Genomic DNA, 132,441 nt, shown 5'->3' on the forward strand with positions numbered 1-132,441 from the left:
GATCTCTGTGTATCCCCTGCCCTCCTCTAAAGACTGCTTTTTGGCGTGCAATTATATTGAACAATAGGCCAAAGCCGATGGAGGATGCAACCCGTTACCATGGAAATGATTATGATGGATTTGTGGATAGACAGAGCAGGTAATTGGAAAAAGATTGATGGGTGACAGGGTGAAAGAGAGAGGTAGAAAAGGATGGAAAGAGAGAGGGATAAATTACCGAAGCAGCAGTGGGAGGAGAGAAAGCCCTATTACACCCTATCTTTCTGGGATTTACAATTATATAATGATGCATCCTCTCTCTCATCAAGTCAATAGGCAATCACTCTTTCTGGCTCTTGGAGTCACACCCTCGTCTCTCTCTCTCTTCCCTGTATTAGACCTTCTTCTATTTTTCCCATATCCTGTTTTCTCTGTCTTCCCTTCTCTCTCCTGCCTCCAACGAGAAAAGTGGTTCCATTGTGTATATTTCCTCTCATTACCACTCAGCGCGGGGAGGGTAAAGGGTAGAGACGCCCCCCGTGTGAAACACACATACATTCATGTAAACATGTGATGTGTCTGTATATTGTCATGTTCTCAGGTTGTGCGTGGAGAAGCCTTCAGGGTAGAGAGACGCTGGTTTGTGATTGGAAGGTCGCCTCCACAAACCGGATGACAGATTCTAGGTGAGGAGGATGAAAAATCAGATTCTTCAACCACTGCTATCAACCTGCCCTTGAGCAAGGCAATGAACTCCCCGGTGCAGCAGTGAGTCAGCTCAGTTGGCAACAATTGTACACCGTGTTTGTGTTGGGCAGCTCAGAAGAAACAAGGAGGAACAATTGAATGTGAAAAACATGGCAGTTCCGCTCTAAATGTAAATTTTAGATTGGCTCATATGTACAGTAGGCTGTCACTAAACTAATATTCCTGTTAATAAGAAGCATCTTGCACTCAGTAACGTTCTGTCTCTGTCAGAACCTTACGGTCTAAATTCATCTACGCTCCACTGAGAATTTTACAAGAAGCGGCTACAAAACAGCGGAGATGAACTACGAAAACATACAAGCAGCATGTTGACATTTATAAAAAAAAAGGAAAGCTGACGTGACATTATTAAGTAATGTGGATGTAGCGTTGACATTACTCTCAGTTTCCTGTCTTTCATGTTGCTATCAGAAGGAGTGAGTAAATTCAGCCGATTAGACTGTTGTCTGGCTATTAAATAGGTATTATCAGTTGCTATAAGCTCCATAGATGTGGGTCAATAGGGGCCTACTACACCCACTAGTAGGTTTTTATCATCTATTCACATGGTAGATCACCGAAAGAAGGTATAAAAGAACACGACAGTGATCTCTAGTGACTGTAGTCATTATTATTAAACACAGGACTTTTACCAAGGAGACCGGAGTTTGCATCCCATGTGAAACCAACAATATGTAGTTGTCTTTGTGTTCTTAGTTATTTCAACCCAAAACATGTTTTTCCCTAATCTTAACAAATTGTTTTTCGTTGCCTAGTTGTAGTTTTATTGCCTAAACCCTAAGAAGTCAACAAGACCTGTAACCATAAATGTACACAACAAAGATGGCGGTAGCTGTAGCTTCAAAATGCTTAGAAGACTTCGAAAACTAGGTTCAAAGCCGTTTCACACCAAGCACAGATTTTCGTCTGAAAAATTTGCACGGATATATATAAAAGCAGATTTTTTGGGTTCTTATGAATGTTTGAACACCCCTGCGGAACATTTGTGCAGGGGAATAAGTATTCGGATGGACCTCGATTTCAGCAGATTTCCGCCTGCTGAAATACTGTACATGTTTGACCAATGAAATCCTTTGTTAAGTAGCCAAGTGCTTCTGTATGTTGCATGGAGAGTGTGTATAAATAATGGACCCGCTCTTTAAATATAACATTTTAGTAACATGAGGCCACTTTTCAGTATACACGACCTGTTACCATATTTTCACAATACTGTAGTTACAAAATATCATGAAGAGCAACAACATTACTATTAACTGTGTGCATATCACAGTGACTACTTTCTATAAGTAGTTGTCTTTTGTGGATTTTGCTCCACAACATTACCTCATTACTTTGAATGTCTTTTCTCAAAACCTTCTGTGTCCTGCTGTGGGAACAGCATGCTGCACCCATTCAAATGAATGTGTATTCGCTGACCTGAGGTCATTGATATGTATGGGACACATAATGGTGTGAATTTAATTTGCAAAACAGTAACTTTGTTATTCATGAGGAGAAGTTGGGATCGTTATCTGCTTCAATGTAAAATGCACCTGCGTGTCAGGAACTTCACTGTCATGTCAGAGGAAGAGTGCAGGTGTGATAAGTGAAGTTAATAATAAACATTTAAAAGTAATAAAATAACTGTATGTTATTTATTTAATTTGAATTGATTATTTATTATTAAGTTCACTGGTGTTCCGTTTAAGTATGTTTTGCATCAATGGCTTACACCCATTCATTAAAATAATAAAACATATTTGAATATTAGAGAGCAGATGTGGGAGCTGTAGCTTGCATGCCACGCTGATAGGAGACTGGAGTGTTTTGTTATTGTGTTGGTTAGTGACGTGTAACATCCTCCACCTCCCATCAATCCATTGACCCCCTCCTCTTCTCTCTCTCTCTCCCTCTCTCTCTCTCTCTCTCTCTCTCTTAGTCTGCTCAGCTGCATCAAGTCACACAGACATATAGCTTAAGAGACAGGAAATTAAGAGACTAGGCTTTTAAAATAAAAGACTCACTAATACCGGAGGACTTATATATTCGTTGCATGACATCATGGCAGCTATACTGTAGTTTCTGCAGCTGTGGGGATGCAGGAAGATGAAGTCAGAATGAGATGAAGCCAGAGCACGTCCACACTATAGGATGATGAAATAGCTGCACCAGTGGAGAGCTTACACGCCCTGGAAGAACAACTGGTATCCACAGAAGCTGAAAAGGATCAAGATGAACCCGAGTCAGACCTTGTTGTTGACTTTTCACACCGCATGTTATCTCCAAAACCCTGTTCTTCTAATGCTTTAGCATTCAGAACACATCTCGTCCACATTTCTGCAACAGAATGGAAGATAAAACACAAGCGGAAAGGCAACCAATTGACTTAAAGCTTAAAATGAATAATAGAAAACATACTATATGTGAAATACCCACTAGTAGTGGGTTATATATTAGGTTTATATTCTTATAATTATATGTGTTATGATGGTGAGAATATATATAAATCGATAAACTATGACTTTGCTGATTGTTATGGAAGTGATGTATCTCAATTAGAACATAATGAATAATTCAATAATTCAAATAAATTACATTAATTTATCTGAAATAATTGATTGACAACTTGGAAATCACAGGATAGGGTAACACAGCTCAATGAACCTGTCACGGATGAGTAAAGAAAATAATAAAAATAATAAAAGGTATATTATTATGTAGGTCTAAGTGGTCCAGGGCATTCTGTCAGGGGGTCCGCAAAATAATTAGCTATAAATTATATAATTGTGCTGTATCATTAAATATAGCCTAATAATTCAAATAAGCATATTGTGTCCATCACTCCCACCCATGTTAGCTTTGGACCAATAGAAACTCTGATATGATTGTGACACGAGAATCTAAAATGTATGGAATAATATTGATAAAATATTAACAAATATACTGTACATATGATATAATATATAATGTGTATTTAAATATAATAATATGAAGAATATTAATAATGAAAAACATATTATGAAAAATATTATATATAGGCCTAGAAGCCCATGTAGACAAGAATCCAAAACATATGGAATACAATTGATAAAATATAAAAAGATGCACTGTACATATGATATAATATATAGTATATGTGTAATTACATATAATAATTATTTTTATTATAATAATATGAAGAATATATAATGAAAAATATTAAATATGGAGCCACGTGCACACAGGTACATGCTCAAACTTACAAGTCCATATCCAAACAATACAAAACGATACTAGAAAATGGATAGAATATGAACAAATATTATGTTTTTTTGTTTTTTTAAACTCTCTACCTCAGTTCCATATTTGACATTTCTTAATCCCCTGGTCTCTACTGTATATCTCATATATTTTATTATCCAGCACTATATCACTTTTTTCACTATATTCACATTTTTAATTGTCCCGTATCTCAGTTGTTACCCTGCACTATCTATCTACATATAATATTATATAATAAGCATAACAAACATTTGTAATGCATCAGTCGTAGGTATGCTATGTCGTATTCTGTCTTGAAATGGTGTAGAAAAATATAAATGATAAAAAAAAAATGTTTTTTACCTTATTTATATCCCTTTACAGTTTTTCTCGATTGTTTACACACATTTTCTGAAAGCATGCCTCATACTCTCAGAACTCTACACACAAATCAAAAAACACACACACAATTGGCAAAACCCCTCAATTCTCCTGCAAAATGAAACTTTACATTCAAATCAATGTTATTTCTTCTCAAAATGGTATTTTGTTTTCAAATGACACACACAAACCATCATATGAATAGACATTTATAAGAACCAGTTGAACACTGATGTGCTCAATGTAAAACACTATGATGAATGGAAAACACTTCTTCTCCATTCATCATAATGACTTAGGCCTTTTTTTTGTTTAGTGTTACACTTACTACAGACAGTACATACATAAGTGTGTTGTAAAATATTTTAGAATATTGTTTTTATACTCAGAACACACAAATACACGGTAACAAATATATTTTATTTTCCCCACAAAAACAATGTACACAGTGTACATCCCAACCAACACAAAGTTGCACATACAGTGGTCTACATACAAAACAACAGAAGAATTTACTGTATACAGTTACAGTAAAAAAAAACTATGCTGCATCCTCTCTTCTGTTTCGGTCTGGCCACAACACCTCATCCACATCACAAGCAATGTTTGCCCTTTTATGCTAAAGCTCTGATTGCTAATTGTAACACTGTGTGACAGGTGTTTGCCCATGTGATGAGTCAGTGTGCATAGTAGGGCAATTGACTTTAGAATTTTGAATGACAGTGTGTTCCTTGTGAAAACGAGATTTTCTTCATGAAAATTGTGCCAAATGCAGAGAATTGTGTGTAGTGTTTTGAAAAAAGTGTGTTTAGAACTGCAATTTGAGTGTAAAGCAGGAATTGTGCTTGTAGTTTAGCAGAATTGGTTCAGGGGGTTGGTGCATGAGTTACATGTTGTGGTCATTGTGTGTCAAGTACCAGTATTTGTGTGTAAACAATTGAGAAAAACTGTAATAACTCACACACTTTTTCTGTAAAATGCCTCATTTGCAAATAGCGAGTTTTATTTTGAAAGCAGTGATCGGAAGTCCTGTTTGGTGTTGACTCTGCTCAGTGTGTGTGAATGTGTGTGAATGTGTGTGTGTACTCGGCTTCCTGCTGCTGCTCGGTGTCCGTCTCGTCAGTGTTGATCGGCTCGCCATGGCGGAAGGACGCAGAGAACAGCCGCCCCATCATCATCATCATCCTCTCCTCTCCTCTCCACCGGCCAGCAAGCGACCCTGCCTGCGCCCCGCTCCCCGAGGTCCCGGCCCGGGGCCCGGACACGGCCATGGCAGCGGTAGCGGCGGCGGGTTGCCCGGCAGCTCCCGGTACCGCTCCCCGGAGTCCCTCCTGGACTGCGCCGCCAAGGCAGTAGCGGAAAAGTGGGCCTTCGAGAGAGTGGAGGAGCGCTTCGAGCGGATCCCGGAGCCCGTCCAGCGCCGCATCGTCTACTGGTCTTTCCCCCGCAACGAGAAGGAGATATGCATGTACTCGTCGTTTCAGTGCCGAGTCGCCGGCGAGGAGGGTCCGTCGGCGGCGGCGGCGGCTACTGCTGGTGCTGCTGCGGGGTCCGGAGCTACAGCCGCCGGTGGAGGTGGCGGTGGTGCTGGAGGATCTACCGGTGCAACTGCTACCGTGGCGGCTGCAGCCGGAGCAGTAGGAACCGGAGACGGACTGCCTTTCCGCCGGGGTATCCGCCTCTTGGAGACCGGCTGTGTGGAAAACGTTTTACAAGTCGGTAAGTGGAATATTTCCCCTATAAAAAAAACAGTGCGCTTTTTTTTTTTTTTTGGCACAAACTGGAGCTGGATCTTTTTTTTTTTTTTTTACTGAGGGGGAGATGATTGATGGAAGTTTTCCCTTCTATCGTGGAAAGTATGCAAAGCGTCCCTTTTTCTCCTCCACATTATAACCACACATGGCTCTGTGTGTGTTTATACTTTGATGTGCGTAAAAGGACGCATTTATTCTACAATTTGGAGCTTTTTTTTTTATTGGCCCTTCATGTGAAAAAGGGGGAAGCTAGCTTATAGCCGACCAGCTGCTGTTAAAACATTAAAGGGCTTCTTCTTCTTCTTCCTCCTATAGTGGGGCTTCTCTCTTTTCTCTCTGCGTTATAGTGGGGCTTCTCTCTTTTCTCTCTGTGCGTCTTTGCGCTTCACGGCGCAGCCTCTTTTTCCTCACACGGTGGGGCTTTTCTTACAAGAGAAGCCGGCACTTTTTCCTCTCCTCTCCGGGGCTCTCCTCGTTCGACGACGGTCGGTGGCGGAGCTGGCTGGAAGCCCCCCCGGCGGAGAGGAGGAGGAGGAGGAGGAGGAGGGCTGGTTGACAGACGCGGATACAAAAGCGTTTCTAGCGTCGGGGCTTTATTTTTGTTTGTGCAAAATTCCTCTTTTGCAAAAGTCGTTTTTTTTTCTCCCTCAGTTTGAGGGTGGCTTATAGGCAAAGAACAAAGGCGGTTATTGGGTCTCTTATTATGATTAATCCAATGTTAATCCGACAAAAAAAATCCCCCCACAGCAGCAGCAGCTTTTTGTGTGTGTGTTGTTTATTTGCTGCTGCTGGTCGGACCGGACAAAGAGCGCAGTCGCCACCAACGTGCACAAAAACATATTGTTTATTATTATTAAAGTTAACCCTTTGGTGGCTGTGCATAACTGCCTTTTTTTGTTATAGCGCGTTTTGCCCTGCAGCCTTGTAGTCACACAAAAGGCTTTCCAGTTTGAAATGATCGATAAGCGTCTCGCGTTTCCAGCTCTGCAGAGAGAGAGAGAGAGAGAGAGGCAGTCTCTCTCTCTCTCTCTCTCTCTCTCCAAACAAAGGGCCATTCCGCAAAGCTCCACTCACATTCTCATTAGCTTTCAGTATACCCCCGGCTCTCTACTGCCACAAAACATGAGCTCAGACATCAGGGAAATTGATGAGATGAAACCGATAGATTGACCAAAAAAAAAAAAAAGCAGTCTTTTTTTTTTTGTTTTAAGGCCATATGGTGTGAGAGCCACTGGAGCTTGTCTGGGGTTTCATGTTGCTCCAAGGTATCTGGAGGAGGAGGAGGGGTGGTGGGGGGGTATAAAGCTGCAAACTGTGGCTGCTCTGTGACTGCTGTATCTAATTGCATCCTATGCTCATTGATTCCACCCCATAATTAAATGAAATTTGAGACTTGTGAATATGAAAGTGAGGATTGCTCTCGGTGAGATTTGTTGCAGCCGTCTGGCTTGATGAAGTTTTGCAAGTCTGACTCTGTCTGTAGGAGTCACCATATTTGTTGTGGGCTTTAGTTCTGTTTGATTGCTTCAAGGCCTTATACACTTGTATCATATGAAGGGATTGTTTGTAAAACCAAATGAGAAGCGATGACCTACTTTGAACACTTCCTGTCATATTACAAACACATCAACCTTGCATGGTGCTCCCACATACAGGTATAACTAGGGCAGCGATGTGTGTTAATTCTGGTGTGTGTGTGTGTGTGCATGCACAGGATTCCATTTGTGGTGCATAATAGCAACATGCAAATTACAAAGGGATGCCGCATCCTATTAGTTAATGAATGTCAAATTTAAACGGCCAAAACGAAGTACACACCCGTGAGCAAACACTTCCAGTCTTACCTGCCTTACCTCGCCCGGCGAATCGTTCCCAATCTATTTCTCCCTCAAGGTCAGTCAGTCGTCATAGCAGGTAGGCGCACGGTGTTGTCTTTCTGTCAACAAAACTCAAGACGGGCCAAATAGCTGTGTGACATCAAGATAAGATTCGGCTTGTTCTTCACTTTGCACACCATGGGAACCAGTTAAAGTGGAGAGGTTTTACCGACTGACTTATAACAGGAGAACAATAGTTTTGTTCACAGCTGGATTTAGAGAGGTTGGGCAACAATGCTCAGCGCTCATTAAAGGTCGTTTTACACACCTGTAAATGACAGCCTTATGAGATTGTTTGCACCTGCATATAATATAATCTGCACTTATAAAGTAGTGGCGGTGCTTGTTTTATGAGAAAGCGAGATGGACGTGCTCTACTCATGTGCTCTGCGATAGGAACTTGCTGGAGAGTGATTAGGAATGAGACGAGGCTGCGTGCCGACACATGCATATCGATGGTGTTGATCTGCATTGCAGTCTGGAAAAGTGGTATTTTTTTAACCACGTGATATTAATTGTTTAGACTGGGCTGCAAGCTGCATTCATACACCAAAACACAATATTTTTTTCACTGTATTTACACCCTTTTATTTAGTTTAGTTTGCTTTAAAGTGGCAGCTGGCAGAACATTTTTGGCATCATTGGACAAAAATTCCATAATAATCTTTCACCATATTGTAATTCAAGTGTTCTGAGAGAAAACTAGACTTCTGCACCTCCTCATGGCTCTGTTTACAGGCTTTAGAAAATCTAGCCTGTGACGGGAGACTTTGGCCAATCATTTCAGAGAGAGAGAGCGTTCCTATTGGCTGTTCATTCAACTCCGATCAAACGGTCAAACTAGGCAGCGCATATCAAATATTAATCAATATTCTGTTACTTTAACGCCTATTTCTTGCCTCAAATGTTTTCAGAAACATCTTGTAGTGTACTGTTTAGCTGTAAAATGAGAAAGTTTGCTTCCAGCTGGTGGGCGGTGCTTGGTATTTCCTCAGCTGATGTCACAGCATGGCTACTGGGTCGCAAACTTTATCATTTCACAGCTAAACAGTACACTACAAGATGTTTCTGAAAACATTTGAGGCGAGAAATAGGCGTAACAGTAACAGAATATTGATTCATATTTGATCAGCGCTGCCTAGTTTGACCGTTTGATCGGAGTTTGCGAGTGATTGACTGCTGCTCAGAGACGGCAAGGCTCCAGCTCGGCTCTGATTGGTTGTTTTCCTCCGGTCTGTGAAATCTTGCAGATGCCATTAGACATCTAATTTTTTTAGACATATTGACATTAACATTTTTAAAATCATATTTGCTCCAACTTGTCTACTTCAGCTCTAATTGTTTCGATCGGGTTGCAAGCTACATTTATACACCAAAGCCAATCCTTTTTTTCTCCACTGTATTTACACCTTTTATTTAGTTTGCTTTAAGTCAAGACAGAGTCATCATCTGTCTGCATCAGTCCCAAGCTGAGGTGGGCGATGCTGCTCTCGTCTGTTAGTCACTTTAGGGGAGCTGAAACAGCTGTTTACCACTGGCGTCCTACAGCTTTAAAGACATCCACCGAGCAAGCAACCAGGAACACTGAAAACACTGAAGTGGCGAGCTCACAAGCGAAGCTATCATGAGATATAATATTTTTTTTCTTCTTCTTATTCCTCAGAGCTATAACAAGCACAGCAGGAGCTCCTGTTCCTATAAACTCATTCTCGTCTGTAGACTTGTTTTTTTGTCCCGGTTTCTCAGAATCGGTGTGCGCCTAGAGCCAGATCTGGAATTGCTCGTGTTTTTTCAGGTAATTACTAATGGGATCTGGTGCTGGGAAGGGGGGGTTGGACAATCTGCTTTTCTACCGTGCGGGGACTTGACAAATTCGATGTCCTACGGGGTCACGGAAAGTTTAAGACCAGACTAGGAGTGTGTGAGAAGAGGGGGGACAACTGTTGCCTGCAGTTGCCATAATAAAAAAAAGTTTAAGAAACACAAGATCTCGTTTTCGTAACGAGACGGGTCACATTTTTTTACAATGTTTTTTCATATCCACTGCCTGCTGATCTCTACTGCCCTAAAAGTTTGCATATGTATGCAGAACCTCTTGCAAGCTGAGTAATAATGACATGTTTTCAGTCGGAGTTGATGATAATGTTTACCATTGAAGACATCTGTGTATGCATCAACATTTTAAAGAATGAGTCGCCTGCCCGGCCTGTCCCTTCGATGCCCTCCGCCCGCGTACATTACGCGTAAAGGCTCTTTGTCTGTCAGCCTCTTTTAGCCGTAATACTGACGGATTGAAGAGACGTGAGCTCATCAACAACTCATCGGCCCATGTGTTCATAATAATCTTCCCCTCGCTCCAAGTCATAATTAGAATAATCAAAGCTAAGCGTGCTTGTATTTATAACCCCCCCCTCCTCCTCTCCATCATCCATGGCACATACACACACATGTGCGTCCCGAACCCCCCCTTGCCAGAGCCTTATAAAGTCCTCAGAGAGCGGGAGGAAGGGATATAAGAGGAGGGAGGGATGGGGGGGTTCCTAAGCTTTGAGTCAAGCTTTGGGATTATTGGGTCATGCTTTGTTACCCAGCTGTAGAAAAACCCCTTGTTCACAGAAAGGGGAAGGGGGGTCTGTCTGTGTGTGTGTGTGTGTGTGTGTGTGTGTGTGTGTGTGTGTGTGTGTGTGTGTGTGTGTGTGTGTGTGTACGTCCCCGTCTCCGCAACGTTACATAAAGCTGTAATGGGTCCCTGACGCCTTTTGAAGCACCGGTGACTCTGACAAAGCGGGGCAGCAAAGTTGAACAGGATTAAACTGTATGGGAGAGTGAGTCAGTGGGCTGAAACACGGTGGGGCTTCTTGACTCCAAACACTTCAGGTCCTAAAACCGCTCCTTTAATTAGGGCTGGGTATTCAACATCAGCACTTTTTTTGGTACCCACTGTCAATCGAAAGCTGTCAAGTATTAAAAGTTGGCCTGTCAAATATCTTGACAGTTACTTTTTCTTAACTTATTCTAAGATCAGACTGTTTTGGATTTTAAAGGTAGGGTTGGTAATGTTCTTCTCTTTACATCTCAACAGCAATCAATAAATCAAATGCCCTTAAAAAAACAATCTGGTATCTTTTGCTGTCGCAGGACTGTAATAAGCCCACCCGCACATTTCAATAGCCATGTTTGTTGTTGATGTTCATAATGATCAATTTGGGGGAGTGGCTTTGCAGGGAGGCCTGAAGGGACGGACTGTCAGTGGTGCTGACTTGGCTGCTTTCTCGCTAGATTTAGGTACTTTTGGAGCTAATGCTGCTAAATACTTTCATTGGAAAATAGTTGGCAACACTGGGCTGGGTTTTTCAGTTGGATAATCTTTAAAATCTAGAGTACTCTTGCTAATTTCTCAGCATAACTGACATTACCTTTAATCAAAAAAATTTACCAAATTTATATGATTTTTATGTTGCAAAGTTCTTGTACTTCTATTTGTGTTTATAGATAATATGTAAAATCTGATAATTTTGGCTACTTTTGTTAAATACAAAGAAGGGTTTTGCAAAAAAAAATAGTCTATATTTCTTAAAGTTAGGTATCAAAAAAGCAATTCCTTACCGGGAGTCCAGGTGACATCTTTAAATTCTCTTTAAAACACTTCAAACCCCCCAAAGAAATTCAGTTAGCAATGATATAAAACAGAAAAAAGGAGCAAATCCTCAAATCCAAGTGGCTGAAAACAGTGAATAGTTGGCAATGATATATATATATGAAATGATTAGTCAAGTGGCAAAACTGTTGGCGATCAATCATTTTAGCACTACGTCTATACTACTTGCCACATATTGCACATTTTGAGCAACGCACAAGTGATTAACGTAGGTAATCGAGATCACTATTCTGATAAACTCCACATTGAAGTATGTAAAAGAGCAGCTATTTGCGATTGTTTTTTTATGTCCCATCATTTTGAAATGTTGTTTATTGTGGAGTTCCTATGGGGTTCCTACTTGTTAGTCAGTGTTATGTCTTGTATGATTTTCAGTTTGTCGATTGTGTGTGTGTGGAGGGAGGTGTTGGTGGTTGGTCTTGCCAGTATTTCCTCAGATGTAATTTCCTGGCAGAATGGCCGTGGGGTTCCTTGTTGTGGAAAAGCTTGTGAGCCTCTGGTGTAGATCCGCTCTTTGGTTGCTCAAGAGTGTTGCGATTAAAGTCAGGAGGAGGAGGTGAGCTCATCCCCCGCTTGCCTCATTTCCAATCTCTCTTCCTGACTCGACTCTCAGGACCGCGTCCACTGACACAGCTCCGTTTTCATCTTCCTGTTTTTCTTTTCTAATTTCTTTAACTGCTTTTCGCTCAATGCATCTCAAAGTAAGTCACGTCTTTCATGTTCCTCACACACCCTCCCTCTCCGTTTCTTTAACTTACATCAGTAAAAAATGACTCGCACTTTAATCATATTCCGTCTGTAGGCTCCCGCATAGTAAAGGGCTGTTAGTCGGCCAAGGCGAGATCTTAAAAGGTTTTTTTTTTTCTTTGCTTTACTCCTACCGTCTTCTCTGCTGATCATGAGTGAGGCTACTGCTGGTTGAGGAAGTGTTGGTGGTTTTGACAGGAGGACGGAGGGGGTTGGGGGAAGCTGGAAAGAGTCAGTCATGACTCTGTTTTGAGAGAAAGAGGTCAGACAGTTAACAACACCACTCCGGGCATGTGCCTCTGCAGTGGTTCCACACTGTCGGGATGCTGGCTCATGTTCTTCTGGGCAACCATGAGTAACTTCTCAGAGGGCAGACCCCTGTATGACTGATGCTGATGATATTTATGTGTATACGGGAGGAATGAATAACACACGTGTTGGAGGGTTACATTTTTCCTACACTCTTTGGTCCATTTTATAGGCTGGAAACTTAATTTCTTATTCGCATGTACACTCAGGCTGTTCACATACACCGTTCGTAGCTATAGCTACGGAAAATAATGCGCTGAAAGTCGTTTATATACCATGAAATCAATGTAATCCACGGAACCAGGAAGTATAAAGAGCGACAAACATGGCCTAGGGAGGAAGTCGGGGTGGATGGGATCGTACCCCGTGAGAAACCAGAAGTCAGTGTTGATATATTTATCACGTAACTTCAGTACTTAAGTTACACCACTTCTGGAGTTATTTTAACCCAAACCACAATCTTTTCCTAAACCTAATTAAGTAGTTTTGTTGCCAAAACCTAACCAACTCGATCTCTTCCTAAACCTAACCAACTCGATCTCTTCCTAAACCTAACCAACTCAATCTCTTCCTAAACCTAACCAACTCGGTCTCTTCCTAAACCTAACCAAGTCAATCTTTTCCTAAACCTAACCAAGTAGTTTTGTTGCCTAAACCTAACCAAGTCGTTTTGTTGCCTAAACCTAACCAAGTCAATCTTTTTCTAAAACTAACTAAGTAGTTTTGTTGCCAAAACTTACCTGCGAAGGCAGAACTTTATTTTGAAAAGACTGGAGAGAAAATTGACATGTCCATCACGTATTTCTGGACATTCGTAGGAAAACTACGGAAAACGGAAAAAAACTTTTCGTAAGATATCATTTGAACCGTTGTGTGATGATGCGTCGGTACACTCATAATACTGTAATATAGTGTGCTTTTCCATATCAGGCATTTTTATTCAAACTGTTGCTCTTGTTCAAATTTAATTGCAGCTTTAAATTTTTGTTTTTTTGCTTCACTTTTGCTTCAAGTCACATTTTACTTACACAAATTTCCTAATTTAACTCTTGTATGTTTTCTGTATGTTTTACCTAAGATCCTGTTTATGTTATATTACCAGTGTAATTCAATTATTGTGTGTTGCAGTTTTTGTCGCAAAGCCCTTCGTAACTTTGTTTATAAAAGCGCTTTATATTATTTAAATACCCATCATTACTTTCATTTAAAGAAATGGTCCATTTTCAACTTGTAAGTGCTTTAACCTTCACTGCAGTGGTAATTGTAGCTGGATACTTGAACATTCATTTGCAAAAGCACATCTTTTTTTTCCCTCCTTAAGTGCATTTCTTCTTGTATATCTATTTATCCATGTATATTCACAGCAGATCCCATTCTGAGCCACATCTTAAGCCACTTAGCACACACACACACACACACACACATGCACTCACATAGTCCGCCTTCAACCCTTCCCCTGCGCACAACGCAGACAGACAATATTTAATCAGTGTAATTAATTCCATGCCGGCCACACTCGAAAAGAGAAAATCGGTAAAACAAATCGTCCCCGCTCTCTTATTAGCTCTCGGAGAGGCTCGTGAAAGATGAGGCCATTAGGACGATGCTCTGTTGTTGTATTCATCAAAGGAAGAGGCACCTGTACGCACGCATGTCTGAGAGCGCATGAGGACTGATTATCTAAAATCATTAATCAGAGGTTGTTGTTTGAGGGCTTCGTCCACCAAGACGACGTGGCGACCATTGGTACGTTTAATATGAGACACAAAACGCTCGATGGAGGAGGGATAGGTGCTAATCCACACACTTTTCTTTTGTCTTCAGTTTTGCTGCTCTGCACTCGCTAATTAAACCAGCATTGTTCATTAACACCAAGTTCTGTACTGTTTCGAGTGTCCAGACGCTCATGCTGTTCACACATGATCTGTCGTCGAGGCAGCGCATCAAAACCACCAAGTAACAACAGAAAATGACTGTTTGAAGCAGCAACTGCACTCAAGATAGCAGCAAAATCAACAAAACATAATCTTAAAGGAGACACATTTATGCTCATTTTCAGGTTCATACTTGTATTCGGGGTTTCTACCAGAACATGTTTACATGCTTTAATGTTAGAAAAACACATTATATTTCTCATACTGTCTGAATATACCTGTATTCAGTCTGAAACGCTCCGTTTTAGTGCCTGTCTCTTTAAAAAGCCCAGTCTGCTCTGATTGGCTTGCAAGAAAAATATGGTGCACCTTTGCAAAGGTTTTTCTCAAGCTGTGGGCGACACCTGTCATTTGTGCTCTTAGTTGCCATTGGAACTATTTGTATTCTAAAACCTTTCCCCAGAAAAGTGTCTGAATTGTTCACTGTTATCCCCATCTGAATGATCATTGCGTCTCCTCCCCTCTCTGTGACGGCAGGCTTTGAGTGTGGCCATTCGGAGCAGCTATAAACACTTCTTCCATTTAGACACGGCTGGACAACACCTCATCAAAACTAGTATGTTTTAGTAGCACCCCCAGGCTGTAAAGCCTTGGTCATACTCCCAAACGGATGTGTACATGAACAGCTGCGGACACCACGGACGCATGGTAGTTCTGTCTGCTTGCAGGACGTGTTCCACACATGCGCAGTAGATCGCTTCACAACAAATTGACAGTACACGGACGTCCACAGCCTACGCATCACGCAGAGTAAGCGGACCCTCACGTAATCGTGGTTGCGGAAAGTATAACTTTGGTTTGGCCCAAGTCTTCTTACATCCACGTTTTTTGCAAGCGAAAATGTCTCCTGGGAAAACAGACAACCATTTGTAGAAAAGCAAATGGGAAAGGTTTCATTAACTGTGTATAGATATATTATCAGCACTTTGTTATTGAAACCAATACAGAGTCCTGTTGAATTAATGAAAAACCACCTGGATTGTTACTTTAAAGCCAAAGAAGCTCTAAAATGGAAGTATTACCCTCGCAGCACTGTAAAATGAATCTTGCTGCATCCTTCAGTATTTCCAGCATTGTTCTCATTTTCTCCCTCTCTGTATTTCCCTCATGTGCTCTCTGTTTAAACCTGGCCTCAGGTGTTCCAGCCACATTTTTGCAGCGATTTCCAGCTTTGCCATTTTCCACTCCGGACTTGTTTGCAGTAGCAAGCAAAAAAATAAATAAATGGCATTCTTTGCCGTCGGTACAGTTTGTTTGCTCAGCCCCCGTCCCTCAACAGCAGCTCCTCTCTTACAGTTGTCAGCACAACATGTGTGTGTGTATATGGAGGTTGTATCTGCACATGTGATGAGATAAAAAAACACACATAGCAAACACGTTTTTACCACTCCCGTCCTGTTTTCATACCTCCCCGCCTCGTGTGTCGGCCTGTGTGTCGGCCTGTGTGTTTTCCTACACCTTTAGTGCTTTTACCTTGGGTGGTGGGTGTGCAATCATCAGCCGAGATCAATGGTGGCCTTGTCCTTTTAGCTTTTGAAGCCGACAGCCTGCTGCATTCAGTTATTGCACTGTTCCACACCTGTCTTTTATTGGCTTGCTGTGTGTGTGTGTGTGTGTGTGTGTGTGTTTACCATGGGTTGTTGTACACATTTGGCTCCCGTCCACGTCTCAGAGAGAGGCTGGACTTGAAAGGGAAGGCCGAGGCTCGCAGGCCGGACTATTATGTCCTCGTTTGGTTGTAATTGCCTAACAAATGTTGGGGGAGAAAGGAGAGAAATGGACAGACGTGGAGGGGAAGGGGGTATTTGAAATGCAAAACAGACCCCACAGACTCATCTTCGGGATCCGGTTGTTAGCCTCGTATGCACCAGACTGCTATGACTGGGGGGGGAAATATTATATCCCCTATACTACTTACTCATACTCATGTAATATAATCTAATAAATCATCCCACATGTGATTAAGTGACGCATTTCCATGGAAATAAAAGCAAATGCCTGTGGCACGACAAGAGGGGAAGTCCAGGATGATTTAAGTCTGGGAGGAAAGCAGTGACAGGTAGCATTGTTTTAAACAAAAAACAAAAAGGGTCAATCTCTTGGGGGTAGACCTATTTGTAGAGGACGTGATTCTATGTGTGGATTTTTCTTTATTTGGACATGGAAGATGAAGAAGTTGTCTTGAACTTGAAGAAGTTCAGGCCTCAACAGTCCTGCCAACAGAGTATTTTTACCCCAAATTAAAACTTAAGTTTATTAAACCCCATTTTCCTTCCTGCTTGTTTAACTTGGAGAGAGGAGGAAAAAGCCGCATTACTCTCTTCATCTCTGTGGTGCTATTGATTACTTGATGGTTGGATTGAACTCATTCACGCAGAACTCTCAATCAAGGTGTGTGTCTAGATGTGTGTGTCTTCTACTCTTTTTTCTTTATTAGCTGCAGGCCATTTTCGAAGATCCCCGAAAGCTTAAAGGGAAAGTTAAAGTTTTTTGACCTGTGGAGCAAGTATGCAGCTTTTCAGACAGAAATGAAGAGCACTAAAAGGAGGCAGAGGAAACTATTTTTTTCACAGATTATCTGTCTCGTGTACTACTGGACTACTCAGGATATAATGATGTTAATGTTAATGTTTTAGCAAATATGACAAAACGTTTTTTTTATTTAAGTTACCAACTGTAGCTTTAAGAGTACATATGGTCATCTTTAATTCCTTTCTGCCTTGCACGCTCTCTGTCTTCCTTTCTTTTGTATGCTAAAAGAGCAGTCAAAGAGCAGATTCAGAGACTAAACCACAACATTGAAAAGATCAGGGACTCTCCGAGCCAATTAGATTAGATTTGACCTTTTTACACCGCGCATGATCATCTGCTGTGGGTTTCTGGGTTCGATCTACGTGGCAGAGCACCGGTGGAATCAGTTCTTGGGGGTTACTGCGGCCTCGCACACATTACGGACCTGTGCATGAATACAAAACACAATAGCATGTATGGCAGCAAACGGAAAGAATCTTAAAGTAATGCGATTATCTTTTTTTTTTTTTTTGAGTTCCACATGTGCAGCATTTTGAGCCCAGCACTCCAGCGCTGTTCCCTCCCATAATGCCCTGCTTTGTGTTAGCCAAGTCCATGACGCTGATGCTTTCCATCTTTCCTTTGAACGCAGTGAATTTGGTGCTTTTATTGTCCATCTCCACTTCTGATGGGCCGTTGTAGATCACAGATATCAGACATGCAGATAGTCATCACTCCTATATTTTCTCTCTCTCTTCTTTTGAATACACATGCGGCTGTGTATTGCAGCAAGTGTCTGTATCCTATGTACTTTTCCAATCTCAGCAGCACTCAAAGCCCCTCACTACAGTGCTATTACTGCCAACAAGGCAGACGAGGGCCCATAGGAGTCCATTGTGTGCGAGACGTCCATTATAGTTGGATTAGAAACTATTTCCATACATTCGGTAGACTTTGATCTGAAGACAACCATGCTGCATGTCCTTTTTTTTCCCTTTTGCATGTGCTTTTTCTCTTCAAAGCTCTGCCATGTTCCTCAATAATATGCAATTCATGACTGACCTCTTGGAGTGATTTTCTGATTGCTAAGGTTTGCCTCTCCCCTGGTCATCTTGTGCTTTTCATCGCTCTCCTCATCTCCCCAAATGTGTGGATAAGGTTTTAAAGGAAGCACTTAGTGCTAAAACTACGAATAATTATATCACTTAGAGACCAAGTCCCCTATTATGGTGATTCAGACTGTCAGTGTGCATTAGCAAATGGGCCAGGGCCTCCTGTGTGGCTGAATTATTCTGAGTCGTGCGCTCTGCGAATCTGAAATGTGACCAGCGCACCACTCTGTAACCCCCCAAAGGTCCTAAAAAGTCTCAACCACTCCCATTTTCCATTGTGCAAGTAGTCAGTCCCACTTTATCAGTCTGCCTCTGTATAGCTATGTTTACATACAGCTGCAAGAGTTCAATAAACCTCTGAGATTAGATTATAATGATAATACAATGAAAGGACCGTGCATTCATCTAATCCTGACCGTTCCCATGGAAATAAAAGCAAAAATTAGTCAACGTGCGCCAACTCCTATCCATTCAATAATGAAGACTTTAGCAGCAACGATGACAGATAGTTAAAGGTGCTCTATATGACATATACATAAAGATGTAGTGGAGTAATGTCTACATGAGCAGAGAATGAAGTCACTCTCCCTCTGTGTGTGTTCTAATCCAAGTTTCTCTATGCTTTGTTGACATGGCCGTGCGTGCATTTAGTGCATATTAGTGCATGTGAACGTGCCCCACTGGCGAGCTCATGGCCGCCGCTCTGCGTTGCGCTCATACGGCGGTTACGGCAGTTAGCTCTGTCTGCACTGTTGCCGTTGTTGGCACTGTTAGCGCTGTTAGCTCCTTTAGCTACGAGCTGTCGGCTCAGCCGTCGCCATGTTGAGAGCCATATGGAGGCAATAGAACTACTCTGAGTTTAAAGTCACAATCCTTAAAACTAAATAAGATCAAAAGACTTGCCAAGTTTACCCAAATTCAAACCAAACATTGCAACCTGCTAACTCATATATAGGTGTTTAATACGCAGACAAACGGCAAACAACAGCTACCTGGGGCAGCGGAAGACGCTGTAAACACAACCAGGGGACGCACCCCATTCTTTCCCTGATAGTGCCACATTGTGAACAACAAATCTGTGTTGAAATCGGAAGAACGAGAGCTAGTTACCGTTAGCTGTTATCTGTTGCACAGAGCTAACGGCTAACATTAATGGGAGGTGCCATTGTGCAATTAAGATGTTCTAATTTCAATACGTACAAACCTCTTTATTACAGTTCTGAGGAAAGTGCTTTGATACCTTTCCGTCACTGTGACTCACCTGTCTGTTGTATAAGAGGCTGCTGGGTCAGGCTGCTCCATGGATGCTCCTCTTCCTCCGTGAACAAGCCGGGCTGCTAACTGGTGGGACAGCTACATAATCAGGCTGGAGTGTGGAAGATGCCTCCTCAGCACTTGTTAATTGAGCGCTGCGTTAATATGAATCGCCCCCCCATTTTACCTCCGTACATCATTCTGCTGTATTTCCCTCCTCCTTTCTCTGCCTGTCCGCCTGCCTCCCTCTCCTCTTTATCTCCCTGCCTGCTAATAACAGCACTCTGTGTGGGTTTCTTTAGTGGAAGGCCTGCCATGGCCCATTAGGCTGCAGTCTCACCGACAAATGAATGGTAAGACTGACTGCAGAGAGGAGGAGGAGGAGGAGGAGGACAGCAGGCAAGGATGAAAAAGGGGCCGGGGCAGGGACAAGGACGGGATGGGATGGGGTGAGAAAAGAGATGAAGGCTGGGGGAGAGGGAAGAGGGAGACAGAAGAGGGTGTGAAGGACGGAGGATTGGAGGAAAAGTGGGGAGAGTGAGGGGACGTGTGAGGCAAGGAAGGAAGGAAGGAGGGAGGAAGTGGAGAGCTAAACGGCAAGTGTAGAAGTACATAACCAACCTGTCACCTCTGGCCCTCCCTTCCCCCTTCACACACACGCACGCACGCACGCACGCACGCACGCACGCACGCACGCACGCACGCACGCACACACACACACACACACACACACACACACTACGCAGTCACAAAAAAGCCAAAGGGGAGGGAGGAACCTCATTAGGCTCTCAGCAGTCCATCACACACAGGAGAGAGAGAGACTATACGGAGCTCTATGGTGGGGGGATGGGGATGCCCTGAGAAAAGAAGGGAGCAGAGGGAGGAATGAAATTGAATTGATAGGAGCAGTCAAGTGCAGCAACACACACACACACACACACACACACACACACACACACACACACACACACACAGAGGGGACACACGAGGACAAGCTCCCACCACACACATAGCTCGTCTCTATGCAACATGATTAATGTGGTCAACAGCCGTGAGGACCAGTCTGGTCGAGACCTCTCACCCTTTAACACGCCTGCACACACACACACACACATGCACACACACACAAATGTCGCCCTCGTCCTCTATGAGCTCCTTCATGCCCTTTGCCGGCTCGTCTGTTCACTCACCCTCCTCCTCCTCCTCCTCACCCCGACCAGCCTCCTCTTCCCTCCTGGCACCCAAACAAAGATGGAGGAGACAGAAACAGCAGGGCTGTATTCTAAACCTCATACTATACTAGTAGTACGTATGGATTTGGCCAAAATGAAGCATGCAGTATGAAAACAAAAGCTAAATCTACAGTATGCAGAAAAATACCTGGATGTCATACTGATTCGAAAAAATCTCCAGTATGCGTCGGACCAGTCTACCACTGTATCCCACAATGCAAAGCGCTGGAACGGTACAGGCTACAGTTACAACAAAAACGGCTTGTTTTTTTTACATTTTTTGTAGCTATTTCATCACTAAATTCCCATTTTTTTATTCAAGAAATCAAATGTGTAGATTTTGGATATGGACAGTTTTACGATATTAGATGGCGATTCAAACATTTTCTCCAACCTTTTTGAAGTTTTGAAGCTCCACAAACTGCCGTGACAGCTAGCAGCTTGCACCTGCCGGGGTCGCTACCTCGCCAGCCGGGCAGTAACATTCACAGACCCCGCTATGAGCTGGATGGAGCTCTCTCTAGAGACAGGTCCCGTAGACAAGAGGCTTATATTTCCCCACTGATAGATAGCCAGTGACGATCACAGACCGGCGACAGAGTGGCGAGGGAAAGATCTGTTTCATACTACTGAGGAACGCAGTATGTACTGTATACTGCATAAAAGGCAACTTGAGAGAGGTTCAGAACACGCTTCCTTTCTTTCCTCCACATACCTGGCCAATCTCTGCGTGACAGGTGTCGCCCACAGCTTGAAAACTACCTTTGCAAAGGTGCACCAAATTTTTCATGCAAGCCAAACAGAGCAGACCGGGTTTTTAAAGAGACACTGAAACGGAGCATTTCAGGTAGAGCGTGAAAACAGGTATATTCAGACAAACAGTATGAAAAAATTGTATTTTTAGAACATTAAAGCACGTACTGACCTCCAAATCCATTTATGTATCATTGTTGAGGGACTTGTCTTCCTGTAATCGACAGCGCCCTCGCCAAAAACCAGTTCCTGGACTCCGCTATACACCGAGCAGACCGGCACACACATTAGCAGACAGACAGACAGAATCACAGCTGTGTACAGCTGTAAATAAAATTTCAACAGATAACATAATGAACAAATGGATCCTGGGTAAAACCCCCCCTTACTAATGCAGCTGTTTGAAACATTACCTTTTGCAAGATGGCCTCAAGACGTTTGAACCCAAACCACTTAAACTGTCAGTTCGGATGAGGCCAGTAAACTGTCCATCAACGGAAGCACATAATAGGTTACTAAATGTCCACTTTAAGGCTGTGAATTATTTCCTCTTCCTTTTGCTGCGTGCTTCAGAGTGTGTGTGTGTGTGTGTGTGTGTGTGTGTGTCCAGGGTGGGCATACATACATCAGTGAATACAGGGTTTCTAGTAGTTGTCATGCTGTAACAGGATTAGGTGCCTTCTCTACTGCCTTACACCACATGGCCATTGTAGTGTGTGTGTGTGTGTGTGTGCCGGGGTACGTTGGTGGAGTTGTGTCTCTAGGGGTCTTGCTCTGTCCTGTAAACCTAGGGGGGGCCCAGTGTGTGTGTTTTATGTCTGCATGTCTGTTCAGAAAAGCGTCACAACTTTTCAGAAATGACAATTTTATTGCAGAAATCAATGACTAAGCATGTTGTTGTTTTCTTCTGGAAGTTAGGAGTGTAAGAAAATAAAGAAAATATCGAGTATCGCGATATTTAGTTTTGTGACACTATTGATTCTCAAAAACACTGCATCGATTTTTAATTAATAATATTCTCAGTTGCGGGCCCCAGTCTGTGGAACAAACCACCACATCAGATCTGCCTCTCCCTCTACAGAGTCTTTTCAAAGTAAAGCTCAAGGCCCACCTCTTTTCTTTGGCTTTTGAATGTACTTGAATTGTGAATGCTAATTTGGCCTTTTATAATGCTTATAACAGTCTTTTTACTCATGGATTTTTATCTTGGTCTCTGTCTGTGGATGTGTGTGTGATTTTGCTGCCTGCTCTGTTGACCTGTTTTTATTCTTCCTGTCTGTAAAGCACTTTGGTCAGCTCATGTTGTTTTTTAAATGTGCTATAGAAATACATTTGACTTGCCTTGACTTGAATAGTTTACATGCAAAGACGAACTCTGTCAATACTTTATTTCATTTGCAAAGACATGCTCCCTCTCAGTGTATGTGCCCTCTCAAATAAGTGCTATTATGCTGGATGTTGAAGGGACTGTGATGAATGAAGATCCCAAAGATACAAAGTCACTCAGATTTTATGCATATGACGGTGTATTCTTTATACGACAGTTTTTCCTAAAATTAGATTTAAAAAATTGCAATATATTGTGATATATTGAATCGTAACCCCTGTATCATGATATATAACGCCAGATTCTTGCCGATACACAGCCCTGCTGGAAGTGAATATTTTACGGCGTTCAACTTTTTTCTGTATACTTCCTTTTTCAATTTGTTTGTCTTTGGTTTTCCTTTCTGTCTCGACCTTGACGGAGAAGATGGAGTTGAATGCAGAAAACGATCTAACATCCTATCTAAAAAAATTCTCCCCCTCTTTAACTCTCTGTTCTTCTGTCTAACACACTCAACACACACACACACACCACGCGTGATCTGTATACTCCCATCTTTTTTTGATTTTAAAGTCTAATTTTCACCTAGTTAAATTTTGCCTCGAAAAAGGGAGCATGTGGCGCGCTAAGCACTTTTTCTGCCATGGCAGCAGAAAGGAAATCTTTGTGTGTGTGTGTATGTGTGTGTGTGAAAATCAGTGTTCAAAGTGTTGTGAGTTATCAGCGGGATGAAACACCACTGCTGTAACAATGGGATTAAAGCTGCGCTTATGAAAGAAGCAATTAAATGGTATCTTATCTCATCTGCTTCCAACACCAAAAAGCACTTTCATATTTTCAAGTTTTTTTCCTCCTCCTCTTCCTCCTCCTCCTTTTCTCTGGAGGCATCTTCAGGTTCCCAGCAGACACTGCCGATTGGTGGACGGTCAAACTGTCCTTTCGTCTGATTGGTTGGTTGAATTTGATGAACGTGGATGCGCTACACAACTTTTTACTCCTTTTAATCCCCCTTTTTCTGTGATTATTTGGACATTTTCTATATAAGTAAATATGTATTCTGCAGCATTTGTATTGCTGTATTGCTGAGTTTTGCTCAGCTGTTTGGTGCACCTGCTGGCGTTACAGTATTCATATTCATGTTCCGATGGCGAGGCAACAAATGAGCCCATTTCAGGGCTGTTTAATGCCGCATTATGCAGTTTGTCATCGACGACAGTAAACCATACTCGCCTTCACCCTGTTCCTTCTTACACCTCCTCCTTTCTGTCTTTTTCCCCTTTTTGCAATGAAAAAAGTGTCTAACAGGACGGCTATTACCTTTAATCATCTTTCATCTCTTCATACAGAGTGGTCGTAGGGAGAAGAAGACGGATGAGAGAAAAGCAAAGAGATGTAGTGGTGGTGGTGGTGGAGGGGTGGCTGTGTGATTGAAGAGGGTTTGTCAGGATAATTCTCTCTGATTGGAGTCTCTGTCTCCTCTCTCCCCGTCGCGGTGAGCGCCAGAGCTGCTACTTACCCTTGACTTGGCCTCTTTTGTCCTCTCTCCTTCCCTCCTCTCCTGCTTCTGTCCACCGAGGCCCCGGCGTGAAAGAGCCAGCAGCTTCGGTGGTGTCTGTGACTGAGCGAGGAAGGTGGAATCATCCCCACTTTTTGCTTCTTATGATTTGAGTTTAAAGGGTAAAAGGTTAAGATTAGATCGAGTGAATCATTTTTAATCGGTGAAACTCCTCATAGAAATGTTAAAAAGGCGTTTTGAAGAGAGTTTTTTTCCCCATCCGACTGAATGTGATGACTGAGCTAACTGGAGAGGCTGCCTGCATCCAGCAGCTGACTGCGGTCTGTTTTTCAGCACAAGCCTTTTTGCAGTCGGAGCGTCTCCCAGAGGGCCGTACAGATTGTGTTTCACTGACCTGACCCTGCTGCTCTTCAGCTGATGGGCATTTGGTGAAAGAAGTTATTAAATCAAATTGGAGTCCAGCTGTTTTGCCTTTTGAATCTTTTGAGACTGTTTTGACTACGGCAGAATAAACCCCCTTTTCTGTTAACATGATGACGTGTTTCTGAGGGCGGAGCTTAGATGGAGGCTGAATAATTCTCTAAACATGTTAGCTAACGCTGGCTGGCAAGTTTTGTTGGCTTGAAGATGTTATGGATATGTTATATATTGTTATGGGCCTTTCACACAGAACGCGGTTTGCGCTGCGTTCGCCGCACATCACAGTGAGCTGAACCCAAAGTTCAACCAGTTCGGACTGCGCGCTCCGCTTGCTCGGCACAGCGAACAGCCGCTGTTGTGCCGTACGAGCCTTTGGAAATGATGGTTTTCAGAGCACAGTGGTGCTGTTTTGTGTTTAAGGCCCATTAGTGTTAAGATGAACTTATGAAAAAGAGTCTTACAATATCAGTGAAACTTTTCAGAGATGGAGAGAAAATGATGCTAATAGTTTAGCTTCTGCTAACTGCATGTGTAACTTTTAGCCGGCTACTCCGAGGTGATTCGTGTTTGTCTAACAGCTAACACCGTTACCTAACCATGACGTCGGCTGTAAAAGGGTGTATTTGTGTCTTCATCATCTTTTGTGATGTTTTTTGAATGCCAAACGGAACAGATGATGATTCAGCTTAGTTTAGAAGCAAAAAAAAAACCAACTAGATTGTTAATTGAAACTTAACTGAACCAGATATTTTCAATCATTTTGAATAAATGCATAGTTTGGTTTCATCATTCATGAACGAGGGATCCGTTACCATGCGCAGCGGCTGTTCTGGGTGCAGTGAGCGGGCGTTCCCTTGGTTTTTTTGGGGTCATGAGACAGAAAACAGCCCCGCAGCAACAGATGCCTGTTCACATTCATGACTATTAGCCGCTTCCCCCCTGTGGCTGCCACGCAATCCAGACATTGGCTCATACACCGAGCACACAACGTGCACTCACACACTACTCTGTGGATTTGATACAGTCTCAATACTGTTCCCATACACCACTAAACACTACACACATTGACTGACCCTAGCCTACATCCCTAAGGGGGTTCCCATGCTATTTAACCACTGCTTTTGTTGCAGGGGTCTATAGCCGAGGCTGGCACACCTTTTAACTTACAAAGCCCGTTTCAGTCGGAAGCCAGTGGTTACTGAGGCCTGGGGTCACTGTGTGTGCATGTGTGTGTGTGTGTGTGTGTTTCATGGTGGGAAAACCAAAAGACTATGATCAGACCCTCCTCAATTGTTCAGTTCCTGCTCTTTTCTCTCTGTTTCTCCTCCCTCTCTCCGTCTCCTAAACTTAATTCCAGTCAAAACGTCCATTTAGCCTCGCCTGTTGCGGCGTCCAGCTTGTCTCCCTCAAAGGTTTTACTCTCACCCCGAATTTATGTGAATCAACAAAATAGAAATAAAAGCAACCCACTGTGGCGTTTTGAGTTGCCATGCATGCTAGTTAGGAGAACCTTTGGTAGTCTGACTCGGCGTATTGAATCTCCGAGGTGAAACCGGGCACTAGTTTTCAGTGTGTTGCCAGGTGACCGATTCAGCCGGCTCAATAGACGGCAGCACAACGGTAGCCGACGGGTGAGGAGAAGGCCGAAGAATGCTTTTGATATCAAATACCACAAAGCTGGGAAAGAGTCATTTTTTTTTTGTTCCAAAAGCCAAGAAAGGCCGAGCTGGGCTTGCCAGGACCAGCTCTAAATGCTGCTGGCACTCAGAGAAAACCTGTTATTCTATTATTATGGGAAGCCACATTTTTCCATGGCAACAAGATACAGAGATGAATCCCGTAAATGATTGAAAATCTTTCGAAATCTGGAGGGTGCGGCCCCCCAGGTTAAACTTCAGAGCAAACTCTGACATCATTTAATGATGAGGCTGGAAGAATCCCAATTTAAAACACTGGTCTAATTCATTTGGGTTGGGTTGATGGGTTTGATTGCTCGGTTATTTGATTGTTCACACTTTTTATAGACTCTTTTTTTTATAGCCTGCCACACAAAAGAAAGCATAAATTCAAGACGTTCCCTTTAATAATTTGACTGTAATCAGATTAAGGCAACACTCTGGACTGTGGGAATTGTGTTGGCCTTGCTGGGATTAATTTCTTAATCTCATGATCTGCATTAACATAACCTGATTAGCACACCTAGAATTTTTTTGCTCACTAATTAGCGCTTATTTTATTTCTCGGGACATGATGAAATGTGATAAACCTATTAGTCGATCAAGCGGTCTTATAAGTGTAAATTAAACAACGACAATTTTGATAAAAACCATTGGATCAAACAAAAATGTCTTTAATCTGGTTACTGTAGAAGACTGGGATTCTTTAAAGGGGACATATCATGCTCATTTTCAGGGACATACTTGTATTTTGGGTCTCTACTAGAACATGTTTACATGCTTTAATGTTCAACAAACACATTATTTTTCTCATACTGTCCGTCTGAATATACCTGTATTCACCCTCTGTCTGAAACGCTCCGTTTTAGCGCATGTCTCTTTAAAAAGCCCGGTCTGCTCTGATTGGCTTGCGAGGAAAATATGATGCATCTTCTCAAAAGTAGTTCTCAAGCTGTGGGCGATATATTCTAATGAGCCTGCATGTGACATAGGAAGGGGGTGCCAAAAACTGACTGGCTTGTCTTATTCCACAGTTTGTAGGTTGGTTGGTATACTCCAGATACCAATATTTATGAGCACAAGCACTGAAAACATGTCATAATATGTCCCCTTTAAATCAAACTATGAACTTAATCAGAGTATTGTAGTTGTAGCTTGCATGCAAACATAGCAGAAATGTGTAAAAGTCATCCAAATGCCATATAATAGACATTCATATCTCCTCTCCTCCTCTTGGCCTCTTCCTGTCTTTGTAGTCACGTCTCCCTCTCTGCTCCCTGCAGTATTGTGTCATGGCTGTCTGCTAACTTCAGGGGGAGTTCCCCCCTCAATTCGTCTGTCTCTTCTCCCTCAGGTCCTCACACTGAAAGGACCTCTTCTTTTGTCATAAATACTGTGTGTGTGAGTGTGTGTACGAGTGTGTGTGTCTGTGCAAGGACAGGCTGCTGTGACATTTCCATTGAGTTCAAAGCAGAGAGAGGGAGTGTTTATGACACTAGAAAGCAACTGTAAGATCTCGGTGTCTGAATCTGTCACTGTTTCACTCACACACACACACACACACACACACACACTCCATGAATCCGCCTCACCCCCAAGCTTGAAAACTTAGAGCCTCCCTTTGTGGTCCATCTTGCTGGTCCAGCGTTGTATGGTATTTCATTCCTAGCTAATGATCACTGCATTGACTTCCTATCATAGAAACACAGTCAATGGGGCTTTTTTTGTATGAAAATATAATACAACAGAAGATATTTGAGCTGCACCCACACACACACGCACACACGCACACACACACACACACACACACACACACACACACACACACACACACACACACACACACACTCAAAGAACATTGAGTATGTATTCTGATCAGATGTTTGTTCCCCGTGGGTTTAAAGTGAGACCAGGCTATTTTTGTGTCAAAGGAAATGTGTTTTCATTCATCAGGGGGCAGGTTCGTGTGAACACACACACTGAAGTCTGGTCAGTCACTGTGTGTGTGTGTGTGTGTGTGTTAGCGTGCACATCCTCTTTGATGATTGTACAAGAAAGGAAAAAAAATCCACCCCATCATCAAATCCTTCTTTTAATATCTGCAGTGCTAGTCAAGGGCTCACTCTCACCACCATCTTTACTCTCTTCTTAGTGAACAGTTGATAGATCTGAAAGGTGTTTGCTTGAGTCAGTCCATCACTAGCATATTTTTCTATGTGCGTAGTCTCCATCTCTCCGCTATGTTAGTAGTAGAAGTGTCAGTGTATCTTTTCCATTACAATATTGGTGATTTTGTGTAAAAACTACACAAGTCTGTCTTTTGTGTTTGGATTAAAACATCACCCAGTCCTCCCTCTCCCAGTTTAAAGGGTCAAAGCACTCAAATAAGGCCTTGAGGTGCCAACAAAATGCCCACGGCGTTGGTGTGTGTTGTTGTAACAAAGTACTGCTGAGAAAATGAAATATGCACCAGGAATACCAGTTTGAAGGCTTATCAGACAAAAAGACGCCACTCGGCGGTTTTTAAATACTTGCAGTCTGTTTTTTTCAACAATAGAAAGTATGGCAGAATTAGTTGTATTGTTAGCACAGTGCTACAAGCCATATGCTACAAGGTATTTTACCTAGTATACAGCATGTGCTTGCATGTATTTCACTGGCCAACACAGTTTCGGCATAATGACGTTGCACTTTGGTATCAGGCGGCAACCTCCAGTTCTGAAAAGTGAAGCCAATGCGGAAGGACCTTAAACTTGCATTCTTTCTAACAGCCAGCGACTCCAGCCAGCGACTCCTCTGGTTGCAAAAAGAAGTCCGATTGTATAGAAGTCTATGAGAAAATGAGCCTACTTCTCACTTGATTTATTACCTCAGTAAACATTGTAAACATGAGTTTATGGTCTAAATCTCTAGTTTCAAGTCTTCGTCAATACAGCATGATGTTAATTTAGTAAATTATGGTCCCATTTAGAGTCAAACAGACCATAAAGCAGGGGATGCTTTGGGGTGGGGCTACCTTGTGATTGACAGGTCTCTACCATGGCGTTGTCAGTGTTTTCGTCTCAGAACTTAACCCTTTCACATTGTGTTTTCAGTTCATGAAACTTAATTGCACCATTTTTGGTTGGCTAAAAATGTTGTATTCGGCGTTCGGTTGTGCTTAGCTCTACCCTCTTGTGTCACATCCGGGTGCAAAAAAAAAAACAAGATGGCGATGGCCAAAATGCCGAGTTAAGGCTTCAAATCTGTAGCCCACAAACCAATGGGTGACATTATGGTGACTACGTCCACTTGTTATATACAGTCTATGCGTAGTACGGCAACAGTTGAGTCAACTTTTTTTGCAGATGACACTGTGTTTTCTTACTGAGACTGCATCTCATTGATTCTGTTGAGGAGTTTTTTGACGCAGTGCTAATGTTGGTATAAGCACGACCTGAGACGCGTTACATTAGGCCTTTACTAGCTTGATCTGATTAAATATATATGAACTGAGTGAAGTGGCTAGCCCTAGAACGAGTAGGTTTATTTTAAATAAGACTATAAAAGTATGAAACTAAAACAGGATGTTGAACTGCACAAAATCCATATAATTTTTTTGCTCTAAAAGACTAGCTCTCTGTGGACTTTTGCCTTTCTACATTCTCTCCATAATTTCCTCTGGGAGTCTTAAAAGATGAAACTTTAATGGCCCCTGTGGGGAAACTGCGTCTGATCACAGATTTACCCTACGCTTCACCGTGCATTACATTACATGTAGCATTTAGTTGAGGCTCTTATCCGGGGAGACCTATAATAGTGTTTCTGGTTTGTCACTGTCAAGTGACAGGCAGAGCATGTGAGCTCACTGGCCGCCGTGCAGGGCTGTCGCCGAGCACCCTGCACTGTCTTTCCTAGCTCTATTCATTAATTCATTTCTTATTGGGACGGAGATAACAGGATTAGTGCTCCAAGCATCCAGGAGTCAGCAGGGGGGGGGGGGGGCCCTTTAACCCTCCTCCCTCCTGCAGACAATGGCTGTGTGTGTGATTGTGTGACTTTGTGATTGTGTGGGTGTGTGTTTGTGTCCTTGCCAGATGGGACCAAGTTGTTCCAACTAAGAAAATCAGCAACACTCACATGCATAGAAACACACACACATACACATATTCTCCAGCTCTCATCCTCTTTCTTCTGGTTTGTGTCCAATCATTCACTTCTGTCTATTGTCTAATGGCCTCCAGCAGGGACGCGTTGACAACGCCAAATATCAATAAGTATAATAGCAGTGAGCTGCCATGCAAGCGACTGGCGTGATTATTGCGAGCAATTTCGGGTTAGGTGTTACTTTGATTGACAACCCTGTGATTAGTGAACCAACCCGCTGTACCTGCTGAGGCACATCTCCATCTCTTAGGTTTCATCCACAATGATACGTTTTTTGTTTTAAAACGCATGACTTTTGCTACGTTTATGCCTAGCGGCCGCACTAATCCAGTGTTTTCATGCCCCTAAATCGGAGACCTTTGAAAACGATGAAGCAGACACCCACGTTCGCTTATCAATTGGGTCTTATCAGTCACGATGTGTCCTTCCCTGATTCGTCACGTCCCATCACGCGAACCCTTTCCGGTAGAGAACAAACATCAGCCTGGACCATGGATGTATAAAGAGAACTGGATACAGCGTTGGAGGCCGGCTCCCGTTCATTGCTATGAGAGTTGCTCAGTGGCGCATGAAGCCAAAATGGCTCGACTGCTGAGTGATAAAGTACCCGGATCATCCGGCGACCTTCCGCAGCGTTTCCTTTAACTCCGCCGGCTTATTCATGTGAAATAACTCTGGATTCAGCTATTAGTGCATTTTACAACTTTTAGGAACTAATGATTTAAATTAGGGCTATTCAAGTGTTCGTACTGGAGAGTTGATTTACCTCAGAAAAGTTATCCGCTGATTTACGGACATCTCTTTCCCAATGTAAGTCTTTGGGAAAAAGTATTTTTTGCCCCAATGGCATCATGTGACGGACACGGCAGTTGTAGTGCCGCCTTTTGGCCACTATGAAAATTTGATCACAGGCCGGCGCTCTTCCTGGGGGCTTGGCCTCGACCACCAGTCGAGATGGAGTTACAAGCGTTGCTGACCTTGTTGTCTACGCTATCAGCTGTTGGCAGTTAAATTCTGCATTTTGTAATGCTACTACTGCTTACATGTGCAGGAAGCAAGCTATTATTCGAGTGCTTTGCATCAATTCCCGTGTCCAGCGCTGCTTCTTGTTTACACCGGCACACGAATGGTCATGTGATATGTGTTTTCAGGCGTGGTAGTATGGACGGAGATCATTTTTGTTTTAAAACGAAAACGTATTAGTGTGGCTGTAGCCTGTCCTCTTCCTGTCATCTGCTGTAAAGGCGTTGGTACACAACAGAGCGTAGAGCATGGTGGCTAGTTCATCGCACCAAAGCACTACTCTATCTCCCTTTTTTGATCTTCGCTTTGCTCTCCATCGCTCCTCTTTTACAGCAGCGCCTCCTCCCCGTCTTCCTCCGCTCCCTCCCTCCCTCCCTCTGTTGAGACAGAGTCTATTGCCTCCTCTCACTGTTACTGTGGAGAAACCGGCAGCATGCGTCCCAGGAATGCAAGCATACACACATTCCTACGCACACACACTCACACACTCACACAACCACCCGGTGCCCTGCCAGCTTTGCGGGTCATTGTATTTGGCACGTGGCCACTATCTCCCCTACGTTGCACATACATACACACACAAACAAAACACACACTCGCCCCTTGCCTGACTCCTGCCTTGGCAGACAGCTCCTGCTGAGTAAGGAGGCCCTCGCTCGCTCTCTTTCTTTCTCTCTCTCGCTTGCTCTCTCTTTTTGTACCTCCGGTTTCTTTTCAGACCAGCCTTCTCTCTCTTTCTCCGTCTGTGTTCCCTTTATGTCCACACAGTAGTCTCATTTCATCTCTTCCCCACATATTTAACAAGTCCTCAACCTGCAGAGGAAAAAGTAAAACCAAGGCACTCCCGTTTTCCTGACGCCAGCCCCCGTTCTATCAAAACCCCCTTCAAAGGGTTTCACCGTCAGCCGTATTGCAGCATCGCTAAGCCGCACCGCATGCTTCTGAATTGACACGTTGTAACTGGATGTGAAGATTTAACTCTGGCCATTAGTCATGTCTTTATTCTCCTGCTGGCGGTAATGTCTCAGCAGCTAAGAATTAGAGGTGGGGCATCGGGGATTCAGGCAGCTACATTTAGCCTCAAGCTATAGACGGATGTTTCACAATGGCGGGTTTGTGTATGGCCAGGCTTGCCCAATCCCCCTCACAGTGACTCATATTAATTACACCTGTAGGCTGCTGCATAAACAAAGAGTATAGCTTTAGATAAACCTGAATATACGGAGACAGCTTAGATTTGGCAACACCCTGGTTACTGTGTAAGCTTCACTGCTTTGACCGTTGTTCAAGCTCATACGCACCAAGCAATGCTGGCTGTTGATTAATGGATACGTACGTTGAATGACGTCTGAGTCATGGCACAAGTGTTAAGCTGCTTACTGAAACCCGTACGATGACTACTGTTCCGTAAGCCGTATAGATAATAACAGTATTTAGGGCCAAGTGAAAAACTGTCCTGTGTGAGATCATTACACCTGGTATGAAAAATATGGTCCAACTCCCTCCAGCTCATTCTTTAACATAGATTTTGGCATGAAGGAGGAGGAAGTAATTAACACTTTGATTACCTTGCCGTCCTTCGAGAAACCTGTATGTTTTGCCTTTGTGTGCTCAGTTCTTCATGCCGTTGGGCGATAGCTAGCAAAACCTATTTTAGAATATAGATGTTGCTCTACATTGCCTGAATAAAGGTGCTTTGGATGTAGACACTAGCTGGAACCAATCCTCTCCCTTCCCCGATCAACTATGGATGGAATCTGGACATGCAGCCACACCTGGTTTTATAATACTTAACATCTGCAGCTGGTACACCATCGCCGAGACCTTGCGGCCTGCCGTCACTCTGATTGTCCGGGGCTCCTTGGCTTCTGATCTGTGTGGCCAACAGTTTTAATCAGCTGCTGATCACACTAAACAATGTTCTTTTGTTCAGGAACAATGTCCTTGATAATACTTTATCTGCTTCTCAATGGGCGGCAGCTTGGAGTTCTCCTGTAGGAAATATCAAGATGTACAGTACGCTGGTTACGTTGTGGCAGCCGTGTCTCATTGATCCACTTCTTGGAACGCCATGCTATCAAGATATATATATATAGCCTACATTTCAAAATAAAGACACTATTGTCGACGCAAGTTTGTATATTTAAACAGTATCAACTGATGAGCGTTGTAGGAAAGAATCCGCAAGTATACCTGGTTTCACGTCGACCGTCTGAGTGTCTCTCTGATGTGCTGGCTGTAGATTTGTCACCCTGAGGTAGGGCACAAAGCCTTGCAGAGGCAAAGTGCGTCACAGGTATGTCATCGAAAGGTTTGCGAGGAACGCCATTCACTGTTTCTAGGCAACAACAAAAGTTGTAGCTGTCATTTCTTTGGTTGCACTTTGAAAGGTCAGCGGCAACCAAGGTCAAAGTTGAAATAATTTGAACTTTGAGCGCAGCACTTGGTGGCGATTTTGAGCGGTGTCGCCACGCCAAGGGTAGTGCTTCCGCCTCGTCGGGCGATACCACTCTCTCCATCGGAAAACAATGGTACAGCCAGCGCAGAGCGATTTTACCGCCGATCCTGTGTGGGCGGCTTTAGGCTGCATTCACACCAAATCCAGAGGTGCAGTGATTCGCTGCAAGGTTTTAAAACAGTGTGGGATTGTCACTTAAATGGCCCATTTGTGAAGTTTAACCCCCAATGTAGCACAAGTAGACTTTATATTTCACAATTATTGTTTTCTGTCAGAGCGTTTTTATGATCTTGACATTTCCAACCGCACTTGAAGGCAGCTTCATTCATCTCAGAAAGAGATTTAAAAAAAAGACAGAGGGACTGTCCCTTGCTTTGTTGCAGGAAACATGCCACCAAATTCCCCACAGAATTGCTCCAGTGAGCATCAGCTGTTAAATGAACTCCTGGGCAGTTGGGGTAAGGGCTTATGTTTCGTTTTTACCCTCATAGTTTTTTAAACTTTCTTGTACAGAAGTTGTTTCCGGCAACCTCTGCGGCGGATCTGCTGTGAATTCAGCCTTAATACACCGGATATACTGGAGTCAGGAAGATGTGAAGAGATGACGGCAAGTGAAACTGACATGTGTCCGTATAGTTACACCGCCTGGGCTACTCATTAGTAAACCCATTTCATAGGGAACCACGTGAGACGAAGGATTTGTCAGATAATGGACTGCGATAATAGAAAGTGTTTGCATTATTGAGTGGTGTTTATCCTTCATGAAGCTAGAACTTGACTCACAAGTTCAAATCACTTTTCTGAGCCCATAAACACTTACTGCCCAGCAGTACACTTGAGGAATAAGCCTGCCCCAAATATTCGTCCAGCTCTCCCTCCGAAGCCGCCAGCTGAGTCTGGTTCAAGTTCCTCTGTGTTTCTTTTCCCACTCTGGTTTCCAAGATGAAAAAGAGGATCCTGTTGTGTTTCTGTGGTGTAGCCCGGCACTGCCTCTTTTCTCTGGGATCTGATGAACAGAACTTGTTTTAAGTGCCGAGCCTCTCTGTGGCTACGTTTCCCTTTATACCTGAGAAGAGAGGAAGAAATTGTGTGTGTGTGTGGATATCCGTGTGTGTCTTCACGTCTGTGTGTGTTTCATTGTCATGCCAAGGACAAGCAGGCTTGTCCCGTGCCAAGTGGTGCCAAGCCAGCTGGCTGTCGCTCATGCTTTTGTTTTGTGCTATGCTCTGTATTCAGCCCACGACACACATTGTTGTGAAGAGCCTTTCACTCCCTCTCCCTCCCTCGTCCTTGTGTGTGTCCGTGTGTGTGTGTCTTTTATGGCAGTGACCTTGATGTGTGGAGAAAACTAGAAACACGAGTGGGCCAATAGAGAGCAATAGAGAGAATTAGAAATTAAATGCTGCTGCATGTAATTACCTACTTAATAGTCACTGGTGTTTGACTTTGGACGTAGCGCAACTGTGGTTTTCGTCTGTTACACCAGAGAGGTGAAGAAGGGGCGCTGCTTGGCTTTGTGGTCAGATGCTGTTCATGACTACTGTTGCCTGGCATCCCATATGGGACTCTCCACTGTGTGCTGTTTAGGAATTCAGGAAGGAGCTGGTAATATTCACAGAATGATCAGATCAGTTCGCAGATTTCTAGTGCGCCATTTGTTCTCTAAATAAGTTGATGCTACTGAATGTAACTGTAATGGTACGTGTCCACAGCCTCCGTCCTTTCCATACTTCTCATTTATTGTCTATGCAAGCAGCCGTGCAATGCATTCTAGTAGCGTGGCGGCACAATTCGAGAGACAGGGCGTCACGTTGGCCACTCCTCATTTGTATAAAGTTGAAGTTTAGGCTACTTCACGCAAATTAGGGGGCGTCCTAGAAACCTTTAAACTAACCGTTGCTGATCCAAAATAAAGACCGATTTAGCAACTGCATGGCTTATTTCTCACATAAAAATCTCACATTTCAGTGAGCTATTTTCGTGATGTAAGTTTCCAAACGAGCCACCATGTTGGTTCCGGTTTAAAAGCTGGAAGCAGCAGCCCACGAGGGAAAGGGTTCGTTCAATCAGGTGCCTAGTGCCTTTGTCTCATGGCAGCCCATCAAGTGTCCAGTGCTGGGAAGCGAGGTGATCACCTGCGATAAAATAACGCCCCTGTGGACATGTACCATAAGGGCGTCGGTATGCTTCAAATGAATTGCTTGTCGGATTGTCGAACATTTGTTGTTTGCTGAAAACAACCATTCAAAAAGCATTGTTTTTGGACAGGTGTGTGGTGGCGAGAAAGTATGCAAGATTTGAACTTCTCTCTGAAGCGTTCTTGTTCTGATCCTCAACACAACTACTTCTGGAACTTTTTTACGAGTACAACTGAGTGCAACACTATCAATGCCTTGAAGGAGAGACTGTCCACAAGCTTTTAACATTATCCCCGTTTGTACAATTTATTGCTTCTCGCCCCTCCCTATGACAGCAGTCTTTTTGCCCTGTCTTCAAGTTCGGCCTTGCTGAACTAGTATGAACATTTTTCAGATTTGTTTGAAGCACACTGAACCATTAAGGGGCCTGTTCACACCAGAACGTGACACATAAAGGTTTTGTCTTCTGAAAGTATGCTCTTCTAGAAGCTTGGTGACGTAAGGTCTACTCGCAGGGCTGTAAACTGATGTGCTGTTGCTGGCGAGTTAACGGCTAACTCACTAGCCAGCCGGGAACATGCTAGCATTTATCTCTGAGCTTCTTTCTATTTTGTCTGTACTGGGCCGTTTGCTTCCCAATGGCATTTTGTCCTCAGAGCTGTACATCATGAAGAGGGAGAAAAAAGTTCTCTGAGATAGCAAACTTGCTAACTGACAGCACGCTTTTCAGCTTTTCCGTTTACAGTTTATACAGTTTATTCAAATAGAGTTGTTCCGATACCAATACCAATATTGGAAATGCTTCCAATACTGCCCAAAATTGGGATTAGGTATCGGCCTACTTGAAATCTAAAATGTATTTCTTCATGTTTTACAAAGGGTTTAACTGATCGGTACTCGGTATCAACTGATATCGTAAGTTCAGGTATCATAATTGGTATTGGGAAGGAAAAAAATGGTATCAGAACATCTCTATATTCAAAAGAGGTATATGTACCGTCGACCCCTGTCTACAAATAATTTCCTCTATTATATCAGAGGAGGTTATATAATAGTGGATGGGGATGCACAGCGATTAAGCAACTATAGCTTCCTCCATTTTGGCTCTTTCTTTTCTTTCTTTTCGGCTCTGTTCCCTCAAAGGTCGGCACTGTCAAGGCAGCTTGCTATTTTTTTATAGGCAAATTTGCCTATAATTTGTTTTGATTTATTTGTTTATTAGTCCAATGATCTTGGTGACTCAACTGGAATTGATTGACTTTGCCACAAAAATGTGCCATTTGAATGCTGGCGTCACCGGGCCCTTAAACTGCCAGTCTTGTGTGACTGATTTGCATATACTTTAAATTGCGTATCAGTTCCTGTTGCACATGCCAGAGGTACTTAATGAAAAGAAACTGGCCCTTTGTTCGTGTTTGTGTGTGATAGACAGGCAAATCTTAACTGTTATGTAATAGTCATATTTTGAAATCCTTTTCATTCAACTGTATTTAAATGTTTTGGCAGCTCCGCTTCAACATTCATGCCAATAAAACAGACAGTGCTGCGGCAGAAAGAGAACGTCTCAAAAGAAGTTGATTGGCTGGTTCTCCTCCTGTGGTGACCCATGAGAGGATATGTTTTAAAGTGTCTATTCATGAATATTCATGGACAAAGCCCGACCCCTCAGCCCCCCCTCCACCCTCCCACCTCCTGTTGCCGTATGTGTCCAAAGCTGTTTTTAAATCTACATAATTTGGGTTGAAGTGCCTTTCAAATGGCCTTCCCTGTTCTGACACTTTCCGGAAACAAGGGAGAGACACACTTATTAATCAGGCTTTCATTGTGTGTGGAATAGTGTGTGTGTGTGTGTGTGTGTGAGGGAGACATACAAACAGAGATAGATGGCTGCAGAGGAAACCCACAGAGACAGGAGATGGAATAAGAGAGACTTGGTGAGGCAGAGAAGGGAAATGATGTTGGTCAACAGCAAACTAGCACGGGGGTTTTTGAAAAGCAAGATGTTGTGTTACTAACTCGATCATGTCTAAGAGCTTTACCTGCACTGGAATAGGCGACAAGGAAAACGGGATACTTTGTGCCGTAGCGTTCATCTTCAATCACATGTCCTTTTTGCCGATCAACCTTGCCAAGATTCATTCTCCAGTTAAAAACCACTAACATTGCCACATACACTGATTGGTTCTCTCTTTCCCTGCCAAAATGAAGAATCTTGAGCATATGGCTCCCTGTTTTGATGTTTCCTTAGTCATCCCATTCTTCTAGTCCCCTCGACCATCACATTTTTGCTATGGCCGATCAGATCTTGGGGCTTAACGGTGCCAAAGTTGCGTTCACACCTGTATTTTCTGCTTTTTTTTGCAGCCCAATCAATAGAAACATGTTAATGCCAGAAACAAAAAAAAAAGGTCTGGATGGAGGTCATCCAACAGCTCCACTGGAAGCCTCCAGAGGATCTGAATACACCCTCATCAGACTCCATTCACCAACAGTAGTGAATTAAATGAGGTGCATGGGAGTCAGATAGAAAGCACATCCAATCAAATCAAACTGTGTTATCATGGCGCCTTTTTATGTAATCAAGCATGTATTAAGAACGTGGAGACCCAGGGGCGAGACACAATAATCGCTCAAACGGGGATAGCAGTGCACACTTTCAAACAGTCTCTCCTCAAAGGCATCTATAGAGTCACACTTGGTTTCATATCTTGCATACTTTCTCACCTTGGTATGCCAAGCCTATCACTGTGTGAAGTTGGCGTGATTGTCGAATTATGGGTTTGGAAAAGGGATGTGTGTGAAAAATTTGCGAGACACGCTGCCCTGTCTACCTATCCTAACCTTTAACATTCAAGGTAAATGCTTAACTTCAACCATCTTGTGAGAGTTTAGCAAATCAAGGTTTACCATCTAGATATGACCTTGGAAAAGTTCTGAAAAATGGCAGACACAGCCCACCCCCAGTTCCAATGTCGAAAAAGTGGGAGGGGATGGGGTTTCAAATGCTGTTAGACGATCCAACAAAGCACTGAACCCTTAAACAATGAAAGACCCAGAATGGAGCCCTGAGGGACTCCACATTACACCAAGCCCCCAGGAAGAGCGCCGGGCTTTGAAGTACATTTTTGTAGAGGCCAAATGGTGGAATTACAACTTCTGTGTCCATCAAGTGATGCCATTGGACTCACTTACCCATAGACTTATATTGGGGAAAGAGACGTCTGTAACTCGGCGGATTTTCTTTTTTTTTTTTTTTAAGGTAAATCAACTTCTCAGTACAAACACTTGAATAGCCCTTATTTAAATCATTAGGTCCTAAAAGTTGTAAAATGCACTAATAGCCGAAGCCAGAGTTATTTCCCTTCCTCCGTTCATGTGAATGAGCCCCAGACGGAGAGCTGGGAGGCAGGGTTAAAGGAAAACGCTTCTGCGCCTGCTCTATAGGCACATTGGATGCGGGAGATCACAGAAGTTCCCGGTACTTTATCACTCAGCAGTCGAGCCATGTTGGCTTCATTTCTCACTTAGCAACTTTGATAGGAATGAACAGGAGTATCCAGTTCTCTTTATACATCAGTGCAATACACCTTATCAAAGGAATGGTCATCAAGGGAGATGATTTAAAAGAATGGCACAGAGGCACACTTTTATGTTTGTGTCTTTAAAGTCTTTTCGGAGGTGACCTTCAGCAACTACATAGAGTTTTTTAAAAATGTAACTTTTCTTATCATTCACATTCACTCTCTGGTCATTGACGGTACAGCTTTAACTAGGGCTGTCCTGTTGCTGTGGTGAACATTCAATGGCACATTCAATTTCTGCAAAGCACACACAGGTAAAGTGAAGCTCTGGCTTAGTTGGTTTAAAGACTAGTTTTTCAGCGATTTTGCTGAAAGAAATCGCTGAAGCGTAGAAGAATGCAGGTCTAGGTTGCTTTTCTTTAAGTGAGGTTTCACAAAGGCAGTTTTCAATGCCGGGGGGGGGAATACCAGGAAGCAGGGGAACAACCGGCAAATACCGGCTTTTCACTCTCTTGACAACTGAACTCTCTTAAAAAAGGTGGCTGGATCGGGGTCAAATGAGCAAGTTAATGATTTGAGTTGTATTGGGCTATGTCTTTACTGTGCATGTTCGACAACTGCAAAGAGATTCGTACTAGTTTGACTTCTTTGGATGTCATTTCCTTGAGTTTTGCTGGTTCTATAATACCAGTGGTAGTTTCATTACACATAAAAATATTGATTGATTGGTAGAGCTTTGCGTTTCATTGAAAAACTCAGCACACCGGCAGCACACGTGCTCACACACATATACAGTACACACACACTCTCACACACACACACACACTCACATCCATACAACTGTAGCCCCAGGGTTGTTGTTACTAGCCCTTCATTGTCCATACAGAGGGGATTGGGAGGCTTGCATCACTGTTGGTTCAATCTCAAGCCGTCCCTGCACTGCGTGAATCCAGGCTATTGTGATGGGGATGTGATGTGTGTGCGACTTTGTGTGTGTGTGCGGTGCCGTCCTGAGCCGGGGCAACGGGTGCAGCCCGATCCCTCCTATCTGTCCTATATCACCAGCTCGCTGATAAATGACCGAGATCCTCATAATGAAGAAAGCAGAAAAAAAATCCAGAAAAAAACCCTGGTTTATTTATAAAGTGCATTAAAGATGAGCGGAGAGAGGAGAGGGAGTAGAGGGGGGAAAAGAGCAATTGAATGACTGAATAGAGTAAGTGAGAGAATGGTCTGCCTGGCATTGTGTGTCCCCCCTAGTGCATGTCGTAAAGGTCTCTCTCCCTCTCTCTCTCTCACCCCAACACTGTGTGTGTGCGAGACTGAATGAATGTCTAGCGATTGGAAACCTTTTCTTTTGTAAACTCAAGTCTCTGCCAGAGAGCATTGTGGAGTATTGTTTACCAGCCTCCCCTCCTTTGTTCCGCCTGTGTGTGTGTGTGTGTGCATGTGCACGTATTATGTGTGTCCTTGTGTGACAGTTGACATTATCAGATGATTGCTCCCACGACTAGTCACTGTGTGTGTGCACGCACACGCATGCCTGTGTGCGGTTACGTACATGACAGCTGACATTATTGGATCGCTACAATTGTGTGTGTGTGTGTGTGTTCATGTACGGCTGCATGCTTGTGTGTGTGACGGTTGACATTATTGGATGATTGTTTGTGTGTGTTTGTGTGTGTGTGCGCACTTGATTATTTTCCATTCAAACGTGGGCTGTGGTTTGACAACAAGAAGCTCACATGTGTTTAAATCAGAATTGCAGTGTGAGAGTTGCCCAGAACCTTGTGTGTCACTTCTTCATACAACATGTTGTTGACTGAGCTAAACAAACTCTCGTCTGTGTGTTCTCGTACTGCAGGGTCTATGTGTTTTTAGTTTTACAGTTGACATTTCATTCCTCGGTGGAAATTTTTGTTGATGCGGTTGTTGTTGCTAAACTTTTATTGCTCGTTTCGCCCCTTTTTCAAACTGGAAAAACAAGGTAGCTGTCCCGGAAACATCATATTTTGATTTAACGAGGACATATTATGCCAAATTTCATATTCGAACATGTTTACATGCTTTAATGTGCGAAAAGGCTTTACTTTTCTCTCTGTTGTGATCGGTCAACCGAACCAAACCTTTCGGACTCTGCTCCAGCTCCGCTCTAACTAGGCAGGTATTATTCAAATGTGTTACTTGGTGACATCACCACGTTACAGGAAGAAAAGGCAGGACTTCCAGCAAGGCGTTTCAGACAGTTCAGGAGCATGGTTTCTGTGGGGGAGTGGACTTTGTAACTTTGCAGACCTTTTACAGGCACAGAAAAAAACTATATAACACACTAATGGAAAGAGAAAAAGCACTAGGTCCTCTTTAACTATTCACCAGAGTCAATCTGTGAATCAACAACCACTTATTTCAACCTCTTCGATCCCAAGTCCCGCCGTCGGGAAAGTCTTTACAAGCTCCCGCTGTGCAGCAAAACTTTGTTCCAACTCAGCTCAAGAAATTGTAAAAATTGTATGTAATTTATTATATTTCCATTTGTTGGAATGGTAATACATCTATGAGTTTGAAAGCTCATCAGACGCTAAAACACTGTAGAGCCGCAGATTTTTTTCGATTAGTTGTCAATTATAAAACTAATCGCCAACTATTTTTATAATCAGTTAATCAGTTTGAGTCATTTAAAAAAAAAAAAAAAAAGTCAACATTCACCGATTCCAGCTTCTTAAATGTGAATATTTTCTTGTTTCTTTCCTCCTCTATGACAGTCTTTGAGTTGTGGACAAAACAAGACATTTGTGGATGTCATCTTGGGCTTTGGGAAACATTGATTGATGTTTTCACCATTTTCTGACAATTTATAAATCAAATAACTTATCGGGTAATCGGGATGATAATCAACAGATTAATGGACGATGATAATAGTTATTTGCAGCCTAAAACGCTTCACAGGAACACTCTTAACAGTTGTCATGGAAGAAATGGTTTTATCGCCCATCACGACAATTATAGGCCAGACAGTAGAACACAGCGTTCAAGTAATCTGTCAGAAATGTGGGCTTGTAGCGAAAGTTGAGCCAAGTTCAACTTTTTTTTCCCCGCAATGCAACCCTGAAATACTGGTTTGAACATGACCTTACAGTAAATGAAGTGTGCGGTTCAGTCTGGCTGCAGGCACAGATGCCCTCATTTGACATAAATATGTAAATGAAGAATAAAAGCTGACTTTGTTTAGCTTGATCCCAGCGTTAGACGGCTGATTCAACGGAGTAGACGACAGTTCTGCTTTAGTTAGTTAGTCAGTTATATTGCATTTTCCAGATATAGTGAGTTCAGTGTATGGTACTAACTCTTCACTCTCTTTTGTCTTTTCATCTCATGTTCATTTCTACAAATAGGTTTATCATGTGTGTTTGTCTTCCCCCCCTCCAGTAGCTGCTGGCCTCCCTCTCCCCTGGCTTTCTCCACAAGGCCTCCTGGCTGCTGCCTGCCTGCCTGCCAGCCGCCTCTCACCCATTGTGGGCTAACAATGGCAGGCGAGGCCCCAGCCTCGAGGCCTACAGCCTGGGTCTTTAGAGGGGGTTTCGGGCTGGGTCTTGGTGACGAGGGGTGTGTGTGTGTGTGTGTGTGTGTGCCCGTGAAACTCTATGGGGGCAACCAGTAGGGGAGGAAAGCTGAGGTTGAAGCCAAGAAAAAGCAGGTCACGCCCAGATTAAAATTCAATGTATGCCCCACGTACGACTGTCTGCCTACGTCAGCAAGCTGGCCTCGGTGCACGGTGGTGTGCGTGCGTGTATGTGTGAGGGGGTGCCAGCATTAGGGATTCTTAGGATTTTCAGGGTTCCTGGCTGGCTCGCCAGTTAACACGGCGAGAAAGAGGAAGAGGAGGAAGGCAGAGCTAGAAATTAGAGAGACAGGAATAAAGACACAATGGGGGAGAAAATGTGGAGGAGGTCATAATCAGAGTGTCTGTCCCTCTTCATTGCTTCACTTCAGCTGCTTTGAGCTCAGCACACCTTCAGGGTGTGTGTTTTGGGAGGTGAAGGGGGGGGTCTTCTTAATGGGGCAGCAGTAGCGTCATAATGCATGCAAGACAAAGCTGATTTGGTGATGCATGCTTCCTTTGTGTTGGTGTTGCATTTGGGGGCAGGGGGGTGTCTCCGTAATACACACACACATGCACACGCACACACACATGCACACACAGTCCAATCCCCTCTGTTTTGGGCCCCATCCCCATATGGTGGCTTGGCTTGATGAGAGCTTGATGAAGTCAACCAGAAGTCCCCCCCACCCACCCCTCTGTGAATGTGTGTGTGTGTGTGTGTGTGTGTGTGTGTGTGTGTGTGTGTGTGTGTGTGTGTGTGTGTGTGTGTGTGTGTGTGTGTGTGTGTGCGCAAATCTGTGATTGCTTTTCAGCTAATGGATAAATGAGAGTTTCACCCTCGCAGAGCTATTGTGCGTATGTGTGTGGGGCATGTGTGGATCGTCAGCTTGTATATTGGCTTGCAAGCTGTTTTCATTATATTTCATTATTCATGTTTCATGCATGATTGTGCAAGGCGAGCGGTGATCAGCTCTGTAGGGGTGGAGGCTAATCAGGGGGGGTGGAAAAGGTTTCTAAACTCAGACATGCAGACGGTCCAACAAAACCGCAAATGTCACGACCTTTTGCATTAGACGTAATATTTTCCCAGAAAGAAGGGAAAAAAAATTTGTGGAAGCGAAATCAAAACACGAAACCTACAGTCTCAGATTTGCAGAGAAGAAACAGTGCCAGAATGGAGTCCATGTCTGAGATTTCCTACTTCTTGTGTTGGATATTAACTAGGAGCTTTCAATCTATTCAAATATTTAATCGCGATGAAACGCACATTTTTTATCTGTTCAAAATGTACCTTACAGTGAGATTTGCCAAGTATTTAATTCTCTTATCAACATGGGAGTGGGCAATTATGCTTTCTTTATGAAAATGTGTGTATATATTCATTATTGGAAATCAATTAACAACACAAATCAATGACAAATATTGTCCAGAAACCCTCACAGGTACTGCATTTAGCATAAAATATGCTCAAATCATAACATGGCAAACTGCAGCCCAACAGGCAACAACAGCTGTCAGTGTGTCTGTGTGCTGACTTCATGACTATGACTTGCCCCAAAATGCATGTGATTATCATAAAGTGGGCATGTCTGTAAAGGGGAGACTCGTGGGTACCCATGGAACCCATTTTCATTCACATATCTTGAGGTCAGAGGTCAAGGAACCCCTTTGAAAATGGCCATGCCAGTTTTTCCTCTCCAAAATGTAGCTTAAGTTTGGAGTGTTATTCAACCTACTTCTTGAAAAGCTAGTATGCCATGGTTGGTACCAATGAATTCCTTAGGTTTTACAGTTTCATATGATATCAGTATCTTCCCCGCTACAACCTCCAGAAGATTTCATTAATACGTTAAAGATATTAGTGGCGTTAAAAATGAATTTTGCATTAACGCTTTATTATCGCCTTAACTTTGACATTCCAAATATGAACAATTTTCATATCCCTGGGTACACTCAGAATCCAAACGGAGATCTAAAATTAACCGAGGTTATTGTCTTTTAGATGAGTTGAAAGTCAGAAAGTATTTTCGCAGCTTTGTTTGTCAGGAATAAAGCTGAAGCACGCCAGCTTACGCCATGAGATACTGTTGACATACTGTACTTAGGCCACTTTGCAAAACATCAAAAAGTTGCTTAATTATTCACACTGTGTATTTTTTTTACTAATTGTGTGTGCATGTGCTTCCTTCAGAGCCCACATGAGAGTGTGTCATCTGCTTGACAAGCCCAGGTCAATATTCACTTACTCCAAAAAAACGTGTCTGAAGTTACTTTTGTTCCGTCTTCAGACATTGATTTGGCTGCTTTCATCAGATATTTGCTTTTTTAGCTGCACAGTAAACAAAACCTCTGATTAATAAAGCTGGATTTGTGTTTCAAATGTTCAGCTTTTGTGCTCGATTGTGTTTGTGCGCAAACTACAAATGCTCAGCTTTGTGCCTCCTTCCTCTCTCTCTCTCTCTCTCTCTCTCTCTCTCTCTCTCTCTGTCTGTCTGTGTGTGTGTGTGTGTACACAAACGGCGAGCCTTTTTCTTTTTCCTTTATGTTTTTCTTGCCACCTCTCCGTTCCTTGTGTTGTGTCCGCCAACTCCGAATGGAGCCATTTTGTCTCCTTCAGTTCCTGAAATGAAATATAAGCCTCTTAAATGCATACTTATCTTGCCCCGCAGACTGCGCTTGAAGAACAAACATGCACACATGCCTGCACGCACACACACACACACACACACACACACACACTAACTAAAGAGGCATTGTGATGCCAGCCCTTGTTGTTTCTAAGACGCCGGCTGCATGCATGTGGCAGATGGTTGTTCCTTTGCTTTGCATGCCGCCATATTAAACAAAAACCATGGCTAAGGCCACGGCTGGTTTAGGAAAAGGGCAAAGTGCGAGAGAGACGGAGAAAGACGAGACAAAAGAGCAGCGGAGGGAGAGACAGAGACAACGGGCCCGGCGTACATAAACACAAGCAGGAAATCCATGTGTGTAAAAGTGCATATGTGTGTGCATAACCACATTACCATTGCATGCATCGCACACACACACAGACACACACACACACACATCCTCCTAATTTGACACACAAAGATAACCAGAATAGACACATACATTCCAGATGAATGGTTCGCTGCAGGGAAGGATCTATGCATGTAGTAGATATCATGTGTTATCATGTGTATGGGTGGTTACACTAAGTGGGGAATAAAAATGGTGTTGCAATGTGTAAATGTGTGTGTATGTCTTTGTTAAGCTGGTGAACTGGTTATTGGAGGGTAAACCCATCGCGGTAACCTTTTACAGCTGTCGTCTATGCTTACACGTTGGTGTGTGTGTCCATATTCTGGTTTTGTTTTAGTAGTGAGACATTACTATTTGGGGGTCATGTTCACTTTGTGTTCTGCACTCATCCTACTTTTAGTCCCAGTTATGCTTCTAGCTCTGACAGTAATAGTCACTAACACTAGCTTGTTGAATATACGGAAAATGGGACTTTTTGTCACCCCCAATATGTCTAATGCCCAGTCATCATATGCCTCCTAAAAGAATAACAATAATAACTAAAATGGCACTCGGAGAGCGCAGACCTCCGCCAAGGTTGGCCTATTATTAACACGGTGTGTTTCAGTGTAACGTATCGGCGGATGCCTCTCTCATTCAGCAGCCTTGTTATGTCTGTATGACGTTACACTACGTTGTCTGTCATCCCGCCATCTACCGCTTTTTTCTTTCTCAACGCGGACGGCCAGCAGCTCCCACACACACATCCACACAGGTATCTCTCTGCTCTCAGAAGAAGGAGGCGGGGTCATGCGTCATCAACGCGTCTTCAGTTACACTGTGCATGTGTTATACCCTGTGGTCTTAATGCTCAGGCTGATCAGAATCCTTATAAAAAAAATCCTGAATCCGGATCATGATCCGGATTGCCACCAAAAATGAATGGATTGTTCATTGTGCCACACCCCACCCCTCCAAAAAATTTCATTCAAATCCATCGCAAACTTTTGGAGTAACCCTGCTAACAGACAAACAAACAAACCAACGCCAGTGAAAACATAATCTCCTTGGCCCAAGGCCGTTGGCCTTGGCGGAGGTAATAATAATAATAATAATTATTATAATACATTTTATTTAGTGGCGCCTTTCAGGACACCCAAGGACACCTTACACATAAGAAATCAAATAAATAATAAATACTCACACAGATAAAAACAGCCAAACACGACGAAAACACCAGTAGAGCAAACAATAACAAGAGACATTTAGGCAGACACGTATATGAAAATAAAGCAAATATCCTCCGCTCAATATTCTGTGTTAAACCGACTCAAACATACATATTTGAATTCACCGTGACATTGCTCGCCCTATAGGGGTCATAAGAGAGAATGCCAAGTCTTAACCACAATGAAAAAGTCAAAACTTGAAGTTGAAGTTTTCTAGCAGGCAATGAATGTGTGTCTTTATCACCTGCAGGGGACCGACACACGAGTCCGTCTCCGAGTGTTCGCAGCCTGATAAATTGCTTCTGCCCGTCTCTTTGTAAACGTGGCCCGACAAGGCCGCGGCACAATAATGCCTCTACACTGCAAACAACGGGCCGGAACCAAAAAACATGGCCTTCTTATCTCTAATTTAGCCTTGGGTTGAACAGTGTTTTACACATGCAGCTTCTGTGTATGACACACACACACACACACCAAGGCCCTTTAACTCTGCCTCACGTCAACCCAGCTCCATGCTTTGTAGTCCACATAATGTATTTTTCCGTGTTTGTGTGTCTGCTCACGGCTTTTTTTTTTGGTCCCGTATTCTCCTTTTTTCGAGCTGAAAGCAGCATTTATGGCTTTTCTCCTCGCCGAGTAACCTTCGTTTTTAGTGTCGCACGCGCTCACAATGGCATGAATCGACCAAGTGGCTCTCCATTAACGGATGAATGTATGTGAATTTTGAATTGGACCACTTTGGCTTTCAGGTTGTGTAGCTTTGCTTTCAGATTTAGACGCATGACGTTTTTGATTGAATTTCAGGCGCCATCAAGCAAAAGGATTCCTCCCTCCCTCCTTTACTCCATCCATCCATCCATCCATCCATCCCACGCTACCGATCAGAGGCTACTGCTTTTATCTAAAAGCAACATACCTGTGTGTGAGTCAAAAACAGGACTCACACACCCTCATATGTTCTTCCTCATTCTGATGATTTCGATCGATCTTTGTCCATCTCTATCTCTTTGACGAGCACTTAGCCAAACACGATCTTCCTTTCAGAGTAATCTGGTTTACGTCAAGTGTTACCTTCCCTTCCTTTGAATTCTTTCTCTCCACTTCCTCCATTTTTTTGTTGCTCAATCAGGTGGGGAACTCTGGGCCAACACGTCAGCCTTTTTTTTCCACCCGTGTCAGCTCCGTCAGATCTTTTCCCCTTTCTCGTTGTTTTTGCTGTGACACATCAGCTGAAAGGGACTTGATTAAACCTGTCTCTCCCATCGTTTTTCTCTTTTTTCTTTCCCTCCACACCCCTCTCTTCTCTGTCTCCCCATCTTCCTCTCCTCCCCCCGTCGCAACAGAATGGAGCAAATCAGGGAATCAATTCAATGTAATCATGACAAATGAGTCCCGGCGGTTAGCAAGGTTTTTTTTTTTTATTTTTGTGCGTGTGTGTATGTGTTTGGGACAGGGCTGCTGGGAAATCACAAATGAATCAATCAGCTGTTATCGCATCAGCAAACATCGCAGGAGGGAGGGAGGGATGGAAGGACGGATGGATGGATGGATGGATGATGGATGGATAGGCAGAGGGGAGGAGAAGATTCGGTGTAGTCAATGCGTGTGTGTGCATATGCACGTCTGTTGTGCAGAGATAGATGGCTGATTGAATACGGGGCCATGTGGGTGTCTGTGTGTGTGAATGAGAGCGAGTATGGGTGGTGGCGGGGGGGTCGCTGTAAACCTTGGAGCTGTCAGAACAGATGGGCGATGGGAGATGGGAAGGGCCGCGGGCTGCGAGGGATGTGTTGGCTGCTGGACGAGGATGAATCCTGCAGGAGGCTATACTTTTAGAAAGGGGGCAGTGAGATTAGAGGAGGGAAAAGGTGGTAGTGGGATTTTTTTTTTTTTTTTCCCGCTGGATGTATTTCTGCTGAAGACGCAGTTTCTTGATCAAAGTAAATAGTAACGAGTCATCGACGTAGACAGAGCGAGCATACAGAGTGAGGGAAGCGTTCAGAGACAGTCTGTGGGTGTCTGAGGAGGATGAGCCGGGATATTTTACAAGGAAAGTGTATGTTCATTTTGATTTGAATGCAGCTCTCTTCTCTGTTGCAGCCCCACATCATGATTTAGACTAACAATATCACGTCACTGTAGGTTCAAGGTTGTGTCGAAACTGTAGTGTTTGGGTTGTATTGGTCAAGGAGGTGAGTGTTTGTTGCTGGCAAATGAACCTGGATGAAGATAGAGAGCAATTAATTGCCCTGCTTGTATAAATGAGTGGAGAAACATTATGAATGCAGACGATTCCTTCGAGGACTCAAGGGGTCACTGAGTTCGTTGGATGAGTATAACTGATGTAAATCATGCACTTTGGCTCACAGTTACCAGATCTCTAGACAATTGAACACTTGAGACTTTTGGAGCAGCTTGTTCTTTACCATCGTCATCAAAACACCAAACGAGGGAACATCTTACACCTTACTTTGACACTTGGTTTTGGTTTTTCCTTACCCTCTATATTACTTTACCAAACAGGGCTTGCGGCGTGGGTGGCAATATGAAGGAGTGGCTTTTGGCAATGTGTGTGTGGTGTAGGCGCAGCGCTGCGGGACAAGTAGATGAATGGAATCAAAGATGTCTTCCTCAACTTTAAAACCCCACTCTAAGGGGTGGGCGAGGTCTGTCTGTCTGCGAGGTCTGTGGTGAGGCTTTGCTTGAATAAGACTATGGTTTATGTGTGTGTGTGTGTGTGTGTGTGTGTGTGTACGTGCACACTTTGGCTCACTGCCCGGCTCCATCTCCCCAGCTGATTAGGGGTTAATGGCCTATGAGCGTGGGGAGCTCTCTGCCTCCTGATTGGATGTGCCGGATTGTGTGGGCGGAGTTGCCATCGAGTGACAGATGGCGTACAACTGGGGAGGGAGGGAGGAAGGGAGGGAGGGCGGAGTGTGTGTATATATACATCAGAGCAGGGGGGGGGCTCTCTAATTACAATAGAGAGATGTACAATGGTGGTCTCTCTTTATAGTCTCTTCACATTTTTTGTGGTTTTCTCACACACACTTACTTACACATGCATCCATAAATAGACATTATACATTGTCCTACCCACATGCATCATTATATATTCTGATTGAAATGAAAATAATCCAGATTAAAAGCAAATCCCCCCATGTAAAATCTGAATTCTCTTATTTCGCCAGAGAGGTGGGGAAGCCGATGTTGTTTCCTCAGAATCAGAATGAGGATTACAGCCGGGCTTTGAATGAACGCTGCTCTATATGTGGCTCTAAATGATGTGCAGCGCGCACAATGAAAGGGCCGTTGTTAATAACCACAAATGACACACACATACGCGCTCTCTTCAGCATGAAAGATATCAGTGGGCTTTCAAGGCGAGCATGCATTACCTGCATCAGAACAGACAAAAAGACATGACACACACACAGGACCATGTGATATTTCCCCAAGGATTAGACCAGATCATTGTACTTGGCAACGCTCCCAGTTTGCACACATCACACCCCTAATTCACCTTTGTTAGAAATTCATCGCTTTTTGCCAAACCAATAACCTGGTATAGAACATCACGGAGTGTGTGTGTGTGTGTGTGTGTGTGTGTGTGTGTGTGTGTGTGTGTGTGTGTGTGTGCGTGCGTGCGTGCGTGCGTGCGTGCGTGCGTGCGTGCGTGCGTGCGTGCGTGCGTGCGTGCGTGCGTGCGTGCGTGTGTGTGTGTGCGCGCGTGCGTGCGTGTGTGAAGGAGAAAGATTAGAGATATCTGCTGTGAATATCACTGACTGGTTTGTGTCGCTTCATCGCTGTGGCATTAAGAACAAAAGCAGACAGGCTTTGAAAAGGTCATTTCTTCACTTTGTTTACATGCGTGTGTGCGTGCGCTCGCAGACTGTCTGATGCAGCATCTTTTTATCAAGTGTCATTGCATCCCCATCTGCTGAAGACACACTGTCTCCTTCAGCCTTTACACACACACACACACACACACACACACACACACATGAGCACTATGTGAGAGCGCCAGAAGAAAAGAGGTGGTACAGTTTTACACTGAGCCTTTGAGTATTGAATCACCGAGCTTTAGGACTAGATACAAGTTTGATGAAAGGGAGAAGGAAAATTATTTTTAACTGTGGAGTACCTCAAGGTTCTGTCCTAGGTCCCTTTCTTTTCGTATTAGGGCTGTCAAAGTTAGAGTTAATGCGATAATAATGCGCAACATGTGATTTTTAGGTTGTAGCGGGGTCAGTTTTAAAAGCTAGAGTGAAGATACTGGTATCATGAAACTAAAAAACCTAATGAATCCATTGGTACACTAAATTTTGGTGAGGAAAAACTGGCGTGGACATTTTCAAAGGGGTCCCTTGACCTCTGACCTCAGGATATGTGAATGAAAATGGGTTCTATGGGTACCCACGAGTCTCCCCTTTACAGACATGCCCACTTTATGATAATGACATGCAGTTTGGTGCAAGTCCTAGTCAAGTCAGCACACTGACACACTGACAGCTGTTGTTGCCTGTTGGGCTGCAGTTTGCCATGTTATGATTTGAGCATATTTTTTATGCTAAATGCAGTACCTGTGAGGGTTTCTGGACTATATTTGTCATTGTTTTGTGTTCTTAATTGATTTCCAATAATAAATAAATACATATAGTTACATAAAGAATGCATATTTGCCCACTCCCATGTTGATAAGAGTGTTCAATACTTGACAAATGATGCACACAGTGGTTGGTGTAATGTCCAGTATCTTGTTGGTTTTCAAATGATTTGCTAATACACATTCATCTTCTCAGTTTTAATACTGACTTGTTTGCTGTAGCTTTATATTTACCAGACAGTTATGAGAGTGGTTTCGAGTCAGAAAGTGGAAAAAATAGGGGTATGTGCCAAAATTTCAAACCATTCCTTTAACATTGAACGAATGAGCCAATCACAAGAGACTCAAAAGGCGTTGTTCTACGTAACCAGCCAGACATCAAGTCACACATGAGTTTTACGTAGTCTGTTAGGAATGGCCATGTTGTGTGGGAAAATACTTGACTTACGGATAATTAAACCCAGCTATGTTTCGGGTTTTATGTGTGAAACTGGTAAATAAAGATAGAGGGGAGGGGGGTTGCCAGACAGACGGACTGTGAACTGTGTCTGAGCCATTTTCGACTTGATTGAAAGTGAAAAGAGCAGTGGTGTCACCATCACATTCATGCATGTGGTCTGAGCAACAATAGGCTTTAACCTAACAGACACAGACGGGGGTGGGTGGGAGGGGGTCTGAAGCCAAGACAGAAAGAGAGAGAGAGAGAGCAGCACTCCCAGCAGTGGGAAAGTCTTTATACCTAATATCATCTGCCATCAAGATTCATCTGAGATGCCAGACCTATTTCTGGAGACAAGTGTAGCGATGACTGACGACTGACAAAAGACATTATTTAGACAGCTCCGAGGGAAGATAGCTCTCAAATGTTCCCCCGATGCTTTTAAGAAATGCACTCCCTCAATTTGTGCCTGATCCTTTTGCTCTCTGCTGTGATGATTTCAGCGCTGGAAGATCAAATTTGGACTCCCTTACACTAAGCTGTGGTTAGTGCAAATTGGCTCTACAGGTGTATCCATTATGAAGACGGGGGGAAGGAATGGAAAGCCTTTTTTTTACTGACATTTCTGATATTACCATGCGCTGCGAGACACAAAGATGGGTTTGACAGGCGGACTCAGTGGGAGGGAGAGACTTCAACAATTTTGGATGACTCTTTATGTCTATCACTGGCAGATGCATCAGCGTCTCTCTACATCCTTCCTGTCATAGTCAGATGCACCGTCACTGGACAGTTTGTGTTGATTAGTCATGTCCTTTTGGAAATTGATCGGTCGGTTTGATGTCTCCAAGGTGCTAAGTCGGTATGTTGATGTGTCAGCAGGTCTTTTGGTTGCTCAGTATGTCAATGAGTTGATGTGTTGGTTGGCATGAAGCCAGCTGGGCCACTTTGTAAGTATGTCGGTCAGTAGCTCACTTGGTGGTATCCATGTGGCTCTGATGGTTGCTGGGTCAGTTGGTGCGAGGGTCTGTCAGATTGTTTGGGCCACGTGCGAACCAAAAATAGCACCGCATTGCAAAAAACGCAGGGGGGTACTTTGGCACGGGCCAAACTAAAAAGTAAAAAAATGGTTTCTGTCATTTTAGGTAGTTCTTATCACATGTTATGTTCTGATGAGTTTGGTTTCAATTAGTTATTTGGACGCAAATATGTAAAAAAAAAAATCTGCCTTTTTTCCCGAAACAATGCTGTTTTTTTGGAGCTTTTGCCCCGCCAATAAAGGCATCAACCAATCGCATTGTGCGGAACAGGTTGAGTTGCACCTATATTTATGAAACAACAACACGGAGGCTCCGTAGTCCGAACCAAGAGGGCGTACTTTATTACTCCTTTCAACCTTGACAAAGGCAGCGCAGACCAGATCCATTCTTTTCGTTCTTACCTTTCACAATAAATGCCCTAGACATCTAATATTTCGCATTTTCGTGTTGTTTATTCTTCATGCCCTAGTGTGTAAAGGCCTTTACATGGATCATATTTTCTCCTATTCCTGAGGCAGCACACCCACACCAACATAGGTCCTTGTATTCTTTACAAGGCACTGCAATTTTTGGTCCCAACTCTATCTTAATTGTTGTGTCTGCAGGTCAGTGTTTTGGTACTTACATGTTGGCAGTCAGGTATGTTGAGATGTCGATCGGAACAGCGGGTGGGAACAGCGGGTGGGAACAGCGGGTGGGAACAGCGGTTATGATGCCAGTGGGAAGTGTTGAACCGACAAGTTTGGTCTTGGTTCAGATCGTACTTTGGCCGGCAATCAGTTGGCGCGTCGACTCCGTACATCAGTTCTTTTTCAACCCTTCACTTGGTTGTCAGTTTCCTCCCTTATTCTCCTGTTGCTCTTCATCTTCCTTGTCATAGTGGAAGCAGTTTGCGGTTGATAGGATCTCAGCGTGATGTGTGTGTGTGTGCTCACAACATTTGGTTTGGAAAAGCCTATTGTGGGATTTTGCCAGGGAGATGGCTTAACACTCGCTTATTAAGCTGCTCTACCATGCTGGCCCATACCCCAGAATTTAATTGTCTGTGTGTGTGTGTGTGTGTTGTCATTGGTGTTTGTTAGTTTGAGCTTTAGACATATACTTCTTTTTTCAGCCCATGCCAAGAATAGCCCATATCATTGCTTTCCAGTTAGCTTGCTCATCCTCCCTTTATGTCTCTCTCCTGTCTTTCTAGCTTGAAAGCAGCAGTGGGGTTGCTATGGTTTGGTGAGATACAGTAATCCAATGTGTACACACACACACACGCACACCTCACCTCATAAATAATTGACCTGTCACAGTGAGACGACAGGACAGACCAGATACACTCTCCCCTCCTCTATTCTCTGTTCTCCTCTCACATTTCGCCTCCTATCTCCTCCCTTTTATCCTCCGTTTCCTCACTTGCCCATTCTTTTACCCAGCCTATTTTTTTGTTCCACCTTTACCTTTCCATCTTTTCAGTTATTTTTTATTCTGGTCACATTATTTCTTTTAGTGCCTTGCCTTTACAGGATCCCTGCAGTTGATGGCATTGCAATGAAAGGGCTTCATTTGTTATTTATGCTTTCATTTATTTAGAATAAAATTTTGCAAGAAATAATTGAGTCAAACAGGACTGTGCTACCTTATTAATATGATAATCATGTATGATTAGAAACAAAGATAACTCCCAAATTTCTGGCTCTAGGCTTAATGGAGGGTGCCAGGTTATCAAATTTGTCAAATTTTGATGAGTTTAGCACAAACAGGATTATTGCTCCATGACTTTGTTTTTAATTGAGCTTGACTAAGTTATTAGATATCCAACATTTGATGTCAGTCAGACAGTTCTTTAAGGACACCAGACTGCTGCTGGCTCTTTACTGGACAAATATATTAAGTTGTGTGTCATCAGCATAGTAGTAGGGCTCTAGGATAGAGCCTTGAGGTACCCCACAGTCCAAGGCTGCCCCCTCTTCGTCGATTAGTCGACTAATCGGTCATTTTGGTCGTCTAAGATTTCTGTAGTCGATTAGTCTTTTTTTTTAAATACTTTTTCATGCTAAATGATTTATTTCCAAGAAACTTAAGAGCACATCTCTGGTAAACACAAGATTTAAAGTTGTGCTTTTGTGTGATTCTTTGTGGAGAAACTCAGTTTCACAGATCTGTCGATTAAATCAACTTATCGAGTGTTAGTCGAGTAAGAATTTCTTTGGTCGAGGACAACCCTACCACGTTTTTTTCTCCAATTCATCAAATTTGTATCTAGACCTAAAGCTTGATGTCGCCTGGTGTAGGACCTAATTTTTTACACCTTATAAAAAGGCCACAATCCTTTTCTGACTGCAAAGATGACGGCTGTTGGACTGCTGATGGCCAAAATGCATTAGAGGAAACAACGAGCCAGTAGTCAATGTTCAAAATCCATCCAGCCAATACAACATGCCAAATGGCTGCGTGTTAGGGCCAGCTAGAGCCAATGATGCCTGACGTACCACTAAAAGTACAAGCAATGGTTGCCCCCAGACGCTCAACAACAGCTGCCAACAGCCAGCGGTTAGCTTAGTGTGCGGGGGCCCTAAAGATTAACTATGCAAAGCAGAGTTCATCTCTACAGGCTACTGCCCTTGCTATCCTGGGGGCTGATTGTGTGCGTGGGCAGGAAACGATCACACCCTAGCAACCCCCCCTTTTCACTGCACACACACCAATGCACAGAGACATAAGGAGAGAGGTAGAGAGAGTATCAGATGGCACAGTGTCTCATTAAGATGTGTGTGTTTTGTACCAAAGGTTCATTCTGTATGTTTGTAGAGGCTCAGATTACCACAGATGCTCCTTCTCTGATGCTTCCTTTCTCCTTGGCAGTCGCACACAAAGATCCGGGTAGAAGCTAACACAAAGGAGACGGGAAACACTGTGATGATGTCGAACAACTTTGAAAACGATACAGTACAATGTGCAGATCATGGTGGCTGTGTCTCTACTGTTAGCTGTTGCAAATGTAGCTTTAAAAACAATGGATGTTTCCATTAATCTGGCAGTTACGTGTCGCAGTTATCATCAGGCGCCCATTAAAATGTCAGTCAGGATAGTTAAATGTGCATTTAACAGAACACTTGTTATTTGTCTGTCACAGTGAATGATGAAGCTCACTCCTCCTCCCTTCTTCCTTGTGTCTTTGCAGGGTTTCACCTCAGCGGCACAGTGACCGAACCCGTTACACCGTCGGAGCCGGAGGTCACCCACAAGGTCGCCATCAGCTTCGACCGATGCAAGATCACCTCCGTCACCTGTGGCTGCGGGAATAGAGACATTTTCTATTGCGCCCACGTTGTGGCGCTCTCTCTTTACCGCATTCGGAAGCCTGAACAGGTAATAACCACAACATATACGTATCTATATGATATGAAAAATCTCACAGATGTCATACACAAACTGCTGGAATCAGTGACACCGAAAAAGTCACAGAGCAGCTCACAATAGAGTGCTACAGGTATGAGTCTTAAAACCCGTAAATGAGTTAACATTTTAGCACTTCCGGTTCCCTTGTCTGGAAGTCCAGAGGTTGTAGTGGGCTCAGTTATAAAGCTAGATTGAAGATACTGGCATCATATGAAACTACAAAACCTAATGAATCCATTGGTACCAACCATGTCATACTAACTTATCCCAAAGGAGCTTAAATCACGCACCAAATGTATGCTAAATTTTGGTGAGGAAAAACTGTCATAGCTATTTTTAAAGGGGTCCCTTGACCTCTGACCTCAAGATATGTGAATAAAAATAATTCTATGGGTACCCACGAGTTTCCCCTTTACAGACATGGCCACTTTATGATAATCACATGCAGTTTTGGGACAAGTTATAGTCAAGTCAGCACACTGACACACTGACAGCTGTTGTTGCCTGTTGGGCTGCAGTTTGCCATGTTATGATTTGAGCATATTTTCTATGCTAAATGCAGTACCTGTGAGGGTTTCTGGACAATATCTGTCATTGTTTTGTGTTGTTAATTGATTTCAAATAATTAATATATACATACATTTGTATAAAGCAAGCATATTTGCACACTCCCATGTTGATAAGAGCATTAAATACTTGACAAACCTCCCTTTAAGGTACATTTTGACCAGATTCAATATTTCATTCATCGATTGACAGCCCAAATATTTATGTCTTTTCTGAAAAAGTCATAGGCCAATTCATAATAATAAAAAGTACAGTATGTAGTTGACATACACTTACATTTCTATGTGTGTCTGATACAGGTGAAGCTGCGGTTGCCCATCTCAGAGACGTTGTTCCAGATGAACAGAGATCAGCTGCAGAAGCTGGTCCAGTACCTGATCACGGCCCACCACACCGAGGTGCTGCCCACCGCTCAGAAACTGGCCGACGAGATCCTCTCCTCCAACTCTGAGATCAACCAGGTCCACGGTGAGAGGACGGCCCTTGTGGCAAACTTTCAGTTCATGTTTGATTTGAAGTGAAAATGCACACGATCGTGTGATTTTGAAAACAACTTTTCACGTCTCACTTATCCTCCGAATGCATCTAGAACGGATTTTTTAACGTCATAAATGCACGGCAGGCAATAGGAGAGCACGGCGCTTCTCTTAGAGGTGCTGTCCATCCCTCTGCAGTGGTATCTTCACAGCAACAGGCCAGACTTAAAAGCTTCCAGACTTAAAACATGCCGCATGCTAGCCCACAGGCTGTCATACGTCAGAACCCTGATTACTCCGGCAAAGCAGCAAGGCAGGCTTCAAATGGCTCGTTTGATTTCTTAGTTCTCTCTCTCCAGTGACTACCTCCTTCCAGTGGCAGGAGTGTGTTGAAGAAAGCAGGGGATAAAAAGAGGTGAATGATGAAATGGATGCAGGAGAAGGCAGAGAGAGAGAGATGTGTGGAAAGGAAAGGGACGGTGAGAGGAAGAGACAGGAGGACTCGGCACTCGGGGAGACGGAAAGGAGAGGAAAGATGAAAGGACCGGAGAATGTACCGAGATGAAAACAGAAGAGGAGAACCACAACAGACCTGCGTCGGGGAAACGACAAACTAGACACATCCTTTCACCAAACAAAACTCTTTTTCTGTTCCCCCATTTCATCCTCCTCCTCGCTAAATGTTGACATTCTCCAGCTCTCCTGTCCAGGAAGCCCCGCGCTGCGCTTCCTGTCTGTGTTTGACAAGGGGGATCATGGGGGTTGGAGTTCAGTCGATCCAGGAGCGAGGCTTTTCTTTGATGGAGGAATGTTGCTGTTTGCTGTTGCGTACTCCCAGCCAGATGGAAACACATCTCTGGGCTTTCCTCAGCTCGCTTCCTGCTAGATCAAAGCAGCTTCCCCCTTCTGAGCATATCTACATTTCCCCGTAGTATTACTCCGACACACACACACACACACACACACACACACACACACTCACTGCCGAACAGAAGAAAAATAAAGTTGGACTTATATTCCCTCAGTGTATGATTAGCATAAATCGAGCGGCTTTTCTCAAGTGTCGCGGAGGTGCACTGTAAGTTAAATGTAAAACAAATAGGTATGAGAGCAGTGTCAGTGTAACAACTCTGCAGAGATTTAGATTAAAGGGAACCTATTATGCTTTTGTGCTTTTTCCCTTTCCTTTAGTGTGGTATATAGTTTTTTTGTGCATGTTAAAGATCTGCAAAGATACAAAGCCCAAAGTCCACACCAAAGGGAGTTAATCTCCCCCACAGAAACACTGCTCCTGAACTGCCTGAAACGCCTCGCTTGAAGTCCCGACTTTTCTTCCGTAACGGGTTGATGTCACCAAGTAATACATTTGCATAATACCTGCCTTGCAGCTAGTTTGGCACACCATCAAACAAAGCTAGTTAGAGCGAAGCTGGAGCGGAGTCCTAAGAGTGTGGTTCGGTTGACCAATCACAACAGAGTGGGCCAGCTGACCAATCAGACCAGACAAGTGTGAACCTGAAAATTAGCATAATGGGTCCTCTTTAATTCAGAATGACTGTTTTTTGTTTTTAGGATTGGATTGCTAACAATCCAGTAGGGCTCTACCAAATGTCTTTTTCTTTTTTTTTTTTTTTTAAATATAAGTACAATAACAGTATATACATTCAAAAACTGCTCATGTCAGGGGTACATTTATAAAGTAAATAAATAAAATAAATAACAATAAAAAAATACACATCTGTATAAAAAAAAGTAATACAAATTCAAAATAAATTCTCATTGGGTTTTCGAATGAAGCTTTGAATGTCTTACGTCATATTTTTTGACGTCATCAACTTAAAAAAAAATACAAAATCTTCAAACGAAATCCTCAATTTGAATAAAGCGATTCATCGGATTAAATGAGTTAGTCTTTTTTTATTTATTAATTTAGCTTTCTTCAATGAATATAACTCGTCAGTGTGTGCCTCCCTAAACGCCAACAAATATGCATTGAAGCAGAATAATTTGTTCAATAAAAACATGATTAGTGTAGCCCGATCTTTATCTGTAACTGTTCAGAAGTACTGGGTTTAAACAAAATGAATGAACATGCAAAAAAAAATCGAATATTGATTTATTATTCAAAACGTTGAGTGAAGCTCCGAACTATTCGGTAAAGCCCTACTATCCATAAGTCCTGAGGACATCTTGAATGACATGTTAAGATGGAAATAAGGAATAAGTGTTTTTTGCGAGAGAGGCTGTCTGAAAGTAAACTCCGTCTGCTTATTTTTTTCCATGAGTGTGAATTGAGAACAGGAAGGAACGGAGTAAATACACAGACTTTACTCTGTTTACACCAGCTTTGATGTGGAGAGAAGGATGTTAATGTTAGATTAAAATTGTGCTTCTTGGTTCAGTTCTTCACGTGTTTGTGTGCGTTCTGTCTGCATGTGTTTCTTATCGTTGTAGCACTGCGTGTTCCCATATTTTAATGCGTGCATGTGTGTGTGTGTATTCCCAGGTGCTCCAGACCCGACTGCAGGCGCCAGCATTGACGATGACAACTGCTGGCATCTGGACGAGGATCAAGTCAGGGAGCAAGTCAAACAGTTTCTGTCCCAGGGAGGATACTACGGCTCTGGGAAGCAACTCAACTCCATGTTCGCTAAGGTACACATCCACACTTCCTGTTTCTGCTCAATTACGTGGCTGGGAATTATTTATTTATTGATTAATATGATCATAAGCGCCATCAAGAGACACTGATGAGTAAAATCAGTGCCTATTTGTCATCCCTACATAAATTCTTTGCTCGACAGCAGCAGCCAAACACACCAATTAGAAACTACATTGTGTTACTATTGTTTCTATGACAAGCATGAAAGTCCACTAGTGAAAACAAAGACGTTTAAGTATCAGGTAACACTTTATAATAACCATCATTTATAAATTGTCAATTTGTAGTTAATTAGAGATAGTTATTTTACTGTTAACAAACAATGAAAATGATAATTAATAATGTCACTTATTACATTATTTGTTATTTTATCATTTGTTTGTGTAATATGACGTTAGTTAATAAATTATTTATTGTATCATAGCTGATAAGAGACTATAACAATTACATTCTGATTACATTAGTAAATTATTTATTAACAGTTTATTGTTACATACATTATAATATTTGATATGCTATATAAAGTATTTGTTAGTGATTACCAAATGATTTGTAAACCTTTAATAAATTATTTGTAAAACATCTACAAACATTACATAGATAGATGGACCAGAAACCAATTATTAAGCATTGACAAAGTATTAACTATCTATCTAAATTGTATAGATGTTTATAGACGTTCATAGATGCTCTACAAAGTATTTATTAACCGTTTAACAAGGTGTTATAATCATCAGTTACAACTTTATAATCGCCATCCAAATAATGTTTACAAAGCAGTTATTAACCATTAACAAAGTGTTACAAATATGTTTTACAAACAATTTATTTAAGGTTTACAAATGATATCTTAATAATTAATAAATACTTATATGTATATAGTATATCAAATGTTATAATGTGTGCAACAATAAACTGTTAAAATAACATAAATGATAGCATTACGAATAATTAGTAAACATTATTAATTATCTTTTTGTTGTTTGTTAACAGTAAAATAACTATTAACTACCAATTTAATATTTATAATTAATGGTTATTATAAAGTGTTACCAAGAATCATTTAACTCAATATAATGTAATATCAATATATACATTTACCACGATGCAACTTAATGTCTATTGTCTTTCATTAGACCCTTACCAGCTTGATAAATTCAAACCCCACACCTCCAGTTCGTAACACAGGCTTTCTGTAAGATGAATAAATAAAAATAGATATGTCATATATCTATACATCATTAAGTCAGAATTTCTTCCCACTTCTTTCCTGCTTCACCACTTATTCTGCTCAGTCAGACCTTTAAATTGAAACACTCTGCCCTTTCCGTCCATTCAACGTCTCATCTCTGTGTAATAGTTTGGTTCCCCATTGAGAAAATGGCACAAAGAAACGGGGCACCCGCAGATTCTGAGAACTTAAGATTCCTTTAACTGTGTTATTGAAACTCACCATACTTGAACATGGTTGAATGCAGCTTTGAAAACCTTCAGAGTCAATGTAGAGGATTCATACATGCACTTTTCTTAATGCTCTTTGTCTGAGTAGAAACTAGCCGACTTAACACAATCCTATATCCACACACAGCACAGTTACTAGGCTACTGATATTTCAGAGCCGTGGTCGGGGCCATAGATTCTAACCTGCACACAAACCTCAGTCAGATAAAGGATCAATGAGTCAGGCAGACAAGGGGGATGGCGTCCCACCTTCAACGCGCCGATGCAGAACAACTATACTCAATGATACGAGAGTGGTATCATTCTTCTCATCTAACTCCCAGCAAGAAAGCAAATAAGAATATTTCCCAAAATTGTCACACTATTGCTTGAACAACAGTCCTAATCTCAATCTGTGTTTGATAAATATGCGGACCCGAAGCTGCACGCCTTCTTTTTGATGCTCCTGCACTTCCTGGTTGCATATTTGTGTGTTCACGTTTAACCTGGTGGAAGACGGTCAAAGTCTTGTGTATCACATACAGTGGCTAAGCCTGCTCTCTCCGGGTCTTTCCAGGTGAGGGAGATGCTACGGATGCGAGACTCCAACGGCGCCCGGATGCTGACGCTCATAACAGAACAGTTTATGGCAGACCCCCGGCTGTCGCTATGGAGACAGCAGGGCACGGGCATGACGGATAAGTGTCGGCAGCTCTGGGATGAGCTAGGTAAGAAATGTCCGACAGAAACACAATATCAAAGGGACTTAATATCTCCGCCAGGCGTATGCCTTTGGGGAGATCGCCGCCACGCTAACATGTACCATAAGGGAGTCAGGAGGGGGACGATTGAGCGAGATTCAGCTCTTCTGTGTTTGGGAAGGGAGAGGGAGACATACCTGGTGGATATCTGAACTCTACTGAGTGCACTTTTCTAGTTTGTTTATGTTTTTCAAGTTAGCAAATCAGCTCGCTAGTTGGTCCATCAGTCACTGCAGGTCAGACAGCCAGGCCGACAGAAGTGTCCAGCCTATCAGTTACTCAGACAAATCGACAGTCACCTTGTCGGGTAAACGTTCATCCAGTCAGTAAGCTATTAGGTCATCCAGTCAGCAGCTTCTCCTCCTCTCCTCTCTCCTCTCCTCTCCTCTCCTCTCGCTCCCCACACAGAGTGAATGATAAAGGCTGCCGATCAATACGGCTGCTCAGCTTCTCTGCAATCAATCTCAGCATTTAGGAGGTCAATGAGAACACTTCCTGGGTGAGCGAGGGAGATCATGACACAGACGCAGACAGAAATAACAGCCAGACGGTCGGGGTTTGCTGCCTGATCATTTTCCTCAGATGCAGACATCTGACAGTTGACCCCAGCTTGAGGTCTGTGTATGTAGAACAGGAGAGTTTAGTGCAGGAAGGTTAGTGGAGAAGGCCACCGAGCCGCCTGTTGGTGTTAACCATATTATTTATTTTGATTAGCCTTAGTTGTTAGCTGACCTCTTCGACAGTCATGACTGTGGACGTATGATTTTGTCAAACACTCAGAGGTGTTACCTAGATTTATGATGGCATGGTTGTGATCGTTTCCATTGCAGTTTTAGAAACAAAAAAGCAATACATTCTTCAGCTTTTCAGGCATAAAACATGCATCTTGTTGGAGCGACAATTTGTAGAATGGCAATATTTGTTTTCTTTTATAAAAAAAAGATTCATAAAGTTTCCAAGTTTGGAGGAAAAGAAAGCAGCGCCAACACTTTCCAGATCAATTCTCTTAAACTGTCCTCCAGAACCTCTGCGTCCTTTGTGTCCTCACCTCTGACCGTCATCCTTTCCCCAGGTGCATTGTGGGTGTGCGTGGTGCTGAACCCCCACTGCAAGAGCGAGGAGAAGAGCGGCTGGCTGAAGCAGCTGAAGAAATGGGGCGACATGGACGTCTGCCCGCTGGAGGATGGCAACTACGGCAGCGAGCTTCCAAACATCACCAACGCTCTGCCGCAGAGCAACCTGGGACAGGGTCAGCAACAACACACACCTACGTACTGTGTCATCACAATATAACACACACCAGAGTTAATCTAAACTTGAACGCTGTGTTTCTCAGACTCTCTGTCCAGGCCGAGGAGGTCGGTGTTCAGCCGGGCCATCGAGGCCTGCGACCTCCACTGGCAGGACAGCCACCTCCAGAGGATCATCAGCAGCGACCACTACATGTCTCCGTCCTACCAGAGGGAGGGGGAGAGCCTGCTGTTCAACCCACAGGGCCTGCCGCTCTGGCTAGGTGAGCGCACACACACTCACACACACACACACACACACACACACACACACACACACACACTCACTAGCTCCGTGAAGGCATAGTGGGATTATTTATCTATTTATTTATTTATTTATTTATTTATTCATTCATTTATTTATTTATTTATTTTATCAAGAGAGTAAGAGAAAGATGTTCCATTTTTCCACAACAAAAGATACAATACAATCAATACAAACAGCATCAGTCATCAATTCCCCCCCACACCCTCAAATCTCCATAATGGAAAATAAAAGAGAAAAAAATAATAGAATAAAATAGAATAAAAATCAAATAATTAATAATAATAAAAGTAAAAAAAAAAAATAGAAAGTAATTTAATTAATTCATTACAAAAAATATTATAATAATAAAAATAATCAGAAAAATGAAGTACAGGAGATAGACATACTAGCAGGATGATGCATGCAGTATATTATTCTCTCAGAAAATGTTGCCGTGTACTAAATCTTTCGGAGGTTTACTGTTTGAATAGTTATAGAACCGCACAGAAGCCATAGGTACCGGCCCCGGACCACCCGAGCCGAAATAGGCAGAGGACGCGACCTCCCCAATGCCCAACCCCACAGACACCCACAGGGACGACCTAGTGGGATTATTTTACTCCTCAGAAAGTCAGCTTCCATATTTGGACTAGTTATGTGTGAGAACACTTCAATGCCACAGACATTAAAGCAGTAACCCAATACTCATTTCCAGGAAAATTTATCGTATTTACGTATTGCATCATATTTAGTCAAATAATAAGTTTATTTAAGCTACAAACATGCACTGAGCAACACACACACACACACACACACACACACACACACTTTCTGTATTACAACAGTATAGGAAAACTTCATTTTCAGGATGAACGACAGTGTTTCTGTGGCACTTCCATATACACACAATCTCTAATTCCACCGAAAGCTGAACCAACACACACGCACTCACACACACACACACACACACACACACACAGACACAGTAATTCTGCTGATATTGAGGCCAGTATCTGCAGTAAGCAGCTTCCAGCTAAGATCTGTCAGATTCTGCAACTTAAGCCAGCTATCAGACGCACACTGGCGTTCTGCTGAGACTGCACTGTGTGTGTGTGTGTGTGTGTGTGTGTGTGTGCTTACTGACTACATCCTATGTCCCACAGTGTGTGTGTGTGTGTGTGTGTTTGGAAGAAAAATGCACGTCTGTGTAGAGCAAAGCGTTTTTTTGGATGTGTGTGTGTGTGTGTGTGTGTGTGCATGTTCATCTCATTCAGTTCAGTTTATCCTGACCCCGCCTTATCTCTCATACAGACCACGTCCCGACGGCATGCGCTCGCGTCGACGCCCTGCGCTCCCACGGTTACTCCAGGGAAGCGTTGCGGTTGGCCGTCGCCATCATCAACACACTCCGCCTGCAGCAGCAGAGACAGATGGACATCTACAAACACCAAAAGAAAGGTAAAACACACACACACATGTAGTGTTTTAATTGTGTTCTGGAGCGAGTGGGATATTATTTTGATTTAATTTGAATATTTGTCTTTCTCTCTCTTCCTCTCTCAGAGCTTCTCCAGCGGGGCGTGACGTCCACCACCAACCTGGAAGGCTGGGTGGGTCATCCCTTAGACCCGATCGGCTGTCTGTTCGTCACGCTGACCGAAACCTGCCGCGTGGACGACGACAACACCATGGACACCGGAGGTACGAAGACATGCTTCTGTTTCTCTTTTTTTAAGACTTCACTCTACTGGAATTATCATTAGAAATCATCACAACTCTGACAAAAACAGTGAGTTTCTGGGCAAAGTGAGGCACTCAGATATTAATGATTGATAATTCTGCAGTGGCACACTGAATATAGGAGAAACACACTGGGCATAGAAGGCATTCGGTGTCGTAGTTTCACTCTGTTCTGTTCCAGCTCAAGAATTGAGTCACTTAAATGTATACTGTGACTTTCAATTAATGCTTTTTTTACATTGAAATGATTGGCCTTTTGACATTGCTCTTTACCATGGTGACATGGTGAGCACAGCTGAGAATAGGCTCCACTTCCCATGTCGCCTCCATTATGAGCAGCCATTAGTAATGAGTGCTGGTCAGAGCTGCAGACAGGAAATACGAGGTAGAGGCAGCAGGATTGAAAGGATTCTTTAATGTTCACAGAAAGATATTGTTCATGCGTCAGATTACTTATTATGTTGTAGTAGTTGTAGCCACACTTACGCATATATACCAGCGGGTTACCTCCGGGGTCTGAAAAGTGAAGGAAGTGTCTTAAACTTGCATTGTTTCTAACAGCCAGCAGGGGGCGACTCCTCTGGTTGCAAAAAGAAGTCTGATTGTATAGAAGTCTATGAGAAAATGAGCCTACTTCTCACTTGATTTATTACCTCAGTAAACATTGTCAACATGAGTTTATGGTCTCAATCGCTAGTTTCAAGTCTTCTTCAATACAGCATGATGTTCATTTAGTAAATTATGGTTCCATTTAGAGTCAAATAGACCATAAAGCAGGGGATGCTTTAGGGCGTGGCTTCCTTTGTGATTGACAGGTCGTTACCACGGCGTTGTCCGGTCTGGGAGTTGTCCGTGTTTTCGTCTCACAACTTTAACCCCTTTCACAGTGTGTTCTCAGTTCATGAAAGTTAATTGGAACATTTTTGGTCGCCTAAAAATGTCAGCGTTTAGTTGTACTTAGCTCCAACCTCTCGTGTCACTTCTGGTTGCAAATAACCAAGATGGTGACCGCCAAAATGCCGAACTCGAGGCTTCAAAGCAGCAGTCCACAAACAAATGGGTGACGTCACGGTGACTACGTCCACTTCTTATATACAGTCTATGATATATATATGATGAAAATCATTCTCCCTCTGCGTGTCCTCTGCTGCACTTCCATTGGCGTGGTTCTAAGGTAACCTACTTACTGTCCACTAAACCCACATAGTACCAACCACAAACCTCCTTTCACACAATACACGGGTCAGAGAGTTTATTGGCCAAACACAAGGTATAATTCCTCGCCCACTTCACCAGCTGATGCTGTGTAATCCTGAGGCGGAGGTGATCGGGCACACCAGCAGTGACTCATTAGCCAACAGACTCAATGTTCTTATATCAGGACCGGGGCTGCTATTGTGCTGCAGACAGCCATAAACTAGCAGAGCATGAATGGATCGTTGCTGGAACACCCTGCTCATTTAAACCACACTCCTGTTTGTGTGTGTGTGTGTGTGTGTGTGTGTGTGTGTGTGTGTGTGTGTGTGTGTGTGTGTGTGTGTGTGTGTGTGTGTGTGGTATGTATAGAATCCATCACCATTTGCATTTCTAACCCTGCCATGGGCCTTTTTTTTCCACCAGTGGCCATTGCAACAGAGCAGAATAGGGGTTGGGTTTTCCCATTGTTACCAGCCTACAGGGAACTATTGTCAATCCAAACAATGCTGACCACTGGCACACTCACTGGTGCGAGTGTGTGTTGGCTTGGCGATAGAGTGAATTATTGTTCTTTGTTGTTTTGGGAATTTGAGAAGAGTGGTATGACTATTTTGCGCTTGTGTGTGTGTAGAGCCTGGTCACCATGCTTTATTTCCCTCTGGAAGACAGCTGGGAACATCTGTTAAAAGGGGGGCACGCCCAGAATTTGTGTCAACCAATCAAAATGCAGGTTTTTCTCTCTGATCTTTTCGAATCGACCAATCAATCAACCGCCCATGGATGGAGCAAAAACAACCAAAAATGAGTTAGCACTGGGGTTAAGCCTGGAAAATCAGTTTCCACTTTTCCCACACACACACACACACACATACACACACACACACACGTATCCGTGGAATAAACGGGATTGAGGGGATCTATTGCTCAGAGGGGATTTAAGCAGAATGATGGCGTGGGGGGAGCCGGAGAGAACAAATGGGCACCAATCAACAGCTGAGACTCTCGTGGCATCTGTTCTCACTTATAGCTGTCGAGCATCGGTGTAGGGTTAGCGGCCATTTTAAGATTAGTGATCCCAGCCTGCCATGGATGCTGTATTTATATAATGTTACACAAGCTTTATAGCTGTATATACACGGGTCATACCAAGTTTAATTGTCTCATAGAATTTAAGCTTTGTCAGACATACTTCAGTATTCACTGAGGGATAGGTCTAGTCTGTTAATAATACAATAATACACACTTGTACTCTGTAACCATTTATCTGACCCTGAAGCAATCCACTGTAAGAAATAGAGGGAAAAAACTCACAGTCCACACAATGATAGCTGATCACCGACAAAAACAAATTTGTATTCATTATTACTAGACTTTTGTTCCTGTTCAGATTTAAACACATCTTTTCTTGATTCACTAAATAGTTTTCTTTCTCTCCCTCTCAGAAGGTGACCCCCGGCCGCCGGTCTACCACCACGTCCCAGTGTGGGGCAGTCCTGATGGAGGGGAGTCCTACCTGACTTTAGCCTTAGAGGTGGCTCTGATGGGTATGGGCCAGCAGAGGATAATGCCAGAGGGCCTATACGCTCAGGATAAGGTATGAAAAACACACTGTCACATGACGCATTTGTGGTAATAATTAGGGCTGTCAAAGGCTAATTTCTTTAACGCATTAACACAGTCTTTCGGCGGTTGTAGTGGGCTGAGTTTTAAAGCTAGAGTGAAGTTACTGTCAACATATGAAACTATAAAATCTAAGGAATCCATTGGTACCAACCATGTCATACTAGCTTATCGGGAAGGATGCTAAATAACGCTCCAAACGTCTCCAATTTAAAGCAATGATAATCACATGCAGTTTGGGGCAAGTCATAGTCAAGTCAGCACACTGACACACTGACAACTGTTGTTGCCTGTTGGGCTGCAGTTTGCCATGTTGTGATTTGAGCATATTCTTTATGCTAAATGCAGTACCTGTGAGGGTTTCTGGACAATATTTGTCATTGTTTTGTGTTGTTAATTGATTTCCAATAATAAATATACACATACATTTGCATAAAGCAGCATATTTGTCCACTCCCATGTTGATAAGAGTATTAAATACTTGACAAATCTCCCTTTTAAGGTACATTTTGAACAGATAAGAAATGTGCGATTAATCGCGATTAACTATTTTAGTCGATTGACAGCCACATAATACAATAAACTGATTTACCAGCCTTAATGCCAGGCTGCTTGCAGCGGGTAACTTAACTGCATTTGTGGTTTTGTTGCTTATTAAAACAAGCGGTGTGAATCTGCCTGGTGCAGACAATGTCGCCATGATAGAAAATCACTATAATTAAACGTCTGTGTGAAGTAATTGCCATGCAAAAAAAAAGAGAGAAAAGGTCACAGCATTTTGTTTCCTGAAAAACGAGCAGACACTCACCGCACTTAAGTTCACTTTGAATTAGAATAAATCCAAGGAACACTTCTTTATGTGAATGGTAATCTGCTTTAGAGTGCTCAACATGGCTGCCACCGACCTTTCTTAATGTCACAGGAATCAGCACCAATATTAATGTTTTAGGCAAGGCAAGTTTATTTGTGTGACACCTTTCAACAACAAGGCAATTCAAAGCGCTTTACATAAGACATAAAGGCATTAAGAAAAGAGATGTTAGTATAAGAAGACACATAGGAGGTCAAAGGAGTTCGAGTTTTAAAGGAACACTGTGCAACATTTCTGGGGATCTATTAGCAGAAATCTAATATAATATTCATAGCTATGTTTTCTTTAGTGTATAATCACCTGAAAATAAGAATCGTGTTTTTGTTAGCGTAGAATGAACCCTTTATATCTACATAGGGAGCGGGTCCTCTTCACAGAGTCCGCCATGTTTCTACAGTAGCCCAGAACGGATAAACCAAACACTGGATCTAGTGAGAGCCTTTCACATTTTTACATTACCTGAAGGCCACCGTAGTTCTCCGACATGCATAAGTCCCTCGCGTTACCTGCAGAATGTAAAACCGTGGTACCGCCATCTGACTTCTGTTGCTCCGACAGTAGTGGTATTATGGTAAGGATGGCCTCTGAGCGAGGTGAACGGCGTTACCACGGTTTTGCACTCGGCGTTACCGCAGTCTTGGAGTGGAGGGGTACTCAGTTGGTTGCAATCTGCAAGATGTCAACACATCCTACACACTATCCCTTTAAGTAAGAATTGCATTTTAAACCGATCAAATTTCCAAGGGGCCTCTTAAAGGAACAGTGGAGGATTAGGCAACATTTAGCAGTGAGGTTGCAGATTGCAACCAACTGAAACTTCTCCCGTGTGCCAAGCGTGTAGGAGAACTACGGTGGCCGACGCAAAAACGCAAATGTCCCCATCTAGAGCCAGTGTTTGGTTTGTCTGTTCTGGGCTACTGTAGAAACATGGCGGCCGGCTCCATGAAGAGGACCCGCTCCCTATGTAGATATAAACGGCTCATTCTAAGCTAACGAAAACATTCCTATTTTCAGGTGATTATACACTAAAGAAAACATACTTATTAATGTTATATTCCATTTCTGCCCTTAAATGCTGCACACTGTTCCTTTTAAAGGTGAAATAAAATCAGTCTCTGTCATGTGTACTGGGACGGTAGATACACACAGATTGCCAGAGTGTGAGGTATTAAAGCACCCTGCTGGTCCTTTAATACCTCAAACTCAAAATCCCTTCTTAAAAAAGATATTTAAATTTCAAAGTGCTTCAAAGTTATTTTTCTCTCACTGAGCAGTTATAAATCATGGGTCTGAACTGTATATCCTTCAACGAATTCTAACATGATATCATTGACACTATTGATATAAAATTATGAAATTATCTAACAATTATTTTATTATTATTATTTATATTATTATTTTTTAGCATTTTTCAAATTTTTCATTGACACTAAACTGAACATTTACTGTATGATCCCGGTGAATAAAATGTGCATTGTGAATTATGTTCCAGGTGTGTCGTAACGAAGAGCAGATCGTTTTAAAACTCCAAGAACTGGAGCTGGATGACCTCCTGGTTCAGACTCTTCGGAAACAGGCCATACAGCTACTAGAAGGTACAACAACAACAACATCTGTTTACACGATGACCTCCTCTGTCTTTCACATTGCTGAGAGGAAAAATAAACACAACATCATTTTGTCTTTCTCTCGGTCCAGCTGGTCCGTTCAGCGGTCTCGGTGAGGTCATCCACAGGGAGAGCGTTCCCATGCATACCTTCGCCAAGTACCTCTTCTCTGCCCTGCTGCCGCACGACGCAGACCTGGCGTATAAGGTGGCTCTCCGCGCCATGAGGTCAGTTTCCACTGAACACTAATGTCTAAAATGTACTGGTGATTTTTGTCATGATAGTATTTTTACTTATTGTATGTCCTTTGGGATTGTTTTTTTATATAAGCCATTACAGGTTTCTACCACACTCTCACACTTATTTTACATTCCTTTCATGTGAATTGTATTTTACTGTCTTTTTATATGTGTGAAACAAATAAACATAAACAAACATGGTGAAAAATATATATATGTTTCCGTCAGACTGCCGGTGCTGGAGTCCTCAGCAGGCTCCGGAGACGTGGGCCACCCTCATCATGGCATCTCCATAGTTCCGAGCAGATACCCGCGCTGGTTCACACTGGGACACCTGGAGTCCCAGCAGTGTGAGCTGGCCTCCACCATGCTCACTGCTGCTAAAGGTACCGCTAACACATCCACGCACCCACAGCTGGAGTCATAGCAGAGAAACGTCCACTTTCAGATGTTTCTCTAACAGTACATGCTTGTTAATATTTATATATTTTTTGGCCTGCAGGTGACATGTTGAGGTTGCGGACGGTGCTGGAGGCCATCCAGAAAAACATCCACTCCTCTTCCTTAATCTTCAAGCTGGCCCAGGACGCCTTTAAGATAGCCACACCCGCGGACAACCCGCCTGATATAACCCTGCTCAACGTGGCACTGGAGCTAGGACTGCAGGTATGTGTATGAGAGAGAGAGAGAGAGAGAGAGAGCGAGCAAGTATGAAGGCGAGTCAGCAAGTTTCATAAATCATTTCACCGCAAACAAAAATCGGAGCACTGGTCACCAGTCAAAACATGCAACAGTTTCCTCGAACTTGTAATTTGTGCAGGCCTCCAAAGCCTCGCTACAAATTAACAGAGAAAACATCACACGGCGTTTTGCCGTCGCTGATGAGAAGAAACCACATAATTAAGCCTTTTGGGTTCCACAGTAAACACGAAAAAAAAAAAACCTCTTCAGATCATCAAGGCAGCGGTGTCGCTGTGGCTTCAGCCGCCTCTTCCTCATCCTATTCACAGTATCGGCTGAATTCCTGTCAGCAAAACTGCTAATAAAACGCTCAAAACGGAAGGGTCACAATTAGCGATCTGTGTAATTATGAACACATTATTGGATACATCTGTCAGTATGCGGTGTTGTGGTAACTGTTCAATTATGAAAATCACACATTTCACTTTGTTTGCTAAAGATATGTTTTGTCAATATTCTGTCAAAAACTGACTGACATGAAGAAAATACTGGATGTAACATGTGTTGTTGTTCCCATTGTACCAAGTAGCAGCATCAGAAAACATCATGTTGTGCATGTGTCTGCTTCGCAGGTGATGAGGATGACTCTGTCCACACTGAACTGGAGAAGGAGAGAGATGGTTCGCTGGCTGGTAACCTGCGCCACAGAAGTCGGTATGTGATGCCTTTTCACACAGTCACCAGTAAAACAGGATTCATGGTCTAATTATGCCGTCCACATTGTGTTGAAGCAGCGGTAGGTAGAATTGGAGCAAATATAAACAGTCACTATATCCTGACAGTAGTGTATGAGACAGGTAATCTGAAAAAAAATCATGTGCCTCTGTGTCCTCCGGTGCTCCTAACAGCATCTGCAAGATTTCACCGACCGGAGGAAAACAACCAATCAGATCCGAGCTGGAGCCTTGCCGTCTGAGCAGCTGTCAATCACTTGCGAACTCCGATCAAACGGTCAAACTAGGCAGCGCTGATCAAATATGAATCAATATTCTGTTACTGTAATGCCTATTTCTCGCCTCAAATGTCTTCAGAGACATCTTGTAGTGTACTGTTTAGCTGTAAAATGAGAAAGTTTGTGACCTGGCTGCCATGTTGAGATCAGTTGAGGAAATACCAAGCACCGCCCACCAGCTCTCTATGCTTTGTAACGTTACTAGAGAAGTTAGCCCGGTCGCAAAGGCAACAGAATACATAAAACCATCCAACCATGACCATCCTGCTATGTTGATTTGAATGGGAATGTCTGTTCTACTCTTATTCTATTTCTATAATCATACCAGTATTCATGTGATTTTCATTCTGACCACAACAAATGTTAAATCTGGTCTTTCTCCCTCCTCAGGTCTGCGGGCGTTGGTGAGCATCTTACAGAGCTGGTACACTCTCTTCACACCGACGGAGGCCACCAGCATCGTGGCGGCCACTGTCATGTCCCACAACACCATCCTGCGCCTCAGCCTCGACTACCCCCAGCGCGAGGAGCTGGCCAGCTGCGCCCGGACCCTGGCCCTGCAGTGCGCCATGAAGGACCCCCAGAACTGCGCCCTGTCGGCTCTGACGCTCTGCGAGAAGGACCACATCGCCTTCGAGACGGCTTACCAGATCGTGATCGACGCGGCGTCCACGGGCATGACTTACTCGCAGCTGTTTACCATCGCGAGGTACATGGAGCACAGAGGATATCCCCTGCGGTCCTTCAAGTTGGCCTCCCTCGCCATGACCCACCTTAACCTGGCGTACAACCAGGACACGCACCCGGCCATTAATGACGTGCTCTGGGCCTGCGCGCTCAGCCACTCCCTGGGTAAAAATGAGCTCGCGGCCATTATCCCCCTGGTGGTGAAGAGTGTGCACTGCGCCACGGTGCTGTCTGACATCCTGCGGCGGTGCACCACGACGGCGCCGGGTCTCGCCGGCATTCCTGGGAGACGGAACTCTGGGAAGCTGATGTCAACGGACAAGGCGCCGTTGCGGCAGCTCCTCGACGCCACGATCTCGGCGTACATCAACACCACGCACTCTCGACTGACGCACATCAGTCCGCGGCACTACGGAGAGTTCATAGAGTTCCTGAGCAAAGCACAGGTGACTTTCCTGCTGGCACAGGACGGACACATTCAGTTCGCCCAGTTCATAGACAACCTGAAACAGATCTACAAGGGCAAGAAGAAACTGATGATGTTGGTCAGGGAGCGCTTCGGCTGACCTCACAGGGACCCTCTTCTTGGGAAGTAGTTCGACTTATTTGTTTCTATTTAAGGTTTTTTGGATTCCTCGTATTTTTACTTCTTATGTTGAGCCATTTGTTGACTAAGTCTTAAGTTTTTGTCCTGTTTTGTTGTTTTGTTTCTTGAATGTGAACCAGGAAGTGTTCGCAATACATTGCTCTACTTCATTGAGACTGCATAAAGGGGGGAAACGGCTTGAAATGTCAAAGAAACAACAAAAACAAAGCATTTTCCCCCTCCAACTAAGTACGTCAAAAGATTGTGATGAAAAACAAAACAAAAGGTTGTTTTTTTTCGGTGGCACATGACGATTTTAAAAACCAAAAGATTGTGTTGGAAGGGGTACTTACTTTGAGCCAGAAGACGCTTTCAGCTGGGGTTTAAAAGAAGAAGAGGAAGTGGTTTTCAGAGTGGAAGGAACATGTCATTCCAAAAGAAAGAATAAAAAACCCCACTGAGGTCAAAAACACACACATAGTGTTACTGTCATACCTCGACTGTATTATTTGTCAGCTTTAACTTCTCTATCAGAAATAGCCTCTTGTTTCATTCAGGGCATCGTAGAGTAGAGAGGGCAGAATACAGAACTACACATGTAGGCTCTCTGTAGAAGACGTCAGTACCAACAGGTTTATAAACTTGACTAAAACCACTCTAGACAAGCTCCGACCCTCTTCACCTGCTGGTCGGTGCTTCTCCTTCCAGAACATCTTCAGGAGGAAGAATCATGTTGCTTCACAGAGTGCATGTTTTCAAACCCAGAAGCCTGAGAGTGACATTATTCTAGCTAAGGTAGAGTAGTCGAGGCTCCACGTGCACATAATATATACAGTATATCTCGTATGTCCTCCTATAAGCTTGTTAACAGTGACAATACACAACTGTGATGAACGGTGGGGGTCACAGTATTCCCATCTTTAGAGCTACCACTGCACTGCTGTACAGCTATTTGTGGCCAAAACCTTTGAAATCAATAAGACTCCAGTGGTCGCCTTTCACTCGCTAGATCAAGATTTAGTCAATAAGCAATATAAGTCAAGTCTGCGCTTCATTTTTGTTATCACCTGGCGGCGTTAATTTCACCTTCTTGTATTTTGTTAGGAAGCTTCGGAACATATTGGGACCCGGGTTGATTTCAGTGACTGTTAGTTGTTAACTCTGCCTGTAGCTAAAGTCCCTTTTCCATCTCAAGAACATTGCCGGAACTTTTTGGAAATCTGGTTCCAATGTTGGTTCTTTTTGGTCATAGTTCCTGCCCCTAAATATTGGTAAAAAAGTACCAATATTCTTGGGCTCTTGGGTTGACCTGTGCAGTACTTACCATTGTTGGTTGATCAAATAAGCACTATTTAAATATGACAGCCAGAATTATGCAAAATTACTGTAGCAGCAAGAGGTAATAAGTACTAAACAATTAGATAATATTGGACTGAATATTGGCTTGTATACAGAGAATCGAAAAGCCTACCAAAATATATTTTTTTATAAATTTAAAGTAGAACTAGGCTGATACCACTGATACAACTGCACTAATATTGTTATGTGAACAATAGATCAATTCATCATCTGTAATGTGAAAAGATCGCTTGTATTAACAAACCCAACTCTGCCGTTCCCCTCAGCTCTACGAAGCTTTTTAGCATCATTTAGCTAATTGTAAATAGCAAATTTACCGTTTGGTTAAGTCTTACTATGCTCATAATCTCCGTTTCCACCACAGCAGGTAGCTGTTTGCAAGAAGCTAACGCCGGCTGCCTCGCACCAAACCATATACAAAGTTTGCAGCTAGCTGGTGGGCATAATGGTGTAGCATTTAGCTGCTAAAGAGTTGGTGGAGACCAAAACGGAGCTAAAAAGGGAGTGAATATTGGACTTACATTTGCTAGGTTGCCAGAAACACGACTCGAATGTTGCTCCATCTCTGCTAAGTGTGTAAATTAGCAGCTGTTTGCTAATACGTTATCCATAGCAACTTTGTAAGGTGATAATATGTCAATATTGTGTACTTAGCTTGTTCCACTGCCCCCCAAAAAAATAGTTTACGGTTGTTTAAGTATTGATTTGATAAACTAAAAGAAAAAAGGCTAATGTAAAAAATGCAAAAAAAAAAAAAAACTGCACTGTAATTGCAGTAATCGCACTAATCCCCATCATGGATAAAACAAAAATGTACATGCTTAACTTAGTCGATCTTGAATTTTAAAGTTCCTTTGTCTTGTGATGGAAAAGAGTCTATAGTTACTAAAGCCACTTATCTGTGAATGCTACTGGACTGTGAAGACGAGTGGCCTCGTCTTTCTCAAAGGGTTATAGATACGCAGTGCAAACACAGCAAATACTGTATGTTTTATGACTTTATGACTTAATCGTGCATATTTGAGACCCCATGCCTCGGCACAGGAAGTTATTTTTCTTCTGTATGAGGGATGTCCACGCTCCCTTTCCGTACCCAGTGGCAAAGTGTTGTTGTTAATGGCAGTATACAGTACAGCAAGAGCTTGAATCTTTCACCGGTCTGACTAAACGTCATCGTACAAGCACTTCACACAAATACCTCTTCAGTACGTTCCTGCCTGCTTCAGCATTTATTTATTGATTGTTTAGTAACTTTGTATGTCTGAGTAGGAATCGCAGACACGCAGCGAGTTAGTCGGCCCGTCGATGGCAGGAGAATAAAAGAAAAAAGGGTTTTTGAATGGAGGAAACATTTTCTTGTCTGCTTTTTACATTCCATGAGAGCTACCTTTCACCCACTCCCCGGGTAGTCAGTCACAACTCTGGGCCTTTTTCGATCGGAGGAAACGCAGATAGAAGAATAAAAAAGAAAAGAGGAAAACTGAGCAAAAGAAAGAAAAGAGAGGCTAAACTCAGTTCTCAGGGACATCACTTAAAGAAACAAAACAAAAAGTAGTAGCATTAAGCATTTAAGATATTGTAAATATTAAAGTGTCAATTCAGAAAATTGTAAAGTTATAATTATTTATGATAAGTATGTTATGTGTTTGTTTTTACTTTATTTTTATGTGTTTCATTTCTTTGGCGGGGGTGTACTTGAACTGTTTTGGACGGGGGAATTTGACGGCGTTTTTTTTTTGTAAGAGCAAAGACTTCAAGGCATTTCTCAGGTGCTCCTGTGTACATTTCTTTCAGTTTTGTTTTTGCTATAATAACTATTATTATTTGTATTTTTGTTCTTATTTGCAAAGACAAAAAAAAAAAGTCTGTTTTCCAAAAGGAAGCATGTTATACGGAGTTGAGGAGAATGAGGAAGGCATTCATTTGTAAACAGATACTAAACCTGACTATGCAGAACCACTTCGGTGGTCTTGTCGCCTCTTAAAGACGCCCCCTAAAAACTTAAAAGTGTGGAAGAAGAGACTTGGTGGACTGAACCACTATTAAAGAGGGAGGGGGGGACGGACAAAGACAAGACGCAGCATGCTTGTATTTGGACAATGCGCAGTAGCCGGCCTGCACACGCTGCAACATTTAGAGGAGGAAAAAAAAATGATGGAAAATGCCTTTGTGACCGATCAATGTACAAAGTTTATTTTTGCTTTACTTCTTTGTTGTTGTTGTTTTTTAATTTAATCAGGACTCAAGCCTTTAGTGTCTTCTCAGAGGTGTCGTGTGGCGGCGGCGCCGCAGTGAGACAGAACAATACGCAAATGTCAGGAGAGTCAGAAAACGGCAACTGTGTGAACAAAGGAGGCGGCCTGTGGATGACCTTGTGTTCATTCCTCGTTGTTACTTTTACTATTTCTCCCTTCAGAGTTCACCTCTTCTATCTCGTTACCATACTTTTATTCTTTTTAATCTAATCTTCAGTTGTTCATCGCCTCACCCCCCTCTCTCTCACACGGGGAGGAGCAATGCATCGATGCGATGCAGCCACTTCCTCTGTTGTGCACTCGAAACAAAGAGTGTATATTGCTAAGAAGTGAAAGTCAGTTGTTAGTTCCATTGCAACATCGGCGCCCAGCAGCAAAACTACACTTCCGCCGTTTTGGACTGAAAGCAACTACCGGACGCCAGTAAAACGTCCGCCTAAAAAGTGCAGTACAAAAGTAAAACAAAATGATTTCTCTTCTATTGTCATATTCTACCAAAATGTTCTGTGTTTAACCATAAAATATTATAAATATAATAAGCGTTTTCAGTCCAAAATGGCAGCAGCGGCTGTTGTCAAAAAAACACAGGAGTTTCACCTCTTTGCTTCTATACTCTTTGCTCGAGACATCGCTGCAGCAGCCTTGTATCTGCACAAGGTTTGACAAAAAACTAGTGTTTCTGCAAGGTTTCTACATAATGAGGATAAAACTTTTTTTTTCTTTGCTACTACGTTAGCATGATAAGGCTGTTTTCCTAAATCGTAAATGAAAGAGTGACATTACACTTTCTTAACTTGGAAGCTCCAGCCAGCTGCCTTTATGTGATGCATTAACTGACAGCGTTACAACAAAGACGTTCCTCCCTCTAACTTGTTTTTCAGTCCGTGTTAACTGTATCAGACAGTTCTTATTGTTTCCCTTTCTTTCTTTCTTTCTTTCTTTCTTTCTTAAGAGAGTACTATTTGCTGGTAGAGATCTAGTTCACCCACTTGTTTCCCAGTTTGTTTTGTTTTGGATTCTCTCTAACTTAAGGGAAAATGGAAAGTGTTTGTTGCCTCTTTGTGCTACTGATTATGAAAAGGTATTTCCAGTATTTGTTGCCACAGAAGTATGATAGCTTATCATCAACACTTGGTTTTTTTTTTGGTTTTTTTATTTGTAATTTTTTTTTTCTTTGTGCAACTTCTTGAGCTACTGTCTATAAAGCGAGAATTTATTACTATTTATGTAACGCTACTACCATTTTATATTGATTTGTGTTGGAATCTCAGTGCTTTTCTATGAATAAAGTGTGAAACACGTTACAAGGACTTCTTTTCTTTATACACGTGTTGATCCAAGATGTGTTATTTTGGAGATAATACTCACTGTGTGAGGTTTGAGGCCTCCAGACAGGGATGGAAAGTTACCACGGACATTAACTTAAGTACTGTATTTAACTATAATGTTGTGGTACTTAACTTGAGTATTTAAAGGTTATGTGTGAGACTAAAACCACATTTTAGAGGCGATATTTAAACTTTTTACCCCGCTATATGTAAGGGCTTTCACTTTTTAAAAATATAAAAAGTGTAAATAATACTATCACATATTCTGTTTGAATTAATTTGAACGCAGCACACATGGCCTAAATGAGCTAACGTTAGATGCATTTTACAGCCTGACCTTCATCTTGTGATTTTTCCATCTGTAGTATATAAAATCCACATTAATTTTCACCATTTTCAAACCATAATTCAAGGTTTGAGTAATAAGTGAAAGCCATACTATCATACTATATCTGACAGTTATTATTTTATATATATGACTCTGACTGGCACCCCTCTTCATTTAAGCGTCAAACCTGCTACAAGCTACAGCATTAAAATGCAGTTTACATATAAATCATAGTTCTGGTTTATTGCAGCTTGGGTATCTTTTGTTGTTGTTGTTTTGACCATCATTCCTATCGTTAATGATAACATTGTACTCCCCATGTCAAGTACTGGGATCCTGGGAATGCGGCAACATCACTTAAACAACAATAGAGAGGAAGAAACACGATGAAAACAATAGTTCAACTTTGACTCACTTAACTCCCTTTCCACAGCTGTGCACAGACACAGTTTTCCTATGCAGCTAGGGATTATTACATTCATTTTGCATGTGGTCATGTTCAGTTTTATCTTTAATATTAAATATAATTCATATTAAAAGTGGTTTAGAGTATGTGGCTAGTCTGATTTTGTTTTCAGATTTCAGCAATGACTTTTTTTTAAGTACAACGTTATCATACCCAAAAAATTATTCCAAAAACTATGGAAATATGACCCAAATTGTAAGTAACTGAAATGATCCTGTAAGGCGTGATGAATAATAATGCAATGACAAAAAATATATATTATGTAACGCACTGAAAGGTGCCATTTTGCCCTTGTATGTATTTTTACTGCTAATACTTCCGTACTTAATGGTTCTCTATACGATATTCAGAGCATTAATATAACAGCAAACAACTATTGTCTATGTAAAGATATAGAGGAGTACTGTCTACCTGAGCAGAGAATGAAGTCACTCTCCCTCTGTGTGTGTGTGTTGTAATCAGAGCTTCTCCGTGCTTCGTTGACATAACCGGGCCGGCTTTTAGTGCATGTTCGTGCATGTGAGCGTGCCCCACTGGCTAGCTCACGGCCATCGCTTTGCATTGTTCTCATATGGCGCTTACAGCTGATAACGCCATCCTGACCGCCGGCGCCATTGTAGAACCGTAGCATCCACCCTCTGGTTCCCCGTACTGTAAACATGGTTAGCTCTGTCAGCACTTTTGCCGTTGTTTTCACTGTTAGCACCGTTGGCTACAAACCGCCAGCTCAGCTGTTGCCATGTTGAGAGCCGTGCAGAGGCAATAGAAATGCCCCTAATCTTACATATAGCACCTTTAACTAGAATAGTGTATACAGGAGGATTTTCAAAATGTAAGGGAGCATTTTTACAGTTGTATGCTAGTTCCTCCTCCAGAGATCATAAATATTTAAAGAAATGATCTATGTTCTGTAGCTGTATATGTGCTGGATCTGTATTATCTCTCTCTCACAAAAACGCATGGATAAAAGATTTTGCAATAAAGTCTGGATCCCAGCTGGCGTGGCACAATCCTGCATTTTCACCCGTCCAACCACCCAGCATTAGTGATAAATGAAGCACGCGGAGGCTGATATAGTTCCATCAATCTTTCGCTCATTTGTCTCTAATCAGAATATTTTTCTTCTATCCCTCCTTCGCCGCTTCATTCTCATTCATTAGAGATTTCTGCAGAGCCATATAAGCAGACAATCAGGCCATCAAGAAGTGCTAAGTGTGCTCGTCACACTGTGGGTGTGTGTGTGCGTGCGTGCATGCGTGTGTGTGTTTGTGTGCGTGCGTGCGTGTGCGTAAATCTAGATTGATTGGCTGATGGTAAATGAGCAGATTTATATTAATTATCCAGACAGATAGATGGAGAAGTGATTGCTATATGCTCAATCTTCTTCCCCTCAGTTTGCACTGCATCCCCTCTCTCTCTCTCTCTCTCTCTCTCTCTCTCTCTATCTATCTCTCTCTATATCTCTCTCTCTCTCTCTCTCTCTCTCTTCTAATTCTATTTATGGGTGTAACTACAACAGGCTCTTCTCATACACCATCCATTGCTGTACCTACGAAAAGTAGGCTAATGCACTGTAATTCGTATACATCCCACTAATCAATTCGTATGTAATTCACGTAATCGTGAACCATGAGGTATAAAGAGTGATAAATGGTACATAGGTAGGAGGTTGAGGTGGATGGGTGGGTCAAAAGACACCAGACTTTCTCCCAGAATACCGGTGTTCGTACTCCATGTGAAACCAGATATCAACGTTGATTTATTTGTCACGTAACATCCGTACTTAAGTAACGTCACATTGTAGTTATTTTAACCCAAACACCGATCTTTTCCTAAACCTAAGTAGTTTTGTTGCCTAAACCTAACCAAGTTGTTTCCTGTAAAAATGGAAGTTTATTTTGAAAAGACTGTATGCATGTAACAAGCAGAAATTGACATGTGGCTGGACATTCGACACGTGTGGCTGAAGCATATTTTAGTACTGTTTAGCTGTAAGATGAGAAAGTTTGTGACCTGGCTGCCATGTTGAAAACAGTTGAGCCAAAACCAAGCACCGCCCATCGGCCGGGGCAAACCGAACCGTTTTGGGTTCCGCCACGGCTTTCCGTTTGTTGGTTGGATTTGATGTATCTCCACTATAAGGCGCCAGCATACTCTGTCAGAACCCCCTGCTAAGTATCAGAAAATGGGTGGATGTATCAGTAGGTTCTCCAAAATTGGGGGGAAAAATTGAAACGCGAAGCCAAATTTTGGTAACATTCTGAGGTGATGCAATGAGCGAGACGCCTAGTTACCGTTTGCAGACATCTGGCATCACAATCGGGGTCCATATAATAGACTGTATATAAGAAGTGGACGTAGTCACTGTGACATCACCCATTGGTTTGTGGACTGCTGTTTTGAAGCCTCGAGTAATTTGGCCATCGCCATCTTGTGTTTTTGCAACCAGAAGTGACACGAGAGGGTGGAGCTAAGTACAACTGAATGCTAAATAAAACATTTATAGATTACCAAAAATGTTATAATCAACTTTCATGACGTGAAAACAAGACTGTGAAGGGGTTAAAGATGTAAGATAAAAACCCGGACAACATCACGGTAGCGCCCTGCCAATGACAAGGTAGCCCCGCCCTAAAGCATCCCCTGCTTTATAGTCTATTTGACTCTAAATGGGACCATAATTTACTAAATGAACATCATGATGTATTGAAGAAGACTTGAAACTAGCGATTGAGACCATAAACTCATGTTGACAATGTTTACTGAGGTAATAAATCAAGTGAGAAGTAGGCTCATTTTCTCATAGACTTCTATACAATCAGACTTCTTTTTGCAACCAGAGGAGTCGCCCCCTGCTGGCTGTTAGAAAGAATGCAGGTTTAAGGTACTTCAGCATTGGCTTCACTTCTTAGACCCGGAGGAAGCTATCCCTAGTACACAGGGACAGTCACAGCTGTCAGCATCTGCATTAGTGAGAAGCATCTCAAGGTCTTCAGACTAAAGCCAGAGTTTCAGTTCCTCCCTCCACAACGACTATGGTAATAACGCCTATCAGTCTCTGTCACAGCGGGCTGTGTGTGGATGTGTGTGTTCATTCATGCATGTGGTCATTGAAAGATAAAGTGTGTGTGTGTGTGTATGTGTGTGTGTGTGTGTGTGTGTGTGTTTGGAGGGGCGGTCACTGATAAAGCGCTGATAGTGTCCATCCATGGCAGATGATGTACAGCCTGCTGTCTCTCCAGGCAGATTGGATTTTCAGGCCTGCTGATTTGCTGAGAGATGGAGCCTGGACCTCCTTCAAACACACACACACACACACACACACACACACACACGCACAACCACATACACACACACAACCACACAACCACACATCCACCTGTTCAATCTCTGTGCACTAAAATAAGCACATAAAAGCCCGGACGCACACACAGGCGTGAATACACACGAGTACACACAATGAAATGACTCAAGCAGGTACACACACACACACACACACTTACATATTACTCTCCTGCCAAAGCCTTTAAAGGCAACCATGTGGAAATTGATCTCCATTTCTAAAGAGCATAGATTCATTGTTGCAACCACACACACACACACACACACACACACAGCCTGTCACTTTGTTCCCAGATGGCCCACTGACACACAGCCCCAGCCTCTTCAGTCTTACCTGTCGACAATCAGCGGTGATTTTTGTTCATTTGTCTCCGCTATTTACGCAATAGGGGGGCCACAACAAAAGCCTTTGTGTGCGGGTGTGTGTGTGCGGGTGTGTGTGTGTGTGTGTGTGGGTGGGCGGTGTGTGCGTCTGTGTTTATGGCACTACAACAACACAAAGGACAGAGATGAATGAAAGCCCGCTTTTATTTGAGGAAGAATTGCTTTTCCCGTCATCAAGATATTAATTCAGCCGCTTTGAGCTTTTGTGTCGTTTTTTTTTTTTGTATTTATTAATAACACCGAGGTCCACTCGCTTCTGCTCAGTCTCAATTATTCGGAGGTTTGAATTCAACATTTCATTTTATTCCTTCCACTGACGTGTTCAGCGGGCGAATCAATAAAGGGTCTGCAACATTCTGCTCTCGTGGAATTGCTCTGCTAACCTTGTAGTTTCTCAGTGTGTGGGGTTAAAGGTCGGGTTGGGTCGTAGTGCTGTTTAAATACATTTTTGTTGTATTTGTTGAAATTTTCATTACATCCCGACAGCGATCAATAAATCAAATGCTCGGAGGCAAAAAAAGGAAAAAAAAACCTGGGCTGTGGTCGAAAAGTCTTTTTTGCTTAGAGAGGTTCCAAACGGAGTGAAATGACCTGGAAGTATCTGAGTAGCAGCCGTGATAAGAGCTGTTTGAATCCTCTAAATGTTAAGGGAAAGGTGTTTCAATACTTCCTTTATTATCTCCTTCAGCATAGGACACACTGGACCATCCTTTACCAAAGGAAAGGAGATAATGCCGCCCCCACAATTCCTTGCGGCCGCAACCTTTAAAGCTACTCACCATTCTGTAATGTACAGCGAGTCGGTCATTGTTGTGAAAGAATCCCCAACAAGGCGATACCTCACAATAATGACCCGCTAGCTGTACATTATCCCGCTTATTACACAGTTACTTACTTAAAGAAATTAAAAATTTGACACAAAAATGGTCCGCCAGAGTCTGACATCAGAACTGCGCCCATAGCAATGGTCTGTTATACATAGCAACGGTCTGTTATAAAGAAATTACAGACCGCAGAATGCCGTAATTGACCAATCAGAATCGAGTATTCAACAAAGCTGTGTAATAATTGTAATTAATGTTGATAAATATAAGCGAACAGTGACAACCAGTCTGGAATAAATATTTGTTTTAATTCTAAGGAAAACTGTAGAATGAATTCAGTCTAAAATACTGGCATTCACTGTCAACATTGTTCAACCACAGTGACAACAACATGGTCTCCATGCTGTAACCCAGTGATGAGGGATCCCCTGAAACTCAATCTGGTCGCATGATGTTTGATGATTTTTGCTGGAATCCTTCACAACAACATCAGCAACAACAACAACAACCGGATTTACTGGAATCTGCTTATCTGACGTTCTTAGCTGCCTCACAGAGAAAAACACAATTTGGGATTAACTGATCTCTTTTTCCCAGTTCCTCATGTAAAGAGCTTCCGTTCTGATTACAGTACTAATGCACATCAAGCCAAATTCTGTGTAATGCTTTGTATTTACCCCAAATTTACTAAATTGTTAAATTCCCGTGGAGACAAAAGAGCTCGACTCGAGGTTTGTGATTGGATGCCGCCGCCCGCTCGGCTTTTATCCAGCGTCTCATTGGTGGTTGTGATGGCAACGGTATATGGTGTAATGAGTTCTGATTGGTGAAGATGATGCCTAACTTTGACATCCCGGCCTCTCCTGAAATGACCTTTGAGGATTTATAAGCGCTGCCAAACAGAATGTAAAGACGAGCACCGTTGAGGCATTTTCAAAAACAACCAAGATGACTACAGCTGATGTGGAACTTTCTTTTGAATCCATCGCGTAGCCTGACATCGCCACACCGAATCGCAAACACATCGCAACACACAGCCAGAGCTCGCAGAATAAAGTAAAAACACCTTTTGTGGTAACACTTTGTTTTACATTTCATGGTAAATAGGTGATAATTAGCAAGTAATTTGAAATTTCTTTGGAATTACTGCCAAATTAACCCAATATTTACCTAAAAATGTATCGAAAATTACTTTATTATAAACATTATTTAATAATTATATGCTAAAATAGCATATAATCGTTAAAATAGGGCCTTTAGGCTCGAGAAGGAAAACCAAAACTAATAGAAGACACTTCTGATCAGGCACAAATCTCACCATTGTGTGACTTATTGTCTACACAAATGTAACCTGGTAGCTGATGTCATGATTCAGGGAGTTTATTAAATAAATTTCAAAGAAGTTATTTGCTAATTATTATCTATTTACCATAAAAAGCATATCAATTAACTTTGTATTCTTTTCCTGGAAATGTATTAAATAAATTACCAGCTATTGGGAAATAGTGGAATATGATTATTAAATAATGTTTATAATAAAGTAATTTTCAATAAATTGAGGTAAATATCGGGGTAATTTTTGCAGTAATTCCAAAGAAATTTCAAATAGGTTACTTGCCAATTATCACCTAATTACCATGCAATTTGCAGACCTGTAAAATGAAGTGTTACCCCTTTTGTCTTCAAATTCTGATGTCAAATACGGCCACACTCGTTCATAGGCATATTGATGCTACACCATCACAGCCCGTCTCTGCTCTCTATCTGTTTACATTTTTCCGTCACTCAGCGCGATGTCATGTTTTGTTGCTCTAATTGGTTGTAGGTCGATCCAATTGCGTCCAGATGAGGCATTTTGGTCAACGCCCATTGATTACACCCTTTGGAAATCGAAAATGAACTGAGAGGTTCCAGACTAATTTGCATTTACGATTTGGTCTGGCGATGTCAAGTGAATTTAGCTTCTGAGGACATAACTTGGTGAAAAATGTGACTGACATTGTATTTTTGAAGAGCCTTTTCTTATTGACTTCAATACAAACAGCCTCGGAGCCTGCTTCCAACAGCCATGATAGAAACATTTAGCTGGGGTGTTTATCACTTGGTTGTGTAGCAGCAACAAGTCTGAAGTACCTGCAAATTATATAACATGTTGTGAGAACATTGCAAACTCCTCAAAGCTTTCAAGGTCACGCAGGGAAGAGAGGAAGGTTGTGACTACTGGAAAATGCTCCAAGATCAGGCAGATATGAATCAATGTTATTACCTCTATCTGTAAATTGTTGTTGGTAACCGAGTATCCTTCTCTCTTTATTCTTTTTGAAGCATAATTCTTTTAAAAAAATCCAAGTTCCTCTATTAGTGAATGTTGTTCTAGAGGCCACATTGTTCTGTTTATTTATATAGACCATCACAGAGCAGTCTCGAAGGACTTCCGACTGGATGATAAAACCGTGCTCACACACCTTCAGGCGGGACACCGTCTCACTTCTGTCCCAGTTAAAGCCCCAGTCACTGTCACGTCTACAGTATGTCCCATTTTCTGGGCCAGGCCTCAGCCTCCAGTCAGTCCCAGCACTTAGAAGCAACTCTGATGCAGAAACCATCACAACAAATAGAGAGTATGGAAGTGGTGGTTTTTGAAATATGCATTATTTAGGCACTTTTATCTGTAGAATAAGCTTCACTTTCTAAAGATTTGTGGCTCAAGAAGAGCCTCGGTAAATGCTTTTAGCGATTTCTGTTAAATTATTACGCTTATATGTGAGGCAGGTGCTATAAAGGGAGACAGAGTAAGTGGTTAGTACTTTTAGTAGTTTATTGACCGATTATTAAAGGGCAACACCACCCAAATTAAGAAATCCAATATGTTATTTCCATGGCCTAGTAATCGTAAAGTAATAGTAAAGTTCAATCAGTATGTGTGAACATGAGCTCCTCTCTCTCATGGCCAGAAACCAGAGTCTCAAACTTGTGATGTCATAGGGTATAAAGTCTGGAGCTGCTCCATAGACGATGAATGGGAGGCTGATTTAGTGGACCCACATAATGTTTGTTTTCTTTTTTTATATCAAAATGAGCTTTATTCTATTGTAGTGTTGTCAGCTGTTAAAGAAAATGTTCTCAGATACTCAGAACATTTCCCTGGGTGCTCTCAGTGTCATCTAGAACATCTCTCACCATTCATTGTCTATGGAGCAGCTCCACACTTTATACTTCATGACGTCGCAAGTTCAAGTTATAGCGCTCTAGTTTTTCTACAACTCTTCTTCAACTCTAGAGTTGTTCATGTTTACTAATATTTTTTAGACTGTCTTAGATCATATGCATTTTGAAAACAGGTGTAGTTCCCTTTTAACAAGACTATAAAGTCTACAGTCTAGCAGTTCTGTAAAGCTGTAGGCTACCTACTGTAGGCATAGCGGTGCTATGAGCTAAATGCCAATGCTAATTAGCAATAAAAGTGAGGTGGACGAGACGGTCATTCATTTTTTTGTCATGAAAAGTTAAAGGGCAACTTCACCGACTTTACATATGCATATGTGAAAAAATATACTGTAGCCTATATATTGTGCAAAATCTGATAAATTGCAGTTAGGCATAAATCCGCAAAAGGGCTTTAGTTTTTCAGATATCCCTACCTAACTATATTTTTTCATAATTTTGACGATGATGGTCGTAACAAAAATGTTTTATACAACAAAAAGTGATGAAATTGATCAATATATTGACTCAACCGCCCCATAGGCGAAAAAGTGGAGAATAAAGCCACTCTGGAGATGGTGTTGGGGGATTTTTTATTGCTTAGATTTAGTTGAAATTTGCACTAATAGTGCCCTGATAACTGCCCTATACACCTCAAAGCATCATGAATATCAGAACATGTTTTTATTATAAAAGGTAGAGAGACACACGGACACCTTTTTAAAAGAAAGTTACTTTAACTTTAGTTAAGGTAATATATGATGACCATCACATTTTTTATTTTTTTTATTTATGCCGAGGTACAATAATCCTGAGGCAAGGGGGAAAAACATCTAATAACTTAATGTGAAATACAAAACAACATAAAGTTCATTAAAAATTAAATCAATCTTTATTTAACTGGACAGAATAAAACCAGCCAGATAAACACATTCATGGGTTTTATGTTGCAAATCACATGCAACCTCTCAGGATGCCTACAATGCGATTCACTTCATAAGACACTTTTCCTAAGCCGAGTTGATCAAGTAATAAAAAAAACAGATTCAGGGTGAAAGACAAAGACAGCATAAGGCATCATCTTGTACAACATGTATTTCTTACAAGATTTTCTATCTGCAGGAGTAAAAATAAAACTCTTCCATGCTGAGATCCAGCGGGGGATTTTGTTCACCGTTAAGATGTTGGATGGTAAAATGATCGACTGCTGTGCGCTGACATTTTCCCTTAAAAATTCATTTTAGAACTGCAGTAGAGCATCTCTTGTTGAAGTTATTTTGCCAAATCACCGGCTTTTGTTTTCACAGCAGTTTGGATCCTTTTATTGTTTTTCTTCAAGGACAAAGAGGCGACTTGTGCTGATGCTCTGACTGAAGCTGTTTACAGCTATTAAGAGGTTATAAAGGCTCGTCTCTAGTTGTATTTGTATGTGACATTATGGGGAGTTTGATTGAATGACATATAAAAGAAAGTCAAAGCTGTTTTGAGCATTTTTGAATAGATCCAACATTAATACAAATCCCTTACAATTTAAATGTGGTTTTAATGTACATGTAAAAGCAAAAATCATCCCTTTACAATGGAAACATATTCCACTCCTGGTCAGATCAACATATTATATGATGAACAGAAAATCTTGTCTTAGAAAACCAACATCTTGTTTATCCTGAAAATACACTGGACGAGAATTTTTCTTTTTGTGTGTCACAGAACAGTATTATTTTTTATTTTTCCTCCTAGAAAACCTCTGGGAATGGATTATTTAACTGCTGAAAACAGACGTGAAGCTGTAAATGTTTTAGATTTTAATAAAATAATGCATTATTGTACATTTTTCCCATCATCCTTTTTTGGCTTACGCACTCCCTCACACAGACACATCCGTCTTTACATTTGTTTGACCATCTGTTTCGAGTGTTGGTGCACGGCTTCGACGAAGGCACCCACGTTCTCCGGGTCCATGTCGGGGTAAAGGCCGTGGCCCAGGTTGGCGATGTAGCCCCTCGTGCCGAAACCCTCCAGCATCTTCTTCACGATCTCTGAAATGCGCTCCTGATGAAGAGGAGGAAGAGGAAGAGGAGTAGGAGAAGGAGGAGGAGGAAGAGGAGGCAGATATTTTAGCTCAGTTGTGGTTCAACTTTAGAATATTTCGAATAAGTCGGAGCATCTGAGTTGAGTATACTTTGCTCAAACTGGGTCAGAGGAGGAACAATTTTAGGAACTTCTGGTGACGAGTTATAAATCGACAGTGTGTGTGTGTGTAAACAAAAGTTTGTCAGAATGAATTACAGCACTTCACTGTATTCTGTAGAAATATATGGAGTGAAATACTGTGGGATAAAAATAGGATTCACAGCATGTACGCAGGAGGGGCTGAAAATAGCAGCTGAAACTTGAGAAAAGTGAAGAGTAGCAGTAGGGCTTTCTGTTATTTCCCTTTCCTGTTTTGTTTTCTACTCTGGAACCTCATTGAACAACTCAGCAGGTTAAAAATCAGCAGGTTATAAAGAAAACTCTCTTTTATCTCTCTGTATGGAGGAATGACCTCCACATAGACATCTCTGCAGAGAACTAAGAAGAGACATGTCTTCTGGTCCAAACCCAAACTATAAGATGCAAACTGTTACAGTATACACGCCTGCTCACAATTTAATATTACACTTACACTTTCACAGAGACTGTAGTGTTACTGGGGATGGGTAGGAGGCGTTTTGTATTTTCAAAAAAGAAGTCAATAAAGATAGTTTTGAGAAAAACAAGAAGATAAAAACAGGAAGGAAAAAGTGACGTGTCTGACCATGTGAGAGTCTAAAGTAAAGTGTGAGTTGGGGGGTTACCTTTGGAGCGTAGAGAGCACAAGGGTCCATGTTTCCTTGCAGGCTGACCTTCCCTCCTGTGCGCTCCCTGAATACACACATACATACGCACACACAGCACAGGACACAGCACAGGACACAGCACAGGACACAGCAGAGGACACACAGAGTAATCCTTTAACCAACAGGTTAAGTATTTGATGAGCAGAGCAGGAAACACGGACGTTTGTTGACTTAAATCCTGCACCCGGTGACAAAACAGGGACGAGGGAGAGGTCACTAATGGTTAACCTGCTCCTCGGAAAACACGACAGTGTGGTTCATGATTAGCGCAGCGACATCCCTGAGATGTATTCAGCTTCAGGCTACTCTTTTTTTTTTGCAGTCTGATCCTCTTGACAGTGGATTTTGAGGCTGAAGCTGTATTTGCTTTTGACCGAGGAGATTTATGTACTGATTAGGGCTGTCAAAGTTAACGCTAGAGTGAAGATACTGGTATCATATGAAACTATCCATTGGTACCAACCACGTCATACTAGCTTGTCAGCAAGGAGGTTGAATAACGCTCCAAACTTGCTCTAAATTTTGGCGAGAAAAAACTCATCATGGTCATTTTCGAAAGGGGTCCCTTGACCTCTAACCTCAAGATATGTGAATGAAAATGGGTTCTATGGGTACCCACGAGTCTCCCCCTTACAGACATGCCCACTTAATGATAATCACATGCAGTGTGGGGCAAGTCATAGTCAAGTCAGCACACTGACAGCTGTGCGCTTAAGTTGCGATTATTCACGATTAACTATTTTAATCGATTGACAGCCCTAGTACTGATCCTTTTCTATTTCTGCTCTCATTCCAGAGATATCTCTTTAAACACTTTAAATCTTACATTAAATTCTGATTATATATACTATACTATACTTATATATATTATATATACTAACACTGAAGCTCGAAGGTGCAGTTTGTATTTAGATTTTATTTGTTACCATGTTGTCAATATCGAACCGAAACTGCCTTTTCACAGTGTTATTAGAGAAGATATCAGTAGTACAGTCAAAATAGCTCTGAGAATGTGTGTGTGTGTGTGTGTGTGTGTGTGTGTGTTACCGTGCTGATCGTGGGTCAATGGTCCAGTCCAGCCCAACCACCTCATAATGAGACTGAGACAGATCCTCTAGACCGTAGTGAGCATCTTTAGCAAACACAATCTGGAACAGAAAAGTAAAGAGTAGATTTTTCAAAACAACTTCTGCAGGAGTCATCATGAACCATTTTTGGTGAAATGCTGCCATCTTCTGGACCTAAAGCAGAGCAGCTATTTCTAAACAGACCAGATGAATCTTTAATGATCCCTCCTGGGAAACGGTGTTGTCGAAGCAACAGAGTGCTAATAAGAATAGATCAGGGTATTGGAACTAATATAGAAAGTAATTATAAGATCAGAACAAACAGAATACAGCAGGAAAATAAATAAATAGTTATCACAGTTGACTCGTTTACAGTTTATAGATGATGTGCAGGTGTACATCATTAATTAGTACAACAGTTACGCTTGTGTGTGCGGCCGTCTCTCACCATGGGAATGTCTTTTCCCGCCTCCTTGAGTTTATCCTTGACGCTGCGAGCGATGTCTCGGAGGTAAGGCAGAGAGAACTCTTTAAACTCGGCCGGCCCCAGAATGCCGGCGTGGGACTCAAACACCTGCAGAGCCTGAACAACACACATACAGCTGAGGTTAAAGTGTTGTTTTTTAAAACCTGCAATTTTTTTTGGCCACTTGGGGGCAGCAAAACAAACTGTAAACACAACATTAACATATTATTGCCTTATTAAGTTCATACAGCGAGCCAGTTAGCAAACAGTTGACAATTTAAACATCCAGCAGACTGGGAGGAACATTAGCATTCATTCAGAGTTGTGTTTGCATCGACTGTAAAGACCTTAACATACCGAGGCTGTGACGAATAAACAACACGAAAATGCTAAATACTCGCCTGCAAATATTTTGCATTCATGTCGGAAGCGATGCAAATTTGTGACAGTTGCACTTTTTAAATAAAAAGTTTGAATAGATTCGTGCAGGCGGAGGACCAACTACTGAGGTCCTATTGACCCAGAGCAGCGTCTGGCAGTCTGTCTGAGGTATACTGTTGTATAACCTAAAGTACTGCAAGCTATTTTATTGAGTTTCCTTTTAGCGAAATGCTCTGAGTGAATTTGTCTCTGGTAACACAGTTACTCAGTGTATATATCTAGGGCTTTTATTGTGAAAGGTAAGAACGGAAGAAGTGGATCTGGTATGCTCTGCCTTTGTCAAAGTTGAAAGAAGTATTAAAGTTTGTCATCTTGGTTCAGACTACGGAACCTCCGTGTTGTTGTACAATATAGTGTACGTATTGAATATGTCTGGTCCGCACAACGCGATTGGTCGATGCATTTATTCGCGGTGCAAAAGCTCAGAAAAATCGTCTTTGTTCTGAAAAAATTACATTGCTTTTTCGCTGCATAATATTCACGTTCTGTGCGAAAGTACTCATGACAAAAACAACAATTCTGAAAAATAAACTGACGTGCAAATTAATGGCACGAACAAAGCGTCCCTAGTGTGTTAAGGCCTTAAGTCTAATATTCCCGCTCCTTCTAGCTCTGTTTTGGTCCCCACCAACTCCTGAGAATAATATCTGGCTCTTTAGCTGCTAAATGCTCCACTATGTTCTCCAGTTAGTTGCTAACTTTGTCTGTCTGCCGTTTGGTGCAGGACAGGTAGCGTAGAGTGAGTTTACCAGAGCCTCTTTGCTGAAAAAAGTGGTCTACTGCATTTAGAAAAAGACTGAACCAAACAGGAGAGAGGCCAGAAAACCAAAAATCACTTAAAGGACACTGAAAGACTAAGTAGAGCTGAAGGGAACTGCAGCATCGGGGTGATAATTCTCTGTGGGCTCGTCACTACAGGTCGCTCCTTTCATATTGCACATTCATTTGATCCACTGTACCTAAATGAAGCTGGTTATATATTCATATAAATAATATTCTCTTTTCTCACTTTGCTCTGCCGGAAGATCAGAGGTCACACCAGCAGAGTGGATGCTTGACACCTCTAGAGGAGGTTGTCCAGGTAGAAGGAGAGACTCTCTACTGCCCCAAATACTGAACACCGCTGTAAAAACGGCAGTGCACTCTGCTGATGTGACATTGTCTAGACTTTATGTAATAATCCGGTTTGTGCTCTCAGACTGTTCTTAACTGTTTTTGGGGGAGAAAATGCTGCCTCAACCGCATTTTATGCTGAGACACAGATTTGTTTCCATAAGGAGCGTGTGTGTAGGAGCTGCCGCAATCAGCAAATAGTATTTATGTCTTTGTTGCCATCTTAACGTTGAATTTGCATGTCTCATGGCAGAGGTGCAACATAATCATTGTTAACATGTGTCCAGAGATTAGAAGGTAAAGGGGTGTAACCTGAGCTCCAGCTGCCACCTGTCCCAGCAGATACTCCACTATCACATCTGTCAGCATCCTCAGCAGCATGTGGCTGGCCTTCGGGTGTCTGTACAGCCAACGCTTCGCTTTAGAGAATGTCTTGGAGCCTCCGCCTTCTATCATGTAGGACATCAGCGTCCACTGTGGAGGGACAGAGCAAAGAGGGGAGAGTAAGAAACAATACTTTTGATTTTCATGCTTTTCCTGACATCGTTAGACGTGTCTGTATCATCTCTAACCGGAGCTCCGGTGAATCCTATGAGCGGCACTTTTCCCTCTATCTTGTGTCGAGTCAGCGTGATGGCTTTGAAGACGTAGCCCAGTTCTTTGTCAACGTCCACTTTGGCCTGCAGACGCTGCAGGTCCTCTGGCTCCTTCAGGGGGTCTGGGAATGTGGGACCTTTACCTGCCACCATCTGGACATCCATACCCATGGCCTGCAGGGAGGAAGATGAACGAAAGCATGAGTAAAGACTAGGGCTGTCAAAGTTAATGTGATAACAACGCGTTACATTTTGAACAGATTATATGTCACTTTGTCTTTAATTACCAGGTAATCTGACTGCTTATATGCACACAACCCAGTAAAATGCTCTTTAAGGTGCATTCATATTTTTTTGTCCAGAAAAACATCAACAAGCTGACAGATACATAATCACCACATATCACTGTAATAAAGAAGTTAAGGATAACGTGTTATGTTAGCAAACAATTTCCTAGAGCAGCATTACTGTCACACTGAACTTGTGTTTTTTTTTCATCTGATGAGGGTAAGTCCACTAAACTAAAATTTGTGGGCCGTAAAACTAAAACAATAAACGAAATTTGATTCAATGTTGCCGTATGTATTTGTCCAAAGATCTCCACGATATCACAGAAAATTCTGCAGTTGACATGTTAATGACTGAGCCCGGTGCTGTTGGCCTTACCTGTGGGATAACCAGGATGTCAGAGAAGATGATGGCAGCATCGAAGGGAAAGCGTCTCAGAGGCTGAAAATGGAAAAAAGGAAGACAATTTAAAAAAGAAAAGAAAAGGGGTAACATAAAAATGTAATTGTGATTTCTGTTTATTGTGTTGTAGTGGTAGCCTCACACTATCATCTCAATACAATATAACACTACTTATGTACTACTGTACTAGTATTAAGAATATTAAAAGTGAATTAATTAATTAAATGTTTTAAATTAGTGGTTATTTGCATGTTGTTCGTCCAAGCTGGTATTAAGTAATAAACATACATTGTGGCAAATGAGTTAACCGTGATGAAAATGTGAATTTTTAGACAAAATAAAACATAAGTAAACACACATTAGGATATATTTTGGTTTTGCTATATATTAGATATTATTGATATTTGAAATGCTCCAGATCATTCAAAATATTTTTTTCAGTAATTTTGTTTCAGTAATTAAATGAGTCAAATTTAATTTGCAATGGGTATTTGCATGTAGGAGAAAAATCTTGTTAATATAACACTGCTGTCTTGGAGGTTAACCATCTGAAAACATATTTTCAAATCATTCAAATTAGACCTTTCATAATAAGTTTGATACCTGCAGCGTGAGCTCACAGCAGGACTCTGGTGACCGACATGTCTCAAAGAAGTCCTTCGCTGCTCTGGTCTCACGAAACTCTGCAAATTAGATTCAACAAAACATCGACATATTTTTGCTGTCCTAAATTATGTTTGTCCTAAAATTGTACTGTTTAAAGACTTTTATTTATTTGAAGTTGAAAGAAAAATAAGACGATGATGCAAAGAAAGTCTGGTAAGGGAGAGAAAACTGTATTTCAGGAAAGAAAAGAAAGCAGCGCTGATCGTGGTACCTGGTAGGTATCTCCCAGCCTGTCTCATACACCAGACAGGGACATGTTCAGTTTCCTGTCCTCGTGCTGCTCGTAGGAATGTATCGTTCTGGAGCTGGGGGAAGTCCTTCGGGCTGGATAGGAAAAAAAAATCCATAAGTTTAGCATCAGTCTCTACGGGGAGAGGACTACCCCTCTGCTACACTGAAAGAGAATAAAGTAAGTATGGGTTAAAGCAATGTAATAATAAAGTATCCAAAATAAATCAGCACCAGAGCAACATTCCCCAGTACCAGAACAAGCCGTTAACTCAAAGACACCGAGATGTGACTCCTCTCTTTGTGGATAATAATTCACATTCATTGTTGCTATTGACTCCCCTTTGTTATATTAGTCACACCAATTTTACATTTTAAATTGCATGGGAATGTCCTAATCACTATAGCCCGAAGGCTACAATACAGTAGCAAGCTTCTGTTATCGAACACACAGGCGTACCCCTCCCTTTCCCCGCAACTACTATATATGCATCCAGCTGAAGAGCTGTCAATGACATGAGATGAGAGATATGAGAGATACCACTCCTCTGCTCTCTTATCATCGTCCAGCAGTTGGACAACGGTTGAATGAATGGCTGCTTTGGATGCACCAGTGATGTATCACAGTAAATCTAACTGTTACAGTATGTGGATAACTAAATATTGCTTGACTTAAATGCAGACCACTGAAGCCTCCAAACAAAATAAAGCATGATAAGTTTACTGTAACTCTTTAACATATACAGAATTATACTCTTGACTTAAATGAAATAGACATAATGGCAATTAGTGTTTAACTGGGATAACTCAGGAACTTCTATTATCTATTATTTATTCTGATATAATCCAGTACCAAATAGTTAACAATGCTAAAAATAAGAGTTATTCCCACAATATGTTTTCTCACTAAACTGCACTATGGAGATTAAGCCAATTCAAACTAAACAAAACACACAAAAATAATACAATTTTAAAAGAATGCACTACTCTTAGATGAATTATATATATGCCGAATTTATCAGAAGATCCAAATGCATCATTAAGGCTAATAATTTATGTTGCAAAGGGAATTAACCCTTATGTGTGAGCGATAGAGTATTAAATTGCTGTTTTTCTGAATGAGGTTCTGCATGACAGAAGCAGCTGTTCTTACCAGATGATATGTAGCATTAATGACCAGGAAATGTTACTATTTAGGTGTGAAGACAGGATTATAAAGGGTGAACATGATGCATTTATATTATATGAAGAATTGTTTTCATAACAATGACACAGGAGAGTTTCATAACATCACTCAGCTAGCAGCCAACATGCTGATATAATACTGTTTGTTTGTACTTACAGGATTAAACCGTCCTTGCTCATGTCGGCGGTGTTGAGGAGGTGAGCTGCTCTATCAGAAGCTCCTCTGTGTCTCTGTAATGATGTCTGTAACGACCTGCGGCTCCTCAAACTGTCATCTAAACCTGCTGGAACAACAAACTCTCTCTCTGCTACAGCACTGACCTGCAGGGCAAAGCCATGTTGGAAGGTCATGTGACCAGACCCGGAAACGAGCCGCGGTTTCAAAATAAAATACCTTCCCAGAAATCTTTTATAAAATGTATACATGTTTTTTTTGTGTTTTTTTTTCTATTGTTTGTTACTCATCAAATATGGAATGGATAAAATAATAATAATAATAATAATAATAATAATAATAATAATAATAATAATAATAATAATAATAATAATAATAATAATATTTTAAATGAAATATTATGAAAATAAATTAATTTTAAAAACATTTTTCTTTACAGATTTAATATTATTTTGTGAAAAATATCCCTTACCAAAAAGAAGTTTATTCAAGTGTGCTATTAGTATACTTCTTTTAAACTTAAAATAAGAGAGAGTATACTTTCAGTTTACTTTTTATGTACTTATCAGAGATAGGTTATACTTAACAAAAGTATACTGGGCTTATACTGACAAATATATGAAAAGTCTAAGTACATTTGGCTTATACTTGTTCCCCCGAAATCTTTTATAAAAATGTATTTATGTTTTTTTGTTTTTCTATTATTTGATACCCATAAAACACAAAATGGATAAAATAATATTATTTAAAAACATTTTGGATTTAAAAAAAAAAAAAAAAAAAATTCTTTACAGATTTAATATTATTTTGTGAAAAATATCCCTTACCAAAAAGAAGTTTATTCAAGTGTGCTATTAGTACACTTCTTTTAAATTTAAAATAAGAGAATATACTTTTAGTATTATTATTAAAAAAATCATTTTCTTTACAGATTTAATATTATTTTGTGAAAAATATCCCTTAACAAAAAGAAGTTTATTCCAGTGTGCTATTAGTACACTTCTTTTAAACTTAAAATAAGAGAGTATACTTTCAGTTTTCTTTTTATTTACTTGTCATAGATAGGCTATACTTAACACAAGTATACTGGGCTTATACTGACAAGTATACCTGTACAGAAAAGTTTAAGTATACTTGGCGTATACTTGTACCTGTCAAGTCAAACTGAAGTTTCAGAAAATTAAGATTTATAAATATTAATAAATATAAATTAATAAATTAATAAATATAAATTAAGAAAATAATATAAATAGAAAAATAGAAAATAAATAAATCAGAAAGTAATTTGTAAATTAATAAGTCCAGTAGCAAAACTGAGTGCTCAGTGAGTAAAGCAGAGGGAGGGAAGTAATTAATCAAATTACGCCCGGAGTTTATAAAAGCAACACTCCTCAGTGTCACAGGGAAAAGGGTCCTGAACATACAGCAGAGCGCTAACCAGCAGGGCTTTCATTCAGACCAGGACTGCAATCTGCAGTAAAACTGTGCGAAAAGGACATCTACAAAGTGTGAGAGGCAGCCGGTAAGGAGACTGAAGCACTTTGAGAGACTGTTCGCTGTTGCTGGTGTTTTAGTCCGTCTGTTTGTGCCGGTGGTTGACTTTGTTTGTTTTGAGTGTCCGGTGGATGACGCGGTGAGAGGCGCGGTGAATTGTGGGGGCTTATGGGAAATGTAGTTTAGGATTGCTAAGTGATTTGATATGAACTCAAAAGTAATTATAAAATATAAGATACTTTGTGCTTAATTAAATAATTAAAAATAGTAATTAAATAAAATAATATAATGCACATATGTATGTATATGTATATATGTATATATGTGTATATATATGTATGTATGTATATATATGCATATATATATATATATATTACCTTTGTGTTAAGGCTTATTTGTATTTGACATGAGACATTTAATGGGAGTGTGTGTATTAACTTAAATAAGGAGTAATGCATTTTGCATAGTCTCTCTTTGTTCTTATTTATACTTATTTGGTAATAATGTGAATATTTTCTTTTCTGTATTTTTTCTATTTGAAAGGTTTTTCACCTAACGCCTAACGCCAAATGGCTAATCACTAAATGGAATGGATAATAATTCCAAAGTGAAATGAACATTTAAACCTAATAAAATGACCTGCATCCAAAAAGACCTGTATTTACCTAAATGAATATATAATAATAATGATTTAGTAAAAATAATTACAGGTGTTATTTGGATCAAATTTTGTTTTTATTATTATTATTATTATTTTAAAATATTTAACATTCATGAATCAATCAGATTATGCTACTCTACATTGTGTCATTTGTGCATCTGTTTTAACAGTGATATAGCTTTTCAAAGTATTTATTGTAGAATTGTAGAATACTAACTCAACCTAAAAAATAAAGGAGAGAAAAAGGAAAAGCTGTTTCATTGAGTGGATTCCAGTTAAAATCTTACAGTGGATGTTTCAGTCTCTTTCAAGTTTGGACACCGCACATATTTAAACAATAACTTGACAGTACCTTTTGATCGAAATATACTTAAGAAAAGCATATTTTTGCCTTATAGGCCTACAGATAGATATACTTGGCTTGTAGTTGTGCTTACCTTTTGATAGAGTAGCCTATCAAAGTGTGTGAGAGTTTGTAAATAAATGAATAAAATAACTCAATTTAATTAATGAACATACGCTTGTGTGTTCTCTGAATTATTGTAAAAATATAAATATGAAATAAAAAGTCTGTGCCACTGATCTTTGACGTTTGGTTGGTTGCCTAATACATGTTTAAATGTTATAAATGTCATACATGGATTCTGACTACAATGTTAGAATATTAAATTACTAAAATGTAAATAGCACTATCCTTCTATTGGCTGTACTTTTTGATACCAAGGACATGAAGCTATTTGTGTCTTTAACTTGAATGCAATGAGGTAGTCACAAATTGAATTACACATCTTCAAAATCAGTTTGTTTTGGAGAAAATGAACAGAATCAGTCAGGACAGGTCTCTCAAAGCAGAGTGAGAGCTAAATCTCTTAAATATGAGCTACATGTACAAAGACACCCAACACAGAATAACCTCATACACCTTTAGTCCATGCAAAATGTACATGTTCTCAGTTCAAATATCAACAAGTACACAACTCAAATGCTCATTAAATGACAAACAGGAGATTCCCATGTTCAAAATAGCCCACACAGGTATATCTTTCCTCTGTACATGTAAGGTTAAGTTTATATTTATTATTTATGCTCAAGTATACAGAGAGCCACCCAATGTCAAATCCAGTGCAACTTCAAAATCCAGATTACATGTTTGATTATGAAATACCTTATCTAAAATGATGAAATGATACAGGTTCCACATTTACCCATCGAAACAAACTAAAAAAGCTACAGCACTTCAATATGAAGTGGACTTAAAGGTGATCACCCCTTCACTGGTCAATGCAAAGACAAACAGAAACAACTCGAACAACTGTTATTGAACAGATATGGGGGTCCCATAGTTAGAGCAGCTTATGAAATAATAAGTCATGAAATGTAAAACGGATAGTCATATCCTTACATGTATATATATTTTGTAGAGCATGATTTTGCTCTAATACCCTCCTTAACTATCAACCCAAATGGAAATGTTATTATGGAACATCACAATAATATAGTATAGGTGTAATGCTGCTCTTCACACAGCTTAAGTTTCAAGAATACAAAGAACAATTCAGTCATTTAAAATAACAGCAATAAAATGACATTTTATCATTTTGAAGTCAAAGATATGATCAATAAATGTTTGCTCAATATGAAAAGGTGACCAGAAGTGTACCTTTGCCACATTTATTTACAGACCTACATCTCTATGAGGCAGCTGTTTGTACAGAAATGAAGACACTAATCCTCCTATATTCTGTCCTACATTTGCAAACTCTTTGTATAATGTCAGCTGTTTGTTCAGTCCCTCCGTACACAAAACATATATTGAAATTTATTTGGTCCAAATATTTAAGCGTAAGGCAAAAGACGAGTGTGAAAAAAGAAATATCACAATTAAGTGTTAACTGTTGTATATAATGCTCATCTGTTTTTTATCAATTTTGTGCAAAATCCATCTTGCAATTTGTGATTTTTAGTATCAGGCTCAGTTTTAAAGCTACAGTGAAGATACTGGCATCATAAGAAACTAAAACACCTAAGAAATCCATTGGTACCAACCATGTTTTACTATCTTGTCGGCAAGGAGGCTAAATAACGCTCCACTCTTGCGCTAAATTTTGGCGAGGAAAAACTGGCATGGCCATTTTCAAAGGGGTCCCTTGACCTCTGACCTCAAGATATGTGAACGAAAATGGGTTCTATGGGTACCCACGAATCTCCCCTTTACAGACATGCCCACTTTATGATAATCACATGCAGTTTGGGGGCAAGTCATAGTCAAGCCAGCACGCTGACAAATCTCCCTTTAAGGTACATTTTGAACATGTACTGTATGTTATGAACAGCAAATATCAGAGAAATATACATTGTATAAATGTATAGAATGTGTCGTAAAGTATATACATAATATTACAAAACCTATCTAAAGTAGCTCCAAACATAATGTGGAGTGCATGTGAAATGTCTTTATGTTGTTCCTCTCTATGGTTGCTGCTGGTATTGTCCCTCTGTGGCGGTGTAGAAGTCATCCAGGACACTCTGCATGTACTCAAAGGTGGGCCGTTCTTCGGGTTTGTTCTTCCAGCAGGTCATCAGGATCTCGTAGAGCTCGGCGGGACAGTTGTCGGGCTGAGGCATCCGGTAGCCGCGCTGTATCGAGGTTATCACCTCTACTTTGGTCATACCTGAGGACAATATGCAAAGCTTGAGTATGAAATCACCAGTAGAGGGCAGTAACGCTTCATAACACTAAGAGCCCAATATCCACATACTAACACACTATTATGTATGCCAGAAAAAAAATGAGTATGTACCAAAAATAGTATGTCAAATGCAGTATGCCAAAAATACCAGGATGTCCTACTACATCCGGTCGCATTTTGCAGTATGCAAGCCAGCATGGCTATTCTGCCACAAAAGCCGCAGGTGCAACTAGTTTGTGGTAATTTGATCAGTAGTTTCTTTGTTTAAGAAAATGTCAATATCCACTGCTATAGCACAATCTCAAATGACCTGATAGGGTTGGCTCCAGGAAGGTCCCGTTTCATTACACAATCCTTGAAAAGGAAACCCTGCATCAAAATGTAATCATAAAGCTTTTAATCTTTCAGCTGATAATGTAATACACTTAATCTAATACTAATACAGTCTTATTAAAGGTCTTATTGATAATAATTTTATGTAGACAAATCATTTAAAAACAAATAATTCATCTACAGAGTCTTATTATGATTGTGAATTAATATTATATTATTATATAAATATATATATATATATAAATGTATATACATTTACTGAATTGTTATTTATTATTACAATAATAAATCGTGCAGCAACTTAGAAAAAAAAAATCTTCAAAATTAACAGGATTTACAATTCAAGTTTAAACTTTTTAATGCAGCAACAAATTGGTCAAAACTTAAACAGGAATTGAAATTCCAGTATATATGTATATAGTATATAAACATTTAATTAAATTGAAGGGATTGGCCCCATTGTCACCGATATCCGATCCAGCTATTGGAGTCAGTATCGGCCTGATATCCGAACCGGTATCGGTGCATCCCTAGCTAAAACGGAGCGTTTCAGACAGAAGGTGAATACAGGTTTATTCAGACAGACGGCATGAGAAAAATAATAATGTTTTTTGAACATTAAAGCATGTAAACATGTTCTATTAGAAACCCAAAATACAAGTATGAACCTGAAAATGAGCATGTCTCCTTTAAGATGTTTTACCTGGATAAGGGATTTTGCCGTAGGTTATAATCTCGTAGAGCAGAACTCCGAAGGACCACATGTCTGACTTGATGGTGAAGGAGCCGAAGTTGATGGCCTCCGGAGCGGTCCACTTAATGGGGAATTTGGCTCCTGAGGAGGACACGCACAAAGTTACACACAAGGTTATACTTAAATTATACAAGGATATCAAATTAATAAGATCTGTAAATGATAATAACTGTATGTAAATAACCCATACTCCTACACATCTACACATCCCCACACATCTCACCCAAACTGTCTGGCATATGTAATGGAAGGTTCAGATTCTATTCATGGTCCTGCATTTATTTTTAATTTTCCTATTACTGTAGTTTCAGTGTCTCCTGGTTCCAGATCAGTGATCAATCAGGTTTCATGTTTTGACACATTCTCTCCCACCTATCTCTCTGAACAGCGTTGTGTACTAGACTGTATCTGACTGGATAAAAGGAAATAGACCCAGTGTGTGGTTTGAGGCCATCGAGGGCGTTGGTCACTGCGGTACGGGCTTGAAAAAGTGGAGCAACTGGTAAATGAAACCAAAACACATTGGTGTCCACAAATAGGTCGCCAATTCTGCTTCTAGCTCTTAAAAGGGGATTTTTATTTGAATGTGTTGCAATGAATCTATCCAGTCAGGGAGTCAGCTCATTTGTGATGAGGAAAAAACAACCCCTCTTACACAAGACAACAATGGACACACAAAGACACAAAGGTTACCCTCTCTGGCCGAGTACTCGTCGTCCTCTATGACTCTTGCCAGACCAAAATCGGCTATTTTACAGAGCAGACTCTCTGACACCAGGACGTTAGCGGCTCTCAGGTCTCTGTGAATGTAGTTCTTCTTCTCTATGTACGCCATGCCCTCCGATATCTGCAACAGCACAAGGAAAGTAATGGTGTACAAGAACGGCACTGTGTGGTCATTATCCCAATCACTGTGAACTGAACAAATTGGATAGTGACCGGAATAAAAAGTGAAATAAGACATCATACATTTAGATTCGCCTCTTATCTTTTACATCTTATTTACTAAATTATTAATTATTAAATAAAAATAATTAAACGTTGATTAATTGCAGTTCTATAACAAACACAACTTAACAAATAATCACAGTGCCAGTCGTTCATATTAATTTTACTCGTGTTAACTAAAAACACTGCAAATAAAAATGTTTTTCTTTTTATATTTTCATTCCATCTCAGGTCACGCCTGTTAGCTTAGCTGTGCTTTACAATATAAAGTGATTAATTTCTCATTTAAAGCTGATGTAGGCGAGATGCGAGCAAATATGATTAAAAAAAGTTATTTTTATAAAACGGTCGCTATATCCTGACAGCAGTGCATGAAACAGGTAATCTGTAAAACATCATGTGCCTCTGTGTCCTCCGGTGTTCCTAACGGCATCTGCAAGATTTCACAGACCGGAGGACAACAAGCAGTTGGAGCTGATCTGGGGTCTGCTGTCCATCTGCTGTCTATGAGAGCCGGCTGTCAATCACTCGCGAACTCTGACCAAACGGTCAAACTAGATCAAATATGAATCAATATTATGTTACGTTAATGCCTATTTCTCTCCTCAAATGTTTTCAGAATCATCTTGTAGTGCTCAGTTTAGCTGTAAAATGAGAAAGTTTGTGACGCGCCCGCCATTGTAAAATCTGTTGAAGGCATGCCAAGTTCCGGTCACAGAAGTCTAGTTTTCTCTCAGAACACTTGAATCACAATATGCTGAAAGGTCATTGTGGAATTTTTGCTCAGTGAAGCCGCAAGCATACTGCCTACTGCCACTTTAACCTTTAGTTACACTCATCAAAGAGCAACAGTCATCTTTTCCGTGTGCAGAGATTTCAAGGAAAAAAATGATTTAATCATTTTCTATGAGGTTTCCTGCAAAGAATTACATCATTTGCTAATAATTAAAGGCAACAGTAATTTCCTCGAAGGAACCGCTCCATCTAAGTCTAAGTAAAGATTCATGAATATTTATTTATTATTGGAAACTTTATCGGTGAAAAGTCATATTTCTGCTTTTTGTTACGGTTCCTCATTTCAGTTCAGCAATGGAAACAGTGACGTTCTGTCTGTTTCACAACAACGGCGGACAGTGAGCCGTGAGAAAAAAGAAAGACATTGTGGTCAGTGTGCAAATCACCTGCGCTGAGAAATCGATGAGCTTTGGTAGTAGAAGTCTGCATCCTTCGTCGCTCTTTAGGAAGTCTAGTAGGCTCCCTAAAGACAAGATAACAAGAAACAATGTCAGTGTCTTGTGTACTGCATACTTACTTATGTATCCATGTTAGCTGTGATTTTAATCTACTTTTTTAATGTTTGTTTTTTGCTAACCTGCTAATTCTCCTTTTTAAGTCTGATCTAAATTGTTAAATATTATATTCGATTTTTTTAAGTTATTTTTCTTTTATGTAAGGGATAATGTACAGTGAGCCGGTCATTGCTGTGAAATAAAAAAACCTGACACGGTCTACCCCGCCCTCAAGGGGTTTATTTCACAACAATAACCCGCTATCTGTACATTATCCCACTTATTACACGGCTTCTTACTTAAGAAATCAACAATTTGACACAAAAATGGTCCGCCAGAGTCCGACATCAGAACTGCGCCCATAGCAACGGTCTGTTATACATAGCAACGGTCTCTTATACGTAGCAACGCTCTGTTATGAAGAAATGACAGACCGTAGAATGCCGTGATGGACCAATCAGAATCGAGTATTCATCAAAGCCGTGTAATAATGTGTGTTAGCAGCTTGCTAATTATGTACCTCGGGTTTAGAGCACATAGAGAAATGAAAACTCACCTGGGAGAAAACATGAGTGCTTTTAGACGTATTTAGAACATGGTGTAGTGGTGCAATTCAGCCTCATGTGACCAAAATGAGTGTTACAACAAACACAACAACAAACAATTCACCTGCCAAAACGTTATTTTCACCTGTTTTAACAGATGAAAATAAAAAAAACGTAGAAAAAGGATCCTTTTTTTTCACCTGTTCGTAAGTCATAAAATCAGGAGAGAAAACAATTTAGATCAGACTTTGAAAAATGGTTCGCCAGAATTTTTTTTTTTTTTTTCACTTGCCACTCATGGCTTCCGTATCCTCCTCTGTGACATATGACCAAGGATCTATGTGTGGTCACATGAATACTGTATGGCACAATACCAAGCTGCTGACATTTGCACTTCTTATTACTGGATGCTTATTCTGAATATCTAATACTCATTGGAAGTTGCTCCCGATAAGAATATCAGCTACATGTCAAAAAATAAAGCTCATTTATTTACCATTTGACATATACTCTGTGATGATATAGATTGGTGGCGTCTTGGTGACGACAGCGTAGAGCCGCACCAGCCTGTCGTGCTGCAGCGTCTTCATGTGGTTGGCTTCTTCCATGAAGGCTTCGACCGTCATGGTGCCCGGCTTCAGCGTCTTCACCGCCACTGTGGTTGCGTTGTTGTAGTGAGCTGATTTTGCAGAAAGTAAAGAAAGAGGGTGATAGAAGACAGATTTGGGGAAATGGAGAATATTTATGAATTTCCATGAAAGTATGAAACCATCTGTTTGACATGCATGCTTAGCTTTTGAGCTACGGTGACTAATGGACAATTTCTAACAGGCTATAACTCTGAAAAAGGGCATTTCTTATTCCGCTATAACATTTTAAACAGTCATTGATTCAACCCTAAAGTGTGAAACCATTTCCAAATGACATATATAGTCAGTGAACTGTTTTCAGATTAAAGATTATATTGTATATACCAATTATTACTCAATTTTCCATGGAAATTGTTGTGATAAAGAGCTAAAGGAAAAAAAAAATGCAAATCACAGGAAGTATCGTTATATTTCCAGTTTAAGGTTCAGTTACAGCTGAGAAGGTGGAAAATAAATGACGTTTGTGTGCGTTAGCCTGTAATATTTAAATAATCTGAGGTTTATTTAAGTTGAAGCTGAAATATTACTAGATGTTATGGACAAATATGAGTTTATGCTAGTTTGAGAAACTTAAAGGAAAACTCCAGCAATGTAGTATCGCATTTCCATGAAGTTTGGGGACTTTGTTGCAACAAAGAGGTCGAAATTGAATAAGTAGAGGTCGAGATATCCTGACTTTCCACACTGCGGGACTAATAAAGGAATGTGTTATCTTATCAAAGCTCCCTTCAGAATCACAGATTACACAACTGTTTTACACACTATAGTAGTGCTGACTAGTAAACTGATCTTGATCTGATCTAAAATCAGTGGAGTGCCCCTTTAAAAGGGTATTTATACCATTTGTTCCATTTGCTCAATTTAAAGGCCCTGAAGACCCATACAGGTGTTTTCACTTTCACTTCTCACACTCAGCAGGTGGAAACGGGGGACAAAATTGTGCATAGTGACGCGATGGCTTTGGTAACAGTAAAGTAAACAACGATATACTGTAGGGTGAAGTCAGGTAAAATGGGCCACTTTTTGGTAAATGATTTATAAGACCATCAAATAAGCTATGCATGAGATCTAATGTATTTTTATAAATTGGTGTGTGTCTCTTAAATATTTAATTGTTAAAAATGTGAAAAAGTATAATTGTTTTGGAATTATGAGAGTTAGAGTATCAGCCCTAATCCAAACACATCGCTTTACCACAATGAATACACATCTACTATATTCTCACATATACAGTAGCTTTTTAAGATTGAAACAATCCTTTTAACACTGATAAGTAAACTTTTTTTGTATTTATTCAGTAGTTTTTCAGTGTATTTCATGTAATACTACCAATAATAATAATAAGTTAATAATCATTATCACAAATAGAACAGTAACTTTGAACCATGACCCAGACTTCCTCATCATCACCCACCCACACAGATAACAAAAACATCACTTTTTCACCACTATGTTTTCATATACTTCCCTCTTGTTTCATAGAATTGCAGCTGTAGCTGTGTACATGCTTAAAGGTCAATCAAAGGGACATGTTTTTTTAAAACAAAAATAAACCCGACAGTCTTTACTCCCAGTAACATAAGTAAGTATCAGACCACAGCAAGGTTTGTATATAAAACTGCAATAAAACTCTACACACACCTTTCTCTCTCTCTTTCTCTCGCTTTGTGTGTCATCACCACTCCCAAACTCCTGATGCAAATCTCCCTTCAGACTCAAACATTTCCTACACAGATAATAAAACTGAGTTACGACACTAAAATAAAAAGTAAATCTGGAATTACCGCCTCGTGGTTGTATGCCTCTGCCAACACAGCCGATGAGACTGTTGTCAGGCTGTTAAATAGGCATTATCAGTCGCTCTAAGCCTCATAGATGTGGGTCAATAGGGGCCTACTACACCCACTAGTAGGTTTTATCATCTATTCACATGGTAGATCACAGAAAGAAGGTATAAAAGAACGTAAAAGCGACCTCTAGCGGCTGTAGTAATTATGTCAGGAGCAGAAGTGGAAGTCAGGCGCGGTAGTATAGGCAGTGTCTGATAGTGTGAAACTCACCCAGAAGACCGGAGTTTGCATCCCACGTGAAACCAGCAATGTATTCATAGTTATTTTAACCCAAAACACAATGTTTTTCTCTAAACTTAGCTGTTTTTTGTTGCTTAAACCTAAAGAAGTTGTAGTTTTGTTGCCTAAACCTAAAAAAACGTTTTGTTTGTGTTCAAAACGTGACGTTTCAATCAATTTTACAACATGTTAGAACGTGTTGCTTTTAACTTTCACTGCACGTTTACAACGTAGTAGGTGTAGTAGGCCCCTAATGACCCAAATCTATGGTGCTTATGGCAACTGATAACGTCTGTTTAATGGCCTGACAACAGTCGAATCCGGTGCCTAACCAGTCAAGTTACAGTTTATATCTATGTTTGTCCAAAATGTCATCACTTCATCATTTTTTCCTGTTAGACATCCGTGTGAAATTGTCATAATTAGCATATGAATTCTTGAGTTATGGCCAAAAACACGTTTTGTGAGGTCGCAGTGACCTTGACCTTTGACCTTTGACCACTACAATCTAATCAGTTCCTCTTTGAGTCCAAGTAGACGTTTGTGAGGAATTTTCTGGTCCAAGAATGGTACCGACGTACTGATGGACAGATGGACAACCCTAGAACATAATGCCTCCGGCCACAGCTGTCGCCGGCGTGGAGGCATAATAAAACAGTCTTTACTACAGAGGCATGCATGAACACAATTGAGCATATTTTCAGAGAAAGCAGTCAGTTCTGACTAAAACTATGTAATACACCTAATGGGTAACAAAAGAAGGAAGTCATTTTTGTTTTAATTAGGGGGAAATGGAACTTCCCTGTAGCCTGCCGTTCACTTCTGCAGCGCTGAATTTGCAGAAATGAGACAATAGAGTTAGAAATCCTCAGACGTAAAAAACACTCCTGTTCACTCAACCACCAAAGTCAAGGTGCCATTTGCAGGAGATTTAAAGGTTCTCTGTACAATATCCAGAGCATTAATATAGATCAAACAGCTATTTGCTATGTAAAGATATAAAGGAGTAATGTCTACCTGAGTAGAGAATGAAGTCACTTTCCCTCTGTGTGTGTTGTCAGAGTTTTCGCACGTGCTTTTTAGTGCATCTTAGTGCATGTGAGCGTGCCCCACTGGCTAGCTCACGGCCGGCGATCTGCACTGCGCTCATATGGGGGTTATAAACTGATAACGCCGTCCCGATCAACGTCGTTGTCGTGGAAGCGTAGCGCCTAACCTCCGGTTCCCCCTCAGGTTAACACTGTTAGCTCTGTCAGCACTGTTGCCGTTGTTAGCACCGTTAGCTGCGAGCCACCTGATCAGCTGTCGCCATGTTGAGAGCCATGTAGAGGCAATAGAAATGCTCTGAATTTCAAATTTTGTATTTCATTTGTTTAACTATCTGCACTGTGAGAAAATTATATTGATTAATTAATGTGATTCTGTGTCCTCTTCCTATTTTTTGTTGTCAGACATTTCAGTGAAATCTGACTCAGACACTGTAAAATGCAAGTTGTCTTCTTGGTAACCACAATGACATCTTAGAACAAATGAGGTTTACTCATGGCCAACTACTGAATACTGTGGTTGTACTGGCCAGGACAACCACATATGCATTGCACGAGATGTGCCCTTTTTTGTAGTTTCCAAAACAGCAGATTGTTTTACGTGAGGTGTTGTTGTTAACCCCCTAACCTGAGGGCCCAGTGTGCTGTTTTTTGTCACGTGCACCTCCGGCTTTGTGGAAGCTAAAACTCCCACCAACCTAGCTCTTAGGGTTTTTGAGACACACAAGGAGGACCTTAGGGTGCTCATTGTGGTCCCACAGAGGGTGAAGAAAGCATAAGAAACTGTTCCATAGTCAACGTAATTGAGGCACATATTTCTATTCTCTTTACTCACCCATCCAGACTTCTCCAAACTGCCCCGCTCCGAGTTTCTTCACCATCCTAATAGAATCTTTGGAAATCTCCCAGGCATCTTTATCCCACGGCTTCTGAGCTTTGGGTTTCACACATGAGCGGTCCAGTTTACGACACAGGCCGTCCGGTTTGTCTGGAAGGTACACACACACACACACACACACACACACACATCAACTGAGAACTAAAATTGTCACTAAAACTAAAGCTGTCAAAGTTAACGCGATAAAAGCTTGTTAACACAAATTTGTTTTAACACCACTAATTTTGTTAACGCCATTTTCAATTTTTAGGTTGTAACGGGCTCAGTGTTAAAGCTAGAGAGAAGATGCTGGCATCGTATGAAACTATTCATACTATTATATTACATTTCTGCCAATAGTTCCCCCTAAATGCTACACACTGTTCTTTTAAGCGCCTTTATTCCAGCGCTGTACTCACTGTGGTAGTGTTTGATCATGCTGCCGATGTCCAGGAAGGATATTTTAGGAGAGATGTAGTAGCCGCCATTATCCATCATCCTGATCTTATAGTGTTTGACTGAATCTGTCCCCTGGGCGTCCGCATCTCTGATGGACAATGAGAAACTTCCTGTGGAAGAATCAGCAAGTGACTGTGATAGTGATTTGAAATGAAACAGGAAGAACTCAATGTATTGACACTGTGGTAATGTTTGTGATTGTAGCTCGGTCTCTCAGGGCTGTCGTGATTTCCATACCTTTTGATGTTTCACTTTCCCTGATAAGATAAGAGCCGGGTTTGTTTGCAGGCGCCAGCAGCTGCCTCTCTGCATCTTTTCTTGTGATGTCCTTGAAAAACCACCTGCAATGAACAAAGAATGCACTGAATATACAAAATGGACATATTTCTTCTATTCATATTGACTTTCCACTTTTTTTTTTTTACAAATGGCACCTTGGTTGTCTCAAAGCTTTCAATATTATTCACTCTACATTGCAATGTTAATTGTCAGCATGATACAAAACATGTGTCAAATCAAAAGCCGATTATTGGGAACCAAAACAAAAGTAATTTATTTAGATACAGCTACTCACTCCTCTGTTTCCATGGTGTCAGCTTGGGCAACATAATTGCACGGGATGAATCCTTCTTTGTTGGTTGTCAGTGACTTTGCTTTCCACCACTCCCCGTGTCTGCAGGAAATATCAATCTATTTTAGCACAACTGTTGTTTTTCTTTGATTGTCAGTGAGCACAGGGCCGACTTAAGGCCAAGGCCATATAGACAGTCACGTAGGGCGTAACCCTCTGGGGGTGCTGGTTCCCCTCTGAAAAATAAAAAATTAAATAAAATTAAATAAAATTAAATAAAATTAAAAAAAAATTAAATTAAATTAAAATTAAATTAAATAAAAAATGCCAGTGGGCACCTTTCCTCATTTTCTGCTTTGAGGTAACAAATAAACAAATAAAGAAAGAAAGAAAGAAAGAAAGAAAGAAAGAAACACACTTTTCACCCCTGTAACCTTCTTTCTCACACTTTCATCTGCCCGGCCGCACTTATTTGATAATTAAAGCGCAAATTTTGAACACTTTCAAGCCAACAATATCAGGGACCAATTGTTTATTTATATCATAATAAATACAGTTATTTATGAAAATAAAAATCTTAATTTTTGTCTTAAAACCATTGTGTGATGTGTGTTGCGGTTTACGGGGCTAGGGTTAGGGTTCTGGGGGGTTGAACCCTAACACTAACTGTAGAGCAGCGCCGCCGCCATATTCCAAATCCAAATTTCGCCTAGGGCACCAAAAGGGCTAGAGCCGGCCCTGAGTGAGCACCTTCAGTATAAGGGTCCTGAACCCTGATTTCCACATTACGTTCCATCTTAAGTGGCTTTAAAACAGATAAAAATAAGAAAAAATTAAAAAAATACCACACTTCATTGTAATTGTATGAAGCTTAAAATGAGAGGATCAATGTTTTTTTTAATGGATGCACCACTACATCAAATCGAAGTTAGTCTCATGTCTGAAGCATCATTTAATGAGTACTTCTTCTGAAATATATTGGTATCATTTGAACTTTTGGATCTTCATTAGAATTTAAAGTATTCTCTGTGAGTTTGAACACTTTCTTGGTGACGCAAGAGTCTGTAATGGCGGATGGACCAGTGGGTCTATCAAGGTTGAAGAGGTTACAGTGGACTGTACCCGACCCTGACAGTCTCCTCATGGTATGCAGCTGAAACAGTGCTCCGTGTCATAGCTTGTGACGGTGTTCATCGTTGGCTCTCGCCTTTCATGCTGCGGTATATAAATGATGAATAACATTTCTTGAAGTTGAATCAGTCTACAATCAATATCAGACACTCACTCCTCTAAGATTTTCAGCTTTTCTCCTTTCTTGAACCCCAAGTCGTCGGGATGCACAGCTTCATACGGGAAAAGGCCGATCACAGTTTTACCAACGTTTTGCTCTGATAGAGGAAACAGAAAAAAGATATTGACGTGTTAGATACTATACAATAAAAATAAATATTCCCACATCTTATTTTAATCCTGCAATCTGTGTCACGAGCAGGGCAAGCATTCACGTCAGACAGAAGTTTAAGACACGATGAACAAACCCACAAATAAGTGTGAGTACACAGTGTGTCTGTACATAGATGTGTCATGGGGGTTTTGAGTTGGCTCACGAACATTTTAAGAAAGTCTATCTATAGCACTTGTCTCACTCAATATGTACCATTGACTGTATATAAGAAGTGGACGGAATCACCGTGGCGTCGCCCATTGGTTTATGGACTGCCGTTTTGAAGTATCAAATTCATCATTTTGGACGTCGCCATCTTGGTTTTTGGCAACCAGAAGTGACACGAGAGGGTGGAGCTAAGTACAACCGTATGCAGAATAAGACATTTTCAGTCGACCAAAAAGCTTATAATTAACTTTCATGAACTGAAAACACTGTGAAAGGGTTAAAGTTCTAAGACAACTCTCAGACGGATGGGACATCGCCGTGGTAGGTTTCTCATAGACTTCTATACAATCAGACTTCTTTTTGCAACCAGACGAGTCGCCCCTGCTGGCTATTAGAAAGAATGCAAGTTTAAGGCACTTCTGCATTGGCTTCAATTGGCAATAAAACTACAACTTCTTTAGGTTTAGGCAACAAAACTACAACTTCTTTCGGTTTAGGCAACAAAACTACAACTTATTTAGGTTTAGGCAATAAAACTACAACTTATTTAGGTTTAGGCAACAAAACTACAACTTATTTAGGTTTAGGCAATAAAACTACAACTTATTTAGGTTTAGGCAACAAAACTACAACTTATTTAGGTTTAGGCAATAAAACTACAACTTATTTAGGTTTAGGCAACAAAACTACAACTTATTTAGGTTTAAGCAACAAAACTACAACTTCTTTAGGTTTAGGCAACAAATCTACAACTTATTTAGGTTTAGGCGACAAAACTATAACTTCTTTAGGTTTAAGCAATAAAACTACAACTTCATTAGGTTTAGGCGACAAAACTACAGCATACCTTCCATCTTTTGGAACACCTGACCAGGTAGCAGGGAGCTATTCTGAAAAGGCAGACAAAGAATTTTCAGGGTCAGAAACAATGTAAATGTTATATGTTCACAAAGACATCTATCTATCTATCTATCTATCTATCTATCTATCTATCTATCTATCTATCTATCTATCTATCTATCTATCTATCTATCTATCTATCTATCTATCTATCTATCTATCTATCTATCTATCTATCTATCTATCTATCTATCTATCTATCTATCTATCTATCTATCTATCCATCTATCTATCTATCTGTTAAGGGACACAGTTGTCACTTCTAGACTTCAGACTTTCGCAATCTGTTCATTTCCCTCTGCTAGACGTAATCGTTGGAGACGGGGAAGTTCTGTTCATTAGGAAATATCTGAATCACTACTTCTCCGAATCATTAGGAAAGGGTGTATCTGAATTGTAAAAATACTCTCTCAGGAACTGATTTTTATGCTTGATTTTCACTTAAGTTATCACAGAGAGCAGCACATCAGAATCTTATCTTCTATAACTAAGAAATTCTGCTTTAGCTTGGCCCAGCTGTCTGACTACTTACTATGTTGCTTTTTGTTTTGGAGGTGGGGTCTCTGACATAGTGCGTGTGGTCGGTACGTACAGGCGGCTGGTTAGTCTTCCCCTCCACACCTCCGCTCACACCTCCGCCCAGCGTGGACTTCATACAGCCCATGCTGCCTGCAGGAGGAAGTGAGAAAAAGGAAGAGTGAACTGGACTGTTACACATTTACCATTTACAGCTATTGAAACAAACAACACTTTAGACGTTTGCTACCAAACACCTGTGACTTTTCAGCTCAAAAATAACAGAACCAAACCAGTGACATTATTTTTTTTTTATTTTCCATCCCTTGGTGTTTAAAAAAAGTCAAAGAGGAAATGCACATGCACACATTTAGAAACAGACAAGCACAGGTGTAGCCTACACATTATTGGACATGCTCTGCTCAAATGATGAATGAAATTGTCTCTAAAGGACCATTACACTGATTATAACACATCTCTATGTCAGATTGGAACAGTGAACGCGACACCTCAGGAACGCCTAGAGGGAATTCCTGCATATTTGGCACAAACATCCACTTGGACTCAAGGATGAACTGATTAGAATTTGGTGGTCAAAGGTCACTATGACCTCACAAAACACGTTTTGGGCCATAATTCAAGAATTCATATGCTAATTATGACAACTTCACACAAATGTCTAACAGGATAAAATGATTAAGTGATGACATTTTGGAAAGACATGGATGTAAACTGAAACTGGACTGGTTGGAACAACCTCGAGGCGATTCAAATTCTAGTTTAGGAAGATGAATAGCACTCTTATGTCTGTCCGTTACGTATGGAGCTAGAGCCAGGATCAGTAGTACAAATTCCTTCCTACTACTGTGTCACACTTCCTGGATTGGAAAATAACCATTGCAAAATCAGAGAATATCGAAGGAGTTGTTAACTAAATTACAGTAAGAGTTTAATTGGTCTTGGTTCTAGTAAACTGTTTTCATGTCGGCATAAATACTGTTTCTGAAATGTTCACAGTGACAAGGGTATAATTCTGGAGTAAAAAAACTGAACCCTTTAAGAGTTTCTTGCCTTAGAAATGATCAGTATACGCACAATATACCTTTAATTGGTAGCAGTCCAAAAATATGACTTAAATCCATAAGGAAACTCTTAAATTGTAGTGGTAGTGGTAGTGGCACTGCGCTGTACTCTGTTCTGCTGTCAGCATCTCATCCCAGTCCATTCAGTGTAATAAAAAAGTTATTGCTGCAGTTTTTTGTATTGTAGTGTTTTATTGTGGCTTGAGGCCGGTCTGTTTTCTGGTAACCAACAGGAAGCCCACAAACACTGACACACCATCACATTTGCACACATGCACATACAGATACGTACACAACCAAACTACCGCTAAATCTTTAAACCTCTCTGTGATGGTCTATAGTTGCCTCTTTGACAATGGATTGTTTATGATCGTTTTGTGCCTTCTGTCTTTTAACCACACTGACAGTTTGCATTTGAGATAAGTGTGTGTGGGCACTTTCAATTCTTACAGTACCAGAGTGCACAAAGTAATTTGCAAATTACCCTCATTACAGTAGATGTTTATATGCTATAAGGAATGCTCTCAGCCATGCAGACTGAGAGAATAAAACCAGATTTTTGTCAAAGTTCCTATCCAGCAGAGGCTTGTGTTTTCTTTCCTGGCGGAAATCTGGCATATTTATTCAAGCTCTGGACCCATTGGAGAATATTTAACCAGCTTCGTTACCTTCAACTTTATTAATCTAGTACAGTATACTGTTGATTACTGTAAATGCTTAGTGTTTGCTTCCTCATTGTTTTGCTCTTTGCTTTTCTCTTCTTTCCTTATTTTATAAGCTTTCTACTTTTGGTTTACTCTGCTTGATGAAGTCAGTATTGGTGTTTGGTAATGTTTACACTAGGGCTGTCACAGTAAATGCTTTGTTTTAACGCCACTAATTTCTTTCATGCATTAACGCAACTTGTAGCGGAGTGAAGATACTGGTATCATGTGAAACTACAAAAACTAAGGAATCCATTGGTACCAACCAAGGAGGCTAAATAACGCCACAAACATATGCTACATTTTGGTGAGGAAAAACTGGGATAGCCATTTAAAAAGGGGTCCCTTGACCTCTGTCCTCAAGATATGTGAATGAAAATGGGTTCTATCGGTACCCACGAGTGTTCCCTTTACAGACATGCCCACTTTATGATAATCACATGCAGTTTGGGGGCAAGTCATAGTCAAGTCAGCACACTGACACACTGACAGCTGTTGTTGCCTGTTGGGCTGCAGTTTGCCATGTTATGATTTGCAGTACCTGTGAGGGTTTCTGGACAATATTTATCATTGTTTTGTGTTGTTAATTGATTTCCAATAAAAAAATGTATAAATACATTTGCGTAAAGCAAGAACATTTGCCCACCCCTATGTTGATAAGAGTATTAAATACTTGACAAATCTCCCTTTAAGGTACATCTTGAACAGATAAAAAATGTGCAATTAATTTAAGATTAATCATGATTAACTATGGACGATCATGCGATTAATCACGATTAAATATTTTTATCAATTGACAGCCCTAGTTTAAACTAACTGACAGAATATAAAAATAATTGCTTCTATCAATTATGGGCCTACATATGTGCATATGTGAATCATCACCTCAATTTCAGATGTTTTGCTGACAATTCAAGAGCCCAGTTGAGTCCAACTGGCTATGATATTTCACTTTACCTTGACATAAAGAGCTTGTGGTGGTTGATCATTAAAATGTATTCACATGCCAGTCATTATATAGGTTTCTACTGGAGCAGGCATGCTCTTCTACACATTTGCTGGTTGCCGTATAGACTACATTTCTAGACAGGATGTGAAAAAGGTTAATAGAGTCATAAAGAGATAACACACACAAAATCAGGAATACTGATAGTAGCCTACTATTAGCACATAACGTGCTGTAATGACGTTTGACATGTGAAATGAGTATTGACTTAATGACATGGTGAATCACAGTTAAGTAGTCTAAACTGTTACAAAGAGATTATGGCCAAATGGGCAACGAGGTGAAGATGTAAGATAAGATAAAGTGCAGTGATTCGATGCAGTAGCTACTAGCCTACATGTTGGTCTTAAATGAACACCTGTTTCTCTAAAAAAAGAAAAACAACGCTGTTGCTCCTTCTCCAGGAAGCTGATGTGCATGACTGAACACAAACAGAGACGCACTGAGCTAGTCCTGTGTGCCAGTAAATGCTCTTTAAAACAGCAGAAAACCTTGAACAGAAGTTAACAGGTGTACTTAGAGTAGAGTAAAGGGCCCTGGTCAATCAGAAAAGAAAGTAGGTCACCTACTCTATCAGGTCAATGAACAACCAACCATTGTTTACATACAACCCATTGTCATTTTGGGGGTGGGGGGTTTGGCCTCTAAAGCAGCTTAAAAGACACTTTGATAGTACACCTTTGCACTTACCCATGTCTACTGCACAATTGTACTTTTGCTCTAAAGCAATTTAATGAAGTTTGTGATCCAGGTTTGAGTAACAGCTTGCAAAACAATAGTGTTTAAAGTCCTCAAAGAGATTCAGGTGGCAAGAGCCCGGCCTGTAGGTCCACTGAAGAACTGGACAGACCTGAAAATGATGGGATTTCTTTCAACAAGTTCACATTGAACCCGACACCATGCTACCTAGCAGCTCTCTGAGGCTGTGCTTGGGCACACTAATGTTAACATGTGACCAAGCTAACATGCTGATGTTAAGCAGGTAGCCGATGCTTTTGTTTATCATCTTAGTTTAGCGTGTTTGCGCGCTAATTAACGCTAAACCCAAAGTAGGCCTATAGCTGCTGCTGATGGGAATGTCTTTTAGTTTTTGCATGTTTTTGATCACATTGGACAAATTGAAACTTGTACCTGATGATGGCACAAGATGAAAAGACAGGGATTTTTTTATTTCAAAGTTTTTACAATTTATTCTGAGGGGGACATGAATGTCTCTGTACCAATTTTCAGGGGAATTCATCCAGCCCAGTCGCACAGCAGTTTGTGAAATAGTCATGACATTTAATGTATTGATTCGTGTAGATAGATGTGAATTTCCAATTTTTTTTTCGTGCTGCCCAGCACAAAATCAATTATGTTATCCATGTGTTGCTGGACATTTGTAGGACAACACACAAAAAATACGTTGTTGAATGTCTCGAGACATTTCACTTAAAATCACAAATGTAAACCTCATTGGCCCTGTTCAGATCTGGTATTAAGATGCGTCCTTCACATGTGTCTTGAGTTGCCACTTGTGTTCCGATCTCACTTCCCTGCTCTATATGCAAATAAACACGTAGTAAACTCACAGTTAATACAGCAGAGGTCATGACGTAAGACTACAGAAATGTCAGAAGTGATATCGTGAATTCGGGTACATTTTATTAACATTTTTATAACATCAAAATATAAGGTTTTTGGACCGGCGGTCCCGGAGACCTCCGCGCCACCGGCACCGCTGCCTTAGCCAGACAACAGTGGAGTACAGATCTTCAGAGAGCGTGGAAGAGAGAGAGTGAGCAGGCGGGCGGGCGGGTCTCAGCTAGGTGCAAAGCAGCGGAACAAAAACACCGACACATCTCCGATTGTATGAAAATAATGCACTTCCTGTGTCTAGTCTGGTAGTTGTGGCACTAGAGTGGCCTAAAGGTCAGGGGATCACCAAAGTAATAAGGAGTCATTGTTTTAGAGCCACAAAATGTTGTGCAAATCCATCCTGTAGGTGTTAAGATATTTGACAGGATAAGTGAAAACTTTTATCAGCTGGTGACACTATAGGAAAAGTAGGGAGATCACCAAGGACAGTAGGATTCATGGGAGGAATCTCTGTTGAGATATTTCAGTCTGGACCAACTCGGTAGACCAGCTGACACTGCCATCCAATCTAGCCATGTACATTCAATACTGAAAGCATTAAAACCTCCAACAGCGGCATAAACACTTTAACATTTACCCTCGTCTACCACATAGTGGTACTTTTGTACCAAAGGAAATTAAGTTTATGGCACAGTTTTGCATAATAGTATGCAAACAAAAGTGGTCATTGTCCCCAAAGATATTCAGATGACAGATTGAGGTCAGGGGCTGTCCTGAATCTGATTTAGATTTAAAGGGGGGAAAAACAGGTCAAGCACCGTCAACTCAATGGCAAACAAAAAAAAGTGGCACACCTGAAAACCAGAACTGGTGCTCAGTATGTTTGTCTAAGAAGAGGTTTATGAATCGAGATGACAGTATACATGACTGTGTTTATGTAGGTGGAATAAAAAAAAGTTATAAGTATAAAGTGTTATAACCAACAGTCTGGCAGTTTGTTACTGGTTATGTGCTTTATTGGTTCATTGCCTCTGTTATATTTTTAACTTGACAGTCAGCAAACAGCCGGAAACCGAGGGTATGAACAGATTAGGAGCAGACACACACACACACACACACACACACACACACACACACACACTCAGTGTGCTCTGCTATGACCAACGTATAAACTTCCTCCTTTAGCAATGGACTGAGCCAAAGGCTAAGTGGTGGAGGAATAGAAAGGAAGGGAGAGGACATACCGGTAAACCGCTGCAGAATCCAATGCAACAAATCTGAAAGCATATACTGCACATAGCCATCTAAAACCTACATCAAATTAAATTAAACCAGTGATTTATTACAGTTTATAAAATATTCCTTTAATCCGATTATTAAAACCACGACTAACCACACTTGAATTTCCATAAAACTATACATACTGAGTATGAAACAGTGCTCGGCTTTCCCGAAAATAACTGAAATAACTTTCAAATAAACGTTAAAAAATCACAGTTAAGCCGCACATTCCCATTCTAGTCACTCAACATTTACCTTTTTCCACAAATCAAACTCAATTACACATCTTTTTAACTCTTCTATTGTGCGTGTCTGTGCGTGAGTGGACAGACTGATAGCACACAATGACCTGATGCACATCTCTGACTGGTGTCATTCACACCTCGCATGTCTTTGTGCTTACCTCTCTTACTGTGTATCCCTGGTTAAGGAGGAAACAGTTCATCCACTGTGAAGAAGTTGTTTTAGTCCTCTGATTACTTCTCCGTGTTTTTCACAGGCAATATTTGGCTCAACAAGTGGGTCAGCCGGTCGACATGGACTGTTACACTCTGCCTCCAGAATGAGGAACTTAGAGAAACTGCTCGGGGAGTTTTTTCTTTCTGAAACTTCCTGGTACAATTGTCTAATGATTATTTGCATAATCAGCAACTCACACACGCACACACACAGACACTGGGGCACGGCACACAGATGGTCTTTTAGGTCTTAAGATATGGAAACAATACATTTGTTGATGTTTAAGTCGAGAAGAGTTTTATAATAATGTCATAAAAGACATGAACAAACAAAATCCCTTTAAGGAATTCAGGATTTTACGATTTTAACGGCCTACAGTATCACATTTCCTTATATATTTTCATCATGTGTTAATAATGGTTAAATAAACATAACATATACAGTATAATATTTACCAGTGTCATGCATGTTTTCGTGCCAACTTTTATAAATTCTCCCACAGTGCAACCTGTTGGCCAAACTGCAGAAGTACAAGACAAGAAAGTTTCCATATTGCTGTCATCAGTTATTTATTTTGTTTAGACACAGAGTAGAAAATATGGTTATAGACAGTCAGAGAAACACCTACACATTTAGCAGAATCATGCACCTGCCATATTTCTACATGCTGAATTATGAACAGCTGGGTTTACATAGTGTTGTTGAAGCGGGAGGGAGTCACTATACAGTCACGTGGCAGTTTACAACTCCAAAACCTGATTGAACGAGTAATATTGTTTTTTAAAAAAGAGTTATATTCTGCCTATTATTATCATCAGCATGAACAAGAGTGAGACGCAGTCAAGCTGCGGTATTACAGTGAGATTATACGAAGTAAAACTAGGGAGAAAGTAACAACACTTTTTAACAGTGCATGCATGATGGTCTTTACAGGTGATGATTATGGGATGTGTCCGTTATTACACAAAGAAGCAGGAATGTAGTTCAGGCTCAAATGTCAGAGACAGAAACTCTCACACAAACATGTTACTTACTGGAAGCTCCACTGAGTATTGCATATCTACATTTAAGGAAGAGTTTGACATTTTGGGAAATGCACTTATTGCACTTTACTGCCCAGAGTTAGATGAGAAGATCGATACCGCTCTCATGTCTGTAGGGCTACACATGTAGCTGGAGCAAGCAGCTTGTTTAGCTTAGCTTAGCTTTTTATCTTATTACACGTTTTATCTCATTTGTTTAATCCGTACAAAAACCAGTGTAAAAACGATTTCTAACTTCCTGGAGTCGCCGCTGTTTGCCGGGCAACTGGTCCCAGCCAAGAAATACTTTGGCATATGATCCCCGTAAAACGGCTAATTGTCGTTTTTACATGTCAGTTTTTGTACGAATTGTACAAACTGGATATAACATGTTAATAATTGAGCTTTAGAAGGGCTGGTAGGTGAATTCTGTTACCTTCAGACCCCATTTTCCACATTTTATCCGAAGCTAAGCTAACCTTGCTGCTGACTGCAGCTACATATTTAACATTCATACCAGTGATGCGCAGATCAGGTTTTTTTATGCTGCAATCCATTGTATTAAAAAAAAAAAAAACATCCGACATGGACACACCTGACGTCACAGCAACATGGTGGCGCACACAGTGAATTACCTTTTCATCATTTTTTATTTTATGTAGTGTTTTATGTAGTGTAGTGAACGTTGTAGCTGCTATTTCCATTTCCATTCAGTTGATTTGTTCCTGATATCTTTATGAGCATGCGGTACTAGCCTACTCCTCCCGTCTCTTTTAACTGGGTTCCCACGGATCCTTAAAATGTTTGAAATTAGATTTTCAGAATTTTTTCCCCACAGGATTTTCTAGTTGTTAATTCAAAGATGGTTACTTCTTTGCTCTTTGCTAATGGCGCTGTGGTAATTGATGTAGGTCCTCTGTAGACTGTAGCTTGTGAAGCTCAGAGACCTGCCATTCAAACAAACATCAGTTTTCTACGGGCGTCCATGTTTTCCCGAGCAAGTGCACTGGGACACATTTAGATTGGAAGTGGGGAATACCGCCTCCTTTTTTCAAAACCACAAGGCTCAGCTCAAAATTTTGTTTCAAAACAAAACTCCTCATCTCTTCTCTGACATGATTTTGACATCAGATGATTTGCTACCGCGACACTTCATAGTGATGTTTGTTCAAACAGAGAGAGACTGAAGTCTCATCTGTCATTTAAATTAATGCCATTAAAGTCATTAAAATGTCTAAAAATAAGATGGATCTTCTGATTAATCTAAAAATCCCACTTTTACAGAGAAATTTGTAGCTTTGTGTAGTAAATTCATCTTTTGGGGGGAATTCTCCTCCTTACTTGCCTGCTAAACATGCTCAAAATTTCAAATAACTTCACCTAAAAGCTAAAACAGTGCTGCTTTATGATGCCTAAAAAAACGTTCATACTGACTCGGAATTACAGACTTGCAATGGATTGCAGCATTATTACCCACACCCACCCGACCCGTTATGAGAGCTAATCCGCACCGCCCAACCCACAAAAAAATGCATTAATCAACCACCAAAACCTGACTGAGAAAGTGGACTATTGAACACAGTGTTTCTGTAAGTTATTAATAACTTACACGGAACGCTGCTTTGTCACTTTTTGACCCCCCTGCCCTGAAACCGTGATATTTTATAGTAAGATCACCTGGTGGTTCAGCCCGTGCATCACTAGTACATACGTAAGATTGTTATCGATCGTCTCATCTAACTCTCGGCTAAGCGAATAAGTCCATTTCCCAAAATGTCAAACTACTCCTTTAAGGTTGTGATTATAACAGCATCATTAGAAAAGTTTAAAATAAAAAAGTATCAACATTTTAAAAGATAGTACATCATCATTATTTCTTTTTTTTTAACCACTGAGCCATTGAAATATGTCATCCATACTGAACTCACTGTAAATGTATTATTGTTGGTGAACAGAACACCACCTTCCAGTCTGCTGTTTTCTACAGTATCGGCCAGTTTCACATAGAGAATATGACTGGATGTTGCCCCCATCAAACACAACAGAATCAGTGGACACACCTTTCAACAGATAAAGGAACCAAGCCTCGGTGTTTTCCAGCTCTACTACTGCTGAGAAGTCCAATTCCCTCTACCGTATTGTCAATTTAAAGGAAGCACAAGCCATTAACTGGCAATATAATCTCTATCAGCGTCACTACAAACATGCTACTCCCACCGTGACCCATTACATCAGCACGCCTCAGTGGGCTCACAAATTGCCTGCACAACTACAAAACTCACATAGGATCTCTGTCTATTTTCTCTTTTCATTCCAATCAGCCAGCCTGTGTGTTTGGTAACTAAGACTGAAAGTAAAATCAGCTGTACATGAGCTACAGATTTGTCTCTCTGCTTCCTCAAACTGTGAAATACAACCCTGCCAACAGTCTGTTATTGTAGTGCACACAGGAGAGATCTCATCGCAGCACAGCATAGCGCCTCTACCAGTGGATTTAGGGGGTCAGCGCCCTGCTTGTAGGCACCTCAGCGGCGGTGGTGCTACCCTCCGGCTACCAGCACGCTTTGGACTTTCATCACAACGGCGGCTGGAATCCACCTCGCAGCTCTCCGTCCACTGGCAGGAGTGTGTGGCAGGTTAGCTGTTCCTCTGCCCCATCTCCCTGTGGGCCGAGGAGGAAGAGCTCTGGCTGTCCTCTGTGTCGTCTCCGTCTGCAGGAATATGAGGAAAGCGAGGACAATTTACAGAAAATAAATAACAATAGGATTATATCAGTGTTTTTGCTTGCTTCATGCTACATTCCTGGGCCTTAATCATTCGTAACCAAACAGTATAATGCTGCAGTAGTTTACCTCCTCCTCCTGCGTTGATGTGCAGCTGGGACAGAGACAGGGTGAGAGGCAGCCCTCGTCCCTCGGGGTCGGTGGGACTCTGCAGGATGTCGTGCATGGCGTTCCTGCGTCCCGTCCTGCCGGAGGCGATGAAGTCTGCGTACGTGGCCTCAACATCAGACATCGCTCGTGCATCCTTCACACAGCAACACCTACAAGAAGAGCAGCTGTAGCTTCAGTTCCATCTATCAAAGTGTGCAAATGAATGTTTATCATTCTCCAAAACAGTTTGTCGTTAAAGGGGAACACCACCCAAATTAAGAATTACAATATGTTATTTACATGGTCTAGGAAAGTTCAATATCTGTGAACATGAGCTCCTCTCTCTCAAAGCCAGAAACCAGAGAAGTAAGTCTCAAACTTGTAATATCATAGGGTATAAAGTCTGGAGCTGCTCCATAATCAATGAATGTGAGGCTGATTTTGTGGACCGAGAAAATGTTTGTTTTCTTTTTTACACCCAAATGAGCTTTATTCTATCGTAGCGTTGTTAGTTGTGAAATAGAAAATGTCCCCTTATACTCAGAATACTCCCCTGGGTGCTCTCAGTGTCATCTCTCCCCATTCATTGTCTATGGAGCAGCTTCACACTTTAAACCCAATGACATCACAAATATGAGTTTTAGCACTCTAGTTTTTTGGGATTTGGGAGAGAGTTATTTATGTTTACTAATATTTTTTTGGACTGTCTTAGACCATAGGAATAACATATGTGAATTTTGAAAAATGGGCGTAGTGCCCCTTTAAAGTTTGGCAAATATATGCATATTATTCATGTCATGATGCATGTTTCTCTACAAATATTAACAACTGATTAACACAACACAAGAAAGCAGTTATAGGATCACATTTTTTTTTTTTTTTTATAATTTCTAACCCACTATAACAAGCACTGAATTGCTGTCATGTCTTAAATTTGATCAGTTGTGCTTTTTAAATAGGCTTCCTGCAGCAGCTAGCTCCTGCTCACCAGACAGCCAGTCCATAGTTAGCCAGCTACAGGCCCTCAAATCAAGAACCAGGTATAAAACAGGACCACACGTTAAATTACATCCCCATAATAACTCATAACGTGCTCATATTGTGTCTAAGTCTTGTATTGTGTGCTTACCTTCAGTGATGGCTCTACCAGTGCTGTAAACACAAGCTAACGGTTCATTTCTAAGGGAGTGACTTCACCTACAGAGCAGCTCGACAGGCCCAACATCATCACATCCAAAACCGGTCCAATAACACCAACAGAACCAGAACAAAACCAACCGGAGTCCAGTAGGTAACAACCCAAAGGCCTTCAGGCTACATACCGCGACGAGTCAATGCGTGGAGAGCATTTATTTACACATTATTAATCACATCAGTGATGGGATGCTCTGAGAAAGTCCCCAGTCTGATTCTCTCCATCCTCCGCCGTCGCATCTTCCTCCTTCGCGACCAATCAGCGAGCAGCAAACCGCATCTGAGCGCTGATTGGACGAGAGACACAAAAGGATGAGAGGGGAGAGCTCTGAGCAGCACCAGGGCTTCGTGATGCATTCAGGGTCACCTTGTAAATCTCAACTACATAACTAAACTATGTATTTATCTAGCAATCTATGAGGATGTAGGCTATGTGGATGTTGTTTTATTGAGAAAACAGTTTAAAAAAAGTAATAACTACACCAGTTATATAAGTAAAATCGTGTAAAATATACTTTTTGCTGGGAAGCTCCATTAAGAAAACAGTAAGTTAAGTAGCAAAAAATAATAAAATTAAAATAATAGTGTATTTGCAAATAATATACAGAATAATAATAACGGAGGTACTTGGTATATGGTAACTATATAAGCTATATATATATATACATATGTATATTTACATATATACATATGTATATATATATGTATATTTATATATGTATATATATACATGTATATATATATGTGTATATATACATGTATATATGTATATATACATGTATATATACATGTATATATGTATATATACATGTATATATACGTATATATACATGTATATATGTATATATACATGTATATATACATATATATACATATATATGTATATATATATACATATATATGTATGTATATGTATCTACATATGTATGTATATATGTATATATACAGTATATACAGTATATACAGTATATGTATATATATTTATATATATGGGAGCATTTGAGGTTGCATAGTACTATAAAAAATATTGCACAGACATTAGCATGGTTTTAGCTGAAAAAAAGGAGAAGAAAAGTCCACATTAATTAGTTAATCAATAAGCATATTTCAGAACATGCAGCACAATGTGCTTTTCTAAATGCCAAACAAACTATAACACAACAAATGTAGGTAAAACCACTGATTGAAAAGTTAAAATATACATGTTACTAAATTAAATACAGTGGAATAATGTGGATGGTACAAACTACTACCTTCTTCGTGTGCTCTGAACTCCTTAGCCCTATATTTCCCACAGCACTTGAAGGCAGCAAAAAGCTAAGGTAACTACAATAATATCAGTCAATGTTTACAGTGTTATGACCTCATACACATGCTTTTATTCTCATCACTGCTACTGAATTTACAACAGTATCATGTGATGCAGTGGAGCGTAAATCTAAAATACAGCTCACATCTGAGAATAGAGTTAGTTCATCTTTATCTGTCTTGATTAAAGTCATTAATCTTCCAGAGATCAAACTAAGAAGTCTGGTTCCAAAATAAAATAGTTAATGAAAACATTTTTTGTCTTGATGTTTGCCTTGGAGTTCACATTTTGATTCAGCATCAAATATATCTCTCTATAAATAGCCATTCTAAATTGAATGATTGCATAAAGAGAGATGCTGTGAGCTAAATGAAACGGCACAATAATGTGGAGGATATTAGCTCTTCTATGATGATGTGAAATTCGATTTGAACTAAGATGATGCCAGTAGATTATTGTGTGTAATGCTTTTTCATACCACAGGATGACGCTGCTGTCAGCATGAATAAACACAGCAACCTGTAATCACCACCACAAACCTAAAACAACCCAGCTCAGATGTGTGGAATAACTCCAATTATTATTTCACTGTTGGAGTCAGTCAACGAAAATCTTGTGGCTACATGATTATGAGAGTATTCTTCATGTAATACAACGTCTCAGTTGACCAGAGGGTTATTTCTGCTGTAGTTTAGGTATGAATTATTGATTCCATATTGAAATCTTGTTATATTTTAATCAATATAATAGTTCCAACTAGAAAACAGCCCCTCTGGAGATTGTCGGGATTCAGTGTGTTGCTTATTCACACCAGCAGCCGTATTGTACATTTTGTAAAGCAGCTTTTCTGTAGCCAGTCCATCATGCTGTGCTGCAGGACCTTGTCATTTCCCTTTTGGGAAACCAACAATGTTCTTCTTCACCACATCAATTTTCATAATAGCTCCATCTGTATTGTAAAGATAAAATACGGATGATTTCCGTTACCTCCTGATGAATTAAAGATAACGAAACATACAAAAATAACAGGTGCAATGTATTAAACAGAATGAATGTGTTGACCTTTACCCACCCATGACTCCAGCTCAAACCGTTACCGGTACGAGCATCTGAGACTGTGTTGCTGTGGAAACATCGTCTCCTCTTTGTACTCATGGCGCAGGGTTTCAGCAGGACACCTTTGGGAAGTTTTAAAAAGGATATCTGATTAGTGGCAAAGAGTTGAGACCGGCTCACTCCCACCAGCTTCAGATCTGTGGCGGTGACGTTGATCCACAGAGGCACAGCTCGCTTATTCAACCGGCTGTCTGCACTGCTGCGCTTTACCTCTCTGTAATCTGCAGCTGCACCTTGTCTTTCTGTGACTGATGTCTTCACAATAGGCCGCTCCACTCAGTCAGCAGACAGGCCACTGGTCCATACAACTTGCAGAATTAATCAACTATTTGTCATAATTAAAATACAGTATATTGCAGTTAGATACAAAATGTCATATCAGGTTGTTAAAGTGGCAATCTTGAATATTTTCATTTAAATAAACGTCTGTTAAAGGAACAACATATAACAATTAGGTGGATCTATTGTCTGAAATGGAATATAATATTAATAACTATGTTTCCTTTAGTGTATAATCACATGAAACTAAGAATTGTGTTTCCGTTACCTTAGAATGAGTCGTTTATATCTACATAGAGAGCGAGAGCGAGTCCACCATGTTGCACCGCCTTGTTTCTACAGTAGTAATTATTTGAGTATCAATGAAAATGAAAATGCAATAATCCAATTTGCATTTTCAATCTCACACGCTCATATGAGCATTCTATGATCATATTAAAATGGAAATGGGAAAGCTGTTTGACATTTAATTTTCAAAGTCGTACCCCACTGGATAATATTCAAATGTTAATTCAAATTTGAAAACTAAAACGCAATATGTAACCAGATTTTACATATACATACTTGCAAAGTGTTTGCATACATTTTGTTTTCAAAATGTTTTACATACATTTACAGCAATATTTAAGTCAAAATGAAAATGCAATTTTCTAAAAATTGGAAAATCAAAATGAAAACGGCATTTGACATTTCGTTTTCAAAGACTTAACCTGCTGCACAGTGGATAATATTCAAATGTTAAAGGTACTATATGTAACTTTCAGGAAAACCTTGTTATTAATGACACCTGTGGCTGTTATCTGCAATGTCAGCATCGTGACATACCTCTACATTGTCCATTAATTCCTGATAATGGACACCTCGTCGGGCATTATCCCTTACATAATGTTCTGTAATGCTCCTATATTTTACTTGGACCATTGGCTCCATGATCCTAAATCGCTTGCAGTTTGCAAATGACTTCATTAGCTTATGTTACGAAGCAAGTAACGGCAGATCCATGTCACGTAGCTTTTGCCAAGTTACAGCAAACTTGCTAACCTTAGCTTAAGCACTCAAGACAGTATTTTGCTTTGTTAGCTGCACACTGTTAGCACTTTAGGGGAGCTGAAGAGATGCAAGGCATTCGGGAGCGCGCATAGATGTCATATTGTTTGGATTTTTTTGGCAAAACAGTCCCGAGTCCTTTACATAGAAATCAGTCCACAGGCCGTTATAGGCAACTGAGAAAGTCGGGGAAGGTCTCAGTTTTTAAGTTACGTACAATGAGTTTACACATTGGCAATATAAAGTGATTAATATATGTACATATAAATGTTACATATAGTACCTTTAAATCAAATTTGAAGATTAAAATGCAGTGTAAACAATGTAGCCTTTAAGTCACGATTAAAATCAAAATGTAATATTCTAACCATTTCAAAATGAAAATGAAAACAACAGTTGTCATTTCATTTTCAAAGACTTAACCTGCTGTGCAGTTGAAAATATTCAAGTGTAATAAGCAAAACAACGCTCCCATTGCATCTATTACATTTTCACGCTCTTTTAGTGTCAAAATGAAAATGCAATCTGTCAGTCCTCTCATCAGTTAGGACGCCACTTCCTCATTAACATACCAACCTGAGGAGAAAGTCAGGTTTCGGTAGTTAGCCTATGGTCTCCCGCCTACAGAGAATGATTGACGTCCTATCTGAAGACCTGCCGTGATGAGATTGGCGTATCATTTTAATAAAGTCCCCTATGGGCTCCCGTAGTCTTCCTACAGTATCTCCAATAAACATTAAGAGTTTTCACTCTCCAGCTGACAAAGATTCTCTCTGCCCAGAGCTCCTTCCTGTCTCTTTGATTTTCAGATGAAGGTTAACCTTCAGAGGGAGGAATTTCTTTACCAGCTGCTTCTACAGAAAAGGACACGATTCAGACCTCAGCAAAGACAGTGTCATGTTTTATTCTCTGCAGAAGAAGATGTGGTTAGCTGTAACCTGAGCAGCCCTGAGTCTACACAGGAATGTATCAGAGGAGGAGCCGCTCTGGAGATAAGAAATAATCTCAGCATTAATCTGACTCTATTAAATTTTAATTAAGACCAAGAGCAGTACTTTTTATAGCACGTGTTAGTTTACTGGGGGTATTTGGATGGTAAAGTTAGAATGTTAGAAAGTTTGCTCCGGCTGGTGGGCGGTGCTTGGTATTCAACAGATCTCAACATGGTAGCCAGGTCACAAACTTTCTCATTTTACAGCTAAACAGTACACTACAAGATGTTTCTGAAAACAATTTATGTGAGAAATAGGCATTACAGTAACAGAATGTTGATTCATATTTAATCAGCGCTGCCTAGTTTGACCGTTTGATCGGAGTTTGTGAGTGATTGACAGCTGCTCAGAGACGGCAAGGCTCCAGCTCGACTCTGACTGGTTGTTTTCCTCCGGGCTGTGAAATCTTGCAGATGCCATTAGGAGAACAGGAGGGCACAGAGGCACATAATTTTTTTTTCAGATTAACTGTCTCATGTTCTACTGTCAGGATATAGAGACCGCTTTATAAAAATAACTTTTTAAAATCTCCACTTCTACGCACTGCAGCTTTATGCAAGTAGTTTTGTTGCCTAAACCTAACCAGTCATTTCACAATGTCAACCACGTGTCATTGTGCGTTTCTGCAAGCCTAATTTTTGGTTTGAAAACATCGTCATTCAACGTTGGTTTGCAGAAATGTACAATGCCAACCATTTTTTCTGCCGACTAGGTTGCTCTTTCTCCCTGTCTCTCTCACACATGCCATCGCCGTGCAACACAGTGGTAGGTGGGTGCAGTGTTTGTTTTCGTTGCCAGTTCCAAAAGCCAAACATAACACTGCTGCATAATCACCACACTGTCTCATCACCACGCTCTGCTTTCAATCCAATACCCACGGGATGACATAATTATTTTTGTGTTAAAATAGGTTTAAATGAGCATTCTCCCCGCAGCATTGTGTTTCACATACACACACATGCTGACACCTACGACCATCCTCTCAGTACAGCCACATTCCCTACTGATGGACACTGAGCAGCTTCACTGGAGCAGACAAGTGCCTTGCTTAAGGGGACTTCAAGTTTTAGATTAGGTCAGATGAAACTTTAATGATCCCTGTGGAGATGTCAGATCATTAGAGCAGCAGAGCATATAGGCTACAGATAAGAATAGCTGAAATGGAGTATACTGCAAGAAACGGTGCGAGGGGAGCATACTGGGGACAGCAAATAAATGAAGAAGTACTCATAGATTTACAGTGTAGCATAAAATTAAACATGTGTATTGTTACACCATAAATACGTGCATATGCTTCGTCATATTTCAAGGTTTTGTATCCACAAATCGCTGATTCTTCCATCGTTAAAGTATACATGACATTTTTTTGGGCTGCAATGTGTGCAGATA

At 41.1% G+C, this 132,441-nt stretch overlaps 4 protein-coding genes across 6 annotated transcripts; 1 reads left to right on the plus strand and 3 right to left on the minus strand.

Moving 5' to 3' along the window:
- The first annotated feature begins 5,303 nt into the window (after positions 1-5,303).
- On the plus strand, positions 5,304-77,220 carry zswim5 (zinc finger, SWIM-type containing 5). The gene is made up of 16 exons (XM_037787473.1): positions 5,304-6,066; positions 56,801-56,988; positions 57,885-58,053; positions 60,568-60,716; positions 62,741-62,891; positions 63,997-64,173; positions 64,261-64,437; positions 65,772-65,918; positions 66,024-66,161; positions 68,840-68,991; positions 71,381-71,483; positions 71,587-71,722; positions 71,963-72,120; positions 72,237-72,400; positions 73,048-73,129; positions 73,818-77,220. The coding sequence occupies exons 1-16, from the start codon at positions 5,487-5,489 to the stop codon at positions 74,678-74,680; spliced, it is 3,534 nt and encodes a 1,177-aa protein (XP_037643401.1). The 5' UTR covers positions 5,304-5,486; the 3' UTR covers positions 74,681-77,220.
- An 11,716-nt stretch (positions 77,221-88,936) lies between these two features.
- Positions 88,937-97,887, minus strand: urod (uroporphyrinogen decarboxylase). Its single transcript, XM_037788419.1, has 10 exons — positions 97,679-97,887; positions 96,320-96,432; positions 96,046-96,125; positions 95,419-95,481; positions 94,729-94,926; positions 94,469-94,630; positions 92,585-92,719; positions 92,117-92,217; positions 91,028-91,094; positions 88,937-90,242 (listed from the first exon to the last, which is right to left on the minus strand). Exons 1-10 carry the CDS (start codon positions 97,870-97,872, stop codon positions 90,078-90,080), a joined length of 1,278 nt encoding a protein of 425 aa, XP_037644347.1. The 5' UTR covers positions 97,873-97,887; the 3' UTR covers positions 88,937-90,077.
- Positions 97,888-102,169: 4,282 nt separating this feature from the next.
- Positions 102,170-121,342, minus strand: lyn (LYN proto-oncogene, Src family tyrosine kinase). Of its 2 annotated transcripts, none has more exons than XM_037788712.1 (13): positions 121,165-121,342; positions 115,187-115,263; positions 114,542-114,584; positions 113,368-113,470; positions 112,086-112,184; positions 111,749-111,852; positions 111,472-111,621; positions 111,011-111,163; positions 106,907-107,089; positions 105,758-105,834; positions 104,322-104,475; positions 103,578-103,709; positions 102,170-102,523 (listed from the first exon to the last, which is right to left on the minus strand). In XM_037788712.1, exons 2-13 carry the CDS (start codon positions 115,256-115,258, stop codon positions 102,321-102,323), a joined length of 1,473 nt encoding a protein of 490 aa, XP_037644640.1. In that variant the 5' UTR covers positions 115,259-115,263; positions 121,165-121,342; the 3' UTR covers positions 102,170-102,320. The 2 variants fall into 2 exon arrangements, with proteins under 2 accessions (XP_037644640.1, XP_037644639.1); XM_037788711.1 differs by having other exon boundaries at positions 115,127-115,263; positions 121,165-121,341.
- Positions 121,343-123,564: 2,222 nt separating this feature from the next.
- LOC119497871 (cAMP-dependent protein kinase inhibitor alpha-like) lies at positions 123,565-126,565 on the minus strand. 2 transcript variants are annotated; one of them, XM_037786296.1, is made up of 3 exons: positions 126,438-126,565; positions 125,095-125,285; positions 123,565-124,953 (listed from the first exon to the last, which is right to left on the minus strand). In XM_037786296.1, exons 2-3 carry the CDS (start codon positions 125,255-125,257, stop codon positions 124,880-124,882), a joined length of 237 nt encoding a protein of 78 aa, XP_037642224.1. In that variant the 5' UTR covers positions 125,258-125,285; positions 126,438-126,565; the 3' UTR covers positions 123,565-124,879. The 2 variants fall into 2 exon arrangements, with proteins under 2 accessions (XP_037642224.1, XP_037642223.1); XM_037786295.1 differs by having other exon boundaries at positions 126,245-126,560.
- Between the last annotated feature and the right edge of the window lie 5,876 nt (positions 126,566-132,441).

Source organism: Sebastes umbrosus, chromosome 12 (genome assembly GCF_015220745.1).
Source record: "Sebastes umbrosus isolate fSebUmb1 chromosome 12, fSebUmb1.pri, whole genome shotgun sequence".
Classification (NCBI taxonomy): Eukaryota; Metazoa; Chordata; class Actinopteri; order Perciformes; family Sebastidae; genus Sebastes; species Sebastes umbrosus.

Excerpts from the sequence above, each read along its gene's own strand:
- zswim5 (XM_037787473.1), top strand. The coding sequence starts at position 5,487 with ATGGCGGAAGGACGCAGAGAACAGCCGCCCCATCATCATCATCATCCT. Across the intron at positions 66,162-68,839 it reads CAACACCATGGACACCGGAG|AAGGTGACCCCCGGCCGCCG; the intron begins GTACGAAGACAT and ends TCTCCCTCTCAG. Across the intron at positions 72,401-73,047 it reads CACTGGAGCTAGGACTGCAG|GTGATGAGGATGACTCTGTC; the intron begins GTATGTGTATGA and ends TCTGCTTCGCAG.
- urod (XM_037788419.1), bottom strand. The coding sequence starts at position 97,872 with ATGACCTTCCAACATGGCTTTGCCCTGCAGGTCAGTGCTGTAGCAGAG. Across the intron at positions 96,433-97,678 it reads AGCAAGGACGGTTTAATCCT|CCCGAAGGACTTCCCCCAGC; the intron begins GTAAGTACAAAC and ends TTTCCTATCCAG. Across the intron at positions 92,218-92,584 it reads CGGGAAAAGACATTCCCATG|ATTGTGTTTGCTAAAGATGC; the intron begins GTGAGAGACGGC and ends TTTCTGTTCCAG.
- lyn (XM_037788711.1), bottom strand. The coding sequence starts at position 115,258 with ATGGGCTGTATGAAGTCCACGCTGGGCGGAGGTGTGAGCGGAGGTGTG. Across the intron at positions 112,185-113,367 it reads AAGCTGAAAATCTTAGAGGA|ACACGGGGAGTGGTGGAAAG; the intron begins GTGAGTGTCTGA and ends TATTTCCTGCAG. Across the intron at positions 102,524-103,577 it reads CGGCAAAATCCCTTATCCAG|GTATGACCAAAGTAGAGGTG; the intron begins GTAAAACATCTT and ends TATTGTCCTCAG.
- LOC119497871 (XM_037786296.1), bottom strand. The coding sequence starts at position 125,257 with ATGTCTGATGTTGAGGCCACGTACGCAGACTTCATCGCCTCCGGCAGG. Across the intron at positions 124,954-125,094 it reads CATCAACGCAGGAGGAGGAG|ACGGAGACGACACAGAGGAC; the intron begins GTAAACTACTGC and ends ATATTCCTGCAG.